Below are 144179 nucleotides of genomic sequence, written 5' to 3' on the forward strand. Positions count from 1 at the left end.
TGCCTTCTTACACATACAGCGAACAAATCCTTGTCCTGATCCTAAGGCTGCCATCTTGGCAGCGGTTCTTAATGGTACCTTTGTCCCTGGCACGTCTTCCAGCAGCAAGAATTTCTCTTTGGACACGTCGAATTCGGATCTGGAAGAAAACTTTTAATTAGCTTGTTTGAAAGGCGATTAGGTACTTAATACATATTATAAAATATATTACAATGTAAGTACTAAAACTTAAAATATTAATTAATTACTTGAATAGTTAGCAACATTTCCAGATCATTGATTTAATGCTCCGAAAATGTTGCTAACTATTCAAGTAATTAATTAATTTTGTCCTTAATTATTGAAATCAGTTCAGAAATACAGACCTGCAATACACTTTGTCGAGAATCCCATATTTCGTTCTAAACTTGTGCAAGCCCTGTTCATCTTTCTGAAGAACAACTCCAATAATATTGGGGGATCTGCTTTTGCTCTGTTAATAACAGGACTCGGTATAATTATATTGTCACTACAGTGGCGTGTATTGAATCTGAAGCTATCTTCATTCTTTTGGCCTCTTTCGTCAGGTTTTCATGAGCGTTTTCTCTAGCTGTTCGTATTTGAGATTGTCGTTTCGTAATAGCTTCAGCTTCTGGATCTTCGTGACAAGCTGGAGTTATTTGAGGCTCTGCACTCGTACTAGCTACGGGTTCTGGATCCTCTTGATTGGCTGCTGCTGTTGTTGGAGACTGTATACTTGTACTGGGCAAAGCTTCTGCATCTTCTTGTCTGGCTGCAGCTGTAATCTGTCCATTGCTACTAGCCATAACCGCTATCTCCTCTGAGTCGTGTGATAGTTCCAGTCCATCAGGTGTCTCATTTACTGCGTCTACCACATTAATTTTATTTAAAGCCTCTTCAAGATCATCTTCATCTTGTATCTCCTTAATAACATATAGACACAAACTCGAAGTCATAAGACCTACTCGCGGTTCTGTGCCAAAAGTCAGTCATATCCGTTTTAAAGGAACCGCAGCCATATTTTCGACATTACGGGTTTAAGGAACTGACGGAAAATTTAAATCTATTGTCGGCGTTCCTTTAGTGAAACACTAACTAGCACGATGTATGAGGAAGTTATCATACTACTAATTAAAGATGATATGTTAGCATTTAGAAGTGAAAGAAGACTTCCTGGTCCCACAAATATTAATAACCTTGAATCGATTTAATCTTCTGCACTGCTTCTGTGTTTGCTTGATACCAGAATGATATTCCCGATTTTTCATAAACTGTACAAAACGAAGACTGTTTGACCAGTTGGTGGTAATGTTTTGCATCCATGAAGCCAATACTTTTTCAATGTCTTGGTTGGCGCGTTCAACAGAACCTTGGCTTTGGCTGTGCCTCGGATTTCCGTAAACCAGTTTACACTCAGGCCAAAGTACAGCCAGCTCGTTTATGACAGAATTAACAAATTCTCTTCCGTTGTCAGAGTGTAAAATACAAGGAGCACGAAATGTCAAAAATATATCTGCTAAATGACGTGCCACTTCCTATGCCCTCTTCCCTTGTAGTGCACGTAACAAAATAAATTTTGTCAAGTGGTGCTGATACACCATTATATACTTGAATTCACGGTCTTCTTGAGTTTACATGTCGATCAGATCAACTTGGTAACGACTGCTCATTTCTGAATGAAGTATAGGTTTCGGAACATGGCCCCTTATCCTAATGCTCCTTTTGCGCTGACAAGTTTCTCACATAGACAGATAAATGTTTATCATCACCACTGTTATGTTTGCATATTTTCTTGAAGTTTCAACCTTTAATCTGTCTCGACCTCCACGACCAACGGCCTGATAAGCTGATTCAGTAATGTCGAAAATTTCTTTGGCATATAAGTAGTACTTCACAGGCTCTTTTCTTGTCACTGACTTCCTGGTCCCACAAATATTAATAACCTTGAATCGATTTAATCTTCTGTACTGCTTCTGTGTCTTTTTCTCAGCTGATTGTGCTTCTTCAATTTCGTCCACTAATTTATCGTGAGATTCTTTTGCCATAACATTGTAGTGGTTTTCTCTTTTGTCGTGTTCTTCAATCTGTAACATCCTTCTCACAAATTCTTCTTTGCATCGCCTTTCGTGATTTAGATCTGCCATGATAAATACGTACAAGCTGATCCAACCCCTCGACCGTGTTGTTTGTTGTGGCAAAAAGCGCCCAGTGGCGGACTATTGTCGGCCGTTGGAGCGCTGCCCAGGCGGGGAGTTTTGGCGCCTACAACTGTTCCCGCGCGTGTAATTCTTTCCGCGCCTCTAGCGCTTATTGTAGCGGCGCGTATTTACACGCTTATGTGCGATTGTTGTGGGCGCAAGTGATTATCTAACAACTGAATACCTAACAATTCGGTTTCCACAATAGTAACGCTGTTGCAGAATTAAAAATTATTTATTATTAATTTTTACATAATGAGGAAGTTTTTTAGTGCTAGATCTAAAGGAAACACAGTTTCTTGAAGAATATTTATTAGAAATGACTCTTTGTACGGTATAGCTCAAAGCATGGTATTGCACACAATCCAACATCGCACTCTTCACCACACACACGCGTAGCTCTTCTTACGTTTTTCCCGTTGTCCTCCAGTTTGCAGCAACACTCGCCATTTTCGTGTCGGCGCCTTCTTGTTTTCACTATCTGGAATGTGTTTGGATGTACGATCAATATTCCAATAAATATTGCATTGCACAATACAAAAATGCTGTTTTTTGCTTCAATCAACATGTAGTTGACCATCATTTTAATATTTGCCCCTAAATAAATTTAGTGAAAATTAGTTCTGTCTAGTTTAGTTAGAATGCGTTCTTACTAGTTGAAACTAGCTGATACTGATAGCCTTAGTTACAACTACAATTTACTGCTGGTCAAAAGCGATAGTCAGTTAAAACTACACTCCTGGAAATGGAAAAAAGAACACATTCACACCGGTGTGTCAGACCCACCATACTTGCTCCGGACACTGCGAGAGGGCTGTACAAGCAATGATCACACGCACGGCACAGCGGACACACCAGTAACCGCGGTGTTGGCCGTCGAATGGCGCTAGCTGCGCAGCATTTGTGCACCGCCGCCGTCAGTGTCAGCCAGTTTGCCGTGGCATAAGGAGCTCCATCGCAGTCTTTAACACTGGTAGCATGCCGCGACAGCGTGGACGTGAACCGTATGTGCAGTTGACGGACTTTGAGCGAGGGCGTATAGTGGGCATGCGGGAGGCAGGGTGGACGTACCGCCGAATTGCTCAACACGTGGGGCGTGAGGTCTCCACAGTACATCGATGTTGTCGCCAGTGGTCGGCGGAAGGTGCACGTGCCCGTCGACCTGGGACCGGACCGCAGCGACGCACGGATGCACGCCAAGACCGTAGGATCCTACGCAGTGCCGTAGGGGACCGCACCGCCACTTCCCAGCAAATTAGGGACACTGTTGCTCCTGGGGTATCGGCGAGGACCATTCGCAACCGTCTCCATGAAGCTGGGCTACGATCCCGCACACCGTTAGGCCGTCTTCCGCTCACGCCCCAACATCGTGCAGCCCGCCTCCAGTGGTGTCGCGACAGGCGTGAATGGAGGGACGAATGGAGACGTGTCGTCTTCAGCGATGAGAGTCGCTTCTGCCTTGGTGCCAATGATGGTCGTATGCGTGTTTGGCGCCGTGCAGGTGAGCGCCACAATCAGGACTGCATACGACCGAGGCACACAGGGCCAACACCCGGCATCATGGTGTGGGGAGCGATCTCCTACACTGGCCGTACACCACTGGTGATCGTCGAGGGGACACTGAATAGTGCACGGTACATCCAAACCGTCATCGAACCCATCGTTCTACCATTCCTAGACCGGCAAGGGAACTTGCTGTTCCAACAGGACAATGCACGTCCGCATGTATCCCGTGCCACCCAACGTGCTCTAGAAGGTGTAAGTCAACTACTCTGGCTAGCAAGATTTCCAGATCTGTCCCCCATTGAGCATGTTTGGGACTGGATGAAGCGTCGTCTCACGCGGTCCGCACGTCCAGCACGAACGCTGGTCCAACTGAGGCGCCAGGTGGAAATGGCATGGCAAGCCGTTCCACAGTACTACATCCAGCATCTCTACGATCGTCTCCATGGGAGAATAGCAGCCTGCATTGCTGCGAAAGGTGGATATACACTGTACTAGTGCCGACATTGTGCATGCTCTGTTGCCTGTGTCTATGTGCCTGTGGTTCTGTCAGTGTGATCATGTGATGTATCTGACCCCAGGAATGTGTCAATAAAGTTTCCCCTTCCTGGGACAATGAATTCACGGTGTTCTTATTTCAGTTTCCAGGAGTGTAGTTTTAACTAGGCAAAACGCGTTTTGACGAAGTGGCTAAGTGAAACCTAGTTTTAATTAGTAAGAACGCGTTCTAACTAAAAACGGGTTTTGAAATATTCAAACACTTGTAGTAAAGAATTCCCGTTCATTGTAACAGAGCCATCTGATATACTGACTGATGTGACATATGTCTATCCAGCGTAAGCGGTTTTTTTTTTTTTTTTGTACTTCAGTTATTCTCGATTGTCTCCCTTGTAACCTTCTCATTACAGTTTCTGACATCTCTTTAAATGTCTCTGAATTATTACATTTAGTTCAGTTAATGCAGTCTGACTTCTGTTACCATTCACTCTCAATTGTTTACTTTTCTTCATCATCTGTCTAATGTCCTCTGTAATTTTTTTTTGTTTGTTCCACTTCGCTGTTGAAACGTCTCAGGTTGTTTCCAATACGAAATTTGTTAAAGTTTCAATTGTATTGCAGTTTTTCCCAGCGAATAGAATAGGCGTGCTTCCGGAACCGCAATACCTCCTCTATCAAAATATATCGCATGTTAACATTACAGTCATCCTGGAGGCGAGTCGGTGTCTGACTTATGAGAGTACTAGCGTATGCCTGTTTACGCACTGATATTCTAAAACCAAGTAATTCAAGGATATACGGCGGAGTAAAATGCGCGTGCAGATAAGACAGTCGGTACAACAGCGCCAGTCACAGATAAAACTAATGCGTATAAGATACAGACGTTACAAGCGCTGAGTCAGTAAATCCACAGTGCTTACCAGTTAAGTGGTTTATCACGAAAATTGAGGCAGGCGTTGGAATGTCAGCAGTGAAGACTAAGGACAGTCTGAGAGGTTGAATGAAATGCTTCCATGAATTGTCGAGATGGAATACTCTCGTCTCGGTTGAGCAGGTTGTTGGCCATTTGTGTTTCTACAACTTCCTTGACCACTGATTTCCAATATGGTGAGGCTATGGCCAGTGTCTTGACTTTCCCGTAATCCATTTAAGGGCCAGTGGAAATGCAATATTCAGCCACAGCAGATTTGTTGGGCTGTAGAAGGCAGGTGTGCCGTTGGTGTTCGATACACAGTTGTTGTACTGCACATTTGGTTTATCCTGTATAAGTTTTACCACACTGACAAGGAATTCCATAGATCGCTGTCTTTTGTAAAAGCAGATCATCTTTCGCAGATTCTATACGATGGGCGGGAGATCAATTACACTTTTTTTATCAATTATTTTGTCAGTTCTTGGAGAAATAATTCCCACATACGAAAGAAAAACTATAGCATTTACATCTCCTATCTGGCACTGTCTAAAAATTTTGACAGTTTTTCTTTGGCGACTCTCATTTTCGTTCCAGTCCATGTAAAAATGAGCTTTGTGAAATTTGTGCTCACTAGAAGAAGGGGAAAATGTGCCCAGGAGCCTTCAAAATCGGAAAATCAAGAAGAGAAAGAAAGAAAAAAACATTTATAATTTCTGAATGATCTACAGCTACATCTACATGGATACTCTGCAAATCACATTTAAGTGCCTGGCAGAGGGTTCATCGAACCACCTTCACAATTCTCTATTATTCCACTCTCGTATAGCGCGGAAAGAATGAACACCTATATCTTTCCGTAAGAGCTCTGATTTCCCTTATTTTTCGCGGTGATATTTTCGCATTCGGAGGAGAAAGTTGGTGATTGGAATTTCGTGAGAAGATTTCGTCGCAACGAAAAACGCCTTTCATGCATTCATTAACGAGTGTAGGCAGGATTTTTATTCAAATTTCTGTAACTGAATGCATTATCAGTCCACAGATTCGGCTGGTGGAGTAAAGCGACGGATCATTGAACCCAAGAGAGGTGCAGAGGGTTAGAGCGAGCCGAGCCATTCCTTTTTACGACCCAACACGCAACACCCCAGTAGTCTTCACTTTTGAGGAACGGCGACAGTTGCAGAAAGCAGGGGCGATTCTAGAAGTCGATCAAGGGGGGGGGGGGGGGGTTGAGAGGTTTGAGGGAATGGAATATCGCTTAATAAAAGGAGAGTTGGGGTCCTCCACCGACAAATTGGTAAAATTTGGTGTTGCTTAAAGTAGTTTTTGGTAACTGTTTTGGAGTTCAGGGTAAAAACACGTCTACAGACTGTGTGTGCCCGGGAAAATAATACAATTTGACCCACATGTCCGGCGATTTCAAAGTTTTTGGTCTGGGGTCAGCAATTTAAGTGTCGGTAGGCATACCCGGCATATTCAGCTTTCTTGATTATTGTAAGTGGTACTCCTACATTAATATACATCCAATGTGTATTAATAAATAATAAGACGCCCATTTTAAGTTAAATGATATTTATCGGTTTAGGTAGTAAGCTACTTGCCGCTCTTATTCTTAAGTTAAAATGTGTTTGAAATACGTTGCAACCTATATTGCTACATAAATATAAAAAATGATTGAATCTGTTGAGGCAATCTTTTCCTCGGAGCCCAAATTACACACTACTCATTTTTTTCGTACAGTGGAAGCAAAATTGCGGGCAGCACAAAGAAAAACTAAAACTTGGAAAAACAGGAAACTCCCTAATGTCCATAAATATTGCAACGTACATTATTCGCATGTGTTTTAATCACGGCTGCTTCTACAGTTGTCTCTCCAAAATATGTGTATCAGGAACCTCGGCATGCCAGTGTATTGAGACATCAGATGACAGTCTCAATCATATACTTCAGTGTCCTCTAAATACCTTCCTGTCTCTTTATTTTCCATAGTACTCTTGGACCGAAGAACTTACTGTGCTATCGCCAAATTTTCTTGAGGTCAATAAACGAAATAAAATAATCACGCTGTTCAAAACCAAAATTCAGACTAGAGTATGACCTCAGCGCACTAATGCCACTAATGCAAGGCTTTTCGTTACCTTTGACTCGCGTACCTGCACAATTCTAGTCTGATTATTTACAATTCTCGATTACCTTTTCTCTGACCACTTTCCTCTTTTGCTGATTATACCTCACTTTTGGGCAGTGCTGGAACTCAAGACTCGCTGAGAGAGCAAACTCTTACTGTTCCTATCTTTTTCAATACTAACGCAAAAGAGAACTAAAACTTATTTTGTTTCGTATTACTTTGTTCCGTATTTCATAAAGTTTTAAGAAGCAGGAATAATGGAGTATTTTATGTTTCGTTTTATCTAGACCGACGAAAAAAGTTACCGTTAAAGTGTTAGCTGGATAAATACACTGACGGAAAAAAGTCCCAACACCAAGAAGGAGTTGTGCGATACAAATGAAAGTTGGTAGGCGTATATCTGCATCTGACAGGTGTTGTTTATTCAGATTTCGAGCCAGTAGCATGAGAGTGGCGCTAGTAGCGCTACCATGAGGGTGCACATCAGGTTTGCTTTAAGTAAATGATGTAACGGTAGTGAGCGTTAGTACCTTTGAGATTGAACGTGGTAGTTGATTTCGGACAAGAATGCCTTTAAGGTGAAAAAGACGTCATTATCAACACCTCAGTGAGCAGCAGTTGGCACCACAGTGACATCAGCGAACTGTTACTTCAAGGACAGCTCCGAGACGGACACCCAGTAGCGTGCATTCCACTGACCCAAACTTCAGTGGTGTCAAGCGCTGTGTGTTGATTAGATGGAGGTCTGTTGAGGACCCACTATCAGTCTGTCCGCGTGCTAGACACACTGGACCTACACGTGGAGTTATTGTCTGGGGTGCGATTTTGTACGACATCAGGAGCACTGCCGTGGCTATTCCACACACCCTGACTGCAGATTTGTACGTCGGTCTGCTGATTCGACCTGCTGTACTACTGCCATTCGTGAGTAGCTTTCCATGGAATGTTTCCCTACAGGACAACACTAGCCCACATACCGCTGCTGTGACCCAACGTGCTCTAAAGAGCGTCGACATGTTGCTTGGCTTGCTCGATCACCAGATCTGTCTCCAATCAATCACATATGGGACATCACCAGACGACAACTTCAGCGTCATCCACAACCAGCACCAACCGTCCTGTGTTGACTGACCAAGTTCAACAGGCATAGAATTCCATCCCACAAACTGACATCCGGCACCTGGAAACAAATGCATGCACGTTTGCTTGCTTGAATTCAACATTCTGGTGGTTGCAATGGTTATTAATGTACCAGAGTTTCACATTTACAATGGCTTATCTCGCGTTTACATTAACCTATGACCTTGCAATGTTGATCACTTAAATATGTTACCTAGACAAATTTGTTCCCGAAATTTCATCACTCTACATTAACTATTTTTTGGTGCTTCGATTTTTTCCATCAGTGTAATAGCGGTGAATGCGCGAGAGCATTCCACAATTCCACAACTGTCTGAAAAAATATCACGTTTTGAGTCGTATGTTATCAGTTCATTTGAAAGATGATACGGTCAGAGCAGGGATAAATGCTAGATAGTAGTAACCTGTATATGTTTGAGCAGGCTAGATAACGAAAAACGGCACGAGACCGATTCTTCGAGAGTCATAATGTTCAAATATTCCAATCTGAATTATTGGTTCAAATGGCTCTGAGCACTATGCGACTTAACTTCTGAGGTCATCAGTCGCCTAGAACTTAGAACTAATTAAACCTAACTAACCTAAGGACATCACACACATCCATGCCCGAGGCAGGATTCGAACATGCAACCGTAGCGGTCACGCGGTTCCAGACTGAAGCGCCTTTAACCGCACGGCCACACCGGCCGGCTCTGAATTATTAACTGTTAATATATGGTCTGCTTATAGGTCGATGGAAGGCAACGGCATAACACTTCTTATAGCATCGTACTTAGAATAGCCGTGATGTTCAGATCAACATTCGTGTTGATGACAGTTTTACCTTTTCTATTATATTTTTTAGACAGAAATACCATGTAACTGCGTCAGATGCAAGAACTGTAGCATATTTCTTTTAGATCTGGGGAAATGTTAAGTCTGAGTAAAATTAGAGAAAATGTTATAAACGCTGGAGGTCACTCCCGAGCTCTGAATATACGTTAAAAAAAAAAAAAAAAAGGAGATTCACGTTTTCCTATGTCAATTTTAGTAGAAATCTGAAAGTCAAAATCTGTGAAAACCCGTAAATGTTACTGCAAATTTCAGTCCGTATGCACATCTAGACTGAAAGGACAAGTGAAAATTCTCAGCTTATGACAGATACTACAAGAAATTTCACAACAGTACAATAAAATATTCGCAGTACTCAATTCTCCCCTTGAGACATATAGTCGCATAATATTTTGAAGGCAAAACGAACATCAGATACGTTGCTCTCAATGAACTATCTTACAACTTTTTTACTTTGTGATATCAAACGTGATCCCCTCACTCTCTAGAAATTTTAAGGAACTTTGCGATAAATTTTACTGAAAGGAATGTAAAATAACGACGTTTCGCTGTGATGTTGCGCAGATCGTCGTGACAACAACTGGAGAAACGTCAGACAATAATGATTACCAACATTCAAATATATCTGTTGTACACCTCAACATCAACGAGGCACCAAGTAACTGCATAATCAGTTAGCATTTTTTGTAGTTTACCTTCACTTTTCGTACTTTATCAGCTCTTAAATACACTGTATAAGGGTTAATACTTGCTCAGTTCTCATGCATTGCTTCCTCACCTTTAATCTGTACATGACTCAGAGTCATTCTTAAACACGTATGGGGTTAGCTGAAGAGAGCAATTCCAAACTCAGACTTGTTCGTTGTTTCAACACGACATCTACATTTTCCAGGCAAGTCTTATGATATCCGTAGATTTTGTATCCAGCATTTTGAGTACCAAATGAGCTACAACAACAGAAGGTATGTAGTAGAAATAGAAAACTGAATGGCTCGTAGACGAAAGAGCAAAGAATTTTCTGTATTTTTGTAATGGTGTATTAGCAGTGCAAACAGATGGCCAGTGCACGGGAAGCACGTACACTGAATCGGATGCAATTGTGAATTATTTATTTATTTATTTCATCAACAATACAGAGTAACCCACCACCTTGAAATGTAAGGTGGGTCGGATGCTTCTAAATCCAACAGCAGAGACATCTTATTATTACAGTCTTGTTAGTATATAGCTGATAATGCTTTTTTTAAGTAATAGAAATAACTTAATACATAAAAATTTCTCTAAGGTTACAGAGAATTGAATGCTTAACAATTGTTAAAGTGGTTGTATATAATTTGTTTCTGCCTCGTTGATGAGAATATAATTTATATAATGCAAATATCAAAGAAAAATGTGATAGAATACGTGTGGTGAAAATAAGTTGCAGTACAAAGAGGGAAGTGATATACTATATTTGGATGTGTAATATAGCTTGTTGGTTGATGATAGCCTATTTCTACCTATTTCAGGCTAGTAGATCTCGGTAGAACCTCGAGTTATTCTCAACTGAAATGGTTTGTGTTTGTGTATGTTTATTGTGTTTGTGTGTACTGGTATATTACTTGCAGTGTTGTATGTCAGGACACTACATGATATTCAGTAGTTATATGTTTGTCTTATTGTTGGTAGTTGTCGTATATTCTATGTAATACCTTACATACACCTGGTACTATACAGGTTAAATGCTGATTGAGCATTTGATACATGGACTACGTGAATTTTAGTTTTACATGAGGAATACACTTATGGTTGTAAATTTGTTAATAGAAATAAAATGTAGTTCATTGCTACATGAGTGCAGTATTCCTTAAATAACTTAAAATAAATTAATACATTACATTTTTAGTTTTATACGTACTTTATACAGAAAATACATTTGATATATAAAAATCATTGATTGTAGCTTTACATAAAGAAGAGAATATACTTATGTCTACACATAATAAGACGAATAATGTATTACTGCTTGTTTGCAGTATACATCAAACAATATGCAATATGTCACTTGGGAAGGGGAGCCTCGGAATAAAAGTTCTTCGAGCTTTCTCCTTCCAAGCGACAGTACCTTATTACTAGAGCCTTAGTATATGGTGTCAATGTTTGTTTGTTTCATGATTGTTACTGTCAGTTGATTATTTGTGACTGTGTTACGGCATGCAGTTTCATGTGTCGTTGGTTTGGGTCCCTTACCTGTTGATCCCTTCTGAGTCATGTTCACTTAGTGTGTTGGTTTCTTCCTCGGTTTCGGAATCTGAGGTAGTGCTTGTGTTGTCCCATGTGGTCTGTTGTGTTGTTTGCGCCTGTCTACGCTTTCTTCCATATGGGTTTTGGCGCTTTTATTCTTCATGCAGTGTGTTCGATACAATATGGGCTACGCTATTTAATGTGTTCCAATTATCGGGATTGCGTATTATTCTCGTGATGTCACTGTCGTTCTGTATAGGTCTCATGTGTGCCAACGTGTTGCATAGCAGTGTGACATGTTCTGGTGTTCCAGCTTCTCCGCAAATACATATTTCATCGTTAGTTAGTCTCATGCGGTTTAAGTGTACCGCGTAAGGCCTGTGGCGTTTCATGAACTGGACTTGGAATGCCGTGGCTTAGTTTCTGCGATGAAAAAGCCAGCGGTCTGAGGCAGCTACTGCGCATGCGCGCAAACGCAAATCTACCTTCCCGCGACCCGACGCTCATGTGACAGGCGAGTGAGGTTAGTGCAGTACGTGCGAAGTTGTCGCCGGCAGAACACCTTACCCTTTTCAGACAGCGTACTACTCTGCAGGTATGGAATTTATATTTCAATGATTACCTTCAAGCTGTGTGTTGATGCCACTCGACTGACTTAAATTATTGATCAGATACTAGCAGACATGCATAAACCCAGAGAACAACTATTTCGTCGTTGCACCCTGCAGTTCCGGTTTATCGACATCAATTTAGATTCATCTCGTCTATTTTGCGTTTGATATTCGCAAATCAGTTTTACTGAAATCGCGATATTTACTTTCGTACTTAATATTCAGTGTTTGCAACAGTTATACGTTGAGCTGTGCATTTGTATAGCCACACATCAGTGGCCACACCATTGCTAAGTCAGGCCGTAAATAATGTGCAATTAATAGTATTATTGTGTGTCCTGGATTCGCATTTGCGAGGAGCAACGTTTTCAAATCGCAGTCCGGTCATTCAGATTTAAGTTTTCAGTGATTTACCAGAATCGATTACGGTGAAAGCCCGGATGTTTCCATCGTAAAGAACACGGTGAGGTTCCGTCTCTATCCTTGTTCTATGTAGTTGTGTGCTCCACCTTTAATGACATCGAGCAGAATGCTAACCCTGAATATTCTTTTTCTCCATTGTGTATTCCTATGAAGTATGCAAGCGGTTTTCTTCGACTGTGGTTATGTAACAAAAAGCACGTACTTATTGCAACGCATATTAAGGGTTTTTTCCATCCCTTTCACGTTCTTGTACAAGCTATTATTAACTTTTTGTCTTCTTTACAATTGCTACGGAATATCTACGTAGGAGACGGAGCAATTATCGTGGCCTTGGGGCTGAAAGCCGCGTCTTAGAATTTTCTAAACAGGTTTCCGCGAAAAGTACTGCCTTTCATCCAGTGTCCACTGGTTAGATTTTTAAGGATTGCTGCCAGGTTAGTTTGCCGAACAGACTTATTATCACTCGCACTCCTCGTCGTTGTCTTCTTTTTCTTTAGTGTTCAACCTTGAGGTTGGTTAGCCATTCCACTTTTCTTTCGCCTCTTTGCTCATTTCCATATATGTAGCACACCCTAAAACACTTGTAATCTGCTGTGTGTATGACACCGTTGATCGTCTCCAACGATTCCTTCCCTCAACAGCTCCTTCTGCTATTATTCCAATGATATTGTATCTTAAAATATGTCCTATGAGATTTTCTCTTCTTCTTTGGATGCGCATTCAGAGAGGTCTGGTTTCTAAATTCTTCTCAGCACCTCTTCTTTGGTAACAATATCTTACTGACTGATCTTCAACATCCTTTTGCAGCACAAACTCTACAAGGCTTCTAGCTGTCTTCTCAGTTGTTTTCCTATTGACCAAGTTTCCCACCCATATAGGACCATATTCCAAGCAAATGCTTTCATGACCTGTTTTCTTATTTCCTGACTGGTGTTCTTATAGATGAGTAAGCTCTTTCTCAAATTAAATATTATTTTGGCCTGTTGTTTTCTGCTCTTCTTTATATTCACTTGATTTCCTCAGTCACTCAGACCTAATACGGATCTCAAAGATGTGAAATATTCCAGTGTTGGACTTTCAAGTACAGTCGACTCTTGGAGGGTCAAGGGAAGAAATTCAAATTACTGAGAATTCAAATTAATAGAAGTTCCAATAACCGAGAGGGATGAAGGAAAAAAATATCCAATAAACGAGAATTTGATTGAAAATAAATTGTAGTACATACATGTTACATACATATGTAAATTTATGTTTATTTTAATAATGCCCAAAATAATACACGCATGTACGAGGCGAATCAGGAAAGTAATGAGACTGACAACACTGGGAGCGACCTGGCAACGCTGCGTTGTTCTATTTGAGTAAATCGGTGTGATCATCCCATCCAGATGCTCAGTCCGAGTGCTCCGTCCAGTCATTACGTGGTTTTTGAGAGCGTCATTTGTGAAGTCGTATTTTTGTTGTATGTTGCAAAAATGGAACAGCGGAATTTAGAGCAACGTTATCCCAGCTAGTTTTTTGTTAAGCTTGGGGAATCTGCGAGTGTGACCTTTGAAATATTACAACAGGCCTATGGGGAACATTCCTTATCAAGAGCACAAGTTTTTCTCTGGCGCAGATCGTTTTTGGAAGGCCGAGAACACTTTGAAGATGAATGTCGCTCTGGGACCCCTTCAGCTTCAAAAACTAACGAAAATGTCGAACGTTTGCGTGGTCTTGTGAGATCAGACCGACGTTTAACCGTAAGAACAAATTGTGTCAACCAAGTATGTTACAAAGATGTCCTTGAAAGGCTAGAGAAAAGGGTGAATCTAGTGAGACCGGACATTGCAGACTAGTGGATGCTGCATCATGACAACGCTCCTTGTCACATTGCTACTTCCAACGCCGAACTTTTTACCTCAAAAGGCGTACTTGTTGTTCCACAGCCCCCCCGCACGCCCCACATCCTCCCCCTTATTCTCCTGATCTGAGTCCTTGTGACTTTTTCTTTTCCCGAAACTGAAAAATGCCTTACAAAGACGTCATTTTGGAACTCTGGAGAACATTCAAAAGTATATGACTGACACTATAAAGGCCCTATCAGTTGAAACCTTTCAGCACTACTACCAAGTCTAAGAACAACGACTCCGCCGATGTATGGCTGCTGAAGGGAACTACTTTGAAAGGGACGGTAAGGTTGTTTGAAAAAAAAAAATAGTAGGTAAAAAAAATCAGTCTCATTACTTTTGTCACACACATTGTTCACATATGGTACATTCATACAGTACATGAAAAACAGATCAACGAGAATGTTACACTTCATTGTGAAAAATAGTCGGTGATTTTCCTTAGAGAGAGCGAACTTCCATCAAACATGTCGATTTAATTTTCGATAGTGATGAGAGCGGAGGAGAAATCATGCGTTTTCTTTCTGAGGACGTAGCAACGTAGGGTATGGACAGATGACCTTGCCTCACTCAATATGACTGGAGTTAGTGGTTGTTCTTTGTTATCTTCCTCGTCCTCAACCTTACAGGCCAACGACTCAGCACCGGTTAGGACACTATGGACAGCGATGCCGTCGTCAGCATGAGCGAAACCCTCAAATGTTAATTCACCACAGCTGGGTAGGAGTTCACAACCTGAGTCTGGCGGGTTCAAATGGCTCTGAGCACTATGGGAATTAACTTCGGAGGTCATCAGTCCCCGAGAACTTAGAAGTACTTAAACCTAACTAACCTACGGACATCACACACATCCATGTCCGAGGCAGGATTCGAACCTGCGACCGCAGCGGTCGCGTGATTCCAGACTGTAGCGCCTAGAACCGCTCGGTCACTCTGGCCGGCGAGTCTGGCGGGAATGAATTCGTTGGCTGTAGCGGTCAAAACTGTTACGTTCACCCTTTCACATTTTGCAGTGCTATCCAGCAAGAAGTGGAACAATTTCTCTGTGGTAGAGAGTTTTAAATTATATATTATGCCCTGGTCCAACGGTTGCAATCTTGATGCCGTTTTGGGTGGGAAAAAATCAGTTTTACGTGTTGTAATCGTATCCAAGAACAGTAAAATTCTACGTTTCTTCTTTTTCGTATTACTACTAACCGAAGTCAGCCATTCATTAAACAATTGCGTCATCATCCACGATTTTCTAGTTTGAGTGATAAGTTATGGGGAGCGATTTTCTTCCCTCTAAGCAGTGTGGTTTCGCACGTTTCCCTGTTTTGAGTGGCTTCAACTTTTGAGATACCTCCGTGTTACTGGCTAGAAGGCTAGTTATTCTGCCGTTGTTCAATTTTGCTCCACGACGCTTCTCGCCTTTGAATGCTAGGGTGCGATCAGGAAGATATTTAAAGAAAGCCCGATTTAGTTTGTTTTGTATTATGTTGTGTGGGTCGTAGTCATTCAGAAGTTGTTTTAGTTCATCAATCCATTCAGTACAAAGGGAATTGTCCACGATGGCCCCCTCTCCCAAGATTTTTTTTAATGCGATAGGATGACGTTTTCTAAAATTTGAGAGCCACCCTTCACTTTCCGCAAATCCTCCAATCCCGATAGACTGAGCAAAGACTTGGCTTTCCTTCAACATCAAACAACCCACGGGAACGTTTTGCCCTCTGTACTGGTTTGTCCACTTAAGCAAGCACTTCTCAAGACGGGGAAATTCGTCCTGTCGTGACATTTTTCTTCATGTGCCTGATACATTTCCAATGACACGATTTTTATTTTTTTAAATCATCGGTAATGTAGATGGTAAAATATTGAACTGTTTTGCAACATCTTTTCCCGAAACTACATCTCCCCAAAGCTTGAATAACGAGCTTTTATCATTAACTGACAGACACTTGTTCCTTCTAGCACTCGTGGCGTATCACAGTTTCAAGAAACACGGATTGACTTCAGCACAGTCTGAGAATCACAGAAGTAGGGGGATATCAATGGAAATCACAGAAGTAGGGGTCTTCAAATTGTATAAAGTGTTGGCGAGATGTCCTTACCACTGCAACTTCGGGTTACTGAGGGGACCAAAACACACTGAGTGTTTCAATTCATCGAGCATTTTTCAGGGGACCAGCAAAAGTTTCAGATTATTGCGAGTTTCAAGTTATCGAGAGTCGATTGTATTTTGTATGCAATCTCGTTCGTAGATAAAACGCAATTTCGTAGCATCGCACCACTAAATCATAGCCTTTCATTTGTTTTACCTGCATTTGAGCTTACAGTGTTTTTCCACTTCATATCTACACGTTTTATCGCTGGTAATTTGTACGACTTGAGTGACTCTAATTACGGCTCATTACTCATGAGGCCAAAGGCTACAACAGTTACACCTTTCGTTAAGAACACAGTATACATTTATCTTTAAGTGCTAACTGCCAGTATTACTACCATACTGATATTTTATCAACATGATGATATCGTAAACTAACATAGCATTTCCGGAACGCAACGTAATAACATTGCAAAGTACTTGAGTTGTGATGACGAGGACAACAGTCGTCAGAACTGCAGACAAAACGAGCCGAAGGCTCAAAGATACGCAGGTGCAGTGTGTACATCTTCACATTTATGGTAAAAGAACGAGGATAACATTCATCTGTCTAGCTGATCTATATCTACATCTATATACATACTCGGCAAACCACAATACGGCAGGTGGCGAAGGGTACGTACACCACTACTAGTCATTTCCCTTCCTGTTCGACTCTCAAATAGAGCGAGAGAAAAACGAGTGTCTATACGCCTTTGCACAAGCCCTAACTTTTATTACGTTTTCGGTCCTTACGAGAAATGTACGTTGGCGGCAGTTAGATAGTTCTGCAGTCAGCTTCAAATGCCGGCTCTCTAAATTTACTCAATAGTGTTCCCCAAAAAGAACGCTGCCTTTCCTCCAGGTATTCCCGTTTGAGTTTCCGAGGCACCTCTATCATACTTGCGTGTTGATCGAACCTACCGATAACAAATCTAGCAGCTCATCTCTGTATTGCTACGATGTCTTCCTTTAATCCGGTGTTGAGGATCTCAAACGGTCGAGCAGTACACAAGAATGGGTCGCACTAATCGTCTATATGCGGTCTCTTTCACAGATGAACCGAACTTTCCCAAAACTCTTCTAATAAATCGAAGTCGATCATTCTCCTTCCACACTACAATCCTTATATGACCGCTCCAATTCATATCGCTTTGCAACGTTACGCCCAGTTATTTAATCGACGCGACTATGTGAAGCAGCGCACTACTAATACTGCATTCGAACATTAAGGGATTGTTTTTCCTGCTCATCTGCTTTCACATTAAATTTTTCTACATTTAGAGCAAGCTGCCATTCATCATACCAATTAGAATTGTATTCTCCTACAGTCACTGAACGACATCTTCCCGTACACCACAGCATCACCGAGCGAGGTGGCGCAGTGGTTAGCACACTGGACTCGCATTCGGGAGGACGATGGTTCAATCCCGCGTCCGACCACCCTGATGTAGGTTTTCCGTGATTTCCCTAAATCGCTCCAGGCAAATGCCGGGATGGTTCCACTGAAAGGGCACGGCCGACTTCCTTCCCCGTCCTTCGCTGATCAGACGAGACCGATGATCTCGCAGTTTGGTCTCTTCCCACAAACACCCAACCCCAACCACAGCATCTTCAGCAAACAGTCACAGATTGCTGCCCACCCTATCCGTCAGATCATTAATGTATATAGAGAACAAGAGTGGTCCCATCCCACTTCCCAGGGATACTCCTGACGATACCTCTGCCTCTGATAAACATACGTCATCAAGGAGATCACTCTGGCTTTTAGTACTTAAAAAAGTCTTCGAGCCACTCACATAGCTGGGAATCTATTCCGTATCAACTCAAACTGATACGTATACCCTTCTCCATCATCCTTGAAAGTCTGTAACATCATCACGGAATCATCCTGTATATTTATTCGCGCCTGCGTCTGTAACTTTGACGCTCTGTATCGTCTTTGGATGACGTGTCCGGAAATGGGTTCCTATGTAGAACTTTATCAACTAAGTCTCCTCTACAATGTCTAGAAGCGTGGAATATTAATTGTGAAACACTGTGTATATCAGTGCTTCGTAAACTAATGCCAAGTTCATGGCAGAGGGCACTTACTATTATATCACGTATTAGAGTTTGTTGCCATTATCTCCCGCCGGAGGTTCGAGTCCTCCCTCGTGCATGGGTGCGTGAGTTGTTCTTAGCATAAGTTAGCATTGGCGGCCGAAGACTTCCGGCATAAGAAGTCAGCCTCATTCTGCCAACGGCCTTGTAAAGAGGGCGGAGGAGCGGATAGAGGTTCAGGGCAATCTCTTGTCCTAGGGGTGGGAAATTGCCCCTAAAGGCGGAAGAATCAGCAATGATCACCGACATGAGGATGCAGAAGGCAATGGAAACCACTGCATTAAAGACACGTAACGTGTATCCACAGGACATGTGGCCTGTAATTGAAGAAGTGTCATGATGATCTCTCCATTGGCAAAAGATTCCGGAATAGTCCCCCATTCGGATCTCCGGGAGGGGACTGCCAAGGGGGAGGTTACCATGAGAAAAAGATTGAATAATCAACGAAAGGATAACGTTCTACGAGTCGGGGCGTGGAATGTCAGAAGCTTGAACGTGGTAGGGAAACTAGAAAATCTGAAAAGGGAAATGCAAAGGCTCAATCTAGATATAGTAGGGGTCAGTGAAGTGAAGTGGAAGGAAGACAAGGATTTCTGGTCAGATGAGTATCGGGTAATATCAACAGCAGCAGAAAATGGTATAACAGGTGTAGGATTCGTTATGAATAGGAAGGTAGGGCAGAGGGTGTGTTACTGTGAACAGTTCAGTAATCGGGTTGTTCTAATCAGAATCGACAGCAGACCAACACTGACAACGATAGTTCAGGTATACATGCCGACGTCGCAAGCTGAAGATGAACAGATAGAGAAAGTGTATGAGGATATTGAAAGGGTAATGCAGTATGTAAAGGGGGACGAAAATCTAATAGTCATGGGTGACTGGAATGCAGTTGTAGGGGAAGGATTAGAAGGAAAGGTTACAGGAGAATATGGGCTTGGGACAAGGAATGAAAGAGGAGAAAGACTAATTGAGTTCTGTAACAAGTTTCAGCTAGTAATAGCGAATACCCTGTTCAAGAATCACAAAAGGAGGAGGTATACTTGGAAAAGGCCGGGAGATACGGGAAGATTTCAATTAGATTACATGATGGTCAGACAGAGATTCCGAAATCAGATACTGGATTGTAAGGCGTACCCAGGAGCAGATATAGACTCATATCACAATATAGTAGTGATGAAGAGTAGGCTGAAGTTCAAGACATTAGTCAGGAAGAATCAATACGCAAAGAAGTGGGATACGGAAGTACTAAGGAATGACGAGATACGTTTGAAGTTCTCTAACGCTATAGATACAGCAATAAGGAATAGCGCAGTAGGCAGTACAGTTGAAGAGGAATGGACATCTCTAAAAAGAGCCATCACAGAACATACATAGGTACAAAGAAGGTAGCTGCGAAGAAACCAAGGGTAACAGAAGAAATACTTCAGTTGATTGATGAAAGGAGGAAGTACAAACATGTTCCGGGAAAATCAGGAATACAGAAATACAAGTCGCTGAGGAATGAAATAAATAGGAAGTGAAGGGAAGCTAAGACTAAATGGCTGCAGGAAAAATGTGAAGACATCGAAAAAGATATGATTGTCGGAAGGACAGACTCAGCATACAGGAAAGTCAAAACAACCTTTGGTGACATTAAAAGCAACGGTGGTAACATTAAGAGTGCAACGGCAATTCCACTGTTAAATGCAGAGGAGAGAGCAGATAGGTGGAAAGAATACATTGAAAGCCTCTATGAGGGTGAAGATTTGTCTGATGTGATAGAAGAAGAAACAGGAGTCGATTTAGAAGAGATAGGGGATCCAGTATTAGAATCGGAATTTAAAAGAGCTTTGGAGGACTTACGGTCAAATAAGGCAGAAGGGATAGATAACATTCCATCAGAATTTCTAAAATCATTGGGGGAAGTGGCAACAAAACGACTATTCACGTTGGTGTGTGGAATATATGAGTCTGGCGATATACCATCTGACTTTCGGAAAAGCATCATCCACACAATTCCGAAGACGGCAAGAGCTGACAACTGCGAGAATTATCGCACAATCAGCTTAACAGCTAATGCATCGAAGCTGCTTACAAGAATAATATACAGAAGAATGGAAAAGAAAATTGAGAATGCGCTACGTGACGATCAGTTTGGCTTTAGGAAAAGTAAAGGGACGAGAGAGGCAATTCTGACGTTACGGCTAATAATGGAAGCAAGGCTAAAGAAAAATCAAGACACTTTCATAGGATTTGTCGACCTGGAAAAAGCGTTCGACAATATAAAATGGTGCAAGCTGTTCGAGATTCTGAAAAAAGTAGGGGTAAGCTATAGGGAGAGACGGGTCATATATAATATGTAAACAACCAAGAGGGAATAATAAGAGTGGACGATCAAGAACGAAGTGCTCGTATTAAGAAGGGTGTAAGACAAGGCTGTAGCCTTTCGCCCCTACTCTTCAATCTGTACATCGAGGAAGCAATGATGGAAATAAAAGAAAGGTTCAGGAGTGGAATTAACATACAAGGTGAAAGGATATCAATGATACGATTCGCTGATGACATTGCTATCCTGAGTGAAAGTGAAGAAGAATTAAATGATCTGCTGAACGGAATGAACAGTCTAATGAGTACACAGTATGGATTGAGAGTAAATCGGAGAAATACGAAGGTAATGAGAAATAGTAGAAATGAGAACAGCGAGAAACTTAACATCAGGATTGATGGTCACGAAGTCAATGAAGTTAAGGAATTCTGCTACCTAGGCAGTAAAATAACCAATGACGGACGGAGCAAGGAGGACATCAAAAGCAGACTCGCTATGGCAAAAAAGGCATTTCTGGCCAAGAGAAGTCTACTAATATCAAATACCGGCCTTAATTTGAGGAAGAAATTTCTGAGGATGTACGTCTGGAGTACAGCATTGTATAGTAGTGAAACATGGACTGTGGGAAAACCAGAACAGAAGAGAATCGAAGCATTTGAGATGTGGTGCTATAGACGAATGTTGAAAATTAGGTGGACTGATAAGGTAAGGAATGAGGAGGTTCTACGCAGAATCGGAGAGGAAAGGAATATGTGGAAAACACTGATAAGGAGAAGGGACAGGATGATAGGACATGCGCTAAGACATGAGGGAATGACTTCCATGGTACTAGAGGGAGCTGTAGAGGGCAAAAACTGTAGAGGAAGACAGAGATTGGAATACGTCAAGCAAATAATTGAGGACGTAGGTTGCAAGTGCTACTCTGAGATGAAGAGGTTAGCACAGGAAAGGAATTCGTGGCGGGCCGCATCAAACCAGTCAGTAGACTAATGACAAAAAAAAAAAAAGTTTAAGTAGTGTGTAAGTCTAGGGACCGATGACCTAAGCTGTTTGGTCCCTTAGGAATTCACACACATTTGAACATTTTTGTTGCCATTCTATTCGGAGCGCGAAAGGATGATTGCTTAAACGCATCCTTGTTTGCTGTAATTAGTCTAATCTCGGCTTTGTTGTCGCTATGAGAGAAATTTATAAAGGGCTGTAGTATATTTAGTGTTGTCCCTAAATCCCTCACTTGATACTGATTCTTCCAACTTTGTAAGTAGCCTTTCGTCGGATAACTGACATCTACCTTCAAGTATTTACCAGTTCAGGATTTTCAGCATTTCCGTGACGCACTCCCATGGTTGGAGAAAACCTATGATCATTCATGTTGCCCTTCTCTGTATACGTTGAGTCTCCCCTCTTAGTCGTAACTAGTATGATTCCCGCATACTTGAGCAATATGGATGGGACATGCAATTGTTTTGCAAGCAATTTCATTTTTAGACTGACTGGATTTTCCATGTATCTTGCAGTGAACCGAAGGCTTTACCTACGGTTGTGCCTGTATGATCGTTTCAATTCATATCCTCACAAATTGTTACACATGGGTATTTGTATGAGTTGACTGATTCCAATTGTGACTCATTGATGTTGTTGTCGTAGGATACTATTGTGAGGTGCATAATTTCAGTTTTTAAATATTGAAAAAAAGTAGTCAATCTTTGCACCACTTTAAAACAATATTAGGATGTGGTTGAATACTTGTGCAACTGTTTTAGGTAGTACTTCACTGTAGATAATTGCATCATCTTCAAAAGATCTGAGGTTGCTATTAATACTGTTTGTTCATTAACCTATAACATCAAGAGCAAGGGTCTCACCATATATCCCAGGTTCACGCCAGGCCTGATGCTGTTTTTAAAAATATCGGGAACTCGGCACATCGATATTTTAAAAATATCATTATTGGCCCTAGATGTATCGATGCAAAAATTATCGACGTACTGGCCTATAAAAATATCGGTTGCGCATTGTAAATATAGCGTCAGTTTTAGATCTGTCTTTTTAAGTGTAAATTTATTATTAGATATTCTATACATCAACAAGCTAGCAGTTTGCCTATCCCCCTAAGAGCAAGAATTGAAAGGAAAATCTGCAAGTTCACACTTGGTGATAACCATTTTGCTACCAATGGTAACTACATGTATGTACGTATGTATGTATTGAACTGAGGACCTAGAAACGACGGAGAGGCTTCGTCCCCACTGTAGCCCTCAGTGGTACACAACCCCAAAACAGGCTACAGCAGTCCACTCACCCCACCGCCGCCCCACAGCGAACGCAGGGTTATTGTGCGGATCGGCCCCCAGTGGACCCCTCCTATACTTGTTTCACACACTCAAAGGGAAAGAGTGGACGTGATGAAAACTCAAAAACTTGTAAGACTCCTTCACACAGTGAAAGTAAAGTTATTTTGTACTACAATCGTGGGGGGGTATGCAGACTAAACTTACTGACATGCAACATCTTCCAAACGAAATGTCAGACACTGTAGTAACTGTGCATAAGAAACTGGGGCCGGCCACAGTGGCCGAACGGTTCTAGGCGCTTCAGTCTGGGATCGCGCGACCGCTACGGTCGCAGGTTCGAATCCTGCCTCGGGCATGTATGTGTGTGATGTCCTTAGGTTAGTTAGGTTTAAGTAGTTCTAAGTTCTAGGGGACTGATGACCTCAGATGTCCCATAGTGCTCAGAGCCATTTGAACCATTTTTTGAAGAAACTGTGTCTAGAACGATCTTGCTGCAGCAATGTGTTCAGTCAACTGAAGAAAGAATTTAGGACAACATTTTATACATGATGATCTTAGAACTACTTCAGACATTATAAAGGTGGATGTGGAAGTTTTTGTCCAGAACGTATTCTCTCATTTTTCCGTTTATACTGGAGGACGTCGTTATCAGAAGAAAGAAAACTGGCGTTCTACGGATCGGAGCGTGGAATGTCAGATCCCTTAATCGGGCAGGCCGGTTAGAAAATTTAAAAAGGGAAATAGATCGGTTAAAGTTAGATATAGTGGGAATTAGCGAAATTTGGTAGCAGGAGGGACAAGACTTCTGGTCAGCTGAATACAAGGTTATAAATACAAAATCTAATAGGGGTAATGCTGGAGTAGGTTTAATAATGAGTAAAAAAATAGGAGTGTGGGTAAGCTACTACAATCAGCATAGTGAACGCATTATTGTGGCCAAGATAGACACAAAGCCCACGCCTACCACAACAGTACAAGTTTATATGCCAACTAGCTCTGCAGAGATTGATGAAATGTATTATGAGATAAAAGAAATCATTCAGATAGTGAAGGGAGACGAAAATTTAATAGTCATGGGTGACTGGAATTCAATAGTAGGAAAAGGAGGAGAAGTAAACGTAGTAGGTGAATATGGAATGGGGGTAAGAAATGAAACAGGAAGCCGCCTGGTAGAATTTTACACAGAACATAACTTAATCATAGCTAAAACTTGGTTCAAGAATCATGAAAGAAGGTTCTATACATGAAAGAGGCCTGGAGATACTAGAAGGTTTCAGATAGAATATGTAATGGTACGACAGAGATTTGGGAACCAGGTTGTAATTGTAAGACATTTCCAGAGGCAGATGTGGACTCTGACCACAATCTATTGGTTATGAACTGTAGATTAAAAGCGAAGAAACTACAAAAAGGTGGGAATTTAAGGAGATGGGACCTGTATAAACTGACTAAACCAGAGGTTGTACAGAGCTTCATGGAGAGCATAAGGGAAAAATTGACAGGAATGGGGGAAAGAAGTACAGTAGAAGAAGAACGGGTAGCTTTGAGGGATGAAGTAGTGAAGGCAGCGGAGGATCAAGTAGTTAAAACGACGAGGGCTAGTAGAAATCCTTGGGTAACAGAAGAAATATCGAATTTAATTGATGAAAGGAGAAAATATAATAATGCAATAAATGAAGGAGGCAAAAAGGAATACAGACGTCTCAAAAATGAGATCGACAGGAATTGCAAAATGGCTAAGTAGGGATGGCTAGAGGACAAATGTAAGGATGTAGAAGCATATCTCACTAGGCGTAAGACAGATACTGCCTACAGGAAAATTAAAGAGACCTTTGGAGAAAAGAGAACCACTTGTATGAATATCAAGAGCTCAGATGGAAACCCAGTTCTAAACAAAGAAGGGAAAGCAGAAAGGTAGAGGAAGTATATAGAGGGACTATACGAGGGCGATGTACTTGAGGATAATATTATGGAAATTGAAGAGGATGAAGATGAAATGAGAGATACGATACTGCGTGAAGAGTTTGACAGAGCACTGAAAGACCTAAGTCGAAACAAGGCCCCGGGATTAGACAACATTCCATTAGAACTACTGACAGCCTTCGGAGAGCCAACCCTGACAAAACCCTACCATCTCGTGACCAAGACGTATGAGTCAGGCGAAATACCCTCAGACTTCAAGAAGAATATAATAATTCCAATCCCAAAGTCACGGCTGCAAAATACTAAAGCGAATTCTTTACAGACGAATGGAAAAACTGGTAGAAGCCGACGTCGGGGAAGATAAATTTGGATTCCGTAGAAATATTGGAACACGTGAGGCAATATTGACCCTACGACTTAGCTTAGAAGATATATTAATGAAAGGCAAACCTACGTTTCTATCATTTGTAGATTTAGAGAAAGCTTTTGACAATGTTGACTGGAATACTCTCTTTCAAATTCTGAAGGTTGCAGGGGTAAAATACAGGGAGCGAAAGGCTATTTACAATTTGTACAGAAACCAGATGGCAGTTATAAGAGTCGAGGGACATGAAAGGGAAGCAGTGGTTGGGAAGGGAGTGGGACAGGGTTGTAGCCTACCCCTGATGTTATTCAATCTGTATATTGAGCAAGCAGTAAAGGTAACAAAAGAAAAATTCGGTGTAGGTATTAAAATCCACGGAGAAGAAATAAAAACATTTATGTTCGCCGATGACATTGTAATTCTGTCAGAAACAGCAAAGGACTTGGAAGAGCAGTTGAACGGAATGGACAGTGTCTTGAAAGGAGGATATAAGATGAACATCAACAAAAGCAAAGCGAGGATAATGGAAAATAGTCGAATTAAGTCGGATGATGCTGAGGGAATTAGATTAGGAAATGAGACACTTAAAGTAGTAAAGGAGTTTTGCTATTTGGAGATCAAAATAACTGATGATGGCCGAAGTAGAGAGGATATAAAATGTAGACTGACAATGGCAAGGAAAGCGTTTCTGAAGAACAGAAATTTGTTAACATCGAGTATAGATTTAAGTGTCAGGAAGTCGTTTTTGAAAATATTTGTATGGAGTGTAGCCATGTATGGAAGTGAAACATGGACGATAAATAGTTTGTACAAGAAGAGAATAGAAGCTTTCGAAATGTGGTGTTACAGAAGAATGCTGAAGATTAGATGGGTAGCTCACATAACTAATGACGAGGTACAGAGTAGAATTGGGGAGAAGAGGAATTTGTGGCACAACTTGACTAGAAGAAGGGATCGGTTGGTAGGACATGTTCTGAGGCATCAAGGGATCACCAATTTAGTGCTGGAGGGCAGCGTGGAGGGTAAAATTCGCAGAGGGAGACCAAAAGATGAATACAGTAAGCAGATTCAGAAGGATGTAGGTTACAGTAGGTACTGGGAGATGAAGAAGCTTTCACAGGATAGAGTAGCATGGAGAGCTGCATCAAACCAGTCTCAGGACTGAAGACTACAACAACAACAACAACTATGAGAGCACAAAACTTGGTTGAATTTTGTAATTTTGTAGGAACTGAAAATAAGACACTACTTTCTCATAGTAAGAAAAGGTGGTTATGACTTAGCCTGCAATTGAAAGAATTTTGCAAATGTACGAGGCCCTTAAATTTTGCTTCATGTCTGAAAATAATGTTCCCATTACAGTTAGGCTTTTTCTGCAAAATCCTGTGGCAGAGGGTTATCTATGGTTTCTTCGTAAGGATCTCCAACTACCTATACAAACAGATATTGGGCACTACCGGTAAAAAAGACTGCAGTGTAAGTGTATTCTGTCCTGAGTGATATTGTGCCAAGTCTGCCAAAAAAGACTGTAGTGTAAGTGTATTCTGTCCTGAGTGATACTTTGCCAAGTCTGCAAGACAGGTCTAAAAATAACTTAGTTCCCCTAACAGAAAGAGATGTCATCTCTATATGTGACAATGAGCAACTTGTTAATGTGTTCTGTGTGCAGTGATTACATTAGCAAATGGATGAGACAGTACGATGAACTAACTGTGTTCAGTTGGTTAATTCTTAGTAAAGAACTTAACTGGGAAAGAGCGAAAAAAGTTGTAGCGTATTTGAAAAACAGATATGTCCTTGTGGATGACTGTGAATCGTTTGATGAAGTAAATCGGCTAAAAATATTTCTAAGTGAACAGCTTCGACTTGAAACCAGATAAACATTTTTAGAGAAAGTTGAATCTGATAGATAGTCTGATCTCATGGGTTGGGGTTGGGTTGTTTGGGTGAGGAGACCAAACAGCGAGGTCGTCGGTCTCATCGGATTAGGGAAGGATGGGGGAGGAAGTCGGCCGTGCCCTTTCAAAGGAACCATCCCAGCATTTGCTTGGAGCGATTTGAGGGAAATCATGGAAAACCAAAATAAAGATGGCCGGACGCGGGATTGAACCGTCGTCCTCCCGAAAGCGAGTCCAGTATGCTTACCACTGCGCCATCTAACTTGGTTCTGATCTCGTGAACAATCGTTCTGAAGATGAATATTCATAACTTTTAAAATTGTGCAATAAGTTTTTTCGATTCCTGCCCACAACGCAATTGTGGAAAGGATATTTTCCTTATTAAATATACGTTGGACTGATGAAAGAAATAGACTTTCTGTACAGTGTGCAAAGAATCTGTTGATCGTCAGTTATAACTACATTGACGGAGAAAAATCGCGGTACCAAAAAAAAGTTAATGTAGAGTAATGAAATTTCGGGAACAAATTTGTCCAGGTAATAAATTTAAGTGATTAACATTGCAAGATCACAGCTTAATGTAAGCACTGGATAAGCCATTGCAAATGCGAAATGCTGGTACGTTAATAAACGGTATAACCATCAGAATTTTGAATGTAAGCATGCAAACGTAAATGCATTGTGTTTTACATTATGCCGGGTGTCAGTTTGTGGGATGGAGTTCCATGCCTGTTGCACTTGCTGGATCAATACAGGGCGTTTAATGCTGGTTGTGGATAACGCTGGAGTTTGCTGGGTTACAACAGTGATGTGTGGGCGAGCGTTATCCCGTTGGAAAACACCACCTGGAATGCTATTCATGAATGCCAGCACAGCAGGTCGAATCGCCAGAGTGACGTACAAAGTTGCAGTCAGGGTGCGTGGGATAACCTCGAGAGTGCTCCTGCTGACATGCGAAATCGCACCCCAAGACGAAAACTCCAGGTGTAGGTCCAGTGTGTCTAACACGCAAACAGGTTGGTGGAAGGACCTCAAATGGCCTCCTTCTAACCAACACACAGCCATGACTGGCACCGAGGCAGAACCAACTGTCGTCAGGAAACACAACAGACTTCCACCCTGCTCTCCAATGAGCTCTCGCTTGACGCCACTGAAGTCGCGAATGGCGGCGGTTTGGTGTCAGTGGAATACAGGCTACAGGGCACCTGGCTCGGAGCTGTCATTGAGGTTACCGATTTGTAGCAATTCTTGTGTCACTATGGTGTCAACTACTGCTCAGATTGCTACTGCAGATGCAGTACGATCCGTTAGAGCTATACACCGAACACAATGGCCTTCCCTGTCTGTAGTGTCACGTGGCCATCCGGAACCCGTTCTTCTTGCGACCGTACGTGACCACCGCTGCCAGCAGTTACGTACAGTAGCTACATTCCCGCCAAGTCTTTTTGCAATAGTGCAGAAGGAACATGCAGCTCCTCGTAGCCCTTTTACACGATTCATTTAGTCTCAGTGGTGTGTTGATAATGGCGTCTTTGTCACCTTAAAGACATTCTTGACTACCATCAACTTACCACGTCCAGTCGCAAAGATAAGTAACGTTCACTACCATTACAGAGTGTAGTTAAAGCAAACCACATTTGCATCCTCATAGTGGGGGTAATAGCGCTGGAATTTGAACGGACGTCTTCTTTCAGATGTAGAAACACGCCTACCAACTTTCGAAGAAGGTTCGAGGAGGCGAGAAATATGCTTCTGTTGAAAATTGAGCCAAGTGGTTCACATAAAGATTGATTGTAATACCCTCCAGTGTTTTTCTTTGGAAATATGGTAACCCCAGTCGTAGCTCCAAAGAAGAACTCAAATTTCTACTTCTGAACATTTCCATGTTTTTGAATTAATAATCGGAAAATATTAATCCCGAACAATCTGGCGAGTGGCCTGGTCGCCTAATCCCCTAGTAGTGACCTCAACAAAATAAAAGCGAATAACTGAAGCCCTCGATATTGCTAACCCAGCGCACAACCATATTATCTCCAATGACCTACGCTGTACGTCTGACAACGCTACAGATCAGATATCCCACACAACCTACAATACAAAAAATAATGTAGTTGTAAAAAATAGCCGGCTGCGGTGGCCGTGCGGTTCTAGGCGCTGCAGTCCGGAACAGCGGGACTTCTACGGTCGCAGGTTCGAATCCTGCCTCGGGCATGGATGTGTGTGATGTCCTTAGGTTAGTTAGGTTTAAGTAGTTCTAAGTTCTACGGGACTGATGACCTAAGATGTTAAGTCCCATAGTGCTCAGAGCCATTTTTTTGGAAAAAATATTTCAGTGTTCTGTTCTCTTCCTCTTTGAGCATGGATGACGTCACACGCCGCATCATTCCGTCATGGGACAAAGCCGATATCCACTGTCGGTAGATTCAATTGACTCAAAAAGGTAAGAGCCCCTGGTCCCTTGGTCAGTTTCAGTGTATACAGTGCCTAAGTACAGGGGGTGGGCAAAAATTTGGAAACACTAAAAACCCAACATATTTCCATGCCTAGTACGGTGTAGGAAAACCGTTGCTATTCAAACCAGCTTCCAGTCGTGTCAGAATACAGGTCCTGTGTCGTTTTCAAGGGAATCTTATACCATTTTTCCCAAAAAAAAAAAAAATAATGGCAAATTCAGGTAACGATGATGCATGTGCATAGCGATCACGCGCCCTTCTCTCCAAAGCAGACGGCAAAAGCTCAATAATACTGAGATATGGTGACTGTGGTGGCGAGGAAAGATGTGACAGTTCATCCTCGTTCTCACAAAGCTAGGTTTGGACGATGCGAGCTGTCTGAGCAGGTGTCTTGTCGTCTTCAAACACAACATAACCATTGGGGAACAAATATTGTACCATAGGATGGACCTGATAAGCCAGAATGGTCACTTAGTGATTGTAAGTACTGCGACCTTGCACAGTAACCATGGGGTCCATCGAATACCATGATATGGCCGCCCAGATAATCACCGAAGCCCTGCAATGCTTCACTCTTGGCAGCTTGGTACGGTTGGACCACTTACGCCAGACGTTAACTCGGCTAGAAATTTGAAACAGTGTGAAACAAGACTCATCCAACCAAATGTTTTTCTTTCATTGTTCTATGATCCAGTTTTTATGCTTTCGGCACCACGTTTCCCTGTTATGGTTATTTGCATCACTGATGTGTGAATTTGGAATTACAGCTCGCCCTGAAATTCCCACCTTATGCACCTCTCTTCGTGCTGTGATGGTGGTGACAGGGTTCGCGAATGCGGCATTCAGTTCTTCAGTGACTTTTGCAGCTGTAGTCCTCTTCTTTTTCGTCACAATACTTTTCAATGACCGACTGTAAAGATCACTCAACACACAGTTTCGTTCGTGTTGTGACTTAGCGGATAATCTTTCTCCACTTCACTGTACGCGATATAAATCTTCGATACAGTGCCTCTTGAAACACCAAACACTTCGGCTACCTCGGTTTCGGAAGCACTCAGCATACGACTACCAACAGTTTCCCCATGTTCGAATTCACTTAGCTCCATTTAGGTGCAGGAAGGCCGCACGGAGTGACCGCGCGGTGTGAGGCGTCATGTCACGGACTGCGCGGCCCCTTCCGCCGGAGGTTCGAGTCCTCCCTCAAGAATGGGTGTGTGTGTTGTTCTTAGCATAAGTTAGTATGAATAGTGTGTAAGTCTAGGAACCGATGACCTAAGCAGTTTGGTTTCTTAGAAATTCACACAGATTTGAACACATTTCGTGCAGATAGCATCACAACAACGATACATTGTACGCAAAAGAAAGGATGATTCAGCTAAGCATTCTCCTCATATATGTCTTTAACTTTCACACAAAAAGAATTGCGAAGAAGATCTCAGCAAACGACATATAGTCTCTTTTCATAGTTACATTATAAGGATATGAAATGCAGATGGCAATAGCAAGAAAAGCGTTTCTGCGGCGAAGTACTTCGTTAAAATGGAATAAAAATTTAAGTACATCACTCAGCTATCCAAACACTATTCGCGACCCCTCCTCACAGCTTTATTTACGCCAGTACCTTATCTCCTACGTTTAAAACTTCACAGAACTTCTCCTGCGAAACTTTACTAGCACTCCTGGAAGAAAGGGCATTGTGAAGACATGCCTGGCAACAGCCAGTGGGATGTTACCAGAATGAATTTTTCACTCTGCGGAGGACTGTACGATGGACATAAAACTTCCTGGCAGACGAAAACTGTGTACCGGACTGAGACTCGAACTCAAGATTTTGGCTTTTCGTGCGCAAGTGCTCTGAGCAGCTGAGCTATCTAAGGCTGTGTCTAAGCCGTGTGTCCGCAAATTTATTTAATTTGCAGGAGTGCTGGTCACGAATGGTTCGCAAGAGAACTTCTATGAAGTTGGGAACGTAGGAGATAGATAATGGCGGAATTAAAACTGTGAAGAGAGGTCGTCAGTCGTGCTTCGGTGGCTCAGCTGGTAAGAGCACTTGCCCACAGAAGGCAAAGGTCCAGAGTTCGAGTGTTGGTCCGGCACACTGTTTTAAACTACCAGGGAGTTTCGTGTCAGTAATCATATCACAGCTGATAAAAGCACTTGACAGCGAAAGAAAAACATCCAGAGTTCGGCTCTCGGTCCAGTACACTGTTTTACACTACCAGGGAGTTTCGTATCAGTAAACATCCCACTGGCTATGGGTAAACCGTGTCTCCACGGCTTGCTTTCTTCCAGGAGTGCTAGCCCCGCAAGTCCCGCAACTTGGATGAAGTTGGGAAGGTAGGAGATGAGGAACTGGGGGAAGAAAAGTTATTAGGACGGGTCGTGAGTCGTGCTTGGGTAGCTCAGTTGATAAAATTCGCAGCTGTTTACTTGTCGCCGAGTGCGGACGCAGCGCAGCGGTGCATGGTGGCATGACGTCTAGTGTTTGGTAGAACTACACTACTGGCCATTAAAATTACTACACCAAGAAGAAATGCAGATGATAAACTGGTATTCATTGGACAAATATATTATACTAGAACTGACATGTGATTACATTTTCACGCAATTTGGGTGCATAGATCCTGAGAAATCAGTACCCAGAACAACCACCTCTGGCCATAATAACGGCCTTGATACGCCTGGGCATTGAGTCAAACAGAGCTTGGATGGCGTGTACAGGTACAGCTGCCCATGCAGCTTCAACACGATACCACAGTTCATCAAGAATAGTGACTGGCGTATTGTGACGAGCCAGTTGCTCGGCCACCATTGACCAGACGTTTTCAATTGGTGAGAGATCTGGAGAATGTGCTGGCCAGGGCAGCAGTCGAACATTTTCTGTATCCAGAAAGGCCCGTACAGGACCTGCAACATGCGGTCGTGCATTATCCTGCTGAAATGTAGGGTTTCGCAGGGATTGAATGAAGGGTAGAGCCATGGGTCGTAACACATCTGAAATATAACGTCCACTGTTCAAAGTGCCGTCAATACGAACAAGAGGTGACCGACAAGTGTAACCAATGGCACCCCATACCATCACGCCGAGTGATACGCCAGTATGGCAATGACGAATACACGCTTCCAGTGTGCGTTCACCGCGATGTCGCGAAACACGGATGCGACCATCATGATGCTGTAAACAGAACCTGGATTCATCCGAAAAAATGACGTTTTGCCATTCGTGCACCCAGGTTCGTCGTTGAGTACACCATCGCAGGCGCTCCTGTATGTGATGCAGCGTCAAGGGTAACCGCAGCCATGGTCCCCGAGCTAATAGTCCATGCTGCTGCAAACGTCGTCGAACTGTTCGTGCAGATGGTTGTTGTCTTGCAAAGGTCCACATCTGTTGACTCAGGGATCGAGACGTGGCTGCACGATCCGTTACAGCCATGCGGATAAGATGCCTGTCATCTCAACTGCTAGTGATACGAGGCCATTGGGATGCAGCACGGCGTTCCGTATTACCCTCCTGAACCCACCGATTCCATATTCTGCTAACAGTCACTGGATCTCGACCAACGCGATCAGCAATCTCGCGATACTATAAACCGCAATCGCGATAGGCTACACTCCAACCTTTATCAAAGTCGGAAACGTGATGGTACGCATTTCTCCTCCTTACCCGAGGCATCACAACAATGTTTCACCAGGCAACGCCGGTCAACTGCTGTTTGTGTATGAGAAATCGGTTAGAAACTTTCCTCATGTCAGCACGCTGTAGGTGTCGCCACCGGCGCCAACCTTGTGTTAATGCTCTAAAAAGCTAATAATTTGCATATTACAGCATCTTCTTCCTGTCGGTTAAATTTCGCGTCTGTAGCACGTCATCTTCGTGGTGTAGCAATTTTAATGGCCAGTAGTGTATTATCAAGTGTTTTTACGGGTTTGGCTGTACATCTCCCAGTCTTGTAAGTGCTTAACATTAGCATTTCCCTCTTGTTCATCATGTTGGGATGTCTCAGGAAAAACACGCTAAGATTTTCATTCGACAGCAGTACTCGTCATGTTCAATCCACTGCCTTGGAAATCAATGAATGGTTACGTAGTAACTTCGGTATTTCAGGATATTATGCATTATTAATGTAGACTGATAGTGGAAAGTATTGTATGTTGCCAAATTGTATAGCTCTGTGTTGTTGGACAAGATTTTAACGAAAACTGAGGGAGAAGTTCAATTCCGTCGCCGTGATGATTCTGTTAGCATGGTAAAAATTTATATGGCTAACAAGAGCTAGAAACTGCTCGAATTTTGAATCTTCCCTTAGAACTAGGAAATAATGATTTTGTACAGGTTCTTTCTAAATTTTGCAGATTAAACACTTTAATTTGAAAAGTGGTTCAGTAAGTACAAAGTTCAGTGTTATAACGGCATAAGGTTAGTGGATGTTCGTTAAAATTGACGTGCCATCCCACATTACTGTTATCTGGCTGCAAGGACCCGTTAGAAACCAACGTGTTATGTTTGTAACGAATCAGGACACCTTTGAGGAAATTGTCCGCAGCGGGTGTTCGTTTTGAGGAACAATTTATAACAACGTACTAGACTGCAATTACAGGATATCACAGCAGACGTAACAGACCGCCCGAGCCAGGCCACGCACGGAAGCAAACAGCAGCCTACGGACGGAGGAGCACAACAGGCTATATCGCAGCAACAGCTGAGTGTGGGCACAACAGCTGACAAGGAATTCGGAATACGCTTCCAAAACAACTTTCACTCTCAGTGATGGCTCTGCTGTGGACACCACTAGAGGCTTTGAAAAAGACGCCAGAGAAGCCGCTCAAGCCCAAGGTACTGCAAAATCGTGACGGGTGAAGACCAAACCGAATTTAAACGTATCTCATAACAAAATGAGGAGAGAAGAAGTAAAAGAACACCGAAAAGACAAAGGTAAGATAGACACGTGAATAGCACAAACAGAAAATGATCCTGGACCATAAAATCGAGGACCTGAATAAGTGGTGATACATTAACTGTTAGTTATATGGATAATAGAAGAGTGCTCACGTTTTTAACGTTAAATATTTACGGGATAAGGAACGAAAAAAAAATATTTTGGAAGAAATTTCTTAGAACTAATGATATCGATATTGCCGATTTACAAGAAGTCGTTTGCGCAGAGATAGGTTCCTTTCAGCCATATGGTGTATATAACAACATTGGCATTGGTGGCAGTGGTTGCTGTATTTTAACCAGGGGTGGATTAGAGGGATTAGAGTTAGAGGCTGCAGAGAAAGAGCCGTGAGGACGCATAGTCAAAGGCGTTCTGAATGAGATATCCCTTTTAAATCTACACGCTCCCTCCTGATCCAATAACAGAGCTGCAGTGGCAAAGTTCTTTTTTTTTTTTAAACCGGAGATGTCCTATATTATCTGAGGCAGGATCATCATCGCAGGAGATTCCAATTGCCAATTGCATTCTAAGGGTGACTGACGCGAAAAGCGCTTCGCCCTTCTGTGGTCCGCTGCTGCTAAACATGATCGGATGTCTGAACTCGAAAGATCTGATTGAGCGGCATGGCATCACGCGTGCTCACTATACGAATGTTAGCAGCAGCAGCACCAAGGCTTGACAGAACCAACATCACAACGGGGATAACTATGCAAGATTTCGATGTAATCTCTGTCAGCTTTTCCAACCAGCACCTGTGGATCTTAAAGTAAAGGTCTCCCTCATTCCAAAGTAGTTGGTAGAGGATGCTGGAAATTAAACTGTAACCTGCACTATATACCACGGCTAAAAGCAAAGTTCAGTGCTCGTTTCAAATCGAGGATAAACCGGAAACGTTACTTTCGTAGCGCGATTGAGTGGTGGTAGATCCTTGCAAAATCCGGTATTCGGAAACTATTTATAAAGGTCGCCTACAATGTTAATGGAACCAGGAGAATTAACATAGAGTACTAATTCCTTATCACTTGTGAACTGCAAACAAAAGTAGGCCAAGGGGAAGATCGAGGAAATTAATTTAAAAAAAATTGTTGTTGTTGTTGTTGTCTTCAGTCCTGAGACTGGTTTGATGCAGCTCTCCATGTTACTCTATCCTGTGCAAGCTTCTTCATCTCCCAGTACCTACTGCAACCTACATCCTTCTGAATCTGCTTAGTGTATTCATCTCTTGGTCTTCCTCTACGATTTTTACCCTCCACGCTGCCCTCCAATGCTAAATTTGTGATCCCTTGATGCCTCAGAACATGTCCTACCAACCGGTCCCTTCTTCTTGTCAAGTTGTGCCACAAACTCCTCTTCTTCCCAATTCTATTCAATACCTCCTCATTAGTTATGTGATCTACCCATCTAATCTTCAGCATTCTTCTATAGCACCACATTTCGAAAGCTTCTATTCTCTTCTTGTCCAAACTATTTATCGTCCATGTTTCACTTCCATACATGGCTACACTCCATACGAATACTTTCAGAAACGACTTCCTGACACTTAAATCTATATTCGATGTTACAAATTTAAAAAGAAAATAATAGAACTGCAGGAAAGGGAACTAGAAGGAAAATTCTCACCTGCAAGGATTACAGAAGTATAACAGAAGAGAAGCGAAGTATTTATCACCTCACAAGCAACGAAAGGGATGCAAACAGAGATTTTTATGTAATATTCCGTCTAAGTTATGAACGAGTATATTAGTCGCGAAGGAATAAGCGAACATTTCCAAAGACAGTAAAGTACACAGCCGTCTGATGCTCTGAAACTGGCTCAGCTGCTACAGAACTGTACGCCACATCTAACAAAGGAACCAGTATATGAGGAAGAAATTGAAGATGTTCTCAAACTTCTATCAAAGCGCAGGAGCCCAGGAGCAGACGGCATCCCCTTTTATAACTACTTGTGGTCTACTATTAAGAAAGAGTTCATGGAAGTTGCAAGGGAGAAACAGCGATGTGGACAACTGCACTCAAGAAAGGAACCCGTAATTATCGTTCTCGTTCCCCAGAAACCGATCCCATGGAGAATAACGGACTCCAGGCCGGTAAAGTCGTTATGAGCTGACTCGAAAATAATTTCTCGTGCCGTAGCAGCAAGCTTAAAGCGAGCGCTTCCAGATATCCTTGGGCCGGAACAGACGCGTAGCATACATAACAAAAGTATTACAGTTGGAATTTCCTCATTAAGGGATACGGCCTTCTACTAATGGAAGCATCAAAAACAACCACTGGGGTGTTTGAACATAGATCTAGAGAGAGCTTTCGATAACGTCAGCAATCAATATCTAAGGAATGTGCTAAATCATTTCAGATATCCTCAGGAAACAATAGGTGCAAATCAACGAATATTTCGCGAAAGCATTCCAGATCCGACGTTCTGTCCGGCAGGGTTGTCCCTTATCAATGATTCTCTTTGTCAGCTCCCTAGAACCTTTACTCCCTACAATCAGGACTCGGTATGAGCATTTCATGTTGGTGTACAACGATTCATCGTGAACGCTTACGCTGATGATGGTACCATTATAATTACAGAACCCAAACATCACAGAAATATCAGCAAAGATTTGTAAAGAAGCAGCAGGGGTAAAGATGAACAAAGGAAAAACAGAGCTCTTGTGGTTACATGAAGATGCCCATCCCATACCACCCCCTTCTCCGAATGTGTTGAAATGGAAGTGCAAGGAGTGAAATTAAGGTAACACATTAAGGAGTTAATTGACACCAGTTCCCAAGGAATGGAAGAAAAAGTGAGAGGTGCCCTAATAGCGAATAGACAATTAAGCATCATTCAGACAATCGAATGTATAAACATATTGGGCCCATCGACAATGTGGTCTGTGGCACAATCCATACCCATTGACAGGAAATGTATCGCCCAAGTTAAAAAGTACACAGGGTGGTTTATTTGGAAAGGTAGTTTCACTTAACGGAGGTAGCCTAGTTTTCACGGATTGTGAGGCAAAATGTTGAGCCCTTATAGTGAAAAATCTCATAAACACTTTCAAATTAAGGGCTAGTCGGTCGGACTTACTAAAAGCTGGGTGGGTATCGTGACGGGAAACAGAGGTGAGGATGCCAGCAAGTATAATTTGTGCCTTGTAAACTGCAATATCTCTTTTAGAAAAGACTCCTAATATCGGGTTCTATAAGACAAGAAGAAAAAAAATACTAGAAACAGTTGGGAACAAAACGTCATGCTCCCCGGAAAACCAGGTAAAACAAAAAGACTTAAATTGGAAGACAGCCTCGTCAAATCTTGCAAACAAACTCTCAAGTTCACGGTTGCGATCAGCAGCTTACCTGTTTATAAATGATTTAATCCCAACGGCTGTTCGACGCCACAGAATAAGACTGACTAGTCATCCGCACTGCCAGTACTGTGGAATTGTTCACACTGCCGTACACCAACTGTAGGTTGCTCGAGAATTGCAGGTCTGTGAAAATGGATAAAGTTTAAATCGGCGGTGTTGTTATCAACGAGTATTAATGAACTAAATACCAATAAAGTAAAATACATGGACGTTAAAGCTTTTCCAGCGTCCAAGACCAGAACACTTGCATGGTTTATATATATGTTTTCACATACACTGAAGATCCAAAGAAACTGGTACACCTGCCTAATATCGTGTAGGGTCCCCGCGAGCACGCAGAAGTGCCGCAACACGACGTGGCATGGACTCGACTAATGACTGAAGTGGTGCTGGAGGGACTTGACACCATGAATGCTGCAGGGCTGTCCATAAATCCGTAAGAGTACGAGGGGGTGGAGTTCTCTTCTGAACAGCACGTTGCAAGGCATACCAGATATGCTTAATAATGTTCATGTCTGGGTAGTTTGGTGGCCAGTGGAAGTGTGTAAACTCAGAGTAGTGTTCCTGGAGCCACTCTGTAACAATTCTGGACGTGTTAGCTGTCACATTGTCCTGCTGGAATTGTCCAAGTCCATCGGAATGCACAATGGACATGAATGGCTGCAGGTGATCAGGCACGATGCTTACGTACGTGCGACCTGTCAGGGTCATATCTAGACGCATCAGGGGTCCCATATCACTCTAACTGCACACGCTCCAAACCATTACAGAGTCTCCACGAGCTTCAGCAGTCCCCTGCTGACATGCGGGGTCCATGTATTCATGAGGTTGTCTCTACACCCGTAGACGACCATCCGCTCGGTACAATTTGAAACGAGACTCGTCCGACCAGGCAACATGTTTCCAGTCAACAATCCAGTGTCGGTGTTGACGAGCCCAGGCGACGCGTAAAGCTTTGTGTCATGCAGTCATCAAGAGTGCAGGAGTGGGCCGTCGGCTCCGAAAGCCCATGTCGATGATGTTTCGTTGAATGGTTCGCACCCTGACACCTGTTGATGGCCCAGCATTGAAATCTGCAGCAATATGCGGAAGGGTTGGGTTCTTTGGGGAAGGAGACCAGACAGCGAGGTCATCGGTCTCATCGGATTAGGGAAGCATGGAGAAGGAAGTCGGCCGTGCCCTTTCAAACGAACCATCCCGGCATTTGCCTGGAGCGATTTAGTGAAATCACGGAAAACCTAAATCAGGATGGCCGGACGCGAGATTGAACCGTCGTCCTCCCGAATGCGAGTCCAGTGTTATGCGGAAGGGTTGCACTTCTGTCACGTTGAATGTTTCTCTTCAATTGTCGTTGGTCCCGTTCTTGAAGGATCTTTCGCCAGCCACAGCGATGTCGGAGATTTTATGTTTTATCGGATTCCTGGTATTCACGGTACACTCGTGAAATGGTCGTACGGAAAAAGCCGTAGTTCATCACTACCTCGGAGATGTTGTGCCCCAACGCTCGTGCGCCGACTATAACATCACGTTCATACTTACCTGAATCTTGATAGCCTGACACTTGTCTTATATAAGCGTTGCCGGCCGCAGCGCCGTATTGTGGCTGTATACATAGCTCTGTATTTGAATACGCATGCCTATACAAATTTCTTTGGCGCTTCAGTGTACTACGTCTTTAACGAGGGAGGAGAGTCTATTGATGACTTTAAACAACACATCATTCATGAAATACAAGAAATTCGCAATAATAAATGGACAAGAGAAAAGTTTTTTTTTTCAATTTATCCGTCTTACGTAAAAACAACGATGGAAACAGGGAAAAAATCGACAAACATCGCTATGATGACGAAGTAACCACCGCCAAATACAACGCGTACTTAAGATATATCTCTTATCTACTACTGCTAAATACACATTTAGATATGTATAGAATTAAATACGTTCGTACCTTAACTGCCTGGTAATTGGGACAAGAGGAAATTACTTTTGTTTCATATTTACACTTTACTGTGGTCCACCCACAAACCATCGCTGTGTTCCTGTGAGATACCCACTCTTGAAGAAAAAATTTAATGTAATTGCTTATATGAAAGACCGAAATTAATTTGATTACAGAATAAGTATAACATTCATTAAGTAAGACTTTAGTTTCAATTCAACAGATTCTAGATGGGAAAATTTATAAAATTAAAAAAAAATTAAAAACGAAACAAATAAAAAATTCTAAGAGGCACATGTCCATAAAAAAAGTAAAAATAAGAAAAAGTTGTTAAAAGCACATCCCCGCGAAAGCCAATGGACCCGAGTTCCGAGTCTCGGTCCGGCACACAGTTTTATCTGTCAGGAAGTTTGATAGCAGCGCACGCTCCGCTGTAGAATTAAAAAGTTCGTTCTGGAAAACTATGAGTTAGGAAGCCGTTTCTGCAGGTACTTGCATGCAGTGCAGTCTAATACGGAAGTGAAACGTAGGCGATAAACATTTCAGAAAAGATAATGAGTAGCAGAATTTGAAGTATGGTGCAACAGAAGGACACATACTGCGACATCAAGGAATCGTCAACTTGATAATGGAAGGAAGAGTGGGAGGTAAAAATTGCAGAAGGAAGCAAAGGCTTAAATACAGTAAGTCAGTTCAAATGGATGTAGGTTGCAGTAGTTACATAGAGTTGAAGAAGATTGTACAGGATATAGTAGCGTGGAGAGCTGCATCAAACCAGTCTTCGGACTGAAGACCACAACAACAACGTTGATTACAGAGATATCGCTTTCAACTTATCTTTTTCAAATGGGACTACAGTAATTTGTGCTGCTTTTATTGTAATTCTAAAAGAGACGAAATTAAAGGTGTTAAACTATTCTAACTCCCGTTACTAGTTTCGGAGAATCAGATTTATTTCTTTTGAACCTGAAACCGATTGCTGTCTTATGCGGAAGTTAGTAAAAAATGCTCAAATGTGTGTGAAATCTTATGGGAGTCCCTAAGCCCTCACACTAGTTAACCTAAATTATCCTAAGGACAAACACACACACCCATGCCCGAGGGAGGACTCGAACCTCCGGCGGAAGTTTGTAATTTCATACCCATATAACTAAATTCGTCACGTCAACTAAGTAGTGTGTTGCACTACCGCGATACAGGTGCACAATGAGGTGACAAAAGTTGTGGGGTACCTCCTTTTGCCCGGCGCAGAGTAGCAACTCGACGTGGCATGAACTCAACAGGCTGTTGGAAGTCCCCCGCAGAAATATTGAGCCACATTGCCTCAGTAGCCATCCATAATTACGGAAATGTTGCCGGTGCAGGATGTTTTGCACGAACTGATCTCTCGATTACATCCAATGAATGTTCGATGGGATTCATGTCAGGCGTTCTTCGTGGCCAAGGCATTTGCTCGAACTGTCTGGGATGTTCTTCAAACCAATCGTGAACGACTGTGGCCCAGTAACATGTTTTGGAACACGAAGTCCATGAATGGCTGCAAATGCAGCCTAACATAACCATTTCCTGTCAATGATCGGTTCAATTGGACCAGAGGACGCAGTCCATCCCACGTAAACACAGCGTACACCATTATGGAGCCACCACCAACTTGCACAGTATCTTGTTGACAACTAGGGTCCATAACTTCAGTTTTTACCAACTGAAATTGGGTCTCATCTGACCAGGCCACGGTTTTCCAGTCGTCTAGGGTCCAACTGACTTGGTCACGAGCCCAGGAGAGGTGCTGCAGGCGATGTCGTGCTGTTAACAAAGGCACTCGCGACGGTCGCCTGCCACTACAGCCCATTAACGCCAAATTTCGCTACACTGTCCTAACGGATACGTTCGTCCTTCGTCCAACATTGATTTCTGCGGTTATTTCACGCAGTGTTTATGTCTGTTAGCACTACGGCTCTACGCAACCGCCGCTGCTGTCGGTCGTTAGTGAAGGCCGTCGGCCACTGCGTTGTCCGTGGTGACAGGTAATGCCTGAATTGTTGTATTCTCGGCACACCCTTGACACTGTGGATCTAGGAATATTGAATACCCTTACGATTTCCGAAATGGAATGTCCCATGCGTCTAGCCCCAACTACCATTCCGCGTTCAAAGTCTGGTATTTCCCGTCGTGTGACCATAAGCACGTCGGAAACCTTTTCACGTGAATCACTTGAGTAAAAGTGACAACTCCGCCAATTCAATGTCCTTTTATACCTTTTGTACACGATACTACCGCCTTCTGTATAAGTGCATATTCGCTATCCCATGACTTTTGTCACCTCAGTGTAAACATTGTGACAGCTGTTGCTCGTAATCCACATGTCAGGTCCAGAGAAATTTCAAGTGCCTCGGGAATAAGTCACCCCAGCGTTGATTGTGTTTTGCGCATAAACGACTACTGTCCGTATGATCTGTCACTTCTTCAGCAGATTAACTAGCGGGATTGCAGAAGACGCCTGGAATTCCGTTATTCGGTTCTGATGCGACATCAGGATGATTGGATATCTCTTCAAAGAATTCTCCTTAACTACGAAACTATCTTTTTAAATCATGGAAATGTGAGTTTAAGAAATATGCATTATTGGGCCACTGAGAATCCGCATTGGCGTAGGCAGGTTGAACATCTGAGACAGTGGAGTTTAACGTTTGGTGCTGGAGTGTTGGAGACTACGTGACTGGTCATCACTTCATTGAAGGAACCGCGACTATTAAAAGATACCCACAAGTTCTTATCCAAGTCTAACCGGTTCTCCTAGAGGAAGGAATATGATATTGTGGTACTAGCATGATGGGTGTACATCTCACTCTCTTTTGTGGCTATAAAAGCGCTCACCCAGCTCTTTCCTGTGTACTGGATAGGACTGAAGGTGTTATCAATTTGCCTGAACGATCGCATTGTTTGACGGCAGTGGAAATTTTCTCTGAGGTAAGCCCAAAGATGAAATCTGTGCACAAGTTACAACGACCTAACGAGTTTAAATTTCGTACTGTGGTTATATGTTCGCAATTTTTTAAGCTAACTGAATTCCCGTCCGCCATTTTTTCTGTAGTGACGGGCGTCGTCTGCTTGGCCACTCCCCTTTGAAACTTTCATTAACTAACTTCAAATAGCACTTACTAGTTTTATTTTTTCTCAAAGGCCAGTAAGAATACGTGATATCTGTGTACACCGGCAGGAACAAGTAATTTTTTTATCGAAATATGGATATACTTTTCGACACATAAAATTGCAAGACGACTCAAAACATGTTTGCCAACCCACGATAGCTTCTTGGTGCTCGCAAACTGAACGTAAATCAATGCGATTTAAGCAGGTACCACCTGAAGATTATGGAGTAAACTTCGAAACTCATTATGGTTAGCTATCAGAAACGGTGACTAGCGCGGAAATTCTGCGTTTTTGTTTGTATTTTAAGCATACAGCCCAGCCTAAGAAACCAGACCGCCAAGGACGAGAAGATTTAAAAAATGTATGTGTTACAATTAATTAGCACAAGTAATTCAATAATAATAATGATGACTTACAAGACAATTAAGTAATTTATTGCTTATAAGGAAATAAAGTAAAGAATTTTTATTGTCTATAATATAACATACAGTCACCAGTAATCTTTACTTTATAATTGTTGCCGGGGTGGCCGAGCGGTTCTAGATGCTACAGCCTGGAACCGCGCGACCGCTACGGTCGCAGGTTCGAATCCTGCCACAGGCATGGATGTGTGTGATGTCCCTAGGTTAGTTAGGTTTAATTAGTTCTAAGTTCTAGGCGACTGATGACCTCAGAAGTTAAGTCGCATAGTGCTCAGAGCCATTTGAACCATTTTTTACAGTTGTTATTGCCTACTTTGGCCCAAATAAAGAGATATTCGTCAGCATTCAGCTTCTTCTTTCTTCTTGTAGACAAATTAAATGGGCTTGTCTGGAACCAAAGTACCATAGGGAACCTTAGCTAGTAGGCCTGTACTCTCCGCTATACTGCACGTCTTCCAAGACAAAATTTTTGCATCAGGGAAAGCTTCAAGGCCACCATAGCCTGCGGCTGTTTTCATTGGCATTTCACTTTTAGTGTTTTCGTCGACATTCTATTTTTTCACTTACCTTTAATTAAAATAAGCTTGGTATAATACACTCCTGGAAATGGAAAAAAGAACACATTGACACCGGTGTGTTAGACCCACCATACTTGCTCCGGACACTGCGAGAGGGCTGTACAAGCAATGATCACACGCACGGCACAGCGGACACACCAGGAACCGCGGTGTTGGCCGTCGAATGGCGCTAGCTGCGCAGCATTTGTGCACCGCCGCCGTCAGTGTCAGCCAGTTTGCCGTGGCATACGGAGCTCCATTGCAGTCTTTAACACTGGTAGCATGCCGCGACAGCGTGGACGTGAACCGTATGTGCAGTTGACGGACTTTGAGCGAGGGCGTATAGTGGGCATGCGGGAGGCCGGGTGGACGTACCGCCGAATTGCTCAACACGTGGGGCGTGAGGTCTCCACAGTACATCGATGTTGTCGCCAGTGGTCGGCGGAAGGTGCACGTGCCCGACGACCTGGGACCGGACCGCAGCGACGCACTGATGCACGCCAAGACCGTAGAATCCTACGCAGTGCCGTAGGGGACCGCACCGCCACTTCCCAGCACATTAGGGACACTGTTGCTCCTGGGGTATCGGCGAGGACCATTCGCAACCGTCTCCATGAAGCTGGGCTACGGTCCCGCACACCGTTAGGCCATCTTCCGCTCACGCCCCAACATCGTGCAGCCCGCCTCCAGTGGTGTCGCGACAGGCGTGAATGGAGGGACGAATGGAGACGTGTCGTCTTCAGCGATGAGAGTCGCTTCTGCCTTGGTGCCAATGATGGTCGTATGCGTGTTTGGCGCCGTGCAGGTGAGCGCCACAATCAGGACTGCATACGACCGAGGCACACGGGGCCAACACCCGGCATCATGGTGTGGGGAGCGATCTCCTACACTGGCCGTACACCACTGGTGATCGTCGAGGGGACACTGAATAGTGCACGGTACATCCAAACCGTCATCGAACCCATCCTTCTACCATTCCTAGACCGGCAAGGGAACTTGCTGTTCCAACAGGACAATGCACGTCCGCATGTATCCCGTGCCACCCAACGTGCTCTAGAAGGTGTAAGTCAACTACCCTGGCCAGCAAGATCTCCGGATCTGTCCCCCATTGAGCATGTTTGGGACTGGATGAAGCGTCGTCTCACGCGGTCTGCACGTCCAGCACGAACGCTGGTCCAACTGAGGCGCCAGGTGGAAATGGCATGGCAAGCCGTTCCACAGGACTACATCCAGCATCTCTACGATCGTCTCCATGGGAGAATAGCAGCCTGCATTGCTGCGAAAGGTGGATATACACTGTACTAGTGCCGACATTGTGCATGCTCTGCTGCCTATGTCTATGTGCCTGTGGTTCTGTCAGTGTGATCATGTGATGCATCTGACCCCAGGAATGTGTCAATAAAGTTTCCCCTTCCTGGGACAATGAATTCACGGTGTTCTTATTTCAATTTCCAGGAGTGTATATTCGAAAATCCTGCTGCATATCGACCTTAATTATATGGGACTGTAATTTAGTTCATTGTGTATTGTGTATTGAACCGGGGACCTAGAAACGACGGAGAGGCTTCGTCCCGTCGTAGCCCTCGGCGTTTCACAACCCCACAACAGGCGACAGTAGTCCATTCACCCCATCGTCGCCCCACACCAAACCCATGCGGTTTGGCCCCCAGTGGATCCCTGCTAGGGAACGTCTCATACCAGGCGATTGTAACATCAGTATTTGCGTGGTACAGTAATTATGGTGTACGCGAACGTGGAGACAGTGTTTGCGCAGCAATCGCCGACATAATGTAACTGAGGCTGAATAAGGGGAACCAGCCCGCATTCGCCGAGGTAGATGGGAAACCGCCCTAAAAACCATCCACAGGCTGGCCGGCGCACCGGACCTCGACACATCCGCCGGGCGGATTCGTGCTTGGGACCGGTACTTCTTCCCCCTCGGGAAGCAGCTTGTTAGACCGCGCGGCTGATTGACTACATCTTTTACATTTCTGGAATATTGGCGTGATCTGTGCATCTTCCCAGTTTTGGGTACGGATCTTTCGTCGAGAGAACGGTTGTAAATAATCGTTAAGTACGGAGTTATTGCATCGGCATACTCTGACGTTTTTCAAACTAGCAAATCAAGTTTTTAACTACACAATTGTTCTTTTGTGTGGCACACTAAGTTGCTTTGTATGCTTCTTCAGTAGACCATTCTCTGCTTGTAGTCTGTCATACTTTCAGCTTTTTTGGATTTGGAAGACAGTAACTGTGATCAACATAAACAAGTTTACTAGATATTAAAAAAATGAAATTCTACTGTAAGTTTATAATAAAAATTTTACTGCTTAAAAATAGAAATTATCAGGATCCGTTGGTGTCTACAGACTTGTTCAAAACCGGAAACTGACAAGCCTGATTTTAACTCGTTAGGTTTCTTTCAGTATTTTGACCACCGTGGAGATGATGGCCGAGTTAACGTTGGTTGGCGCAAAAAGCGCTGAACTCATCTGTTATCCACTCTATTAAATTTTAACTCGTTGCAACGACCAAAGAGTATTTAAAACATCGCATTGTTGCAGCATGTGCAATGATGTTGCAGGAATCTCTTCAGATTGTGCAGACGTCCTTACCCTTGCAACTACAGAGGTAAGCTGCAGTGTGTGATGCACATTTCGAACACTACGTGACATCCGTTGAATTTTAGGGACGTGTGGATAACAAAATTCATTGCGAATTTCTTTTTGTTGCTGTTGATGATGTAATTTCGCAATGTAGGTGTGTGTTTTGACACAAAACGCATGACACGAAGTTATTATTTAACACTTTTTGTACCTCGATTTTCTGTTTTACATATCCAACCAAGTTTTTATGTGCACCATTCTTTCAAGGATATGACAGAAACAAAAGCAGAATTGTCACCGTAGTTCACTGGTGAGTCACCCTTAGATGCTACGTCCTTTGCCTTCCAGTTGGTGTTTCAGTCCCACAATATGTAGCCAGTTGTGATTACTATCAGTTTCAAAAATTTTCTCGGTTATTCCGCATTTGTAAGTAGACTCTCTTAAGTGTGGTCGCCGGATTCAGACAACGATACCGAGACAAATGCACCAGCGTTGGCCGTCCAGAGTCATTTCGTTTCACGGCCGCACCACGAGCGGCGCGGACACCACGTGACTTGGCAACATCCTCTGGCCGCGTAGGATAGGAGGAAAGTAAGCACGCCTTCCTCGGCCAGTTGTGTTTTGGCATCTGAAGCTTTCAGGTCGCCGAACCGAACGTTACACTGCGCACATAGAAACTTGTAACCGAGCGATGTGGCGCAGTGGTTAGCACACTGGACTCGCATTCGGGAGGACGACGGTTTAAACCTGTGTCCGGCCATCCTGATCTCGGTTTTCCATGATTCCACTAAATCACTTCAGGCAAATGCAGGGATGGTTGCTTTGAGAAGGGCGCGGAAGACTTCCTTCCCCATCATTCACTAATCCGATGGGACCGATGACCTCGCTGTTTGGTCCCTTCCCCCAAGTCAACCAATCAAACTTATTTCAAGGTTATTCTCTTGGTTTGACATTCAGGTTTTATTCACACGATATTGACGATTATTTTGGTTTGGCGTTTGCTTTTCGTCCTGTCCTGTCTTCCCCCTTCGGATCGGTGTTCGGCTTGCCCTCGTACACCCGTTTCTTTTCGGCCGCTTTACGTTTTCTCTGAAACCGTCTAGGGGCACTCCGCACCTGGGAAGTGCGTTACTAAACTGAAAGAGCAATTAGTACCTCCCAGTTGCATACGGCTCAAATGGCTCTGAGCACTGTGGGACTTAACTACTGAGGTCATCAGTCCCCTAGAACTTAGAACTACTTAAACCTAAATAACCTAAGGACATCACACACATCCATGCCCGAGGCAGGATTCGAACCTGCGACCGTAGCGGTCGCGCGGTTCCAGACTGTAGCGCCTAGAACCTCTCGGCCACTCCGGCCGGCTGCACAAGGCCGTTGCGTTAAATGCAACGACATCAGTCGAAAATTTGTGCTGGAGCGTGACTCCAACCAGGATGCTACGCTCCTCTAGAATGGTTGCCTTAACCGCCACAGCCATTCGAGCACACCTCCTGTCCAGTCCAAATTCCAAAATGCCGCACACTACAGAGGTAGTGTCCTCCGTCCATTATCCCCTATTTTCCCGCTGCTTATTCACCTGAGTCCTGCAAGGGATATTTTCTCCGCGGGTTCACTCACTCGTCCGAACCCTTGCGACACTTAGCTGAATAGCTGTGAGCAATTAGGGGATAATGGACGCCTTTGTAGTTTGTGGAATTTGGGAATTTGGACTGGGCAGGAGGCGTGCTCGGATGGCCGAGGCGGTTGAGGCAACCGTTTTAGAGGAATGGAGCATCCGGGTTCTAGTCCTGGTCCGGCACAGATTTTCACATGTCACCATTGCAATTGCTTCAGTGCCCATATGTAGCTGCAATCTGAAAATCTCTCTTTCATTCTATATATACGGTTGCATGTACGAAAGAACGATCACCACACATAGATAAACAAAATACGTTACTAAACTCTCCTTGCTGCGTCAAGCTGGAGCATCTTATCAGCCTGACGCGACACCCTCGTGTAACCACACGAATGTTCTCATACGACAGTAACCGGTTTCATGTTCAAATAAAATAAATCCTAAGATCTAAATATTGTAGTATCTCCTAAACTACCAATTGGATTTTGAAGAAAGAAATGCCGTTGAATTCGTCTCTCTTAGAACTATGACACAAGCAATAGAAATTACTACAGTTTCATTTGAGAATCCGAACTGATACTGATATATCTGTAATTAATATAGCTATGAAAAGGGATTGTGTCATTTAATGAAAAATTTTTTCACGATTCGTTTGGGTGAAAATAGAAATGTGTTTTAAACGGTTAAGGAAGTGAACAGCTTAGCTGAATCACCCTATATATGCAGTACATTATCTGATCCAATGTATCCGGACACACCTGTATAATACAGAATTGGCCACTAGATGTCACAAGAGTCGGACACGCCATTATAAAAGGAGGCAAGGGTATACTATCGTTAGTAGAAACGCAGTAGCAGTAGAATGAGTCGGTCAGGAGAACTCAGTGACCTCGAACCTGGATTAGTCATAGGATGTCACCTGAGTAACAAATCCATCAAGAACATTTTAAGCCGGCCGCAGTGGCAGAGCGTTTCTAGGCGCTACAGCCTGGCACCGCGCGACCGCTACGGTCGCAGGTCCGAATCCTGCCCCGTGCATGGATGTGTGTGATGTCCTTAGGTTAGTTAGGTTTAAGTAGTTCTCAGTTCTAGGGGACTGATGACCTCAGAAGTTAAGTCCCATAGTGCTCAGAGCCATTTGAACCATTTGTTTGAAGAACATTGTAACGCTTCTGTAATTGCCCAAGTCGACTATTGATGATGTGGTTGTGAAGTGGAAACGTGAAAGAAGAACCACGGGTACAGGCAGACTCATGTACTGACGGACAGGGGCCATGAAGCATTGCAGGGAGTGGTTGTCAAACTTTTGCATGAAATCAGCGGAATGAATCACTCGTGAGCTACAAACTACTACCAGTACTCCAGCTTATATAATGTCTGTGTATACGGAGTTAAGAGAATGGGCTACAATGGTCAAGTAGCTCCTCACAAGCCACACATTTCTGTACTCAGTGCTAAGCGACCCTAGAGGCGATGTAAAAAGTGGCGCCACTGAAAAGAGGATGACTGAAGACGAGTGATTTTGAAAGATGAATCACGCTGTACCCTGTAGCAATCCAATGGAAGGATTGGAGTTTGACGAATGCCCGATGAATGTTACTTGGATCGTGTGTAGTGCCAACAGTGATGTACGAAGGAGGTGGTGTTACGGTATGGGGTACATTTCGTGGTTGAGGTTTGGTCTTCGTATTGCGCATAAGAAATCGCTAAATGCGGATGAATATGAACACATTTAACAGCATTGTGTGCTGCGTACAGTACAGGAACACTTTGGAGACGATGGTTATTTGCATCAGCATGGTAATGCACCCTGTTATAGAGTAGCATCAGTGAGGCAATGATTTGTTGAAGATAACACTCCTGAAATGGACAGGCCTACCTCAAGGTCCTGACCTGAACCCAGTGGGGCACGTTTGGGATGAGTTAAAAAGTGGACTTGGCTCCAGACTCCAGCATCCAGCAACCTTCTCTAGTTTCGGCTCTTGAGAAAGAATGGGCTGCCATTACTCCACAAACATTCAGACACCTCCTCGAAAAAAATAAAAAAAATAGAAAATAAAACCGGGTAGACTGTTCGCCGGGTGCAAGTCTTTCTATTTGACGCCACTTCGCCGACTTGCGCGTCGATGGGGATGAAATTATGATGATTAGGACAATACAACACCCAGTCCCTGAGCGGAGAAAGTCTCCGACCCAGCCGGGAATCGAACCCGGGCCCTTAGAACATCCATGCTGTCGCGCTGACCAGTTTTTTTTTCTTTTTTTTCCACTCAGCTACCAGGGGCGGACTCATCGAAAGTGAGTCCAGCTCAGTTCAAGCCGTCAATACGCGAAGGTGGACACACCCTATATGAATGTCCACTAATATAAAAAAAAAAGTTCAAATGTGTGTGAAATCCTATGGGACTTAACTGCTAAGGTCATCAGTCCCTAAGCTTACACACTACTTAAACTAAATTATCCTAAGCACAAACACACACATCCATGCCCGAGGGAGGACTCGAACCAGTCGTACAGTCCACGACTGCAGCGCCCTAGACCGCTCGGCTAACCCCGCGCGGCCACTAATACACGGTCCAGTCACATTAATATGACTACCGCCTATGTTTGACATCAGCGTGCAATAGCCAGTCACAGACGGCTGGAGGCAGCACTGGCAGTGGAGGATATATAAAGCAAGTCAAGAGGGTGCGTAAAATAGAGCAGTCATTGTCGTAAAATGTGGAAACGTAGCGACTTACCTGACGTCCAAAAAGGCATGGTTCAAAATGGTTCAAATGGCTCTGAGCACTATGGGACTTAACATCTGAGGTCATTAGTCCCCTAGACTTACAACTACTTAAACCTAACTAACCTGAGGACATCACACACATCCATGCCCGAGGCAGGATTCGAACCTGCAACCGTAGCAGCAGCGCGGCTCCAGGCTGCAGCGCCTAGAACCGCTCGGCCACATCGGCCGGCTAAAAAAAGGCATGTTCATCGGCTTTTGGGCCAAGGGTGAAAGCACTTCCGAAACGGCTAAGTCTGTAAACCGTTCGTATGCGCCGAGTTTAAAGTATATCGTGCATGGCAAAATGGCGTTATCCAAAGCTGGCGCCAAGGCAACTGTGATTCGCCATATGCGACAGATTACAGGGGTGAACGACGGTTGCGGAGGGGTGTACGGGTGCATAGACGTGCAACTGCTGAGCAACTGTCCGCCGAGATGAAGCAAGGGGCTACCAACAGTGTCTCCTCAACTACCGTTCAGCGAACGTTGCTGCGTATGGGCCTCCGCAGCAGACGCATGGTTAGTGCACCCATGCTGACTTTCAGACGAATCACGTTTAATGCTCTATCGGCGTGAAACGGGTGAAAGCAAACACCATTCAACAATCGTCGGAACGGTCCAGGCTGGAGGAGGGAGCGTTATGGTATGGGAAATGTTTTCGTGGCATTCCCGGGGTGATCTCGTTATTCTGGAAGACACAATGGATCAAGAAAAGTATGCATCTATCCTTTGGGACCATATCCACCACTACACTCAGTTTGTTTTTCCTCAACACAATGGCATCTACCAGCAGGGCAACGCAACGTTTACCGAGCGAGGTGGCGCAGTGGCTAGACACTGGACTCGCATTCGGGAGGACGACGGTTCAATCCCGCGTCCGACCATCCTGATTTAGGTTTTCCGTGATTTCCCTAAATCACTCCAGGCAAATGCCGGGATGGTTCCTCTGAAAGGGCACGGCCGACTTGCTTCCCCATCCTTCCCTAATCCGATGAGACCGATGACCACGCTGTCTGGTCTCCTTCCCCAAACAACCAACCAACCAATGCAACGTTTCACATAGCTCGCAGTGCCCGTGCGTGATTCGAAGAGCACCAGGATAAGGTATCAGTTAGTATGAGGCTGTTGCAGCAACAAAGATTACCAAATGACAAAGGGTAACTAAAAAATGAAGGATATAAATTCTCAGTACTCTAGATAAAAAGGCAGTAGTGTCGCATGTTAATAAGGAACTCGAGACATTTAGCTCTGGAGAACACAATTTAAAGAACTATGGACCAGGTTTAGAAGAGTAGTTGACCATGCAATTAATAGATTTGTACGTAGTAGAACAGTTAATGATGAGAGGGGCCCTCCGTGGTATAGAGTCAACGGAAAGAACCTTCTAAAGAAAAAGAGACTACTGCGTAATAGGTATAAAACAAAGTATAGCGCTATAGATATGCAGAATGAATGACATGTGTTTGGCTTTCAAGAGGGAAATTTGTGAAGCCTTTAATGACTGCCGTAGCAGAATATTCGAACGGCCTCTCACAAAACCCAAAGATATTCTGCTCATATGTGAAGGCTGTCAGTGATACCAAAGCTAGTGTCCAGACGCCCATGGATGAGAGGGACTGAATTTGAGAGTAGCAAAGCAAAAGCAGAATAGCTGAACTCAGTTTACAAATGTTCCTTTATAAATGAAAATCCAGGGGCATTACCCCAGTTAAATTGTCGTACCGCCACAAAGATGAATAATACAGATATTAAATGGTGTTCAGAAAAAAAAACAAAGCGCTAAAATTGGACAAAGCTCCACTGTGCGATGGAATATCTATCAGTTTCTATACCGAATTCGCGATCGAGTTAGTTCCTCTACCGTATGGTAGAGAAAACGGCACCCAGTAGAATGGAAGAAAGCACAGGTCACATCCGTCCACAAGAAGAGTTGCAGAAGTGACCCACAAAACTACCACGCAATGTTTTTGACACCCATTAGTTGCAGAGCCAACGGCCTTGCCGCAGCGTTAACACCGGTTCCCGTCAGATCGCCGAAGTTAAGCGCTGTCGGGCTGGGCTAGCACTTGGATGGGTGACCATCCGGTCTGTCCAGCGCTGTTGGCAAGCGGGGTGCACTCAGCCCTTGTGAGGCAAACTGAAGAGCTACTTAATTGAGAAGTAGAGGCTCCGGTCACGAAACTGGCAACGGCCAGGAGAGTGGCGTGCTGACCACATGCCCCTCCATATCCGCATCCTGTGATGCCTGTGGGCGGAGGATGACATGGCGGCCGGTCGGTGCCGTTGGGCCTTCATGGCCTGTTCGGACGGAGTTTAGTTTAGTTTAGTTTTATTTGTTGCAGAATCTTAGATCATATTCTGAGTTTAAACGTTATGAGATATTTCAAACAGAGCGTCTTCTTCCATGACAACCCGTATGCATTCCGAAAACATTTTTTCACATGACATTATGGAAGCCATGGATCAAGGGAGTCAGGTAGATCCAGTACTTCTCGATTTCCGAAAAGCATTTGACTCAGTACCACACCTACGCTTATTGTCAAAAGTACGATCGTATGGGGTATCAAGCGAAATTTGTGACTGGATCGAGGATTTCTTGGTAGGAAAGACATAGCATATCATCTTGGATGGGGAGTCATCGACTAATGTTGAAATAACTTCGGGTTTGCCCCAGGGAAATATGTTCGGACCCTTGTTGTTGGTGTTTTTATTAATAACCGTGCAGACAATGTTAATAGTAACCTCAGACTTTTCGCACATGATGCATTTGTCTATAATAAAGTACTATCTGAAAAAAGCTGCATAAACGTTTAGTTGGATCCTGATAAGATTTCAAAGTGGTGAAAAAATTGGGAATCTGCTTTAAATGTTCAGTAACATTCAGTAGTGCTCTTCAGAAAAAGGAAGGAGTGTAGTATCCTATGATTACAGTATCAACGCGTCACAAACTCATACAATTTTTAGGGATATGAAGTGGAAAGGTCACATAGATTCGTTCGTAGGTAAAGGCTGTGGCAGACTGTGGTTCATTAGTAGAATACTGTGGAAATCAGTCTATAAAGGAAATTGCTTAAAAATTACTCGTGTCACCCACACCCGTGTCACATGAATCTAGGAATACAATAAAAACCCCTACGCTCCCGTAGGGATCGTGAGATACGATTAGATTAATTATAGCGCGCATAGAGGCATTTAAACAGCCATTCTTCCCGTGCTCCATACTTGAATGGAACGAGAGGAAGCTCTACTAACTGGTGCAATAGGAAGTACCCTCTGCCACGCACTTCACTGTGGCTTGCGGAGTATGGATATAGATATAGATTACTTACCTGCGGGGTTTTTCTTGGTTGACTGAGCGAAGTCTCCCGGTTTGGTAATAACTATCTCGTATCCAGTCGCTTTCGCCACTAATTTAAGTGCCTTTTTACCGTGTTCAGTCGTGTGACCTCCATGAGTAATGTATTTGTAAGTCTCTATCAAAATATACATATATGAGACTGTAATCGACAGTGATTTAAGTAGAGTTGTGGTTAATCTATCGTAGCTTCTGGTCTACTCCACTGTGATTGCGAAGATAAGGTCGAATGACACCTATAGTAGGAGATGAACTCGATGCTTTAGGAACGGTCACGGCAACCACACCGCTGGAACGCGGCTTCACCTTTTCACGGCTGCCACGAACAGGAACTAGAATGCAAAAGAAAATAATTTCCGATTCTGCGTCTACATGAGCCTATTACATCACATCTTCCAGATTTCTGGAGAAGAACAAGCTGAAGTGTTTCAAGAAAAGTGCAAAAAATGACGATAATGATGTATCACTTCAGTAATCTCGTGTGCGCCGGGTACTGACAGTCTGATCATAAGATTGATTCTGCATGATTTCACTTATTTTTACTCATAGTTCCGTTGTCGTGCAAACAAACGCCGTGACATGCAGCGGAAACCAAAAATTAGGTACTGTATAGATATGCCACTACCGATAATCATTACGTATGAACAAGGCAAATACTTATTGAGTATAAACTGATATTACAAAGTGCAAGAGGACTTACAACTCAGTCTAAAACAATAATTAGTGTGGTGTTTGATACTGGACAGCTTGAATGCAAAAGTGATGTCGAATGTGAAAAAGCGGCTTTATTCAGACGTATATATAGTTCTCTTCCATTTTGCTTTAACCACTTCATTGAAATCTTACACGTGCACTATGGAGACTGAATAACTGTCCAACACTATCAGGTCATTTGAAAAAGTTTTTTGCTCAAATAACAGATATTTGAGACAGAGGGAAATATAGCAGTCACGACATTGAAATTGGTGTGATTTTCTCCTGTTATATCGATATATTGTTTCTTACGATTAGAGCTTGAATATGTGATCATTCAAATGTCTCTCATGGTAAGACGCGCAGTTTTGTAAGCGAATGGCTCATACTCTAAGAACTGTTTTGTGCGGTTCTGAGCGTTCGAGGTCACACACGTGCCTTGTCAGGACAATAACTTGTAATAAAAGGTCTCGGACAGGAACATTTCGGTTTTTATGGAAACGTCACAGCAGACAGCTTCCGCTCGATGAATTAAAGTCCCTCGAACAGTGTACTCTTGGGGCCAGGGGGTGTTGGCTCAAAGTGTACGGATAACGGCTCATATGAGTCGGTTTTCCGTATACACCCTGTTTGAGACATCCATTGGGTTTTCAGCGGACGAGGACGGTAAAAAGCGGCAAGCCAACGTCTTTTACATCCTACGATGTGGCCATGGATGCTACTGAGGTTTACTAAGAGCTCTCTCAAGTTTTCGCGCCTCTACGGCTAGACAACGAATGTGTCGCCGACATAGCTGTAAAAACAATTCGGCTTTTGCTGGGGCCGTATTCAAGGAGATATCCTCAAAGTTCTCCATGAGCAGGTTAGCTGTGGTTGGAGCTACGGCCTCCCCATCTGAATACAAACAGTCTGAACGGAATACTCTTTGCCGTACAAAATACAGGGTCTAGTGGGGAAAAATGCTGATATTTCTATATATGTGGTACCTTAATGGCTCTTAGCACTATGGGACTTAACGTCTATGGTCATCAGTCCCGTAGAACTACTTAAACCTAACTAACCTAAGGACAGCACACAACACCCAGTCATCACGAGGCAGAGAAAATCCCTGACCCCGCCGGGAATCGAACCCGGGAACCCGGGCGCGGGAAGCGAGAACTCTACCGCACGACCGCGAGCTGCGGACAAAGGTACCTTAATACGTACAGACATCAATGTGTTTGTTTTTCCACTGCTTCGAACAGCCTTCCCACAAAACAAGCCACAAATTTTAAGACCAGATGTTTTCTGCACAGTCTTAACTGCATCACTAAGTGAACTACGCCTCTCATTATAGACCAACCATTTAGCATCCACGCCTCCCCACTTCAGCACCTCAACTGCTGCCCAGGAGAAAATAAGTGTTAATGGCTTGCTCTTGCCACATGTATTTGGAGGTACTGCCCCTTCCTAAAAACATACGACCAGTAATAGCTGTCAGTATTAGTCAGCAAATGAGGCAAACAACGGTTGCTCAGTACACAATCCTCGTCACCAATAGAAATATCTGCATTTATACACGTTACACCCTGTATAAATGACGTCAGGGTGTGCTTGAATTGATCCACCACTGTGCTACCACTTGACAGTGGACGAGGAATACTCAGCCGAAAACTCGTGGGTGTATAACCACTTGACACTGCTGGAAAACCGATAGCAATATAGTCACTGGTTTTCTAAATTTACACAATCTTGCGGGAACAGCACCACATCCCCATCTACGTTCCCAAAGCATCTAGAATAAACTTCCATATTTTTGTATGTCCATCCGTATGATTGTTGGTCTGCGGGACTTCGCCGTTCACTTATGTAGTAAAGTTGATGGTTTTAGACACAAAATCGCTTTTACAGTATTCTACGGAAGCCGTTTCATAGATGTTGGCCACTGATGGGATGCTGTATACGACTGGAGTACACTCCCTCAGCGTGAATTAAGACCCGCAGATGGTATATTGAGTGACCGAAACTGCTTGCAGCATAATAAAATAACATCAGAACGGCTTCTGCAGGTGTTTTATTTTATTACGTCAACTTCCACGTGGCTTTAACGACCATATGTGTGTCACTGAAATCGATCAAGGTCTGGTACAGACCTACGTGATTAGAGCTCCAAACGCTGGAGCATTACTCCAGAATTCGCCTCATTACCATCTCTACAGAAGCATCGCGGTTTCACAGAATCCTTCCACAAATTATGCCTTCCATTCGCCTTCCCAAAAACTGATTTTACGTGCTCGTTGCATTTCATATCGCTTGCTAGTAAGAGTTGCGTCTGGAGAGTTCAGAAAGTGGTCTCAGAAAATGGAGGAAAGAAAAGTTACAAACAAAATACCGTTACTGGCCTTCAAAGTAATCACCATTGGCTGCAACACACTTCTCACATCGGTTGTGAAGCTGTTGGGAACTGGCAGTAAATGGTTCTTGCGGAATCGCTCGTAGCGTCGAGGTCACGCGTTGTTCGATAACCACATCACTACAGGAGATGAGACCCGGTGCTACCAATACGATCCGGAGGCAAAGCGGCAGTAAATGCCATGGTGCTCATCGTCTTTCCCGCCTCCCTTGGGTAGAAATTCATGATGCTGTCCAAAAGGGAGCTCAATATAACCTTAATCTTGGATCTTGTCAACTGACTTTTTTGGAGCGGGGAAGACGATGAACACCATGCCATTGACTGTTCTTTTTAATTTTTTCTCACTATTTTTCCCAGTCTCTCATGTTTCCCATGAAGATGTTCAATTTCTTGAGGTCTTCCACAATTTCCTTAAACCATTTGGTGTTCACTGTATTAGTTGTCACTATGTTAAAAATCTTCCTGGAGAGTCTGTTTTCGTTCATCCTATGTATGCGTCCGAAGAACTTCGCCCTTGTTTTCCTGATGTTGTTTGTAATCGTTTCTTTCTGTTCGTAGAGTTCTTTTGTCGGTGTCTTTATCCAGATCCCCTCTTTCTGAACCGGCCTGTAAATCTTTCTCAGTATTTTCCTCTGTTGTTTTTCCATCTCCTTGATTATCGTTCTTCGGTTGATTACTTTGTTTCTGAAGCACACGAGGCCTCCGATAAGACTACTGTGCTATGGTTTCTTAATTTGGCTCTGACGGAAATTCTTCTTTCGTTGTAATGGTTCCATGTAAGTTTGCATGATTTTAGTAGTTTTTTGAGCCTTTCTTCATTGGATGTCGAGTTCAGTCCTGATTTCTGTATAACGTCCCCCAGGCATTTGTAACGTTCTACTTGTGTTATCTTTCAATAATTCGTTGCCAGTGGATGTCTGAGTTTTTTTTAATTTGAGATTTGTAGTCCAGTTTTAGCTGAGGTTTCTGTAGTGTCTCTCGAGCTTCCTTGGCTTCTTTTCTGCTATTTGTTTTGATGGTTATATCATGAGTAAAAGCCAGGCATTTTATGGTTCAAATGGCTCTGAGGACTATGCGGCTTAACTTCTGAGGTCATCAGTCGCCTAGAACTTAGAACTAATTAAACCTAACTAACCTAAGAACATCACACACATCCATGCCCGAGGCAGGATTCTAACCTGCGACCGTAGCGGTCGCTCGGCTCCAGACTGTAGCGCCTAGAACCGCACGGCCACTCCGGCCGGCAGGCATTTTATGTTGACGGTTCTATCCTTGTGTCTCCCCATCTTTACCCCATTGACTCCTTTGTCCCATGTCCTGATTACTTTCTCCAAAACCGAGGTAAATAGTATGGTTGACAGGCCATCTCGCTTTCTCACTCCTGTATTTATTTAAAATGGTTCCGAGATCTCTCCCATAAACTTCACTTTGGATGCTGTGCTTGTTAATGTTTCCTGGATTCGCTTTCTGTTCTTGTTGTCCACCTTTATTTCTTCTAATGTGTTAAAGAGTGTCTCTCTATCTATGGAGTCACAGACCTTCTTGAAATCGACGAATGTTATTGTTGTGGTCCTGGACTTTCTTGTTGTCAGTATTGTTCTCAGGCACCATATCTGTTTACTGCATGGTCTTTCCTTTCTGAAACCTCCATTGTATTCTCCAGTCTGTGGATCTGTCGGAGGCTCTAGCTGATTGAACAGGGCTTTGGATAGAATTTTGTATGCCACAGGCAGTAGTGAAATTCCTCTATAGTTATCAGCATCTGTTTGGTCTCCTTTTATGTGGAAGTGGTGTAATGGGGCTGACTTCCATTGTTGTTGTACCTTTTCTGTTTCCCAGATATATTCGATGATTCTGTGTATTTTGGGTGCATCCTTTTCGTGGTATAATTTCCAGCTTACTGCAATCAGTTCATCTTCTCCTGTTGCCCAATTATTTTTCAATTTTTTTCACGTTATCCTCATGTGTCAGGGTTTTGTAATCGAGGTTAGGTTCTGTAGGCTTCTGTGGGCTCCTCGAACTTCAGAGTTTGCATCGGTTTGTCACAGTTCAGTTGTGTGCCAAAGTATTGCGCAAATATTTCACTGTGATTTTTCGGGTTATGTCTTGACTTTTGAAGCATAAGTTCGGTGGTTGCTATTCTGTCATATTTTCGCTGAATGTCCTCTAAAAATTTCTTGTGTTGTTTTTGTTGAAATCTTCTTCTATCTCTTTCGATCTGTTGTTTTCGCAACCTCTTTTTTTCTCTATAGATTATTTTCGAAGTGTTCTTCTGTATACTGTTGAATTCTTCCCTTTTTCGGATGTTCTATGACTTCTAAATTTTTTCCAGACTTGCACTTGTCTTCTATGCCTCTGTCACATGTCACGTTTCACGACCTGTTTTTCCTTTTCCTCGGTGATTGCTCCAATTTTATCAGTTCCTTCATTTTTTTTGAGAGTTCTGTTCAATTGTTACTGTCAGTTTTCTTAATTTTTTTTGTTATTTCTTTTTTGGTTAATTTTAGGTACTCTTTGTGTGTGTTCTGAAAGTTCTTTTGGTTCACTTAATTTGTATGTTGGGTATAAATTTCGGTTTAATTTGGAGTAGGTGATGATCGGATTCGAAAAATCCTTTCCTTGTTCTTACATTCATAATTTCACTGGTGTTTTCCGGAAATATTACAATGTGGTCTATCTGAAATTCTCCTAGAGCGTTGATGGGGGATTTCCTAGTTCATAGTTTCTTCTATGGTTTCTGGAATTGCTTTGACACGATTTTGAGATCGAAATTCCTGCAGAAGTTTATCAGGTTCTCTCCATTTTTGTTTGTCCTCTCCTGGGCCGTGTGTTTTCCTGTTGTGTCTTTGAATTTTCAATCCCTGGCTAATTGGTTATTAAAATTTCCTAGTAACATCAGCATGTAATATTAAGTTATATATTTTGTTAATAACGTTAGAAATATAAACACCATAATCCCAAAACTGTATATACAGTGTATTACTAAGGAAACGTTTACCCGCTATCTGACAGAAACTAAAATGAACTCACTGCACTGACGATGCTGAAACTTCACCGAAACATTTATGAGAGTTAAAGAACAAAACTGTGCTTGATCAAGGCAGAACTCTATTTGCAGAATTATATATGGATGGCTATTTATTAACATTGTAGAGAACGTGGGATCGTTATCTGCTCGGACGGCGTTTTTATAGCAACTTACTCGTGACACAGGGAAGAGAACGGAATTAATGCTTTTCCTGCTAGTTTTGGTGTGAACAGCCTGAATGACTGACGGTCTTGTTCGCCATATCCATCCCAGAAACAAACCACAAAAATATGCTAACGGCGAATGTTCTGCTGGTATGCTATGTGGCGAAATGTAGTTTTCAATCTCGCTTAAATCTGTCAAATTGTTCAAATGGCTCTGAGCACTATGGGACTTAACATCTGAGGTCATCAGTCCCATAGAACTTAGAAGTACTTAAACCTAACGAACCTAAGGACATCACACACATCAATGCCCAAGGCAGGATTCGAACCTGCGACCGTAGCGGTCGCGCGGTTCCAGACTGAAGCCCCTAGAACCGCTCGGCCACAACGACCGGCCTTAAATCTGTCAGTAGTGACCACACATATGTTAAGGTGCATTTATAAGGGCCATATTTTACAGCAACGTGGGACCACAGTAGAGTTGCCTTCAACACTACAGCAATGTGGATGCAATATACCCCAATATACAATGAGTCTCGCGATAGCTGTCGGAACGGTCGCACGCGTTTAAGTTTGCTCCGTCATCATCGGTTTTTACGCCAGTGTTTCATGATTTCTTGTTCGTTACGATCGTTTTCTGTGTTTTACAAGTATTGTTATTGTGTGTTAATTTGTCGTTTGCGTCGTCTTTGACGGCATTTGGGCTTTGTCCGAAATTTCAGGGCTGCAGCATATCATGGCAAACTCCCCGAGGAAAAACATGGTGGTATTTTCCTTCGGCAAGGAAACTCGTCGAGTTCAATCATCAACAATACATGACTGGATTACCGAAGTAACTGGAATACTAAAAATGGTTCAAATGGCCCTGAGCACTATGGGACTCAACATCTTAGGTCATAAGTCCCCTAGAACTTAGAACTACTTAAACCTAACTAACCTAAGGACATCACACACACCCATGCCCAAGGCAGGATTCGAACCTGCGACCGTAGCAGTCCCGCGGTTCCGGACTGCAGCGCCAGAACCGCTAGACCACCGCGGCCGGCAACTGGAATACTCTCTGATTCTGTGCATTCCTTGCAATTAGACTGTGATAATACCTTCATTTTCGTAAAATTTGTAGATCCGTTGATGGTAGATCGTTTTCTGGAAAAAATATGGTCGTGAGATGGGTTTTGTACATCGAAATACGACAAAGAGTAAAGTATGAATAAAGAATGCTGATTCTACAATCAGGAATATGAACGTATTAAATTTACCTGTTGAGGTAGAAAATTCGAAAGTTAGAGAAACCCTCTCAAAGCATGGTGTGGTAAGGAAAATTGTTAATGAAAGATGGTCACCCAGTTGAAGCTACAATGTTTTAACGGCGTACGATTTGTAGAAATGGAAGTAAAGTGAACATTCAATTTCACATCTCTAGATGACCACAACGCCCATGTTATTTATGCAATACAAGTCCCGATCTGTCATATTTGTAATGAATCTGGTGACCTACGTCATGACTGCCCACATCGTGTTTTTGTTTTAAAAAATAATCTACGCAACGCCGGAAATTAACACTCAGTGACATGTTACCGAACGGTAACACAATTGAACCGGCGACTCAAATGAATTCAACTAGCATTTCCGATACTGCTGTCATTGGCATTAATGAATTTATACCTCTACCACTTCTAAGCAACGCTAACAATCACCCCATGAAAGCGAGCTTACAAAGAAGAAGCGACTGCTTGAACGTACTAATGATCAGTCTGATGAGGAATCTTCTTGCAAGTCTCGTGTGACGAGAAAGCCTGCTGCTACGGTCACAGATTCGAATCCTGCCTCGGGCATGGATGTGTGTGATGTCCTTAGGTTAGTTAGGTTTAAGTAATTCTAAGTTTAGGGGACTGATGACCTCAGATGTTAAGTTCCATAGTGTTTAGAGCCATTTGAACCATTTGAAAGAGGAAGCCAAAACCGTGTAATGAAGAAACAGTAGAAGGTGAGGGACCGCAAGTCGATGTGGCGATACCCTCAGAAAAAGATACAGTGTTGTCAGCAACTGCGAACAACCAAACTACACTCAAGCGCCAAAGAAATCGGTATAGGCATGCGTATTCAAATACAGAGATATGTAAACAGGCACAATACGGCGCTGCGATCGGCAACGCCTATAGAACACAACAAGTGTCCGTCACACTTGTTAAATCGGTTACCGCTGCTATAATGACAGGTTATCAAGACTTAAGTGAGTTTGAACGTGGTGTTATAGTCGGAGAACGATCGATGGGATACAGCATCTCCGAGGTAGCAATGAAGTGGGGATTTTCCCATACGACCATTTCACGAGTGAGGCCGGCCGCGGTGGTCTCGCGGTTCTAGGCGCTCAGTCCGGAACCGCGCGACTGCTACGGTCGCAGGTTCGAATCCTGCCTCGGGCATGGATGTGTGTGATGTCCTTAGGTTAGTTAGGTTTAAGTAGTTCTAAGTTCTAGGGGACTGATGACCACAGATGTTAAGTCCCATAGTGCTCAGAGCCACTTGAACCATCACGAGTGTACCGTGAACATCAAATTTCCGACATCGCTGCGGCCGGAAAAAGATCCTGCAAGAACGGGACCAACGACGACTGAAGAGAATCGTTTAGCGTGACAGAAGTGGAACCTTCCCGCCAACTGATGCAGATTTCAATGCTGGGCCATCAACAAGTGTCAGCGTGCGAACCATTCAACGAAACATCATCGATATGGGCTTTCGGAGCCGAAGACTCACTCATGTACCCTTGATGGCTGCACTACACCAAGTGTTACGCCTCGCCTGGACCCATCAACACCGACATTGGGCTGTTGATGACTGGAAATATGGTGCCTGGTCGGACGAGTCTTGTTTCAAACTGTATCGAGCGGATAGACATATACGGGTATGGACACAACCTCTAATGTCCGCAGCTCGTGGTCGTGCGGTAGCGTTCTCGCTTCCCGCGCCCGGGTTCCCGGGTTCGATTCCCGGCGGGGTCAGGGATTTTCTCTGCATCGTGATGACTGGGTGTTGTGTGATGTCCTTAGGTTAGTTAGGTTTAAGTAGTTCTAAGTTCTAGGGGACTGATGACCATAGATGTTAAGTCCCATAGTGCTCAGAGCCATTTTGAACACAACCTCATGAATCCATGGACCCCACATGTCAGCAGGGGACTCTTCAAAGTGGTGAAGGCTCTGTAATGATGTGGAACGTGTGCAGTTGGAGTGATATTGGACCCCTGATACGTCTAAAAAGAAGTTCAAATGGCTCTGAGCACTATGGGACTTAACATCTATGGTCATCAGTCCCCTAGAACTTAGAACTACCTAAACCTAACTAACCTAAGGACATCACACAACACTCAGTCATCACGAGGCAGAGAAAATCCCTGACCCCGCCGGGAATCGAACCTGGGAACCTGGGCGTGGGAAGCGAGAACGCTACCGCACGACCACGAGCTGCGGACCCTGATACGTCTAGATACAACTCTGACAGGTGACACGTACGTAAGTATCCTGTCTGATCACCTGCATCCATTCGTGTCCATTGCGCATTTGGACGGACTTTGGAAATTCCCGCAGGACAATGCGACACCCCACACATCCAGAATTGCTACAAAGTGGCTCCAGGAACACTCTTCTGAGTTTACACACTTCCGATGGCCACCAAACTCCCCAGACAAGATCATTATGAGCATATATGGGATGCCTTGCAATGTGCTGCTCAGAAGAAATCTCCAGCCCGTCGTATTTGTACGGATTTGTGGACAGCCTTGCCAGATTCATGCTGTCAATTCCCTCCAGCAATACTTCAGACAATAGTCGAGTCTATGCCACGTTGTGGTGCGGCACTTCTGCGTGCTCGCGGGGTCCCTACACGATATTAGGCAGGTGTACCAGATTCTTTGGCTCTTCAGTGTAGATGCACAGCAGAGCACGGTTATCACGAGGAAGTCTAGGAAGTCCCTAGCAAACAGAACGCTGACTCCGACGTTCGACAAAACGCCGAAGGAGGAAGACAGCAAGTGATAGTGCCCAGCCAGCAAGCTGTCATAACAGCAAACACATCGGTACCAAATATTGGCAGCTCGAAGGCTACCACCGGTCTTCAAGGACCGAATCTTGTCGTCTCGCGTCAACAAGGAAAACTCGAATCAGACAAAGCAGAAAACAAGCAACGAAACGTCAAATACGAAATCATGAGGGAAGGAACTGACGAGGAGAGAGCAGACGAATTAAGCGATACCTAACACTGCGCTGTAAAGGGTTAAAGGAAAAACTTCGGATCACGCGACTTGTTCAGAAAGAAGTGGGTTTACATAGGAAATCCGATAAACTACTAAGTGTATAGTGTGAGAAGATCCACACTGTTTTCCATGAGGCAACTGCATGCAGTTGTAGTTAAACTGATCGTGACTGGAAACGGCTATCCCCCTTAATTTAGCGATGCAGGCCTACTCCATTGCTACAGTAAACATGAATAAAAGACGCTTACCATTGAAACTGACAGCATCAAAATATTTTCCATTTGAATCTAGAACAGGAATTGCCTTATTGCAAGAAGTCGCGGTACCGGAATTCAAAATCGAATGTTATTTCGGAATTGTTAATATAGACCCTATCATCTGCAAACGTAGGAACAGTTTTTTTTTAAATCAGAGACGACATTCCAGTAAGCGAAATGGAAAGTACAGAATCCGAAAGAGCCATAGAGATCAAATTTTCGATGTCACGGTCTTAATGTATATGCTCCATCAGGAAATTCCCATAGGCTGGATACAGCAAATTTTTTTATAGATCAACTCTTTTATTTATTGAGCAAAAGTCGATGTAACCTCACAATCGGTGGTTACTTCAACTGTGTTTTAAACTGTAATGATCTGCAACCTAATTTTAATTACTCATCTGAGTTAAAATACCTAGCAACCGATCTACAACCAAAACATGCTTTGGGAATTAAACACACAGCATTCGTCGGGTATACATGTAGTAGACTCGATAGGATCCATGTGTCACGACCCTTGAAGAAAGTTTTACTTAAGACGGAACAGTTCTAGTGTATTTTAGTGACCATTGCAGCCTTTTAGTTTGTATTAATGTAAGTCTGCAACAGACTCGTCTTGTTAGAAGTGAGTGGAATTTCAATAGCTCTATTTTAAAAGAAAAGGGTCTAGAACGATCGATAACGGAAGTATCTACGCGCAGCTGACAAGCACCCAAACGTCATCGATTGTGGAGAAAAACAACCAGACCTAAACTAAGACGAGTTCTCATACAATACAGCGCTGAACGATCCAGGGAGATGAAAAATGCTATAGAGAATTATTACAAAGTGTTAACAGACCTATCCGAACAACACTTTTGCCAGCATTCTCAAAAATTTTAGAAAAAGTAATGTACAGACAGCTTATCAACCATTCGACCACAAATAACATATTATCAAGAACACAGTTTGGATTTCTGAAGGGTCCTGATATCGAAAAGGCTATTTACACCTTCAGTGAAAATGTACTTAATTCATTAAATAACAAGTTACAAGCAGCAGGTATTTTCTGCGATCTGTCAAAGGCATTCGATTGTGTGAACCACAACATCCTTTTAAATAAATTAGAATTCTATGGTGTCACGGACAGTGCTGCAAAATGGTTCAAGTCATACCTCGTTAACAGGAAACAAAGGGTGTCAGTGCAAGGGACTAGTGAATTAAGTCATCAGTCATCATCAGAATGAGAAGAAATTACATGTGGTGTCCCACAAGGATCCATCTTAGGGCCATTGCTTTTTCTTGTGTACATTAATGATCTCTCATCAGTTACACTGCCAGAAGCAGAGTTCGTTTTGTTTGCAGATGACACAAGTATTGCAATAAATAGTATGTCGAGTGTAGTTCTAGAAAGATCTGCTAATGATATTTTCATGGACATTAATAAATGGTTTAAAGCCAACTCAGTGACATTAAACTTCGAAAAGACTGACTACATGCAATTCAGAACCTGTGAGAGGTTTCCACGCAGCATATGCATAAAGTATGAAGAAGAGCAGATAGAAGAGGTTGACAGCCTTAAATTCCTGGAATTACAACTTGATAATAAATTCAGTTGGGAGGAGCACACCACAGAACTGTAGAAACGCCTCAACAAATCTGTATTTGCAATTCGAGTGTTAGAAGACATAGGCGACATAAAAATGAAAAAACTTGCATACTTTGCCTACTTTCATTCCATAATGTCATATGGTATAATATTTTGGGGTAACTCTTCAAGTCAAACAAAAGTTTTCAGAGTCCAAAAGCGTGTAATACGTATTATTTGTGGAGTAAATTCACGGACGTCCTGTAGAAACCTCTTCAAAGAACTGGGTATACTACGAGGGTGTTTTTTAAGTAAGGGCCGTTTTTATTTTTAAAAAAGATACAAATACTTTGTAAAAAAACTTTTATTTTCTGATTCTACACACTTTTACCTATTTTTCTACATAGTTGCTTTGTTTATTTAAGCACTTGTCATACCGTACAACTAAGTTTTTAATTCCCTCTTCAAAGAATTCGGCCGCCTGCTCCGACAGCCAAGAGTTCACGGTCGCTTTCACTTCATCGTCGTCATTGAAGCGCTGCCCGCCAAGATGGTGTTTCAGGTACCGGAAAAGGTGAAAATCGCTAGGAGCAAGGTCGGGGCTGTATGGTGCATGGTCCAAAACTTCCCAGCCAAAAGAATCAATCAAATCCCGAGTCTTTTGAGAGGTGTGAGGCCGAGCGTTATCGTGTAGGAGCAAAACTCCTTTTGTCAGCATGCCGCGCCTTTTGTTTTGAATTGCTCTGCGGAGCTTCTTTAGATTTGCACAGTACGCATCTGAGTTGATTGTCGTTCCTCGTGGCATGAAGTCCATTAGCAAAACACCGCGCCGGTCCCAGAACACAGTTGCCATAATCTTGCACTTTGACAGCGTCTGTTTGGCTTTGACCTTGGCGGGTGAAGTTGTGTGTCGCCATTCCATCGATTGCCGCTTGCTTTCGGGAGTGATATGGGATACCCATGTTTCATCTCCAGTGACAATTTGACTCAACATGTCATCCCCTTCTTCCTCGTAACGAATCAAAAAGTCCAATGAAGTGGCAAATCTCTTCCCTTTGTGGTCGTCTGTGAGGAGTCTGGGTACCCACCGAGAACACAGTTTCTTAAAGTTTAGGTTTTCAGACACAATTTTGTACAAAACCGATCTTGAAACTTGTGGAAATTCCAAAGAAAGAGTGGAAATTGTGAATCTTCTGTCCTCACGAATCTTTGTTTCGACTGCAGCCACCAAATCATCAGTGATTACAGAGGGCCGGCCTGAGCGTTCTTCGTCATGGACGTTTTGACGGCCATTTTTAAACTCTCTAACCCATTGACGCACTTTACTTTCACTCATTGCATTCAAGCCATAAACTTCTGTTAACTGACGATGGGCCGGCCGCAGTGGTCCAGCGGTTCTAGGCGCGCAGTCCGGAACCGCGCGGCTGCTACGGTCGCAGGTTCGAATCCTGCCTCGGGCATGGATGTGTGTGATGTCCTTAGGTTAGTTAGGTTTAAGTAGTTCTAAGTTCTAGGGGACTGATGACCACAGATGTTAAGTCCCATAGTGCTCAGAGCCATTTTTTTTAACTGACGATGAATTTCTGCAGCTGATAGGCTTCTCGCGGTCAAAAAACGTATCACTGACCGTATCTCACACGCGGCGGGCGATTCAATAATCGTAAACATTATAAAGTAGCACAGCGATGCGTACACGTCAGCTACAGAGCTGCAACTTGCATCAGTGTGAACGGGAAGGATGCCGGCAAGTGGCGCGGTGGCTTGTTGCGGCGTTCGCGCTAACTACGGGACTATACGCGCGAACGGCCCTAACTTAAAAAAACAACCCTCGTAACTACTGCCTCTCAGTATATTTACTCCTTAATGAAATTTGTCCTAAATAATATATCTCTTTTTCCAACAAACAGCTCTATTCATACATACAATACCAGGAACAAAAATTATCTGCACAAGGACTTAAAAGCACTTACGTTAGTTCAAAAAGGGGTCCACTACTCAGGAACACTCATCTTCATTAATTTGCTAGCAAACATAAAAAATTTAGTTACAAATAAAGATCAGTTTTAAAGGAGCCTGAAAGACTTACTAGTGGCCAACTCCTTCTACTCCATTGACGAATTTTTTAATAGAAACAAATGATGTATTGTATATATTCATACTATTAGTATTGTTATTTCAGCTTTAAAAAAAATGACATGTTCCACATCCACGAGGATCTCCACAACACGGATCTATGGAACGAAAAATTAATCTAAACTAGGCTGTCTGACATCAAGAAAATCGAAGCAAAATCGTTAACTATTAAGAGACAGCAAATGGAAGGCCTCAAAATTAAATCGAAGGCCTAGTCAATCTCACAGGATAAAACACCATCCTTGTACCATCTTCTGCGACACACCAAGAGCAGACGTAGAACTTTCATTGACGAAGTCTAAGCACTTAATGATACAAGACTTAGCCTACATCCCAAAAGGATATACTCGATGAAGTTTAGAGATATTATGACAACTTATACTCTGCCAACCAAACTGACGAAGAAGCTGTTGAGGATTTCGCAAAACTTTTAGTCCCGCAGTCATCGGAAATAGATAATGACGAGATCCTGTCAGTAATTACCAACGAAGAGATGCAAGAGACAATATCTAGCTCACCCCTGAAAGCAGCACCGGCACCAGACGGTCTCCCATAGATGCCCGTTACTGGTCTTAATTGAATCATAAGGCAACATGCTTATCAAATGAGGTCATAAATGGAAAAATGTTCCCCAGTGAATTGAAGGAAGCCAAAATACGAGTAGTATTGATTCTCAAGTGTAAAGGCAAACACAATATAAAGAGCTTTCGACCTATTTCGCTCTTGAATTCTGATCACAGAGTAATTTGTAGGATAATAAATAAGACTTTCGTCTTTCGGCTTAAAAAAAAAAAAAAAAAAAAAAAAAAAAAACAGTTTGAACCAGTCATGTGCTGCAAACAGAACCATTTGCCAAAACGTGTCAGAGTATAGAGACATCATTGCAGTTACCTCATTGACCAATATAAAATGTGCTCTGTTGTTTTTCGATTTCCACAAAGTTTTTGACCAAGCTGATCATAAATTCCTTCTTCAGACAATGAAAACAATGGCCTTTCGTCCACGGGTTAATGACATAATGAACAACATTGTAACCAGCATAATTGCTAAGATAGCAGTCAATGGTCAAACAACAAAGCCCATACAGATAAGACGATGCGTTCTTGAAGGTTGCCCTCTGCCTATTCTTTTGTATGCTATCTCCTTAGAGCCCTTTTTAAGCAACGTTCATGCCAGCCTAACGGGCTTAACATTAAACATTGAAAAAACAGTAAGAAGGGCTTATGCTGACGACGTGGGCGTTGTACTGGAAAAAAAGGATGAGGCATTTTCATTGGAAAGAATCTTTAAAAAATACTCTCTAGCATCGGGTGCAAAAACAAATGAAAACAAAAGTCAAGTATTAAATCTGAGGGCTCTGGATCGGATAAGACTGGAATGGGCAAAAACAGACATAAAGCCCTAGGGACAACTCTAATGATACGCCCGATGAAAACGATCGCCGTTAACTGCAAAGAAGCAATGGCGAAAATCCATGGAGCTGTAACAGTAAACTTACAATGTACTATGTTGCAGGTGCAAGGGATTAAATTTATCAACTTCTGCATTCTGCTTACTATACGGCATAGGTTCATATAACTGATTCCCCTAGATGGGCAATGGATCCACCTCCTTCAGTGCGGATACACAAGTACGTCCGACCTCCTGCTAGAATTTCTGAGCAGCGAGCATGGAAGAAATAGACAGAGACTGTGGATAGGTGGCGCTCGAGAGGAATGTGGTTTGGCCGTGAGGCGTGTCGAGATAGTCCGCGCAGTTGCGAGATCACTGTGTTGCTAGTAGACCCCGACGCGCACGCACTTCCACGCCGCTCCGCTTCGTCTCGCTACCGCTCACGTCATGGCCCGCACAAAGCAAACGGTCCGCAAGTCCACCAGCGGAAAGGCGCTGCGATTAAAAAAATGGCGCAGTGGTTAACGCACCTGCTCAGTAAGCAAGATATCCCTCATTTCGAATCCTGGTCCGGTATACATTTTCGCTGGTCGCCGCTGATTCCGCATAATGTCTCGATGCAGCTGACATCAGTACTCCCTTCCCTTTTCTTTCCTGTCTTCCTCACCTCCAACTTCAGTTTACATATAATATAACAAACTACTTATGATGGGGAATGTTTTCCTAGCAGATGTGAAAATAGTTACACTGGACACCAGGAATGGGAGTCTGGGTTTAGAAGACATGCTAAGCAAAGCGTGTGCACTTTTCCTCAAAAGGAGTTCTCTAACACTTATAAGAAACTGAGAAAGAATCACGTTCAGGCTCTTCGAAGCAGTTAAGCCAGAAAGCCTCTAATCACTGACTGATGCAAGATGGATAAATGGCCTAATTGGATCAAATGGCTCTGGGCACTATGCGACTTAACTTCTGAGGTCATCAGTCGCCTAGAACTTAGAACTAATTAAACCTAACTAACCTAAGAACATCACACACATCCATGCCCGAGGCAGGATTCGAACCTGCGACCGTAGCGGTTGCACGGCTCCAGACTGTAGCGCCTAGAACCGCACGGCCACTACGGCCGGTAAATGGCCTCATTATTTTTGAAAACATTACTGGAGATATCAGCGATCCAAATATAATCTTTGAAAATAGCTATAACAGTCTAGATTGCAAGGCTCACAATGGAGTATCGTCAATCAGCGGTTCCTGCACCATACAGCCACTATCCATCAAAATGACTGTAGGTCTGAAGATCACCATGCGATGATCGAAACCCGGTCACTTTTCAATAAACGACCCTTGCGATATAGACGGTTATAATTATTTTCAAAGGACAAATGGCCGAATACAACATGTGCGAATCTTATAAATCTTTGTAACTTACCTTAGTGACAAAGTCTGATGCTCTCAAAATATGACTTCAGGATCATTATCCGCGAGAGGAAGAAAACTGAGGGGAGAAGTAAAATAGAAAAAAATTAACATTTTAACTGGGATGCTATATGCAAAATATAAGTTTTGTCGGACTATCTTCTGACGTATTTTCTGCATGTTGCCAGACAGTGAATAACTTCATCAGTATAAACGACAGACTATGTGCAATTGGCTTAAACCCAATGCACCATTGTGCCATTTGCAATCTAGTGGACACCGCCATACACAGATTTACCTGTAGCGGTAATATAAATAACTGGAATTGGATCAGCCAAAAAATAGCCTTCCTTACCAGATCCTCAACGGAATATATAATGCTTATGTCAATCTGCAGACCACAAGAGGCATATTTTCTGAAATTCAAAAACAATGCTATACGCTGGTTACTGCGGAAATACGTCAGCTGCGTCGTCAACAACTTAAGATCTACCAACGATAATGACTTTCGCGAAAGACGAAAAGTGAAAACGATCAAATCAGTAACCTAGCAGCGTATGGCGTATGCTGCTTGAGAGACGTGAAACCGTCATACTGGGAAGAGCCACTGCTTTAAGTTGCAGGTATTCGAGTAATTTACGAAACTGCACGCTGCACATGTACAGACCATAAAAGGAAATATGGTAACACGTTGAAAATTGTATTTGAAAGAATGGGTGTAGGATATAAATGAGGTAACGAAATGCCTGTAAACAAATAGACCAAAACGACTAGTGAAAAGTACCCTGATCTTTAATGTAAATATTATTTTTTCATTTTTAAAATCTGTAGTTTGCTTTTAAAGGAAGAAATATTATGGAGTGCTACAAGCGGTGTACAACTTTCTCTATTCGTTTCACTTTCCAAGAATGTTGTTGAAAGAATATTTTTATTTCAAGAACAACAGTATATTGTTTACCTTTTGTTCAACATTTATTTACATAATACTTTATTAGTTTTTTACACATGTGGTTACTAGAAGGAAAAAATCTCTACTTTCTTCCACAAAGAAGTGAGGGGGAAAAAGGCTAAGATGATGAAAAAATTATAAAAAATGAATAAGTAAAAAATATAAAAAATAAAAATTAAAAAGCGAAGAGCTGAAACTTCCGTTGTCTGGAAAAAACACAAAAAATATACAGAATGAAGGAAAGTTTTTATGTGCATTCAAGAGAAAAATGTATTAACGATTCGGTGACAGGTATGGGGGAGGGATTGTTGCCGGGACTCAATTTCGTTGTCTCCGCCAGCTGACTGATTTAAAAAGGAAATAAATAAAATTAATAAAAACAAAGTAGTGCAGTAGGCAGTACGTAAGTCTCATCATCTTAAGTTCGGGAGTTCGAACCTCACCTGGAGAATTTAATATGCTGTAGGTCATGACTGAATTAACGGCGTTGCTGTTGATAGGAAACGTCGTTTGTTATCCACAAGGTTTCCACGCCTCAGCATGAAAATGTTTACCTCCAGTTATTACTACTTATAATGTTGCTTTTCCTCCTACCCCAGAAAAAAATGAAGCCAAAAGCAATTGTTTGAGAATTTTGAGGTGCACGCCCTGCTAGTCAGTGCGAGCAAAGATGCTCGCAAACAGAGAAGAGCGGAAAAATAAGTTTCGAATCCTGGCAAGTTCGGCCTTTTGTTTGTTGGCGGCGCGTGGGCAACGGATTCCGTACCAATCAATTCTAGCATGTTTATCTGTCACTTATCACTTCTTTCACCTCTTGCAATGTTTGCTGATGTGCAAAACGCTGAGTTGCACTGTGGTTCGGAATCTACGTTAAACTGTAAAACATATAAAAAAATAAAAATTAAAATAGACGATGAGCTGAAACTTCCGTTATCTGAAAAAAATCACAAAAAATATACACGAGGAGGAAAAGTTTGTACGTGCATTCAAGAGAAAAATGTATTAACGATTCGGTGTCAGGTATAGGGGAAAGATAATGAGCCAGGCTTCAATTTTGCGTATACTCATGGTACTCCGACCGAAGCGCCATGACCCCAGGTGCAATATTGTGGTCGACTAATAAGTCCCCCTATAATTGGCTGCGTAAGTCAGTTCAAAGGTCGGAGGAAGGCAACGGCATACCATCCACCACAAGACTAATCTTAATAAAGCAATGTGGAGTTTAAAACAATTTTCGGATTGATGATTGCTTTACTTTTTATATCCGTCTGTCCTGGCAATATTGATGATGGAGCAGGAAGTTGCTGGTAATTGCCTAGGTTGGCCGAGGTATTTGGCGTTGTTGTCCGCCCGGGATGGAGTACGTTTCATATGACTGGATCTATGGCTATACACGCTGCCCTCCTACTTTCACCCTTGATTCATTTTTCTCACGTTGACAATCTTCGGCGTTGCCGAGTCCCTTGAAACAGTGTGATTTCGCTGGAGTTGGAAAGTTTGTGTAGAGGCACTCGATGTTTTGTTTTTCTACAGGAATGGAGAAGTGAATAAACGAGAGAAACATGAATTTCATAAATGCAGTACATTGACGGCCAGAAGTATGCATGCAGTTTGAAAAAGGACAGTTGACAAGTTGTTGCCGGTGAGGACGGAATCGCGCGTGACGGAATCTACACACATCAAAAAAAAATTTGCGTCACCTCGGTTCCGAGAGTTCCGGAACCTGTAGAGAAAATTGGAATATACATCAACATAAACATCATTTCCGCTCTTTTTATTGTTCATGAAAACCACACATTGCATGTTGTACCACCATACAGCGAGAACTTCAGGGGTGGTGGTCCAGATTGTTGTACACACCGGTACCTCTAATACCCAGTAACACATCCTCTTGCATTGATGGATGCCTATATTCTTCGTGGCATACTATCCACAAGTTCATCAAAGCACTGTTGGTCCAGATTGTCCCACTCCTCAATGGCGATTCGGCGTAGATCCCTCAGAGTGGTTGGTGGGTCACGTCGTCCATACACAGCCCTTTCCGTTCTATCCCAGGCATGTTCGATATGGTTCATGTCTGGAGAACATGCTGGCCACTCTAGTCGAGCGATGTCGTTATCCTGAAGGAAGTCATTCACAAGATGAGCACGATTGGGGGGGGGGGGGGGGGCGAATTGTTTTCCATGAAGACGAATGCCTTGCCAATGTTGCACTAACGGTCGGAGGATGGCATTCACGTATCGTACAGCCGTTACGGCGCCTTCCATGACCACCAGAGGCATACGTCGGCCCCACATAATGCCACCCCAATATAGCAGGGAACCTCCACCTTGCTGCACTCGCTAGACAGTGTGTCTAAGGCGTTCAGCCTGACCGGGTTGCCCTCCAAATACGTTTCCGACGATTGTCTGGTTGAAGGCATATGCGACACTCATCGGTGAAGAGAACTTGATGCCAATCCTGAGTGGTCCATTCGGCATATTGTTGGGCCGATCTGTACCGCGCTGCATGGTGTCGTGGTTGCAAAGACGGACCTCGCCATGGACGTCGGGAGTGAAGTTGCGCATCATGCAGCCTATTGCGCACAGTTTGTTGAGTCGTAAAGTGACGTCCTGTGGCTGTACGAAAAGCATTATTCATCATGGTGGCGTTGCTGTCACGGTTCCTCCTAGCCATAATCCGTAGGTAACGGTCATCCACTGCAGGTAGCCCTTGGGCGGCCTGAGCGAAGCATGTCATCGACAGTTCCTGTCTCTCTGTATCTCCTCCATGTCCGTACAACATCGCTTTGGTTCGCTTCGAGACGCCTGGATACTTCCCTTGTTGAGAGCCCTTCCTGGCTCAAAGTAACAATGCGGACGCGATCAAACCGCGGTATTGACCGTCTAGGCGTAGCTGAACTACAGACTACACGAGCCGTGTACCTCCTTCCTGGTGTAATGACTGGAACTGATCGGCTGGCGTACCCCCTCCGTCCAATAGGCGCTGCTCATGCATGGTTGTTTACATCTTTGGACGGATTTAGTGACGTCTCTGAACAGTCAAAGGGACTGTGTCTGTGATACAATATCCACAGTCAACGTCTATCTTCAGGAGTTCTGGGAACCGGGGTGACGCAAAACTTTTTTTGATGTGTGTATAAAAATTGCCAAAACAAGTAGTAATTGATCGCTGCTAGCGTCGTACAAGAATAAAATGCAGAGCAGTGAGACATAGCTGTATTCTGCGTAAGTTGTAAGATTTGTAAATATTCTGTGAACTTCATTACATCTGGTCTGCGCTCATCAGCAGCAGTTTGTCAACTGTGCTTTTTTCGATTACGCTCTTTGTAAATATTACTTCCGATGTTCCAGTAACTCTCGTTGTAAATGTATTGAAGTCATGAAACTCATAATCCTTTCTTAATTAAATAGTAACATAAACGTCTTGTAGTTATTTCAAACGTACCTTAACCAATTAGTTAAGTCATTCTACCAAAATGGCGCAAACTTTTCATACTAAGGGGCATATCGATGAGAAGTCTTTTAAGCGCGTACATCAAACTTCTCCAAGAATCATCAGCAGCCAAAAGCCAAAAGGTGCTTGTCACTTTGGTACAGTCTCTCATACTGATACTGGTCTTACCAGTTCCCTGACAAATTGTCTTTACAATATATTCAAAATTTTGGTGAATTTTTGGAAAAATATTGTACCCAACATCCGCTCACGAGCTGAAGTTTCTGAAGCAGTTGGCTTACTTAAAAATGAACACATTCACAAAGCCCGATTTCTTTTTTCTCGTTTTCTCCTCCTTCTGGAATACAAAAACAGGGGAGGGGCATTAACTTTTATTTCAGTTCACTTTCGTCTATTTCGCGGCTATAGTGTGCTATTGTACCTTTTAGATACTACTCTGGAATCTGGCAGCCTGTACTGTTGAACAGCGTGACATGATTGAATACAACGTGTGACCTCGATTCGTAGGTAGTGATGGCAATATGACCAGGAACTGCTACACGAAGACAATTTTAGAGACCAGAGCACTGCCTAACAGTGCCCAAAATTGGTTCAAACCATTCTTCCTTTTCAGTATTAAAAACTTGTGTTCTTGTTCTAATATCAAGTTGATCCTATTTGCCATTCAGTTTTATGTCACCGAGCCCCCTGCCCGCTGATTAAACTGTGTTTTTCTTAACTTTACAGCCAGAGCATAATGTCTCCAGTGACGGTGGAGAAGATTTCCGAACCCTGCAGATTAGGAGAAGGGCCACACTGGGACACAGACAAGAAAGTCTTGTACTTCGTCGACATCGACGGAATGCGAGTTCATAAGTACGACCCGGCGACTCGTACTGAAGTGACCGTCAATTTCGGTAAGTTCTAATTTACTCTTATATCTCCAGCAAGCTAGGTTTGAACAGGTCTGCAGCTGTTATGTGATTACACTATCTGTTAAAAGAACCGTCTTAAGTTGCGTCGGAAGTTTTATTGATACACTGATGAGTAGCTTCGACAGCTCGTCCATCATCAAATCATCCGTGTACGTAAGTCTCGCGTTACAACCAGACGTGCATTACAGGCCACATACAGCGATGTTCATATGTTGCCGCTACGTGGTATGGCGCCACGTTTACAAATTTTATGGCCTGTAATGCATGTCTGGTTGTAGCGCACGACTTACGTACATGTATGATTTGTTAATGGACGATCTGTCCGAAACTAGTCATCAGTGAATAAATAAAACTTCCTACGCAACAGAAGGTGCTTGCTTTGACCGTTATTGTTCTAGTTTACCCGTTGACCCAGTATTTATTGATTAGCCAAAACATTATGGCCACATGCTTAGTAGCTTCTTGGGAAAAAGTATGACAGCGATTCAGCGTGGCATGGAAGCTACAAAACATTGGTGGGTCTCTGGAGGTATGTGGCACCAGACGTCTACGCACAGTAATGCAATTCCTGTAAATTACGGGCTAGTGTTTTCTACAGGGTGTTCGGTAATTCCCATTACAAACTACTAGGACTTGGAGAGGGGAGCGGGTACTTAATAGCCTGAATAGGAGCCCATGAGTGGGAACATCATCCAACGATGCTACAGAGCGTCAAAATTAAGGATGATCCCTTGATGATGTTACAAACTTTCAAGAATGATACAGAAAGATAAATGTATCAGTCCAAGGTTAGGGTCCCAGTACCAGAAACAAACGAGTGGAAAGTTCTAAGCGAAAACCGTTCTGAGACCTCTGACAGTGGAATACATGTACTGGTGCTGTTGTTGCTGCCCGCCCAGCTAGCCGCGCGGTCTAACGCGCTGCTTCCCGAGCGGGAAGGCATGCCGGTCCCCGGCACGAATCCGCCCCGCGGATTAGTGTCGAGCTCCGGTGTGCCATCCAGCCTATGGATGACCACTGAGGGCTACGGCGGGACGAACCCTCTCCGTCGTTTCTTGGTCCCCGATTCAATACACAATACACTGTTATTGCTAAGATTGTAGGGTAGGAAACTTCCAGAGGTTGCAGTAAAGACCAAAACAAAGAAAAAATATCCAGTAAACATGGTTTCTGAAGTGTATACCTTATGAGCTGTGAGCACCTGTTCATCTTCGCTAGTGTGAAAGACATCTCCTCTGTTGAACAAGTGCTCATAGCTCTTAAGGTACGCTTTTTAAAGCCCACGTTTACTGCAAATTTTTTATTCTTATGATCCATGCTACGAAATGTGAAAGATGCCTACCCTACAATCTTAGCAACAACAGTACTAGTACATGTATTCAACTTTCAGAGGTATCAGAACGGTTTTCGCTAATAACTTACGACTCATTTGTTTCCGGTGCAAGAACCATTACCTCAAATTGATACATTTACCCTTCTCCTTCATCCTAGAAAATTTATAACATCATCCCTGAATCATCCTGCACATACACACATTTACAGGCGCCACGCTCTGTAGCGTCGTTGGACGACGTTTCCGGACGTGGGTTTCTATTAAAAATACGAGTATTATGTACTCAGTCCCCTCTCGAAGTTCTCAAAGTCTGTAACGGGAACTTCTGAACACCCTGTTGATGCGGGGCTGGCACCCCTTACCGTCCCAGATGTGTTCCGTAGAGTACAGAATTTGGAGTCCAAGAAATCAACGTGAGTTCACCATCATGCTCCTCAAACCACTGTCTTGCACGATTCTAGACTTATAACACGGACAGTTGTTCCGCAGAGAGATACCACCGCCGTCATGCAACACATCAAACTTTAACAGATGCACGTGCTGCGTGATAATATTCACACAGTCCGCAGCTGCCATTGTGCCTTAGATTACTACCACAGGTCAGCTGAATGTCTCCCTTAGTGTAATACTGCCATTGTGTAACAAAAAACGTGAGTCACCCGGCGAGGCCCACTTGAATCTTAACTGAGGATGTCACTGGGTTGATATGGGAACACAAGAGGCCGTCTGCTGTAGAGCTCTTTCTTCAAAAGTGTGCCCTGAACGGCGTACTCCGAAACACTTGAGTCTGCTCCGGTACTGTAACTAGCGAAGTGAACTCGCATTCAGGAGGGCGATGATTTAAATCCGCGTCCGGCCATCCAGATTTAGGTTTTCTGTAATTTCCCTAAATCGCTCCATATATATGAAGTGACATGCTAATGTAAGTAACTTATATACCCGCTAATAACTGTTTCTTGTAAGACTGCATGTACAGTTATCCTTCAGTCACAAGTATTTGAAATGAGGCAGCCAGAATATACACCGACGGAAAAAAATCGCAGCACCAAAAATAATTAATGCAGAGTAATAAAATTTCAGGAATACATTTGTATAGGTAACATATTTAAGTGGTCAATGTAAGCGCGAGATAAGTCATTGGAGATGTTAAATGCTGGTACATTAATAGCCGTTGTCACCGCCAGAATGTTGAACGCAAACATGCATGCATTGTGTTGTATAGGTGCTGGATGTCAGTTTGTGGGATGGAGTTCCATACCTGTTCATTTGCACTGTCAATACAGGGACGGTTAATGCCGTTTGTGGATGACGCTGGGAGTTGTCGTCCGATGATGTGCTCGATTGTAAACAGATCTTGTGATCGAGCAGGTCGAGACAACATGTTGACACTCTGTAGAGCATGTGGTGTTACAACAGCGGTATGTGATCGAGTGTTGTCCCGTTGGAAAACACCCCCAGGAATGCTATTCATCAATGGCAGCACAACAGGTCGAACCACCAGACCGATGCATAGATTTGCAGCCACGGTGCATGGGATTGCTCCTGCTGTCATACGAAATCGCACCCCTCAACATAACTCCAGGCGACTGCGTCGGAGCTTTCCTTGAAGTAACCGATTTGTAACATTTCGTTGTGTCACTGTGGTGCCAGCTGCTGCTCATATTTCTGCTGCAGATGCAGTACGATGTACCAGAACCATACGCCGAATACGATGGTCTTCCCTCTCGGTGGTGCCACCCGGCCGTTCGGAGCCCTGTTTCTTTGCCACAGTACATTCCCGCGACCATCACTGCCAGCAATCATGTACAGTGGCTACATTGCTGCCAAGTATGCCTACAGTATCGCAGAAGGGACATCGAGGTTCTCGTAGACTTATCACACGACGTCGTTCAAACTCAGTGACGTATTGATAATGGCGTTTTTGTCGCCTTAAGGGCTTTCTCGACTCACCACGTCCAGCCTCAAAAACAGTAACGCCCACGACCGTTACAGTGTGTATTACACGCAAACCTGATTTCCATTTAGCGCCACTCTTATACCACTGACGCGAAATCTGAATAGACGTCTTTCAGATGTAGAAACGCTCCTACTAACTATCGTTTATGTTGCACAACTACTTTTTGGTGTTGCAGTACAGGGAAATACCAGAAAATTGTATGACAAAATGTTGAACATGTGACGTCACCAGATAGCATACTTCGGCACGCGTGTAGTGTGGTTGGGCTTGTCGATCGTACTCTCGCCAGGAGGGGGCAGTGCTGGACATCGCTCCGCTAGGCTATTATTGTAAATGTGATCTGTTGTAAATGTAGAAGTTACAAAGTTGCTGTTCTCCATGTGACCAAGCAAAAGCTGTTCTTATTTTGTGGTTCTTTGTTTTTGTACCTTTTTTTTGTTTACAGACTTTATTTAGTAAAGAAAACGTAGGTTATTTACTGGTAGTGACGCAATTCGGAAGATTATACTCATTTGCTTGTGGCGCAATACGGTAGTTTTTTGTTGTACCGTACTTTGCAATAAACCAGCTGTATCCGCGATATCGCTAAAAGAAATAATAAATACAACATCAATGTAAACACATAATTGTCTAACCCAGTGAAAAAAATACTTCCTGCCATTCGCAAGATTCGAACCTTGTGGCAGTGGTGGACTAAGAGGGATGGGGTGGGGGGGGGGGGGGGTGGAGAGGGGGGCGGTGGATGGAGGTGGCAGAGAGGGCGGCCTGCCCCGGGCCTCTGGTCTTGCGTGGCCTCCAAATCTTTATGGCCTCGAGATTTGGAGCCCCCCCCCCTCCCCCGAGACCAGCTCATTTTTAATCAAATCCCAAACAAGATCAAAATACTTTTAGTAAACAAGAGGCTATTTGGCGTTCTAGGCCCTGTACGTAAGTCAAATATGAACACAAGTACCTGCTTATCTATTATCAGGCCATGGCAACTGTCAATGAGTGTGTTCAGAATTTTTGGAATCATTTTTGTAAAACGTTGCATGAAACTTAAGAACGGTGCAATGATAACCAGTTTTCTGCCAGACGCAATTATTCTACGGTAAACGGTTTTTGATATCCATGCCATCTACGCAAGTGTACTAAAGTGCGGTTTAAAAATACGCGCGTAAATTCAGTGAAGAGCTTACCAGTCATCTGTTAGTATTTTAACTAAATATTGCATTCTAAAAATTATTTCTTTAAAGTTTATGCATTATTATTACATAGTTTATTGTGTGACTATGCAAACCCAACTAGATGAACCAGAGTAGAGTCATCCAGATTTGAGCAACGGTTTTTACCAACTGTAGACATCAACGTCAACGCTAGAGTAAAAAAAAAAAAAAAAAAAAAAGTTTCAAATGGCTCTGAGCACTATGGGACTTAACTTCATCAGTCCCCTAGAACTTAGAACTACTTAAACTTAACTAACCTAAGGACATAACACACATGCATGCCCGAGGAAGGGTTCGAACCTGCGACCGTAGTGGTCGCGCGGTTCCAGACTGCAGCGCCTAGAACCGCTCGGCCACCGCGGCCGGCACGCTAGAGTCATCTAGACTTTATACCCAGGAATTAACCATAGAGAAACGGGTTGTAACGTTTTTTTATGCCGGGAAATACTGCAGAGAGTATTACAAAGCTGCTAATGCCGCATCCATGTCATGTGTACATGGAAGATTGCAACGAAAAATTCGAAAACTCAGTCCAAAAGCTCTGTTCAGTCCCTGTGCTAATCTTTCCTTAAATCTTTGTACAATTCACGCATCCACATGTGTTCTCTCTGGCGTCACCTGTCTTGGAACTGTAAGTTATATTCATTGTTTTCGTCTGTTGCATATACAGGTGAATTTCTTGTAGAAAAAACAAGAAAAAGTTTGAAACGACTCTCTGATACTCGCTGCGCTGCTCATTATAATTGAGTTACGCTCATAAAAGAAGACGGGGAAACAATTGCGAGCGCTTTGGAAGATATGCAAGATCCATCCAAGGCAAATCTTGATACTACATCTGCAGAAAGCTTTCTCCTTCCAGCTATACCTGATTTTACCTTTTTGACCTACATCAGCTTTTGACACATGATAATGGAGGAAGTAAGTTTAGTCCAACAATGTCTACAATCACCAAAACTGATTCTGGATAAGGGATTTTCCAAGATAAAAAGTCCTGAATGAGCTTTTAGTGGTAGAATGAACCGTAGTTATAGACAATGCTGTTACTTTTAGCACTAAAAAAATGCAGTGGTGTTGTTGTTGTGGTCTTCAGTCCAGAGACTGGTTTGATGCAGCTCTCCATGCCACTCTATCCTGTGCAAGCTTCTTCATCTGCCAGTACCTACTGCAACCTACATCCTTCTGAATCTGTTTAGTGTATTCATCTCTTGGTCTCCCTCTACGATTTTTACCCTCCACGCTTCCCTCCAATACTAAATCGGTGATCCCTTGATGTCTGCCGGCCGGAGTGGCCGAGCGGTTCTAGGCGCTACAGTCTGGAACTGCGCGACCGCTACGGTCGCAGGTTCGAATCCTGCCTCGGGCATGGATGTGTGTGATGTCCTTAGGTTAGTTAGGTTTAAGTTGTTTTAGTTCTAGGGGACTGATGACCATAGAAGTTACGTCCCATAGTGCTCAGAGCCATTTGAATTTGAACCTTGATGACTCAGAATATGCCCTACCAACCGATCCCTTCTTCTAGTCAAGTTGTGCCACAAACTCCTCTTCTCTCCAATTCTATTCAATACCTCCTCATTAGTTATGTGATCTACCCATCTAATCTTCAGCATTCTTCTGTAACACCACATTTCGAAAGCTTCTATTCTCTTCTTGTCTAAACTATTTATCGTCCACGTTTCACTCCCATACAAGGCTACAATCCATACAAATACTTTCAGAAACCACTTCCTGACATAGACATTAAAACTGAACGACGAGTACGTAGTAAGATACATAAAACAATGTCGGGCGAACGAGCTCATGGCCCTGGATTATCGATTTAAAAAGTAGTTCGTCGATCGATGTTTGAATGCACAGACCGATTTATACATGAAGTGTTACAACAGCACACAGCTGTAAAGAAAATCACCAACATTTTCCAAACTGTTAAAACAAAGTTTATGTTTGAAGATTCCTTTGACTCACTTCAGAACCTGGTAGAAATTTACAAGTTTGGTAAGGGGCGGGTGTAGCAAGAAATGAAAAGGCAACCGTAGGCATCTACGTGCATCCGAAACGAGTGTAGACTGTGCTGCTTGATGGACGGCCTAAGAAATCCTTCAATTTATAATTACTTGGAACTTCAGTGAATCAGTTCACTGTACGTCACTCGTATCCAATACTTCTTCATCGTTTGTTTCTCAGACTCATCAAGCGAAAAAAGTTTTTTGATGTGTTTGTAGCGTACACTCTATAAAAAATAAAGTATTTATGATGTGTGTACCTACGCTCTAGCAATTGTTAGGCACACTGAAGTGTCCTTCTGCAAATACACCTGTAAGAACGTATGGTGACACGAACTGCCGCGAGTGTGTTGAAATATAACGGAAATCCACTGAAAATGGCTATGAAATCTAGATTTGCGAGAAAAACAAAAGCTAATGGGATTGCTACTGACAGCTGTGTGCCTCTCCTTCCTTATAGTGTACGGTTGCTGTGTACAACGGTTGCTGGTGGAATAAAAGTCGGTTACGCTGTAAGGAATCAGGACAACTACCGCACATGCACCAAACTGCGACTCTAGCGCTCTTGCGGAAAGAAATCTAGACGGAACTTACTTTCTGGATGTACCTCGTATTTCAACCAAAATCGTTTCCAAGTAATAAGAGCACCAACATTAGCAACCAAGTCGTCGTGTACCCTAAACATGAACTCACCATGCCATAATCATCATCATCATCATGAAACTTCCTGGCAGATTAAAACTGTGTGCCCGAGCGAGACTCGAACTCGGGACCTTTGCCTTTCGCGGGCAAGTGCTCTACCAACTGAGCTACCGAAGCACGACTCACGCCCGGTACTCACAGCTTTACTTCTGCCAGTATCTCGTCTCCTACCTTCCAAACTTTACAGAAGTTCTCCTGCGAACCTTGCAGAACTAGCACTCCTGAAAGAAATGATATAGCGGAGACATGGCTTAGCCACAGCCTGGGGGATGTTTCCAGAATGAGATATTCACTCTGCCTCCATTCCACTGATTATTGTTTCAGTCTCCGGACGCTACCTTGTGTAGAAAATCATCACCATCTTCGCTGTAACGTGCCAAAAGCTTAGTCCACTGCCGAGATGGTATCTTTTGTGTTGATCTGTAAGAGCTTTTGGCAGCCAACGAACACAATGTCTTCCAAAATTCAGTTTTCCGGAAATAATTTCACGTGGACATGGTCTTGAAATTTCCAGGAAATTTTTTGAAAATTCTGATGCTGTCAGCTTACAGTATTCCTTTACGAGTTCTTCAGCTGCACGAACCAATTTCTCTTTGACCAGACATGGACATATACTTCGTTCGTCATCGAGCACTTAATCACGCCCTTCATTGAAATCTCGGACTCATCTCCCCACTACAGAATCACTCATCGCAATTTCTCCGTTAAACCTCGAAAATCTGTAGATGAGTGTCGACTTGTAAAGCTTCCTTCACATTCAGAAAACTAATGAGTATCTATTGTCGCAAACAGTGGGATTTTCAGTCAACTTACCCATTCTAAACAAGCACTATACAGAATAAACAACACACACAGAACTCAAAATGATATCATTTCTTCTTCTTGGCTCAAAGCAATTACTGCGCATGCACTAAGCTGCTGTTGTAGCGCTGCTGCGGAAGGAAATACAAATGGAACTTCCTTTCTGGATGTACCTCGTATTTCAGCCATATTCGTTTTAAAGTAATAATAACAGCATCACTAATTACCAAGTCGTTGTGTGCCCTGAGCATGAAATCGTCATCATCCTCGTTATCGTCATCATCATACATACATGACAAATGTAAGTAATTTCGATAATTTTCAGATGCATGAATATCGATACTCATTTGGAAGCAGAATATTACTACTCCTTTATGCTCTTTACAACAAATGTGACTGTCAAAATCTCTCACAGAAAAATGGAACTGCAATAAAAGTGTTCGTAAAATCATTTCCAAACTATGTTGTCTGGTTCGCACAAGGCGATTTGTTTGTTCCATCATCCTTTGTAACCTTGAGAGAACAGTTTTTCTCAGAGGTTCATTGCTAGCCTTGACGTCCGGTTCTGTGCGACGAAAACTGTGAAGTTTTCATAAAGTTGTTATTTCTTAGTATTATCTGCATAAATTTCTGCCTAGTTACACATTCAACAATATCTTCAATGAGATATTGGTTGTGTGCACTTTTCTTGTTCTCCTCCTTCTTCTCGTTCTTCTTAGGGGTAGCTATTCGAATCTCTCTCCGCTCTGTATCGTGTCGCTGCTGCCGTAATTTGCATAACATCGACTTATTTAACTTTTAAACATTTCCTTACACGTTCAGTCAGCTTTCTCTGCCACTTCTTTCTCCTTTTCATCACCAATAACTATAATGGTGTTAACAGCAACCAATGGAGCTGTCTAGGAAGACATTTTCAGCGATTCCTTTCTGTGCATGCTCTGAGAGTTTAGAACGCGCATTACCTTGAAGCTCTTTGAAAGAATAATTATAAAAGCGACTGGTAGTGTGTTTATTCTGAAAAGAGGTAATAATGAGTTCCTTGTTAACTGCTTGAAGACGATCATCATTTTATCTGAAGGGAAACCATGCAGAAGGATTAAAATTGTGGTTTTCTTTTATTACAGATGAGGAAGTGTCTCTTATTATTCCAGTTAAAGACACGGCAGACAAATTCGTTGTAACACAGCGTCGCAAATTGGTGCTGATGACGTGGGATGGGGAGAGCAGCAAGCCAGCCGCTCTGGAGATGATCGCGACAGTGGATGAAGGGGATGGCAAGCAGGACAACCGGATCAACGACGGCAAGGCGGATTCTGCCGGCACCCTCTGGGCAGGTAAACGCTCGCTCCTTTTCATGTAAACACTACCATGTTGTCTGTTCTGTTTCGTAACCCTTAACGAAAGTGAATGACTCAGGAATCTATAGTAGTCGGCCGGTGAGTGAATGAGTTCTATGCAGAGAAATATCGGCAGGTTAAAAACAATGCGGTCGCCAACAACGTTGACGCCATAGCATTACTCAGAAAAAAAATGGTGTCACGTGAAGCTATGCAAACAAACCACAACTGGATTTTAAGTCCACCTATTATGCAAACAACGCCCAAACAATGCCCAAACATTTCAGCATCTTTGTGCCATCATCAGTGATGGGTACTTTCATCCAGTTCTGTACAACGTTTTAAGAAATAATTATACTAAGGAAATTAGGCCTAAAACCGTTTTTCTCTGTTATATTACCTTCATTTTTCCTATATTGTTCCGATTCCAATGATCCTCTTTACGTTACTGTATATTGGTAGCTTGTCATCTGCAATTAAATGTTACTATGAGTTTGTTTAGCGAGTTAACAAATCACAGTACCTATAAACGTGTTTTTTTTTAATATTTTGTCCATACGTGGTCCACAGCCTCACAGAATTTTTTCAAAGAAAACATTGACCTTAGTAGGCTGTAGAATCATGTAATGTATTTGCTGCGCGATTGGCTAGTTTCGACACAAAATCGTTTTCAAGCACCTGCAGAAGAATACGTAAACGTGGACGAATATTACATTAAATATATACACCATGGAAGACCATTAAACACAATTACAATTGTGTTTAAAATTCTATAAAAGCAGTCTTACTTATTTATACTTAATCATTATGCAATATGTCGTACTTGTTGTGGCTTACAATCGAAATATCATTCCATATGTGAAGCCATACATCAAAGAATTCATCTGTATCACAATCTAAGACCGAAACCATCGTCCTAGACGCATATAAACACAGCATCTCATGTGTGAACCACAGGAATTCCATGTACAGACTGAGGTCGAAATCAGCTGTTCTTTGCTAGCAATTAGAATAGCTGATTTCAGTCTGAATCATTTACGAAGGATTAAGTATTATAAACAGAATAAATTTACCGAGACAGGGCCTTGTTGAAATCGTGACGAATACTCACAGTGGGCTCATAAAATAACCAACTTCTCGTTTTCGTAACCTTATTAACCACCATTAACCACGAAGCTGTATATATATACAGCTTATATATCTTGGTACAAATGCTGCAATATACACGCAGGAAACCACACGCAATTTTTGTGAGGCACTAAATTTTTCATTACCATTTGCAGGAGCAAAACCACAAGGCAGATTGTAACATTAGTAGCACATGTGAAGAAGGAAATACTCCGTTTATGTGGACGTCTTCTAACACAATACTAGTCCTGTGCTGGTCAGTTCGTTTCTGCTTCAGACAGTTCTACAGTCCGTGACATAACGTTTGCTACCAGAAATAAGTAAATAATCAAGTACAGTCGAGAGAAACTCTTTACCTAACAACGTGGCGGTGTATGCAGACGACAAGGAAGTGCATTTCTGTGCTGAGATACCCGAGTTCTACCAATAGTGTTGTCATCACTGGTCCTACGTGACTGAAGAGGGCTGGGTATTAGGTATAAAGCTGCGGTGCTTCGGAGGCCACGCGATGCCCCTGCCACAGACAATGCAGCTCTGCGGCCTTATCGCTGCGGCTCGTCGTTACGACAGTTGGTCTTGCGGCTAGCGCGACGACTTGATGCCGCACAGAAATTTCTCCGAAGTAGTGCTCTGGTAATGTCTGCTGTAAACCTCGGTATTTCCCGTGTAGGGGGCATTTACTTCAGCAACATAGGGGCAGACACCTGGCGGCCGTACAACTGGACATCTCTCGTCGACCGTGGTTCGGCTATACGAAGCTAAGTAACCGTCAAGTGACGTCTATCAGTCGTACGGGGCTGCGACACTGATGTTACCCTTCACATTTACATCGAATAAAGGATTTAGTTTCTGGAAGTTGGGATCAAGATCAACCTGACGTGGTTGAGGTGACTCGTACAATACTGCCATTCAGAAGGAACAAGCACAAGACGTACTGTAGAGGTAACTGGTTGCAAGGGGTTTTCCACTACCTACAAGTGTTTGTTACTCCCTTACTCTACAGTTTCGATGTACATTGGCACAATTTGATAGCGGAATAGTTTAAGGAAGCTGAAATGCAGATTTAAACTTTGTACTCTGAGTTCACTTGGCTCAAGTAAATTTATGGTGGCATCCTGGTCGTTAGAAAATAAATAATATTAGAGTATTTCCTTTTAAGAGAGCATTTGAACTAGAGCCAGTCATAGCTTCACGTCCTTTTGTTCTTCTCTTTTCTCCCCAAAATATCTTCAGTAAATCACTGTACTTTCTCTTCCTTTCCTCTGCCCATCAATTCCTTGTTGTTTCGTTTCTTGAGACGTATTCAGTTTTTTTTTTTGTTTCTAATTTTATTTCTGAAATGTTTTGTGTTCTCAGTTTTCTGTTCTGAGGCTTTCAATCGTTCCAAGTCTACTTGAGTGTCTTCATCCACCTGCTCTTTAATTTACTTGCATTCAAGAAGTTAAAAATGTTCTTAGTTATTCTGTTTTCATCCATTCTACATATTATGTGTCCGTAGAGCCGCAGGCGCTTATTATAACACTTGTGGTGCTTTTGTTGTAGAGTTCAAGATATCTAGACACTAATGGCTCCAGTAGCCCAAAATCGATACATCTGAATGTGTGCATGGCGTACTGAAATCCCGAAATGGCAGTCGAAATAAAATAACTTCTCAAATACTTATGGCTGTTAGGGGATTTTCTTTAATAAATAAAGCGAACCATGATGCTCAGCTTGATATTACAAAAGGCAGGACATGGTTCTGAATGGGGTATGTGACCGACACAGACGACAATGCCTGCTCAACAAAGTGCTCTCACGCAGGCCGCAAGGTTGGTAAAGAGTTCTTGTGGTAGGGCGTTCCATTCGTCAACACGTGCGGTTGACAGCTGCTGCATTATCGTTGGTGCATGTGGACGTGCTAAAACATGTCTCCGCAACGCCTCCCACTCCTGCTCGATGGGATTTATGTCGGGGGATCAGGTACTCGAGTCCATTCGCCGGATATCCTCTCGTTCCAACAGCTCCACATCCGCGCCTGGGGATGCGGTCGCTCATCGTCATCCATAAAAATAAAGTCAGTGACGAATGCACCCTTGAAAGGACGTACATGGGGTAGGAGTATAGTGTCACAATAACGTTGACTGGTGAATGCACAGTGTTCAAAGATTTGGTAGAGTTCGGACGAGGGGACTACTGGACTTTTACTAGACTTTCTCTGTGCACAAATTTCACGGGGCGCAGTTTACATGAAACACAGGGTCACGGAGGCTTGAGCGTCCCGCAGCCTCGCCCCCACCCACACCAACCCAGCCTCCCTCCAGGCATCAGGAGAAGAGGACGCAACTGTGACGACACGATATGATGGACGAGAGCGATTCCACGTGGACTCAACGGCGATTTTATAAGCTAACAATTTTCGTTGGTATCTCCATGTGTGGAGGGTGGTGTGGCTGTCTGCCTGCGTTTCTCTTACACAACATGGATCTTCCAAATTTGGGACTAATATTTATCCGGTACTACGGCAAACTAATAAACAAGTAAAGATCCAGAAGTAGTTTTACACTGTAAAAATTATTGTAACATAGTGAGAAAAGTTGTAAGGAAATCAAGAAATATGTATGTTAGAGAAGAAATTAACAACTCTGACAATAAAATCAAATCAATATGGAATGTTGTTAGGAGGGAGACAGGAATAGTAACCACTGGGGTAGGTAGTATTAGTATTAAAGAGAACGAGACCATCCTAACAGTACGCAAGTAGCTCATGTATTTAACAACCATTTCTTAAGTTTAGGAGAAAAAATTGGTGAGAACAGTTCAAATGAAAAAGCCAGGCAGTACATGGAAGAGTCTGCTTTGAAAAAATTTTGTCAGGTTAACTTTCAACCATCAGTCTCGTGTGAAATAAGTAAAATTATTAGATCTTTGAAAAATAAATGTTATGTTGGAGTAGATGACATCCCTGATAAGATATTAAAACAATATGGAGCAATTACAGCTGATGATCTGAGTCACATATGTAATGCATCACAAACTCAAGGTATTTTCCCAGACGAGTTAAAATATGCCATTGTCAAGCCTCTCTACAAAAAGAGGGCATCACACATGTCACTAATCGTCGGCTAGTATCCTTGCTTACAGCGTTTTCAAAAATCTTCGAGAAAGAATGGGATACTTAGTAAATCACAGTTTGGATTTCAAAAATGCTAATCCAAAAAAATGGCTCTGAGCACAATGGGAGTTAACTACTGTGGTCATCAGTCCCCTAGAACTTAGAACTACTTAAACCTAACTAACCTAAGGACATCACACACATCCATGCCCGAGGCAGGATTCGAACCTGCGACCGTAGCGGTCACGCGGTTCCAGACTGTAGCGCCTATAACCGCACGGCCACTCCGACCGGCAATGCTATTCTACTGAGACAGCGATATACAATTTCACTGTCCACATAACAGAGTCTTTAAAAAGTAAAATGTCACCAATAGGAATTTTCTGCGCCTTGTCCAAAGCATTTTACTGTGTGAACCATGACATTATGTTACAGAAATTACAATTCTATGGTATAAATGGAATAGCATATGAGTTGTGTAAGTCATACATACAGAACAGGAAGCAAAACGTTTCCTGATATGGGTAAAGTGATTTAAGTAAGTTTGCCACTTCATCTAACTGGGGCGAAATTACATTAGGTGTTCCACAGCGTTCAATCATTGGTCCCCTTCTGTTCTTGATGTATGTGAACGACCTCCCTTCCAATCTGAAACAGGAAGCTGAACTGACACTGTTTGCCGATGATACAGGCGTCATTATTAATCCAGTAAAAGAAAGTCCAATTGAAAATGATACAAATAAGGTCTTTGGAAAAGTCATTAATTGGTTTTCTGCAAATGTGCTTGCTCTAAACTTTGAAAAAACACAGTACATCCAATTTTCTGCTGCAAAAAGTACAATTCCTTCAATAAATATAACACATCAACAGAAGTCAGTAGACAGGGTAGAGTATACTAAGTTTTTGGGTGTACATATAGATGAGAATCTTAATTGGAAAATTCATATTTTGGATCTTCTAAAGCGACTAGGTTCAGCAATTTTTGCAATCAGAATAATTGCCAATTTTGAGAATATAGAAATCAGTAAGCTAACATACTTTGCATACTTTCACTCTCTCATGTCATATCGAATAATATTTTGGGGTAACTCAACATTTAGACAAAAAGTATTCACTGCTCAAAAGAAAGTGGTTAGAATAATGTGTGGGTTTCATAATCGCACATCTTGTAGGCATCTTTTTAAAACATTGGGAATTCTTACAACAGCCTCACAGTACATTTACTCACTAATGAAATTTGTTCTGGACAACAGTGACATTCATGATTATAATACCAGAAAAAAGAAAGACTTACACTATCCTTTACTCAATCTATCTTTGGCACAGAAACGGGTAATATATACTGCTATAAAATTTTTCGACAAATTACCAGATGAAATTGTTTTTGAAGCTTTTAGTGCTGTCTGACAGACAGCACTAAAAGCTTCAAAAACAAATTGAAATCATATCTCCTTGACACATCCTTCTATACCATGGATGAATTCTTGAATAGGAATAAATAAATGTATAAATATAGTATATGCATTTTGTGCCATTCAAGGGAATGGGGTAAATAATAGAAATATTAATCTTTAACTCTGTATTGTAATATATATATATATATATATATATATATATATATATATTAAAAAAATCTTGTTTCGTATCTGCATTGCTTGTGCACTTGACACGTTCCACATCATAACGGCTACTGTACCGTGCGATTGATCAGTGGAACACGCAACCAACTAACTTCTTTTGGTTAGAAGGCCAGTTTGCATCTAGCCATTGGCCTACTCGGACGTGAGTTCGGAGTGTTGCACTGTGCACCGTCCGTCCAAGAAGTTCCGAGATTTTATTCCTGGCGTATCAGCGACATTAGTGCAGTAACTACGGTGGCAGCTTGAATAACAACTGTAAACAACAGGTGTGCATTCGACCTGCCAGTTGTGAGCAATCAGTGTTAAGTTGTAGACGTGACACAGTCATGGACTGTGAGGCTGGTCCCGGCGGAGGTTCGAATCCTCCCTCAGGCATGGAGGCATGGGTGTGTGTGTTTGTCCTTAGGATAATTTAGGTTAAGTAGTGTGTAAGCTTTGGGACTGATGACCTTAGCAGTTACGTCCCATAAGATTTCACACACATTTGAACATTTTTTCGTAGACGTGACACTCTAGTGTGTCAATGTTGTTGTGTCATAAATTGTAATTGAGGAACATCTCTAAATAAAATTTTCGAGTTTTCTAGATCTTTTGAAGGAGAGAAAAGTGTATGGGAGGTTCGTACCGCTAATCTTAACTCCCGAAAAAAAAACTATTGACACGTGAACGTCTGCCGCGATTTGGCTGAAATGCAAACACGAACAATTCTTTTCTGGAAAAAATCATTACGGGCGGCGTGACTTCGTGTTATCGTTACGAAACTACCACAGAACGAGAAAATGCAGAAATCCACACGAAGGATCAACGCTTTGACGACATATCCGACATTCGAGTCGACGCGTGAGATGAAGAACATCCCAAAGAAGGAATTTTGGGCCAGTTTAACATGGTTGTATGAATATTCTGTCCGTTTTACCCGAGCGGTGGAAGACTGTGTAGAACACCTGAAGCACTGAAACCATCATCTTAACTTTTCTCTCTTTTTAGTAATCCAGTCTCGAAAAGTTTTGTCTCGTAACCGCCTGGTACCAGCTCTAACTCAACACTGTCCAGGGCGTTCCAAAGCGACCAGTCTGCTCTTTTGAAGGCAGGACAAATATTTAGTCCGATGAGTGTACTAAGACAATGTGGCTTATCTGTTTCAATAACAGAAGATACGGCAGCGAGAGTTCCGGTGCATCTGGGCTTCTATCTTGATGTTTGCCTCGCTACCAACGGCACCTATTTATAGAGTGGAGGAAAATTTATACACCTGATCTTCACAGAACGATTGTTTGCATACTAGCAACATAAAGATATATAAAGAAATTTTCATCCTATGTACAGGTGGTGAACAAATATACGGAGCCTCCGCGACACATGCGCGCTCGAACGTAAAAGCAGATTCCAGCCAAGCCAGCTTGTGGTGCTGTTGTATTTGACCACGAACGTCACCTGTTCAGTGTCCACAATGCATTGCAAGTGCCAGTCGTGGTCAGATCAGTGTTCTGTGTCGTTGCGAGTGCATTATGTCTGAGCTAAGTGAATTTGAACGTGGGCGTCTTGCTGGTGCTCGTATGATTGGTGCTTGCGTAACCTAGATAGCCGAAGTGTTTGGTGTTTCAAGAGCCACCGTATCGAAGATTTGTACTGATTGCAAAGAGAGCAGAAAGACATCATCCTCTAAGAGAAATCGCAGGCAAAATTGTGTGGTGAGTGATGATTAAAGACGGTCAGTTAAGAGGATTGTGACGAAAAATAAGAAGATGACAGATGCAAAAGTCACTGCAGAAGTGAATGCGCCGGCCAGTGTGGCAGAGAGGTTCTAGGCGCTTCAGTCTGGAACCGCGCGACCGCTGCGGTCGCAGGTTCGAATCCTGCCTCGGGCATGGATGTGTGTGATGTCATTAGGTTAGTTAGGTTTAAGTAGTACTAAATTCTAGGGGACTAATGACCTCAGATGTTAAGTCCCATAGTGCTCAGAGCCATTTGAACTATTTTTTTTTTTTAAAGTGAATACCGCAATCGCGAAATCTGTCAGCGCCAAAACAACACAAAAGGAGATTCATAAGCTGCAAGTTGCAGGGCGAGCTAGAATTCCAAAACCCCACAGCAGTGGTGTAAATGCCCGCAAGGGGAAAACCCTGTGCCGAAGCCATAATACCTGGACTAATGGAGCAAAGAAGAAAGTCATTTGATCGGATGAGTGTTTTTTCGCACTGTTTCCAATTTCCGGCCGAGTTTATGGTTCCAATGGCTCTCGGCGCTATGGGACTTAACTTCTGAGGTCATCAGTCGCCTAGAACTTAGGACTACTTAAACCTAACTAACCTAAAGACATCACACACATCCATGCCCGAGGAAGGATTCAAACCTGCGACCGCAGCGGTCGCACGGTTCCAGACTGTAGCGCCTAGAACCGCTCGGCCACCCCGGCCGGCGGGCCGAGTTTATGTCCCAAGCACACGATGTAGTTTGCTTGCTGCCAAGAGTGAAGTATGGTGGGGGTTCGGTGATGATTTGGGCAGCCGTATCGTGGTTTTCCATATGCCCCATGGGTACTCTACAAGGTCATATCACTGCCAAAGATTATGTGACCGTTTCGGCTGATCATGTCCACCCCACGGTGCAATATCTGCTCCCCAGTGGTGATGCTGTGTTCCAGTACGACAGGACCGCTGTTCACACAGTTCTCATCGTCCAGAACTGGTTTTGTGAGCACGAGGATAATTTGTCGCATCTCTCTGGCCACCACAGTCATCATACATCAATACCACTGAGCCTTTGTAGTCTGCTCTGGAGAGAAGTTTGCGTGATCGCTACTCACATCCACGATCGCTACCTGTACTTGCCACTACTTTGCGGGAAGGGTGGCATAAGATTCCCTTGAAAACCATACAGGACTTGTATTTATCCATTCCGAGGCCACTGGAACTGATTTTGAATGTCAACTGTTTTCCTACACTGTTTTAAGCATGGTAATGTGTTATGTTTATGGTGTTTCCATACTTTTGTCAACTCTGTCTGTATTTTTTGAAGAAAATGGTCCCCGAATGAATGACAGTGCCGTAGTATGTAATCAGGTGTATGACATGTATCTCTTTATTCAATACCATATACAAAGCTGGCCAACTTGTGCAGTGGTGGATTAGAATACTAGTGGTGAATGGTTTAATTCTCGAAGTAGATATACAGGTTTATTTAAAATAATCTAGACACTTTCAAATGATTTTATAATAGTCTGTATTGTTGTTAGGTACTATATTATTATATGTATGGAAACATCATCTCAAAACATTTTTGTGGCATGTTCACAAATGTTCTGTGTGTGAACCGTTAGTCACACGGCACACAAAAAGTCTGTAATCCAATTCGGCCCACGCCTGTGTGGATGTGTGAAAACAGTGTCTTCATAATTAATTTCACAGGTAAAAATTATAGGATGTCAGGGCCGGAGAACGTGCCAGTAATTGGAGATTGCCAGCCGATGTACGGTCGATCCATCGTCGTAGTAGGTCAGCACCCAAGAACCCAGGAAAATCGTTGTAGAAGTGCAGTAGAGCACCATCCTGTTGAAAAATGAAATTATCTTTGTCCTCTTGCAACTGCGGCAGGAACTACGCAAAATATCTTCTATATTGGTCTGGAAGCCGTGTTGCTGCAGATAATTGTGACAATAAAACTTCCTGGGTTGCTGTTTCCATGTATATAATCATAAAATGCCTTACCTCAATACAAACATTTTTTACCATCACTTGAATGTGTCTAGATCATTTTGAATAACACTGTATTTGTAATTATTTGCTACTCTTAGCTTATCTGGCTATACAGAAGGTTGTTGTTATAGGTTAAGTACACCAAGTCCTGCGCTAAACATGTGTCGTTACTTAATACTAACACAGAAATGAGAGTAAAATCATTGCATTTGGGACTTGTTTTACCTTTTTAGCGTTCACATTGTCCTCTCGCACTACGCATTAAATTTCTCTATGGTTTCTGGTCTGTCTCAGCTTCTGTTCTGCTTGGTTCTGCCTTCACCCGTAAGCACCACACCAATATGCAAAAGAATTTCGGGAAGACCAAGGATGAGGTGAAGCGGTGGACTAGAACAGACATGCCAAACTCGTCAAATAGATAATCTAATACATTCGAACCCAATTTACACTACACTGAAAGTAGATACTTGACTTACATGTCACTACCATGTTGCCAAATTCCCCTTCTTTGACGACAATTTCTGTCGAAAATGCGATAAGGACGAAATTTTATTGGAAGCGTTTTATTGCTCGATTTCAAGAAATCGTGCTGTGAATTTCGACTGAGTGAATTTTTCTACACCATATATAATATTTTTAATATATGTTTAAAAAGTGAAATTTTTCTTTGTTTCCGTATCATTTCTTATTCCTGCTCCATGACTTCAGAATGAGAGTGTACAGTATATAGGCACCTCCAAAGATTAAAAGCTGTATGTCAACAGAGATTTAAAATTGCTCGTTACTTTCGTTTCAGGGACAATGGCACCGATAATAAATAAACAGATCATTGTAGACAGGGGAATATTTTTCAGTATTTCCAAAGACCGAAGGGCTAAGACGCATTTACCAAAAGTCAGCGTGTCAAACGGCATTGCATGGAGCCTGGACAACAAAACCATGTACTATATAGATTCTCCCACTAGAAAAATAGATGCTTTCGACTTTGATGTCACCAAGGCTGAAATAGGTAAGCAACGTATGGTTCTCCTAACTGTATTCCTCTAAAATTGGAGATTTGTGCTGACGGAAGCGTTTCTTTTGCAGGCAACAGAAGGACGGTTTTCAACTTTGAAGAACATGGCGTGGAAGGATTCCCAGACGGCCAAACTATTGATACAGACGGAAAACTGTGGGTGGCCTGCTATGGTGGCAAACAGGTAATATTTTCATTTCTCTTAGGGCAGAGACTCACTGCCGTAGTCCAGGTCGCCAACAAACTTTTATGCGGTGGTTCTAGACACGAACGCATGTTGTGGTGAAATAAATTGTCACCTCTAGTATTTGACTGACAAGGGAAAAAACGTGATGGCCTGAAGTTCCTGATTTCCAGACTTCGAGCCGATGTCATGCGTCAAATTCCAAATCTCTCCACAATGTGCCATGGAGTGAGAACATGTGACATTGTTGATGGTGATTCGTCCGTGGTGCTACATACCTATGACACCAGACCGAATATTGCTATATAGCAGCAGACGCATCGCCTATGAATATCGACCTTGGTTCCGTACACATAACATGGTTCAAACGGCTCTGAGCACTATGGGACTTAACATCTGTGGTCATCAGTCCCCTAGAACGTAGAACTACTTAAACCTAACTAACCTAAGGACATCACACACATCCATGCCCGAGGCAGGATTCGAACCTGCGACCGTAGCAGTCACGCGGTTCCGGACTGAGCGCCTAGAACCGCTAGACCACCGCGGCCGGCACACATAACATGGACAAATCATTTTCATTGAGGGAGGCAAGCAGGTTAGCTTCGTCAGTAAGCATTTCGACAGTTTTCTACCTACTCCGCGTAAAAGTTCGTTCTAATGATGTACGAGTCGGTGTTGCACTCATGCGGCAAACTGACAAAGTGTCTCCCCTGATAGGAGAGCGGCTGCATCAAGTCTAAACGCCGACCGATGCACTTGGCGCGCTATAAAGCCTACTATGTAACTCACACGATTTCGTACCTTCTCGAATATTCTATGGCGACTTTACTCTCGACATCAATTCAGCAAAACCTTGAAATCTACTGCATTGTAATAATGCCACAATAATTATGGCTAATGACTGACTTCTCCTGATGTTTTCTACGTAGCATGGCTTATTAATACTGATTTTTATTCTTTAAATAATGACTGTTTGGCACCCTTACTGCGGATCATCCTCTATGTGATCTATGTGTCTTACGCAGCGACCAACCCTTCACACCACCGACGTGCTGTAACCACCATATGGTATGGAGTACACTGTCTTATCAAAACTATCTGGACACACTATGTAGTGCGAAATTGACCATTAAATGTCACCAGGGCCGCACCCGTCTATATACAGGGTGTTCATTTTAAGTGAATACATTGAAATATTTCGAAACCTATACAGCGGGTTAAAAAAAGCTATAATTCCAATTTGTTTGTCTCGGAGGAGGACATACAACGATGCTACATTCGACCTCCACCCACCCAGTGCTTGGGCGGCAGGGGGCAACTTTGAAATCTTCAATGGCAACCCCTGTTTTTGTTGCAGATTACGATTCTACGGCAAAATCTACATACATTTTGTCTGAAGCATTTTCTTAGTTTCACCGCAGATGGCGCTGTAATTGGAGGAACCGAAATGAGTACACAGTCGTAATTTACGGTGTGCTACTCAGTGGCCCTTCGATATCTAATGGCACGTGAGACCCCACCTCCATGCTGCGAGGCTATGACAGGCCAGTATTTCATTACTTCTAACTAACTGGAAACCCCATTCGCAAAGTTGCATTCCTCCGACATGTACCGAGTGAGGTGCAGTGGTTAGCACACTGGAATCGCATTCGGGAGGACGACGGTTCAAACCCACGTCCGACCATCCTGATTTAGGTTTTCCGTGATTTCTCTAAATCGCTTCAGGCAAATTCCGGGATGGTTTCTTTGATAGGGCACGGCTGATTTCCTTGCCCATCCTTGACACAATCCGATGGGACCGATGACCTGGCTGTTTGGTCCCCTCCCCAAATCAACTGACCAACCGTCATCCGATATATCGAGCAGGAGACTACTCGACGTGCCACAGTTGCCGTGGCTCAAAGCGAACATTACTCTTCTTTTCGTATTGTAGTAAGTGTTCATATGTAATACCGCCAACTTCAGTACACTTCCTGATTCGCTTTTCAAATGACTATACACAGAACAGAAGCATATCTGCGGGAATGTCAACAAAGGCGTTTGTGAAGCGTTCGACCATGTCTTCACGGCCTGTTGGCACATGCTGGTACGCCTTATCTTTTACATTTCCCCACAGAAAGAAATCCGACGACATCAATTCCGGTGATGTCGCAGACCAATTAATAGGCCACCTCTGCCGATCCACCGACGAATGCAACCACTGTCTAATACCTCCCGTGCTTCAGTTGCGTAATGCGCTGGGTGACCGTCATGCTGAAACCATATACGTTGTCGAACGTCCAGGGCAATGTCACGCAGGAGTACCGGTAGTTCCTGTTTCAAAAACGTTCAATATTTGCGTCTATTCAACGTGCCGTCGATAAAATACGGACCAATGAGTTTGTTCCGCATGATGCCACACCATGCGTTAGCCGACCAAAGACTATGATGGTTAACTTTCTGTAACAATTGGGGATTGTCTACGCTCTAGTAACGCGTGTTATGCCGCTTACGCTATCATGATTTGTGAATGTAGACTCGTCGGAAAATAGTACCTCGGCAAAGAACGTGGAGGTCGTTCCATTTGTTGACGTGCCCACTCACAAAACACCATCCGGTTGTGGAAAGCGATGCCGTGAAGGTCATGATGTAGAGACACGTGGTGTGGGTGATACGTGCGACGACGCAATGTCGTAACAATGCTACCTACGGATATACCGGAACCGCGGTGTTATTGCCGGGCGCTTATCCGTTTGTTGTGGTGCGCTGCCGCTAGTGCAGTTGTTACATGAGCTTCTCCTGTAACACAATTGCTTCGTTTCTTTTTGTCGCTCTGTACGCTGCCATCAGATATAAAAGCGTTCGCAACCTAGTAAAAGAACGAACGAGGGCGGGCTTTCTCTGGAAAACGCTCGGCATACAAGGTTACAGCAGCCTCAGCGTTTCTCCTACATTCTTCATAAATCAGGATCATTTCAATTTTTCGTCTGTGGTTGCAACGTTCATCATGCACTTCCAAGTCTGTTCTCCAAATGATACGTAGGTGTGCAGGCAATAAACACTGGCCAAGTTCAAAAAATGGTTCAAATGGCTCTGAGCACTATGGGACTCAACTTCGGAGGTCATTAGTCCCCTAGAACTTAGAACTAGTTAAACTTAACTAACTTAAGGACATCACACACATCCGTGCCAGAGGCAGGATTCGAACCTGTGACCGTAGTGGTCTCGCGGTTCCAGACTGCAGCGCCTAGAACCGCATGGCCACTTCGGCCGGCACTGGCCAAGTATTGCAATGTTTAGAGCCGCTATGTTCTGCGTCTGCACGATATGTGAGCTCCGGTCGTAATGTGCTGCCTTTTACGTCTTACATCGCTACATGTGGGGTGGCGCGTCGAGTAGTCTCCTGTTCGGTATGTCGGAGGAATACAACGTTGCGAATGGGGTTTCCAGTTAGAAATTATGAAATACTGGCCTGTCCTACCCTCGCAGCGTGGAGGTGGGATCCCACGTGCTACTGAATATTCAAGGGCCATTGGGTAGCATGTCGTAAATTACGACTGTGTACCCATTCCTATTCCTCCGATTCCAGCGCCATCTGTGGCGAAACGAAGATAATGCTTCAGACAAAACGTATGTAGATTTTGCCGTAGAATCAAAACCCGCAACTAAAACGCGGGTCCCATTGAAGATTTCAAAGTCACCCCCTGCCACCGACGCTCGGGGTGGGGTGACAGGATGCGTGTAATATGGTTGGGTGTCCACCTCCGAAACAGTCCAATTCGAATTACAACTTTTTTTGACCCGGTGTGTAGTTTTCGAGATATTTCAATGTCTTCATTTAAAATCAGCACCCTGCATAAGGAGGCTTGGTTGGTTGGTTTGTTTGGGGGAAGAGACCAAACTGCGAGGTCATCGGTCTCACTGGATTAGGAAAGGACGGGGAAGGAAGCCGGCCGTGCCCTTTCAAAGGAACCATCCCAGCGTTTGCCTGGAGCGATTTAGGGAAATCACGGAAATCCTAAATCAGGATAGCCAGACGCGGGATTGAACCGTCGTCCTCCCGAAAGCGAGTCCAGTGTGCTAACCACTGCGCCACCTCGCTCGGTCATAAGGAGGCGTGGGGTACTGTGTTGTCAGTAGAGAAGCAGTAACGGTGGACTGGGTTGGCCACGTGAGCTCCGTGACAGCGAATATGAACGAGTCATTGGATATTATCTGAGTAACAAATCCATCAGGGACATTTCAACCATTCTAAAGCTGCTTCTAAAGCTGTCAACTGTTGTTGATGTAGTAGTGATGCGAAAACGCCAAGGTACAACCACAGCTAAACCAACACCTCATGTACAGGAACCGTCGAGAACTGCGGAGGATGGATTTAAAAAATTGTATGAAATCAGCTGACGGCATAACTCGTGAGTTCCAAAGTGCTATCAAAAGGCTAGCTAGCACAGTGACTGGGGTGAATGGGGTAAAGTGGCTGAGCAGATCCTCATAACCCTCACATTTCTGTAATCAATGCTAAGCGACGCTTGAAGTGGCGTAAAAAGCGACACCACTGGACAGTGGATAGCTGGAAAAAAGTAATTTTTTTGACATGATGATGACGTTGTACCCAGTGGCAATCCAATGGAAGGGTTAGGGTTTGCCGAATGCCTGGACAACATTACATGGCGTCATGTGGAAGGCCAACAGTGAACTACAACGGAGATGATCTTACGGTAAATGGGTGTTTTTCGTGGACTGAGTGTGGACCGCTTATTGCGCATAAGAAAACGATAAATGTGGAAGGATATGAATACATTTTACAGCATTTTGTATTTCGTAAAATGGAGGAATAGGAGACGGTGATTGATTGTATCAGCATGACCATGCACCCTATGGTAAAGCAGCATCTGTGAGGCAATTGTTTGTTGACAAAAATAGTCGTGGAAATGGACTGGCGTGCCCATAGTCCAGACCTGAACCCCGGGGAATACTTCTGGGATGAGTTTAAACGTTTTCTTGGTCCAGACCCCATCCTCTAACATCACTACCTCCTTTGGTGTCCACTCTTGAGGAAGATTGGACTGTCCTTCCTCCACAACCACCTCATGTAAGCTGTCCCCAGCAGAGTTCAAGCCATCACAAATGCGAAGCTTGGACACACCCCATACTAATGTCCATTAATAGATGTGCGGATGCTTATGATCAGATAGTGTACATCCTACTCAAGCTCTCAGTGGGAGCAACCTCCTCTATGGTTTGGCAGTTGAATAAGCCGCTGCTTAAGAAAATATTGGAATGTTTAAATCTCTGTTATACTTAAAATATGTGGCTAAATTTGGTATATGCAGACCAAATTATGACAATGTACATTATAATGGGACGTGGACATTAGGCTCTTGGAGCTTTTGGGTAGAACTCGGAATGAGTGGTACAATATCAAACCAGATATCAGTTGGGGAAATTATGTTCGTAGTTGTGGATTCATCTACAGAACCATAGACGTAAAATACACTGTTGCCTTATTACACTGAGATGATAAAAGTCATGGGATACTTCTTTATATCATGTCGGACCTCCTTTTTCCTGGTGTGGTGCATCAACTTGACGTGGCGTGGACTCAAAGTCGTTGGAAGTTCCATGCAGAAATATTGAGCCACGCTGACTCTATAGCCGTCAAAAATTGTGAAAATGTTGCCAATGCAGGATTTTGTGCATGAACTGACCTCTCGATTATGTCCTACAAATTTCTATGGAATTCATGTCGGCCGATCTGGGTGGCCACATCATTTACTCGAATTGTCCAGAATGTTCTTCAAAACAACCGAGAACAATTTTGGCTGGGTACATGGCCCATTGTCATCCATAAAAATTGCTTCGTTGAACGGCTGCAATCTCCCATAGTCGAACATAACCATTTCCAGTCAATGATCGGTTCAGTTGACCAGAGGACCCAGTTGGTCCCATGTGAACACAGCTCACACCATTATGGAGCCTGCCGGCCGGAGTGGCCGAGCGGTTAAAGGCGCTACAGTCTGGAACCGCACGACCGCTACGGTCGCAGGTTCGAATCCTGCCTCGGGCATGGATGTGTGTGATGTCCTTAGGTTAGTTAGGTTTAAGTAGTTCTAAGTTCTAGGGGACTTATGACCACAGCAGTTGAGTCCCATAGTGTTCAGAGCCATTTGAACCATTTGAATCATTATGGAGCCACCACCATCTTGCACACTGATTTGTTGACAAAACGCTACTGTCAGCCTCACCAACTGATATCAGAACTTATCTGAACTGACCACGGTTTTCCAGTCGTCTAGGGTCCAACCGATATGGCCACGAGAGCAGGCAATGTCGTGCTATTAGCAAAGGCACTCGCGTACGTCGTATGCTGCCATAGCCCAATAACACCAAATTTCGACGCACTGTCCTAATAGATCCGTTCGTCGTACGTTCCACATGGATTTCTGCGGTTATTTCACGCAATGCTGCTTGTCTGTCAGCACTGACGACTCTACGCAGACGCCGAGGCTCTCGGTCGTTAAGTGAAGGCCGTCGGCCACTGCACTGTCCGCGGTGAGACGTAATAATGCTTGAACTGTGGTGTTCTCGGCACACTCTTGACACTGTGGATCTCGGAATATTGAATTCCCTAACGATTTCCGAAATAGAATGACCCATGCGTCTAGCACCGATTACCATTCAGCATTCAATGTCCATCAGTTCCCGTCATGCGCCCGTAATTACCTAGGAATCTTCTCACATGAATCGCCTGAGTGTAAATGACAGCTCCGCCAGTGCACTGCCCTTTTACACCTTGAATACACGATACTACAAGCATGTGCATATCGCTATCCCTTGACTTTTGTCACCTCACTGTATAAATGAGAGTAGTATTCTTGATAGAAACAAATAGTCATTAATGCTGATACACTATAGTTGTCTGTGAACATTAGTAATGTTTAGCAGCATCATGCTACCTCAATGTATCGTCGCGCCAACGGTCGATACTAATGATGGTAGGTCTATAGATGCCCAGCATCTGGCGCGAAGCTCTGAGTACGGCCACTTGAAAAGATGCACAGGCCACTCAGATCGGCGAGCAGTGGCGTCGTATTAATTTATCATCCTTTGAGCGAAATGGCGTGGTGGAGAGCTTGCAGGATATTAAATTTGAGGTGTCTGTTGAGCCGTGCGCAGCATGCTAAGCTCTGCCTGTGGCCACTTGAAAAGTTGTGCAGGCCAGTCAGACTGGCGGGCATTGGGGTCGTATCAATTTAGCGTCCTCTGAGCGAAATGGCCTGGTGGAGTGCTTGCAGGATATTAAATGTGAGATGTCTGTTGAGCCATGAGTGGCACGCTAAGCTCTGAGTGCGGCCACTTGAAAAGATACGCAGGCCAGTCAGTGGGGTCGTATCAATTTGGCGTCCTCTGAGCGAGATGGCGTGGTGGAGCACTTGTAGGACATTAAATGTGAGATGTCTGTTGAGCCGTGAGTGGCACGCTAAGCTCTGCCTGTGGCCACTTGAAAAGTTGTGCAGGCCAGTCAGACTGGCGGGCATTGGGGTCGTATCAATTTAGCGTCCTCTGAGCGAAATGGCCTGGTGTAGTGCTTGCAGGATATTAAATGTGAGATGTCTGTTGAGCCGTGAGTAGCACGCTAAGCTCTGAGTGCGGCCACTTGAAAAGATACGCAGGCCAGTCAAATGAGCGGGTAATGGCGTTATATTAATTTAGCGTCCTTTGAGCGAAATGGTCTAGTGGAGTGCTTGCAGGATATTAAATTTGAGGTGTCTGTTGAGCCGTGAGCAGCATGGTAAGCTCTGAGTGCGGCCACTTGAAAAGATGTGGAGGCCAGTCAGATCGGCGGGCAGTGGGGTCGTATCAATTTAGCGTCCTCTGAGCGAAATGGCCTGGTGGAGTGCTTGCAGGATATTAAATGTGAGATGTCTGTTGAGCCGTGAGTAGCACGCTAAGCTCTGAGTGCGGCCACTTGAAAAGATACGCAGGCCAGTCAAATGAGCGGGTAATGGCGTTGTATTAATTTAGCGTCCTTTGAGCGAAATGGTCTAGTGGAGTGCTTGCAGGATATTAAATTTGAGGTGTCTGTTGAGCCGTGAGCAGCATGGTAAGCTCTGAGTGCGGCCACTTGAAAAGATGTGGAGGCCAGTCAGATCGGCGGGCAGTGGGGTCGTATCAATTTAGCGTCCTCTGAGCGAAATGGCCTGGTGGAGTGCTTGCAGGATATTAAATGTGAGATGTCTGTTGAGCCGTGAGTAGCACGCTAAGCTCTGAGTGCGGCCACTTGAAAAGATACGCAGGCCAGTCAAATGAGCGGGTAATGGCGTTGTATTAATTTAGCGTCCTTTGAGCGAAATGGTCTAGTGGAGTGCTTGCAGGATATTAAATTTGAGGTGTCTGTTGAGCCGTGAGCAGCATGGTAAGCTCTGAGTGCGGCCACTTGAAAAGATGTGGAGGCCAGTCAGATCGGCGGGCAGTGGGGTCGTATCAATTTAGCGTCCTCTGAGCGAAATGGCCTGGTGGAGTGCTTGCAGGATATTAAATGTGAGATGTCTGTTGAGCCGTGAGTAGCACGCTAAGCTCTGAGTGCGGCCACTTGAAAAGATACGCAGGCCAGTCAAATGAGCGGGTAATGGCGTTGTATTAATTTAGCGTCCTTTGAGCGAAATGGTCTAGTGGAGTGCTTGCAGGATATTAAATTTGAGGTGTCTGTTGAGCCGTGAGCGGCATGGTAAGCTCTGAGTGCGGCCAATTGAAAAGATGTGGAGGCCAGTCAGATTGGCGGGCAGTGGGGTCATATCAATTTAGCGTCCTCTGAGCGAAATGGCCTGGTGGAGCGCTTGCAGGATATTAAATGTGACGTGTCTGTTGACCCGTGAGTGGCACGCTAAGCTCTGAGTGCGGCCACTTGAAAAGATGTGCAGGCCAGTCAGATCGGCAGGCAGTGGCGTCGTGTCAATTTAGCATCCTCTGATCGAAATGGCCTGGTGGAGCGCTTGCAGCATATTAAATTAGAGGATTCTGTTGAGCCATGAGCGGCACTCTAAGCTCTGAGTGCGGCCACTTGAAAAGATACGCAGGCCAGTCAGATCAGCAGGCAGTGGCGTCGTATTAATTTAGCGTCCTTTGAGCGAAGTGGTCTGGTGGAGTGCTTGCAGGATATTAAATTTGAGGTGTCTGTTGAGCCGTGAGCAGCATGGTAAGCTCTGAGTGCGGCCACTTGAAAAGATGTGGAGGCCAGTCAGATCGGCGGGCAGTGGGGTCGTATCAATTTAGCGTCCTCTGAGCGAAATGGCGTGGTGGAGTGCTTGCAGGATATTAAATGTGAGATGTCTGTTGAGCCGTGAGTAGCACGCTAAGCTCTGAGTGCGGCCACTTGAAAAGATACGCAGGCCAGTCAAATGAGCGGGTAATGGCGTTGTATTAATTTAGCGTCCTTTGAGCGAAATGGTCTAGTGGAGTGCTTGCAGGATATTAAATTTGAGGTGTCTGTTGAGCCGTGAGCGGCATGGTAAGCTCTGAGTGCGGCCAATTGAAAAGATGTGGAGGCCAGTCAGATTGGCGGGCAGTGGGGTCATATCAATTTAGCGTCCTCTGAGCGAAATGGCCTGGTGGAGCGCTTGCAGGATATTAAATGTGAGGTGTCTGTTGACCCGTGAGTGGCACGCTAAGCTCTGAGTGCGGCCACTTGAAAAGATGTGGAGGCCAGTCAGATCGGCGGGCAGTGGTGTCGTATTAATTTAGCGTCCTCTGAGTGGGATGGCCTGGTGGAGCGCTTGCAGGATATTTAATTTGAGGTGTCTGTTGAGCCATGAACGGCATGCTAAGCTTTAAGTGTGGTTACTTGAAAAGATACGCAGGCCAGTCAGATCGGCGGGCAGTGGTGTCGTATTAATTTAGCGTCCTCCGAGCGAAATGGCCTGGTGGAGCGCTTGCAGGATATTTCTAGCAAGCAGAACTGATGATTGCTGTAGAAAGAATATAAAATGTAGACTCGCAATGGCAACAAAAGCGTTTCTGAAGAAGAATTTGTAACCATCTAATAAAGATTTAAGTGTTAAGAAGTATTTTCTGAAACCATTTGTAGCTACGCATGGGAGTGAAACATGGACAATAAGCAATTTAGACAAGAAGTGATTACTGGCTTTTGGAATGTGGTGTTACAGAAGAATGCTAAGTATGCTGAAGATTAGATGGGTAGATCGGGTAAATAGGTGATACTGAACAGAAATAGGAAGACAAGAAATTTGTTGCACAACTTGACTAAAGGAAGGGATCGGTTGATAGGACACATTCTGAGGCATCACGGGGTCACCCATTTAGTATGGAGGAAAGTGGGGGGGGGGGGGGATTAAAAATCATAGAAGGAGACCAAGATATGAATAAAGTAAGCAGATTTAGAAAGATGTAGGCTACGGTAATTATTTGGGGATGAAGAGGCTTGATACCTAATCCCATTGTGAACCGTGTGCACCACGATCATATTATTGTCAATATATTTTTGATAAATGGCAGCATCAGTCGTAAATATTGAAATCCTTTATTTTACATATCGATTTCGATGGCTATGTGACCATCTTCAGCGCAAATTATTCGAACCTTGTAGACCTATATCATAATAGCACAATATTTTCTATGATCCGGAGCATGTACTGTAATGATTACTTCCAACACATATCTTGACTTTTACTGCATACAATAATTTTTAAATTGACCGTAGAACCTATCTTGTCATCTTAGCAGTTGGCAGTCCAACGTACAGTGAACTTATCTACAACTGTATGTTGGATCGGCAACTGCTACGGTTACAAAATAGTCTCTTCTGTAAATTTAAAAATTATTGTATGCAGTAAAAATCAAGATATTTGTAGAAAGTAATAATCACAGCACATGTTGCACCTCACAGAATATGTTGTGCCGTTACAATACTGGTCTACAAGTTTCGACTAATCTGCACTGAAGATGGTTACACAGTGCCCGAAATCGATCTGTAAAATAAAGGATTCCAGTATCTCCGACCGATGCTGTCATTTATCCAAAATTCACAGGGTTGAGTAGCATGAAGAGCTGCATCGAACCAGTCTTCCGACTGAAGGCCACAACAACAACAACAGTAGAGGAACAGTTTGGAGACGATGATTATTTGTACCAGCATGACAGTGCACCCTGTCCTTAAGCATCATATGTAAGGAAATGGTCTGTGGACAACAACATTTCCGAATTGGACTGTTTGCCGAGAGTCCGACCTGAACCCAGTGGAAAACCTTTGGGATGAGTTAAAACGTCGACTTCGCTACAGACCCCAAGTCCAACATCACAACCATGTTTGGTTTCGGCTCTTCACTTTCCTCCATCGACATTCAGACACCCAGTTTAAAATGTTCCCAGCTGAGTTAAAGCAGCCATAAAGACGAATGGTGGACACACCCTAATAAGTGTCCAGGTACTGCTGGTCAGATACTGTAGAATAACTGTTGTTGTTGTTGTGGTGGTCTTCAGTCCTGAGACTGGTTTGATGCAGCTCTCCATGCTACTCTATCCTGTGCAAGCTTCTTCATCTCCCAATACCTACTGCAACCTACATCCTTCTGAATCTGCTTAGTGTATTCATCTCTTGGTCTCCCTCTTCGATTTTTACCCTCCACGCTGCCCTCCAGTGCTAAATTGGTGATTCTTCGATGCCTCAGAACATGTCCTACCAACTGATCCCTTCTTCTAGTCAAGTTGTGCCACAAGCTTCTCTTCTCCCCAATTCTATTCAATACCTCCTCATTAGGTGTGTGATCTACCCATCTAATCTTCAGCATTCTTCTGTAGCACCACATTTCGAAAGCTTCTATTCTCTTCTTGTCCACACTATTTATCGTCCATGTTTCACTTCCATACATGGCTACACTCCATACAAATACTTTCAGAAACGACTTCCTGACATTTAAATCTATACTCCATGTTAATAAATTTCTCTTCTTCAGAAACGCTTTCCTTGCCATTGCCAGTCTACATTTTATATCCTCTCTACTTCGACCATCATCAGTTATTTTGCTCCCCAAATAGCAAAACTCCTTTACTACTTCAAGTGTCTCATTTCCTAATCTAATTCCCTCAGCATCACCCGACTTAATTCGACTAAATTCCATTATCCTCGTTTTGCTTTTGTTGATGTTCATCTTATATCCTCCTTTCAAGACACTGTCCATTCCGTTCAACTGTTCTTCCAAGTCCTTTGCTGTTTCTGACAGAATTACAATGTCATCGGCGAACCTCAAAGTTTTTATTTCATCTCCATGGATTTTAATACCTACTCCGAACTTTTCTTTTGTTTCCTTTACTGCATGCTCAATATGCAGATTGAATAACATTGGGGATAGGCTACAACCCTGTCTCACTCCCTTCCCAACCACTGCTTCCCTTTCATACCCCTCGACCCTTATAACTGCCATCTGCTTTCTGTACAAATTGTATATAGCCTTTCGCTCCCTGTATTTTACCCCTGCCACCTTTAGAATTTGAAAGAGAGTATTCCAATCAACATTGTCAAAAGCGTTCTCTAAGTCTACAAATGCTAGAAACGTAGGTTTGTCTTTCCTTAATCTTTCTTCTAAGACAAGTTGTAGGGTCAGTATTGCCACACGTGTTCCAACATTTCTACGGAATCCAAACTGATCTTCCCCGAGGTCGGCTTCTATCAGTTTTTCCATTCGTCTGTAAAGAATTCGCGTTAATATTTTGCAGGTAGAATAACTACAATTGCTTAATCTACCAACATTCGTTTAAAAAATTTTCGTTTTGAAACGGGGAAAGTACATGCTAAACTTTGGATTGGAGGACAGTAATAGTTGTTTTTTTTTTTTTTTTTTTTTTTTTTTTTTTTTTTTTTTTTTTTTTTTTTTTTTTTTTTTTACAGGTGATCCAGGTGGATCCGGGCAGTGGCAAGTTGCTGCAGCGGGTGGACATCCCGGCACTGAACGTGACGTCAGTGGCGTGGGGCGGCGCCGGCCTCGACGAGTTGTTCGTCACGTCGGCGTTCGACGGCATGACCCGTGAAGAGCTAGAGCGCCTGCCTATGGCCGGCTGCAGCTTCCGCGTCACCGGGCTCGGCGCCAAGGGACTCCCCGCACACCGCGTCCTCCTCTGAGCACATTTATCGTGGCACTCAATGTTACAGGGATTGGCTACACTAAATAAAGTTCTCGTTACATACTACCACCCTAGATGAAGACATGGAAATGTGCTACGTTGCCAAAATATTTTTTGTTATTTCCATGCCCGATTAAATAAGTTGTTTAAAAACTGTGACCGAATTGACTTAACTGCTAAAAATCTTCTAGTGTACAAGGTTCATTCAACAGGCGCCACAGCAGCAGGTTCACTGATCTGGAAACTGGCTGCATTCGTACACATCTGCTTCACTCGAGAGGAGGTCCCACTTTGCAGCGCGGCACTGTTTAGGCTAGCTGCCAAAGGGTGGCTGTTCTCTTGGGAGGCTGTTCTCTTGGGAGGATGTCGGGGTACTCTGCGATGTCCATTTTCTTCACTTTTTGCAGATGCGCTACACACGTGGGCAGCGTACTAGGCAGCAGATATACACAGCTCGACCAAAAGGATTGCTGTAGTTCACGTTCCTTCATAGCCAAATATGGGACTAGCGAATGGTCTAACCAGGGTATGGTAAACAGTGTTCTGTTGCCATTCGGGCGCGTTCACAGGACTTTCTATATACAGGGTGATCAAAAAGTCAGTGTAAATTTGAAAACTTAATAAGCCATGGAATAATGTAGATAGAGATGTAAAAATTGACACACATGCTTGGAATGACATGGGGTTTTATTAGAACCAAACAGAAAAAAAACTTCACAAAGTGTCCGACAGATGGCGCGTGAAAGACCTCTTGCGCGCGTCGTTTGGTGATGATCGTATGCTCAGCCGCCACTTTCGTCATGTTTGGCCTCCCAGGTCCCCAGACCTCAGTCCGTGCGATTATTGGCTTTGGGGTTACCTGAAGTCGCAAGTGTATCGTGATCGACCGACATCTCTAGCGATGTTGAAATACAACATCCGACGCCAATGCCTCACCCTAACTCCGGACATGTTTTACAGTGCTGTTCACAACATTATTCCTCGACTACAGCTACTGTTGAGGAATGATGGTGGACATATTGAGCATTTCCTGTAAAGAACATCATCTTTGCTTTGTCTTACTTTGTTATGCTAATTATTGCTATTCTGATCAGATGAAGCGCCATCTGTCGGACATTTTTTTAACTTTTGTATTTTTTTGTTCTAATAAAACCCCGTCATTCCAAGCATGTGTGTCAATTTGTACCTCTCTATCTACATTATACCGTGATTTATTCAGTTTTAAAATTTATACTGACTTTTTGATCACCCGGTACAGTACGTAACATAACTGCTTTGCGTACGTATTTTTCTTGTCAATTCGTTCGTTTCCTTCCAGACAACAAGGCGTTGATCTGCGTGATGCAAACAGCTCTACTAAGATGCAAGTCACTTTGTTCTGCAATAGCTTTTTATTCATTTTTAGTAGCACTTGTACGTACGTTACACTTTTAGTTTCGGCCACTATATTTCAGTTTTCGATACAAAACTGTCAGTCGGCTGTTCCTGATCTATAAATCTTCCAAACAGGTCTTCAGTTCTCTAAATATAACTGAAATTCAGACAGACAGAATACAGTAGGCCGTTTCTGTTTTCTACATACTCTGGAAGTTTCCTCACTTCACGAAATTGTTCACTAGTAACATCACATTTACTGACAGACGTTGTTGGATCCTCGTACTATTCGTAGAAGACCAATTATCTAACCGTCCAAGTACACTCTTAATGTCTCACTTACCTTCAACCTGCCTGCTCTATTCAGAAGCACACTATTTACAATGGAAGCTGCAGTATGTGTGCACCAACAGGGTGTGGCCAAAAATATGGAAACGTCACAAACGCCACATTTTACCGTGCCTATTACAGTGTAGGAAAACAGTTAGCATTAAAAACAGCTTCAATTCGTCTCGGAATGAATAATCACAGCTCCTGTATGATTTTCAAGGGAATCTTATTCCAGTCTTCCTGCAAAATAATGTCCAGTTCGCATAACGATGACGGAGGTGGATAGCAATCACAAACCCTTCTCTCCGAAGTAGACCACAAAGGCTAAATAATATTGAGATCTGGTGACTGTGGTGATCAGGGGAAGATGTGACAATTCATCCTCGTGCTCAGAGAACTAGTCCTGGACGATGAGAACTGTGCAAACAGCGGCCCTGTTGTCTTGGAACACAGCATCACCATTGGGGAACAAACATTGTAGTATTTCCACCTTTCAGAGTACGCACGGGTACCACAGAGTACCAGGTTAAAGATTGCCCAAATCTTCATCGAACTCATACCATATTTCACTCGTGAGTCGTAGCTCAGCCGAAAGTGGTAAACGATGTGAAACAAGACTCATCCGACCGAATGTCTTTGTTTCATTGTTCCACATTCCAGGTTTTATGACTTCAGCACCACGTTTTCTTGTTATGGGCATTTGCATCACTGATATGTGATTTCTGGAATTCCAGCTGGCCCCGAAACTCCCACCTTATAGAGCTCTCTTCGTGGTGTTTTGGTGTGGTGCTCACGGTGTTCGAGAGCGATATAGAGTTCTGCAGTAATTATTGCAGCTCTCATGCTCTTATTTTTCGTCACAATCCACTTCAATGACCATCCTTCACGATCACTAAACACACGCTTTCGTCCGCATTGTGACGTAGAGGATGATCCTTTTCCTATATAATAAATCTCCGATATTGTGCGTCTTGAAACACCAAACAGTTCGGATGTCTTAGTTACGGCAACACCTACCAGAAGAGCAGCAACAGTTTACCCAAGTTTTAATTCACTTAGTGCCACTCACGACTGTAAAGAACACTCTTGCTACGGCGATTGGCTTTGCAATGTATTGAGGACATTGGAGAGGTGCCGTTTGTGGTCAAATACAGCAGCGTAACATGCAGGCTTGGCTAGCATCTGATTTTATGTTCAAGTATGGTGTCTCTCAGTGTTTCCATATTTTTGTCCAACACCTGTATTTCTGCTCGCATTGGAAAGACCTATTTGGACACTTACACGTGCGATTGCGTCTAGCTTCAGTGTTTTTCTCTTAGGTACATTCAGTAGTCCTCCTTGCGGATCGCAAACAGAATCATTCAAGTTTAAATCTAACGAAAACAGACCAGACGTTGATTCAGTGAAGCGATCTTTTCCGTACCACTTTTTAATACAGATTTCCTGCAGCTGAGCAAATTACAGGATTAAATGGCAGATCATACCCACGTATTTCGTTTTTCTTATGTGTAGATCCATGCATTCCCAACGATAATTTTTTTTTGTTTTAGTTCCTTTGTCTATTTATCAGTGTCCCTGAGACCATGAGAGCCAAAGCTACTTCGCCAAATGTTAATGCACAGTTTACAGAGGGCACATTAAAAACACGATAGAACTAAGGATTAACGAAACCAGAAAGACAGTTTTGAGAAAGCGTGAGTATAAATAACACATCTCACGGAAAAGTTCTGAGATACTGTGAAGAATTCCTGTAGAGATTAGGTGGAGTGTGCCACAAGGAAACTTTTCAATTTGAATGCTTCACGAAGTGTAAATCGTTTTCCACTCTGGTGTTCACCGAATGAATGTTGGGAGTTTCTTCTGAATGAGTCAGTGTTGTCAACAACAGATCCAGCGATGGAATATATGTACAGGAATCACCGAATGAATTACAAGGTAGCTGAGTACAGTCAACACGAAGTAAGTGACCTGACATCAAGATCAATCTGACCGCCCTTGTAGTCTTAGAATTTACTTGGTACGTGCGTAGATCTACTCAAAAATGCAATACTGTAAGAAATGATAGTGTGAAATTAAGAAAAGTAAACAAGTAAATTATTGATGGTGTACAGCAATCAGCCACAAATTGATTTTAGGTTACATTATTCACAAAGTACTGTTACCGGTTTCGAATTTTTCACCCTTTCATCAAAACAAATTATACATTGGTATCACGTGAGTTGCCATTGGATAAATAATAATTCACAATTACGAACGGGTAACCAAAATGATTGCGCTGTAGGTATGTGTTGGAATGAAAGTTAGTTGAAATGTCCATCTCGCGTATATCTTTTTGCAGTTTTCTTGAAATGAAGTACATTGTCAATGATCTTTGCATTTTCACAATCACGTATGTTGATTTGGATTGTAAAAAACTTTTGTTAGGTCACAAAACGAGTTTTCAGTGTGCACCACATGTTTGATTTACAACATAAAAAAACAAATACAGAGTTTACAAAGTAAATGAGTGTTAAAGTTGCTGCAATGTAATGATACAAAGACATATCATTCTGTTGGGAGAGGAGGCGTAAATTACTGCTGCATTACATTCAAAAAGTATTTTACATTAAACCTAGGGCATTAAATGCAGGCAAAAATGACAAATACATGGTATTTTGTGAATTATAGCGTTACAAACTCATTTGCTATAACGATAGACATAGAAATGTGAGAAAGATGTGTGTGAAATCCTTATGTGCCATTTCAACATTGACGATGATAATACATTAAAATGTGTTACTATTTAGTCCAATAAATAATATTGACTATTGTAGGCACATAAAATATTTTAAGATTAGTTACTAGATTTGCAGGCAGGTGTACAAACATTATTTATATTGGAGTATGGAATGTACTTTTTGGAAGTTTTTCAGGAAAGGAGTCATGGCCAATTCATTCTTCTAATTGAGGATATTATCAGGGGAAGTGCTTTTGTGAGTGTGTGTGTGTGAGTGTATTTCTATTTTCTCTAACGGATTCATAGTGGCTTCTTTTCCTCCTAAAAATAATATTTTCATGTTATCTTCAATGGCTGACACTGACTGGGTTTCTTCTGCAATGTGGGCTGCAAATGGAGATTTGTACAAGTTTCCACACCTTAAGACATTCAGGTGTTCTTTGAAACTAATCTCAAAACTTCAGCCTGTCTGACCAATGTAGAATTTTGGGCACGAATCATATTGAAGCTTGTATATTCCTGATTTACTATAGGGGACCTTAGGAACTTCTACACCATGGACCACTTTTTACTGTAATTTACTATTAGTAGAGAACCTGATTTTAATATTATTATTTTTCAATAAGTTTACAATTTCTTATGAAATTGGGCCTATGTATGGGATAATGATATATTCTGGTGTAGTTTCTGCAGAAGGCTGATTTGTTTTGGATTGAATGCTGTGTGAACTACTGTTCTGTGCAGCTGTAGCTTTCAATTTTTCATTGATTCAGAGTTTTTCTATAATTAGAGGATCATACCATTATTATGAGCAACTGTTTTAATTAAACTGATTTCATTTTGTTGGTGTGTGAGACTCATAGGTACCTTTTGCATTAGTGTACCATGGCTCTGAAATGGGACATTTTGTTGTGGTTGGGATGACATGAGCAATTATCAGTGCTGAGATCTGTGATGGTCAGTTTCCTGTAGATGCTAAGCTGATATTTATGATTAATGTTACAGACATTAAGAACAAGAAAATTTGTGGTCTTATTTGTTTCATGCTGAATTGTGAATTTAATAATTTTTTGCATTTTGCCAGGGTTTGTTGCCAGTGCATCAATTTCAGTGTTTGTACCATCAAAAAGCAAGATTGTATCATCAACATATTTTTGTAGTGTATAATTTTGTTTATGATCTATTGATTAGTTAAGACCTTTTTTTTCTGTGTGGTTGGTGTAAATATCACCTAATATCCCAGGCAAGTTTTTTCTCATTGCCAAACTATCATGTTGTTGTTAAAACATTTTGTTGATGCTAAAACAATTGTGCTTTAGGACGAGTGTGAGTAATATTTTGAGCTCACAGATATCTACAATTCTAAGTTTCTTCCACCAAAGCAGATTTTTTTCTTATAATCTTTACAGTCTTTTTAACAGGGATGTTTGTGTATAGATTCACTACATCCAGTGATGCAAATTTAGCTGTAGGTGAATGTGGAAGTCTTGAATGGATGCTGTGGGTTCATGTGTGTTGTATATGGTGCTATTTTCAAATGTATAATGTTTGGCAATTAAGTCGTTCAGTTTATGGCTTATGAAATATTCAGGGCTGTTTCTTGAGTTACGTATCAGGTGAATATGACAGCTTTCTTTATGTATCTTTGGCTGTGTTCATAGTTTTAGTGCTGAGGGGTTTGTTGTCATACTGCTACACACTTCATATGCATTCAGTAAAAAGTTGAAGTTTATTTAGAAGCTTACAGACTTAAGTTTGGAATTTCATTGTGGCATCAGACATTATTTCAGTAATGTTGTTTGCAATGGAAAAATTTTAATTTTTCTCTGTGTTTTTCCTTACATGTTATACGACAACAGAGCTTCCTTTATCAGCCATTACAAGTAGTGCTTTGTTTTCAGATAATTTCGTGTTGATATTTTTCAAATATTTTAGTTCAGTGCTTCTGTGGGTATTATTTGCCTTTAGCTGTGTCATTTTCAGTTTATTTGACTTAAAAACCAGTGTGTTTTTCAAGTATGTCTGGTTTAGATGTCACATGCAGGTTTTGTACAGACTATGACATTTGTTACACTGGTACTGTTGTGTCTTGTTGTAGGATTGCTTGAGACCATTATTTACTAGAGTAACTTGACTGTCACTGAATTGGATGTCAGTGGTGTTAACTACCCCGTCAAAGAATTTATGTTGGCTGCATTGTTTATTTTTGTCCCAATCAGATTTAAACAGTTTTATGGCTTCTAGTTTCTTCTTCTGTTTACACGAGATTATTATTTTTCTTTATTTATTTTATCATTATATGCTGGATAATGAGTTAGAACTGTCAAGGCGAGTGGATGTTTCCTATCTGCAAATGCAAAATGTACATGAATTGGTTTAGTTTTTCTTGTTCCTTGTATTGCAATTTTATCTCAGTTTTTAGCGAAATATCAAATTTTTGTCGCTATACTGACAGAATTAGTCTTCCACTGGACTTTGACCTACCCATATTTTAGAACTATATTACAGACACACATTATTTGTTGAATTTATGTCAAGAGTCGTTTTGATCAGGTCAGTTTTGTGTTTCTTGAAATCGTGTATATTTCTCGCAATGTAAGCTTAACACAAATTTGTCAAACAACCAGGTGGTTAGAGACGGTGGCAGTTACATGAAATACATTTTCGCAGGGTGTACAGTAACGAGTAAGAAATTTGTATGAGGTTAGTTTATTGAAAAAGCTCCATTACTAGTATCGATTTTTTCACAGTTTATCATCAGGCGGTTTTTTTTCACTCTTTCATCAAAAAAAGTTATTCATTGGTTTCATACGAATTGCCTAGAATAAACAATAATGCACAACTAAAATTGTTGCGCTAAAGATTTGTGTTGGAATGCCACTTAGCTGAAATATCCATCTGGTGCATTTGTTTTTCAAGTTTTCCTGTAATGAAATACAATCACATACGTTGGTCTGGGTTGTAAAGCACTATTGTTAGGTCACAAAACGAATATTCAGTATGCACTACATGCTTTGGTTTACAGCATACGAAAACAAATACAGATGTTACAAAGTACATGAGAGTCAAAGATGCTGCAATGCAATGATACAAAGCTATACCATTCTTTTGAAAAGGAGGCGTAAATTACTGTTACATTACATTCAAAAAGCATTTTTCATTAAACCTAGGGCACTAAATGCAGACACAAACAACAAATATAGGGGATTTTCTGAATCATAGCATTACAAACTTATTTTATATATTGATACAGATACAAATGTGGGAAAGAAGTTTATGTGGTATTTGAACGTTGATGATGACAATACATAAAAATTTTTTAGTCATCTTCAGTCCAAAAAGTAATATTGACTATTGTAGGTGCATAAAATATTATAAGATTAGTTACTTGATCTGCAGATAGGTGTACAAACATGATTTGTGTTGGAGTATTGAAAGTTCTTTCTGGAAGTTTTTCAGGAAAGGAGTGATAGCTAATTCAGTTTTCTCATTAAGGATATTATCAAAGGAATTGGTTTTTGTGTGTGTGTATTTATATTTTCCCTAACAGATTCGTAGTGGCTTCTTTTTCTGCTAAAAGTACTATTTTCATGTTGGTCTCAATGTTTGTCACTGAATGGTTTTCTTCTGCAATGTGGGCTGCAGATGGAGATTTGTACAAGTTTCCATGCCTTAAGGCATTGCGGTGTTCTATGAACGTCATCTCAAAACTTCTGCTTTTCTGACCAATGTAGAATTTTGGGTATAAACGACATTGGAGCTTATGTATTCCTGATTTACTGTAGGGCTCTTAGAAAGTTGTACACCATGTATCACTTTTTGCTATAATTTACTATTAGTAGAGAAGCTGATATTAACATTATTCATTTTCAACAAGTTTACAATTTGGTATGATAATGCACATATATATGGGACAACAGTATATTTAGGTGTGTCGTTTGCAGGAGGCAGATTTGTTTTGAATTGAACGCTGTGTGAACTACTGTTCTGTGCGGCTGTGGCTTTCGTTTTTGCTTTGTTTCAGAGTTTTTCTATTATTATAGGATCATAGCCATTATTATGAGCAACTGTTTTAATTAAACTGATTTCATGTTGTTGATCTGAGTGACTCGTAGGTACTTTTTGCATTGGTGTAACATTGCTCTGAAATGTGACATTTTGTTGTGGTTGGAATGACATGAGGAGTTATCAATGCTGACACCTGTGGTGGTCGGTTTTCTGTAGATTCTAAATTGATTTTTATGATTAGTCATACAGTTTTTAAGTGCAAGAAAATTTGTGCTCTTCTTTGATTAAAAACTCAACTGTGAATTCAAATCTTTTATGCAATTTACTGTGGTTTGTTGCGAGTGCATCAGTGTCACTGTTTGTACCTTCAAAAAGCAGGATTTCATCATCAACAAACATTTTGTAGTATATCATTTATTTATGATTTGTTGAGTAGTTTAGACATACTTTTTTCTATGTGATTGAAGTAAAAGTTAGCTAATACCCCAGCAAAGGCATGTCCCATTGCCAAGCCAGCATTTTGTTGGTAAAACTTGTTGTTGAAGCAAGTGGTAATAAATTTTAATCTATTGTCATCAATGTTCCAATAACATGTAAGGGTTCCACACATTTCTTGCAAACTTTTGTTTCTCGGTTGTTACATATAACAAGTCTGTAATGATATAATTCACGAAATCCCATGTATTTGTGTTTTTGTCTGCATTTAGTGCCCTAGATTTAATGGAAAATACTTTTTAAATCTAACACAACAGTAATTTACACTTCCTTTCCCAAAAAATGCAATATCTTAATATCATTGCATTGCAGCATGTTTGACACTTACGAACTTTTTGAACTCTATTTGTTTTCATATTATGTAAATCAAAACACGTGACACATGGTGGACATTGAAAATTCGTTTTCTATCCTGATGAAAGTGTTTTACAATCCAAATCAACATATGTGACCATGAAAACACAAATATCCTCGAGAGTGTATTTCATTACAGGAAAACAGCAAAGAGAAATGCGCCAGATTAACTTTTAAGCTAAGTTGCATTCCAACACAAATATTCAGCGCATCCACATTGGTTACAATTTTGTAATTGTCAATTACTGTTTATCCTAGGGCAACTCGTGTGAAACCAATGTGTAATTTGTCTTGATGAAAGCGTGAAAATCCTTCTGATGATGAGCTGTGAAAAATTCGCAACTAGTGATGGAACGTACTGAATAAAGTAAATTAAAACAAATTAGTGAATAGTTGTTATACACCATACGAAAATGTATTTGATATAACTGTGACAGTCTCCAACCATACGTTTATTTGACAAAATTGCATTAAGCTTACCTTGCCAAATAATGCGAAACATAAATGCTTTCAAAAAACACAAAACTGACCTGATGAAAAAGTCTCTTACGATAAAACTCATCAAAGCATGTCTGTCTGTAAATATAGTTTCTGAATATGTGAAACTCAGTCAAGTGCTAGATTAAAGCTGTTGGAGAAACAAAAAATGTTGCATTATTTGGCTAAAAACTGAGATAAACCCGGCTGCTGTGGCCAAGCGGTTCTAGGTGCTTCAGACTGGAACCCCGCAACCGCAGCAGTTGCAGGTTCGAATCCTGCCTAGGCTATGGATGTGTGTGACGTCCTTAGATTAGTTAGGTTTAAGTAGTTCTAATTTCTACGTGACTGATGACCTCAGATTTTAAGTCCCATAGTGCTCAGAGCCATTTGAACCATTTTCGAACTGAGATAAAAATGCAATAAAAGAAAAAAGAAATCCAAACGATCTCATGTACATTTTGCATTTGCAGATAGGAAACATCCACTCGCCTTGACAGTTCTAACTCATTACCCAGCATATAATGATAAAGTAAATAAAGAAAAATAATAATCTCGTGTAAACAGCAGAAGAAACTAGAAGCCATAAAACTGTTTAAATCTGATTGGGACAAAAATAAACAATGCAGCCAACATAAATTCTTTGACAGGGTAGTTAACACCACTGACATCCAATTCAGTGACAGTCAAGTTACTCTAGTAAATAATGGTCTCAAGCAATCCTACAACAAGACACAACAGTACCAGTGTAACAAATGTCATAGTCTGTACAAAACCTGCATGTGACATCTAAACCAGACATACTTGAAAAACACACTGGTTTTTAAGTCAAATAAACTGAAAATGACACAGCTAAAGGCAAATAATACCCACAGAAGCACTGAACTAAAATATTTGAAAAATATCAACACGAAATTATCTGAAAACAAAGCACTACTTGTAATGGCTGATAAAGGAAGCTCTGTTGTCGTATAACATGTAAGGAAAAACACAGAGAAAAATTAAAATTTTTCCATTGCAAACAACATTACTGAAATAATGTCTGATGCCACAATGAAATTCCAAACTTAAGTCTGTAAGCTTCTAAATAAACTTCAACTTTTTACTGAATGCATATGAAGTGTGTAGCAGTATGACAACAAACTCCTCAGCACTAAAACTATGAACACAGCCAAAGATACATAAAGAAATCTGTCATATTCACCTGATACGTAACTCAAGAAACAGCCCTGAATATTTCATAAGCCATAAACTGAACGATTTAATTGCCAAACATTATACATTTGAAAATAGCACCATATACAACACACATGAACCCACAGCATCCATTCAAGACTTCCACATTCACCTACAGCTAAATTTGCATCACTGGATGTAGTGAATCTATACACAAACATCCCTGTTAAAAAGACTGTAAAGATTATAAGAAAAAAATCTGCTTTGGTGGAAGAAACTTAGTATTGCAGGTATCTGTGAGCTCAAAATATTACTCACACTCATCCTAAAGCACAATTGTTTTAGCATCAACAAATTGTTTTAACAACAACATGATAGTTTGGCAATGAGAAAAAACTTGCCTGGGATATTAGGTGATATTTACATCAAACACACAGAAAAAATAGGTCTTATCTAATCAACAGATCATAAACAAAATTATACATTACAAAAATATGTTGATGATACAATTTTGCTTTTTGATGCTACAACCACTGAAATTGATGCACTGGCAACAAACCCTGGCAAAATGCAAAAAATTATTAAATTCACAATTCAGCATGAAACAAATAAGACCACAAATTTTCTTGTTCTTAATGTCTGTAACATTAACCATAAATATCAGCTTAGCATCTACAGGAAACTGACCATCCCAGATCTCAGCACTGATAATTGCTCATGTCATCCCAACCACAACAAAATGTCCCATTTCAGAGCCATGGTACACTAATGCAAAAGGTACCTATGAGTCTCACACACCAACAAAATGAAATCAGTTTAATTAAAACAGTTGCTCATAATAATGGTATGATCCTCTAATTATAGAAAAACTCTGAATCAATGAAAAATTGAAAGCTACAGCTGCACAGAACAGTAGTTCACACAGCATTCAATCCAAAACAAATCAGCCTTCTGCAGAAACTACACCAGAATATATCATTATCCCATACATAGGCCCAATTTCATAAGAAGTTGTAAACTTATTGAAAAATAATAATATTAAAATCAGGTTCTCTACTAATAGTAAATTACAGTAAAAAGTGATCCATGGTGTAGAAGCTCCTAAGGTCCCCTATAGTAAATCAGGAATGTACAAGCTTCAATATGATTCATGCCCGAAATTCTACATTGGTCAGACAGGCTGAAGTTTTGAGATTAGTTTCAAAGAACACCTGAATGTCTTAAGGTGTGGAAACTTGTACAAATCTCCATTTGCAGCCCACATTGCAGAAGAAACCCATTCAGTGTTAGCCATTGAAGATAACATGAAAATATTATTTTTAGGAGGAAAAGAAGCCACTATGAATCCGTTAGAGAAAATAGAAATACACACTCACATACACACTCACAAAAGCACTTCCCCTGATAATATCCTCAATAACTAGAATGTATTGGCCATGACTCCTTTCCTGAAAAACTTCCAAAAAGTACTTTCCATACACCAATATAAATAATGTTTGTACACCTGTCTGCAGATCTAGTAATTAATTTTAAAATATTTTATGTACCTACAATAGTCAATATTATTTATTGGACTAAATAGTAATACATTTTAATGTATTATCATCGTCAATGTTGAAATGGCACATAAGGATTTCACACACATCTTTCTCACATTTCTATGTCTATCGTTATAGCAAATAAGTTTGTAACGCTATAATTCACAAAATCCCATGTATTTGTCATTTTTGTCTGCATTTAATGCCCTAGGTTTAATGCAAAATACTTTTTGAATGTAATGCAACAGTAATTTACGCCTCCTCTCCCAACAGAATGATATGTCTTTGTATCATTACATTGCAGCATCTTTGACATTAATGTACTTTGTAAACTCTGTATTTGCTTTCGCATGTTGAAAATGAAAACATGTGGTGCACATTGAAAATTAGTTTTTTTGACGAAAAGGAAGTTTTTTACAATCTAAACCAACGTATGTGATTTTGAAAATACAACGATCATTGAGAATTTACTTCTTTGCAAGAAAAGTGCAAAACTATTACGCCAGATGGGCATTTTACCAAAGTTGCCTTCCAACACAAATTTATTGTGCAACCATTTTGGTTACACGTTTGTAATTGTGAAATATTGTTTATCTTATGCCAGGTCATAAGAAACCAATGTATAATTTGTTTTGATGAAAGAGTGAAACGCTGTCTGATGATGAACTGTGGAAAATTGGAAACTAATATCGGTACTTTTTTAAAAACCAACCTAAAACCAGTTTGTGGCTTGTTGCTCTACACCGTCAATAATTTATTTCATATAACACCGATGGCATCTAACCCTGTCTTTATTTGGCAAAACTGCATAAATTAAACGAGGTTCAGCGTTCCACTATCAGAGACAATGGAGATGCATCATAAAACTGAGACAGCAGTATTCATTTCCTGTACAAGATCTTTAAGTGATGCTTCCAAGAATGAGTTTCATTTACTCTCAGTCGTAAAAGTTTAAAGTGGTTTATTTGACTGACTCTTTGAACGCCTTGGTATGATAAAATTTCACATTTACAAGAGTTCAGTGTCAGAAACAGTATCTAATGCGTTTTGTTGAAGTTAGGTGTTTTATTGAATTCGCGTACTGATGTCACCAACTACCCTGTCAGTTGCACACCACCACTTGTGTCACCTGCGTTGAGGAACAATTATGAATCACTTGTCACGGTCAGTGGCAGTGCATTGATATTTACTGTAATGAGAAGAAGAAGAACAAGAAAGCGACTCACTACGAAGGAATTATCTGAATGGGAGGAAAATAGGTAGGTGTCATGTATATGTACAGAGGAAGATATGATTACAATTTCAGAAAAATGGATGATTTATTCAAGGTTACGAGTTCAGCAAGTCAGTAATGTACTGGCGCACCTATGGCTCTTACACAAGATGTTATTTGACTTAGCATTGGTCGCTGGAGTTGTTGGGTGTCCTCATGAGGTACATTGCTCTAAATTCTGTCCAGTTGGCGCGTTTCATCGTCAAAATACCCAGATGGTTGGAGGGCCGTGGCCATAAGCCCCAAACGTTCTCAATTGGGTAGAGATCTGGTGACCTTGCTGGCCAATGTAGAGTTTGGCAAGCATGTAGACAAGCAGTAGAAACTTCCAACATGTGCGGGCAGGCATTACCTTGTTGAAATGTAAGCCCAGGATGACTTGCCATGAAGGGCAACGAAAGTGGACGTAGAATATCGTTGATATACTGCTGTGCTGTAATGGTGCCGCGGATGACAACTAAAGCGGTCCTGGTATGAAAGCAAATGGCACCTCAGACCATCACTCTTGGTTGGCGGGCCATATGGAAGGCGACGGTCAGGTTGGTACCTCACTGGTACCTGAGGTACCTCCAGACACATCTTCGCTTGTCATTGGGGCTCAATTCGAAGCGTGCCTCATCACTGAAGACAATTCTACTTCAATGGGAGAGATTCCAGGCCGAAGGACAGGAGGACATCAAGCAACTCTATCAATCAATGCCAAGTCGAGTAACTGCTTGCATAAGGGGTGGAAGTCGACTAAGCGTTACTGACTTGCTCAGTTTGTGAATGTCTTTCTCTTAAATAAACCATCCAATTTTTTCTGAAATTGTAATCATTTGTTTGTCTGTGTATTCACGTCTCACACCTACAGATTTTGGTCCCATTGGATAAATCCTTCGTGGTGCATTTTACAACAAAACCTTCATCAAGCAGCAAAATACCAAGACAAAGACATTACGTCAGCTCCTAAATATTGAATGATCTGCACATGCCATTGTTTACAGTCTCTTAGATAGTTCATGACCAGTTTCTAAGATTTTGGATTTTTTTGTGGGAGGATGCGGCTCATATTAGTTAGAAATTTGCTCTGTCTCTTAGATAAACTTACTTGCTGTTAGCTATACCATTCACACAAAAAGAGTGTGTGATTTAACTTATCTACTCATGTTGAGGTACATGGACACGATCTGGAATCTCTGACACCTGTTCGCTATGGAGAGTGTTAGAACAGGTACTGGGCTGTCATGTGACCCTCCTCTGCTGCCGGATGTCATGTGAGTGAAGTGGTGTGCGTGTGTGAACGCCAGTCGGCTGTAAGGAACCAGCGCAGTAAGAAGTGGAGACGTGGCAGGAAGGAGCTATTTTTTGCGTGTGGACGGTCCCATGACCTCATCGTGAATGAAGTTGCGCGATTTGCTGGTGTATCAACGAGCTGTCTAACGTGTCTACAAGGAATGGTGTTCCACTCTGAACTATGAAACTACAGTGCAATAACTGCAGTCGTAAAGAGATCTTAATCGACAGGGACTGAAGATGAGTGTCACGCCATTTAAATGACCATCTCTTACAAACTCGACAGGAATTGCTGCTATCATTGAATGTAGGTCCTGTCAACCAGTTTCTGAGGGAAGGGAACTGCATGAAATGTATAGTACTAATTTGGTACCTCCCAAAAGGACATTTCCCACGGCGCACAGAAACCTGCACGTTTTCAGTGACCCAAACAACACAGGAACAGGATAATAACTAACTGAAGGCGTGTAGTGTGGTCTGAATGGTCGCGATTTCGTCTCTTTCCAAACGCGCAACTTGTCGGGCGTACAGCACTGTGAAGTTTCCAACCCATAATGTGCAAGGAGTGTAGTTAAGGCCAGAGGTGGTTCTGTGAGGTTTTGGAGGTGTTTTTCGTACCATTACTTTAGCCTACCAATTAAATTACCGGTAATATGGAACAGAATATTCAGTTCAACATTCTATGTGACCAAGTGTTGCCCTTTCTACTAGATCTTCATGATGAGTATGCTCTGGACACTGCCCCTCTTGCAAGATGATAGCTGTGTTACAGGGCTGCACGCATCGATCCTGGTCTCACAAAATTCTGTCACCCGATCACACTGGCCCACTAAATTACCCGAGTTTAATCCCATATGAAAAGTTTGGGACAGTTTAGAACCACAGGTGAAACGTAGCACTAAACATCACAGGAAAGCTTAGTTCTACAAGCTCTAACCATCAATGAGTGTCTTCAGCTGGATGTGGCATACCTGAAGAAATTTGTGGACTCGTTTCCTCACCTTTTTCAAGGATAGAGGCGGTGTCACACAGCATTAGCGTGATGTTTCTTGAAAAGGAAAAATGGCATCATTTGGTTGCGGTGTGGAGGGGCGCGGTTCAACACACTGCTCTCCCAGCCTTTGTCATCTTTTCAGACCTTGGAGCCACTGTGTCTCAATTCAGTAGCACCTCAGATGGAAACAGGAGGCTGTTTTTATAACGTTTCAGTCCTCCCACCAAGGGAAAATCGCTGGCAGTACTAGGAATTGAACGCGAGTCCTTCGTTTGACAGCTAGTCATGCTGATCGTTCAACTATGAGGCTCACCAGTGTTTCTTGGGAATGACTATTACATTTGTCAAGTATGTTTATGGATGTTACGCTTACAGATAAGGATAAAATAAGGCGTTAGCAACATGTGATACGTCAGTTGTTTTCGACTAGTCAGTAGGTATAGTAATCGCATCTGGCCACTGCAGTTTAAGTTGTTTTGAATACGTCGTTAATGTGGGATGTTTCACTTTTTTTGGGAATAGTGGGTGTTATACAGAGTGAGTAGCTGAGAAAAAGGAATTTCGATGTGCTTGTCCAATGAAATGGGTTGCAAGAAAGCGATCCTGTAAAGTAGCGGGTACTACACTCCTGGAAATTGAAATAAGAACACCGTGAATTCATTGTCCCAGGAAGGGGAAACTTTATTGACACGTTCCTGGGATCAGATACATCACATGATCACACTGACAGAACCACAGGCACACAGACACAGGCAACAGAGCATGCACAATGTCGGCACTAGTACAGTGTATATCCACCTTTCGCACCAATGCAGGCTGCTATTCTCCCATGGAGACGATCTTAGAGATGCTGGATGTAGTCCTGTGGAACAACTTGCCATGCCATTTCCACCTGGCGCCTCAGTTGGACCAGCGTTCGTGCTGGACGTGCAGACCGCGTGAGACGACTCTTCATCCAGTCCCAAACATGCTCAATGGGGGACAGATCCGGAGATCTTGCTGGCCAGGGTAGTTGACTTACACCTTCTAGAGCACGTTGGGTGGTACGGGATACATGCGGACGTGCACTGTCCTGTTGGAACAGCAAGTTCCCTTGCCGGTCTAGGAATGGTAGAACGCTGGGTTCGATGACGGTTTGGATGTACCGTGCACTATTCAGTCTCCCCTCGACGATCACCAGTGGTGTACGGCCAGTGTAGGAGATCGCTCCCCACACCATGATGCCGGGTGTTGGCCCTGTGTGCCTCGGTCGTAAGCAGTCCTGATTGTGGCGCTCACCTGCACGGCGCCAAACACGCATACGACCATCATTGGCACCAAGGCAGAAGCGACTCTCATCGCTGAAGACGACACGTCTCCATTCGTCCCTCCATTCACGCCTGTCGCGACACCACTGGAGGCGGGCTGCACGATGTTGGGGCGTGAGCGGAAGTCGGCCTAACGGTGTGCGGGACCGTAGCCCAGCTTCATGGAGACGGTTGCGAATGGTCCTCGCCGATACCCCAGGAGCAACAGTGTCCCTAATTTGCTGGGAAGTGGCGGTGCGGTCCCCTACGGCACTGCGTAGGATCCTACGGTCTTGGCGTGCATCCGTGCGTCGCTGCGGTCCGGTCCCAGGTCGACGGGCACGTGCACCGTCCGCCGATCACTGGCGACAACATCGATGTACTGTGGAGACCTCACGCCCCACGTGTTGAGCAATTCGGCGGTACGTCCACCCGGCCTCCCGCATGCCCACTATACGCCCTCGCTCAAAGTCCGTCAACTGCACATACGGTTCACGTCCACGCTGTCGCGGCATGCTACCAGTGTTAAAGACTGCGATGGAGCTCCTTGTGCCACAGCAAACTGGCTGACACTGACGGCGGCGGTGCACAAATGCTGCGCAGCTAGCGCCATTCGACGGCCAACACCGCGGTTCCTGGTGTGTCCGCTGTGCCGTGCGTGTGATCATTGCTTGTACAGCCCTCTCGCAGTGTCCGGAGCAAGTATGGTGGGTCTGACACCCCGGTGTCAATGTGTTCTTTTTTCCATTTCCAGGAGTGTATTTAGTGGCGCGAAGAAGCTACATGTTGGTCCACGGTAGACAGTGCATTGTGAATTGTCCCCCTACTAAGATGTAGATGGGTGCGCGCCATTTACCACATCTGATCGGACCCATATACAGGATGTTACAAAAAGGTACGGCCAAACTTTCAGGAAAAATTCCTCACACACAAATAAAGAAAAGATGTTATGTGGACATGTGTCCGGGAACGCTTAATTTCCATGTTAGAGCTCATTTTAGTTTCGTCAGTATGTACTGTACTTCCTCGATTCACCGCCAGTTGGCCCAGTTGAATGAAGGTAATGTTGACTTCGGCGCTTGTGTTGACATGCGACTTATTGCTCTACAGTACTAGCATCAAGCACATCAGTACGTAGCATCAACAGGTTAGTGTTCATCACGAACGTGGTTTTGCAGTCAGTGCAACGTTTACAAATGCGGAGTTGGCAGATACCCATTTGATGTATGGATTAGCACGGGGCAATAGCCGTGGCGCGGTACGTTTGTATCGAGACAGATTTCCAGAACGAAGGTGTCCCGACAGGAAGACGTTCGAAGCAATTGATCGGCGTCTTAGAAAGCACGGAACATTCCAGCCTATGACTCGCGACTGGGGAAGACCTAGAACGACGAGGACACCTGCAATTGACGAGGCAATTCTTCGTGCAGTTGACTATAACCCTAATGTCAGCGTCAGAGAAGTTGCTGCTGTACAAGGTAATGTTGACCACGTCACTGTATGGAGAGTGCTACGGGAGAACCAGTTGTTTCCGTACCATGTACAGCGTGTGCAGGCACTATCAGCAGCTGATTGGCCTCCACGGGTACACTTCTGCGAATGGTTCATCCAACAATGTGTTAATCCTCATTTCAGTGCAAATGTTCTCTTTACGGATGAGGCTTCATTCCAACGTGATCAAATTGTAAATTTTCACAATCAACATGTGTGGGCTGACGAGAATCCGCACGCAATTGTGCAAACACGTCATCAACACAGATTTTCTGTGAACGTTTGGGCAGGCATTGTTGGTGATGTCTTGATTGGGCTCCATGTTCTTCCACCTACGCTCAATGGAGCACGTTGTCATGATTTCATACGGGATACTCTACCTGTGCTGCTAGAGCATGTGCCTTTACAAGTACGACACAACATGTGGTTCATGCACGATATATATAACAAAGTATATGAGTGATGGAGAAGGATAAATGTATCAGTTTGAGGTAAGGGTCCCAGTACCGGAAACAAATGAGTCGAAAGTTGTAAACGAAAACCATTCTGATACCTCTGACAGTGGAATAAATGTACTGGTACTGTTGTTGCTATGAATGTGGGGTAGGCAACTTTCAGAGGTGGTAGTAAAGCCCAAAACAAGGAAAAAATGTCCAGAAACATGGGCTCTAAAATACATGTCTGAGTAGCTATGAGCACTTGTCCATCTTCGCTACTGTGAAACACATCACCTCTATTGAATAAGTGCTCATCTCCGGTCTGTAGCGACTTTGGATGGCGTTTCCAAACACGGGTTCCGATGTAAAACTTGGCCTATTAAGTCCCTTCTACAACCTCGAGAAGTGTGTAACATGAACTGTGAAACATCCTGTAGTATGCCATTTGGTTCAATGCGGAAAGTTTGCCGGTGCAGGTGCGTATTGAGGCAGTGGCACTGTTCTGTCGCGTACAGAATATTGCGACTGTCCACTGCGCAGTTTGCCTTGGAGGGGGCCGCCATTTCCGAGTTCCACACAGCAGGACATGTCTAGTTGGATAAAACGATGTCGTAAGACGGGTTCTGCAACAAACTCTGCAAATCAGATGTAAGTATTTGGCGACGTCAAATGAGAGTTCGAATGCCGAAACATATCAAAAAAATGGCTCTGAGCACTATGGGACTCAACATTTTAGGTCATAAGACCCCTAGAACTTAGAACTACTTAAACCTAACTAACCTAAGGACATCACACACACCCACGCCCGAGGCAGGATTCGAACCTGCGACCGTAGCAGCCTCGCGATTCCGGACTGCAGCGCCAGAACCGCACGGCCACCGCGGCCGGCCGAAACATATCGGACAAGCTCGTGCAGCTCTGCAACGAATCTCACAGCGACCTATGCCTCACCATTCCAGAACATTACAATTCCCTAGCACTTCTTCGCAGAAGACTGTGTAACAGGGTTTAAAGTTTCATCCTTGTAAGCCGCAAGTGGCTCAACAGTTACGGTCGGGAGATAAAGTGAGCAGGCGCAATGTGTGAACCACAACGCTACTGGACAGAACGGAGCAGGACGACGCATTTCCAACAAATCTTGTGTTGCCTCATGATTCAAATTTTCATCTAAATAGATTTATCAATATACAAAACTTCCGATATTTATCAGACAGCTCGCTCATGAAACGGCTCAAGATAGCCGAAAAGTCGTCGTTTGGTGTGGTATTAGACAGTCCTTTAGAACCGCTGGGCCGTATTTTACTGAAGACAATTGCGGCTGGCCACTTAGTGTCAGTTCCGAGAGGTATGCGACCGTGATTACCAATTCCTTCATCCCACAGCTGCAGGGATATTACCATCTAAACACGATATGGTTTCAGCAAGTTGAACCACAGCCCATACAGCCCGAAATTCAGTGACTAAACTAAGGCGCCACTTACCACAGTTAATGACCCTCGCGATTCGGTGATATCCCATGACTGGCGAGTTAAGCTGACCTTTCAGCCCCGGATTTTTTTGTGGGGTCATCTCAAGAACAAAATTTTTTTCACGACGATTTCATAATATTGATGAGTTGAAAGGTGCTATCCAGGATGTGACAGAAGCCATTCCTCAAGAGATCACAGAAAACGTAATGAAGAGGTTTCGCTAACTTCTTCAGTAATGCATCGCCAGTGATGGAAGCCATATATAGGGTGTAACAAAGCTGCGCGGCACAAATTGCAGGACAAATTCCTGAGACGCTGACGAAGAAATTATTTTATATGAACATGGGTCTGGAAATGCTTTGTTTCCATGTTACACCTCATTTTCTCCAGCGAGTTTCAACGAGATCAGGTTTTAAACTTTCACAATCGGCATGTATGGGGCAGACGTCAACCCTCGCGCAATTATTGAAGCGAGTTATCAACAAAGATTTTCTGTCAATGTTTCGTAGGCTGTCATTTTTCCCTCGTTCATTACGCGAAAGGAATAGAAAAGAAAATCGATAACAATGGTACGACGTACGCTCTCCCATGCTATATAGAGTGGCTTGCAGAGTATATTGGGTGAATTGGAACTCCACCGACAAAATTTCAGAGGTGGTAGTATGGACCAAAACAAGAAAAGAAGTGTAATAACATGGGCTCTGAAATGCATACCTTCAGAGCTTTGAGCACTTGTGTAGTAGAAGAGACGTGCTTCGCAGTAGCGAAGATGAACAAGTGCTCATAGCTCTTAAGGTATGAATTTTAAAGCCCATGTTTACTTGAAATCTTTTTCTTTTTTTGGTCCATATTACCACCTATGAAAATTATTTTTTCGGTGTAGTTCTGTTTCACCCTGTGTATGTAGACGAAGATACACCCCGCCGTGTATGGGCCAACGCATAGAGAACGTAACCCCTGATTTACACGTCTGATTTTGGTATACAACGTAGTCATAAGCCGTTCCTCGTCGAATAGTGTACCTCAAAAGGTGGGTAGATTCGTATCTGCCGCGATATCCGCGATATTGTTGCGAGGTGTATTTTTCATACTCGTACTAAACAATTTTACCTTTTAGCTCTGAAATGTTTTAAAAGTACTGTTCTAATTAATCAATCTGGATGCGCTGTATAATAACAGGTTTACAAATAGACTGTTCAAGTAACAGAGTGTTCCATAATCGCCTTTACCGTCTCTCGCCGTGGCGTGCGTTTACCGTTTAAAATAATTATGAGATCAACGTTGTTATCACCTAAATGCAGCAATTGCAATGGTACTCATATCGCTAGTGATCCAAATTACTCAAAAAGGTCGAAGCAATCCATCTCTGCCAACAGAACGGAGAAGATCAAGTGCTTTGATGAACCAAATTACCTCGTGCAGGAATGCTAACAAAATGAAAACATTCGGCGTGCTTTCACCGTTGGACAACTTAATATTCTTCCGGAATATTCCCTCATTACTGAAACGATAAAAAGGGTTTCCAGAAAGTTCCTCCGGTGGAATACGGAAATTACGCGCGCCTAGAACAACATACACATCTACATCAGCAACCAGCCAGATTTATCAGCCCAAGTGTAACCTATTGCTACACTCTTCAAATTTGGTTATATTTTCACATTCACGTCCAAATTGTTAGTAACAGCAGCAAAGTGGAAATAAATGGTAGCATTTCCAGCGACCACCTACCCATCATCACAAAAATAACGGCTATTACCCACGTCAAAAATGGCAACAACAGTAGGAAAACTTTCATCGACTCCAAAAACCTTATATATGGTAGAAAACCACAGAACAGAATTTTTAAGCAAAAAGCTCAACACGACAGCCATTAATACTACAGAAGACCTTAACAATTACAACCAGCTAATCACCCAAACGATACAATCTACTATCGCTAACAGTGCACCAAAGAACACCATCATAGAAGATAATGACGGGCTTCCTATACATATTCTTAGCTTAATCAAAGAAAAAAGAAAATGATATAGACAAAATAAACGACAACCTAGTGAAACGTCTGAAAAGGAGTGGAACCGTCTTAACAATCAAGTTAGAGAGATTCCACAAGGACTTGACCCACCTAGCTGCACTTTCTTTTGGAATAAATTCGAGAGAATCATGGCCAAAACCGGCTTTACAAGTGCGTGACCACATCACGGAGGACTAAGGATCGAAGGCTGAAATATTCCGCGATTTACTCAAAACAAAACAAAAATGTTACACGATGATCCACAGGACCCTAGATTTGACGACAACCACGAGGAAATTATTTCTAAAGAACTTCATTCTCTTCTATACAAAAATACCACACCAGCCCATCATCTACTATTGAAAGAAATAACAGAGTATGAGACAGACTCTGCCATTCTATGTGGTAAAAATACAACTGCTGGAAATGACAGTATTGGACGATCTCATCCCAAACTACTTCTACCAAAGGGACCTGCTCAAACACAAAAACCTTTATTTAATGCAGCGTTAACTCAAAAAAACTGCATCATCCCAATGGAAACATACTCACATTAGAATGATTCTGAAATCTGGAAAACCCAAAAACAACTCCAACTCATGTAGATCATTCGCATTACTCCCAGTAATTGGCAAAACCCGCATTACTCCCAATAATTGGCAAAACCTATGGAGTGATGATCAACAACAGACTAGAACAGTTTGCAGAAGACAACAGCATTATACCACATGAACAAGCTGTTTTCAGAAGCACAGTACAGCTGATCTACTATTAAGACTAACTAGCAAAGTAGCAGAAGCCCGCAGCTTAACAGATGCGCCTGCTGCCCTGTTTCTGGACATAGAACGCGCCTTCTATGAGGCATGACAAGCGGGACTTCCCTCACAAAATACTAAAATGCAATTGTCCACCTACTTCATACTCAAAACGGGAGTCCCTGAGGGCGCCGTCATCTCCCCATTGTTATATACGAAATATAGAATGAAGGCATAGCTCTGTACGAGGATGACACCTCTTATTGGAGTCGTGCATCCACCTGCAATGCGATTAGTGACCAAACCAACAGCTACATCAACAAACTTGAAACTTGGCTCAGTAAATGGAGAATCCGATCTAATCCAACCAAAAGTCAATTTACCATATTCAGACATATTACTAATCGCCAACAAAAGGACCCTAAAAAACTCATCATTCGACTTTGAGGACAAGAAATTACTTCACAACTAAACGTGAAATATCTTGGAATTTATCTAGATGTACTCTTAAATTGGCAGAAAAATACGACTGAAAACAAAAACAAGCTGAAAGCCGACTTAATTTAGTAAACTTTGAAATACCGAACACGTGGAGTGGAGCAACCAGTTGCCCTTCTTACACAAAATGTTTGTACAACCCATTCACGAATATGGATCTCAAGCGTGGATTATGTCATCCAAGCAAACGAAAAAAATTCTATCTGCTGACCGGAGATTGCTTGGGATAACTGAAGATCTACGCTGTGACTTCCCTACAAACTCCATTCACGAAACACTTAAAACCAAGAACATGCTTAACAGAATAAAAGAACATATCACCAGATTCGGGCTCTATAGACTACATGACAATGGACTTACAAAATGACTCTTGCAACACGATCATACAACGTTTAATTTTCCGAAATCCAAATATGCATTTCCTCCCTACATTATTCCTGAAGCAGTATCAAATTCACTCCAACAGAATCCTCTGGAAAACGAAGAAATCAATGAAACTGTCAACAGAGCAAGAACATTTACAAGGATTTGTGATGATGTAGCACCCTGCTATAGAAAGAACAACTTATTTTTGATCAAAATTACTTCACTCATCTCCTATAGAAGAAGACAATATTTTCTACATCGACTAAATTTGCAATTTCTCATCTTCTACGAAATTAGAAGGAAATTTTGTACACCAGCAAAATTACAAGATGACAATATAACTTTATCAAGATTACTGAGATAATATGAAGATATATAAGCCGAACAACAGGTAACCAATCCCAGCTGGTGTTCTATCTACCAAGGGGTTTTCCCCCTCAGCCGTAAGGCAAATACCGGTATTTGGAATGAAGGCAACTTAATGAACAACATTTTCCTCCCAACTATCGATCTATATGAAATTAAAAATCCTACAAAATCAACAAAGCACCGAATTTCCTAAATAAATGATGTCACAGCAACACAAGCTATAACTATTGGGAGAAAAGGGCTGTGTTCACCAACAGCGCACCATCTCCTTCAGAGGTGGAATGCAAGATTTCTTTTTTTAAAAAAAGCTGAATTCTAGAGCTTTAAATTTCTTCCAGAGATTTCCAATTGGGATTAACTTTGTCCCACTCCAAACTTGTTGGGATGATGTTGTATTGCGGTCTTCAGCCCCAAGACTGGTTTCATGCAGCTCTCCATGCTACACTATCCCGTGCAAACCTCTTCATCTCCAAACAACTACTGCAACCTACATATTTCTGTCTGATTACTGTATTCATCTCTTGGTTTCCCTCTACGATTTTGACCTCCCACACTTCGCTCCAATACACAAATTTCTTTTTTTTTTTTTCATCAGTTCCGTTCAGCACCTTCTCATTAGTTATGTAATCGACCCATCTAATCTTCAGCGTTCTTCTCTATCACCACATTGCAAAAGCTTCTATTCTCTTCTTGTCTAAAGTGTTTATCGTTCACGTTTCACTTCTATACATGGTTACACTCCAGACAAATACCTCCAGAAAAGAGTTCCTAACTCTTGAATCTATATTCGATGTAAACAAATTTCTCTTCTTCAGAAACGCGTTCTTTCCATTGCCAGTCTGCATTTTATATCGTCTCTACTTCGGCCATCATCAGTTATTTTGCTGTCCAAATAGCAAAACTCATCTACTACTTAAAATGTCTCATTTCCTAGTCTAATTACTTCAGCATCGCCTGATTAATTAGGATATTTGGCTATAAATGACGAAGTCCTGCAACAGTCTGCCCTGCTCTCACAAGGTGGGAATGAAAGAAGTAAAAAAATAATTTAAGAAATAATAGTACTGTTGCACATCTGGTATATTACGTACGTTAATGAATGAAGTCGATTTTGCTTTAAATGACATTTGCGGAAATATTCTCACAAACTACCAATGCGACTCAGCCATTTAGGTGATGGCAATTTCCGATCGGGAAATCACAGTAATCCAACGACTTTCCGCTATGCCTTTTGTAGCAGACTGATAATTTCTTTTTCACCCTTCAGTCACCCGTCAATTTTCCTGAATTTGAAGATAATGTATTCTGCCAGGTACTTCAACATACTGAGTGCAAAGCAACTTTATCGGGACATGCTGAAGGTCTTCCCGAATCCCGGAAGCGGCGTGCTAACGCGAGTGGCTATCCGGCCGAATTTTATGTTTTCGTTCGTCCTTTCATTCAAAGACCCCCACAAAACAATGAGCTTTGTACCCAAGTAGTGTTTTGCTTTTTATCTAGTTGTCAGTGCCACAGTTTATCCCAAAATCTTAACACAACACATACATGTCATATTAATTCACACAATTCCACCTGATGATGGAACGTCAAACCTCCGAAACTCGTTGTGGAAATAAATAGTGACTGTTAACATGAAATTTGTTGTTTTATTCGAGAAGCAGAAGCTATTTGAATTCTGGTTAGCATTAATTTAATGGCCACTGAACATTAAGTAAATTCGTATCAGTGACGTATAAAATTTTCTCATTGTTCTGGTAGAGTAATTCACTAACGAAAAGTACGATGATTTCGATGCGGTTATGCGATCCAGTAACGCTGAAAGACTGGCAGCGTTGATTCCATCGGTCATTAAGTGTTTCCAGTGTTGCGTAAGATTTGGCATCTTAGTGATAAGTTGTTCCATGAAGACACAAAGGAACGTTGAAAACATGTAAGATGTGCACTATGTTCTTCTAATGGACTAGTATTAACAATTGAAATGTCGTAGTACTATGGTAATAGTGATCAAATTTCTGCAGTCATAATCTGAAAATATGAGCAATTCTCGCCATTCTGTCATATTCGCAATATAAAATTATGTGCTGTTGGCGGACCCTAGGTGCTATTAAACGATGCAATGAGTGTTATCTTAATGAAATTCCTCGAATTTTGCCTAACCTTAGGCTAAGTAGACCATTATGGCCAAAATTTAAGTAATGGTTTTCATTATGTTTTCTAAACGTTTGTAAGTGTTCTGATAATCACTAAAATGTGGTTTTTCTTACCTTAGAAGGTGACATTTCTACTTTCAGCTTCTTTGGTTACGTATACATGTCATTCGGTTTCTGATGTCAAAAAGTACGCTCCTAAAAATAAAAAAATGAAATGTATTAACACTTTTTTAGGTGTGTGCAGAATTTAATAGATATTACGCTCTAGCCCATTCGCGGAATCTGCCTGGCCCAATGAAGAAAATCAGTCCCCTTACTACGCTGATGACACACGTTTTCATTTTTCACATGTTTCATTAACAGTGAATATTTATGGCTTCTGTGTCTACTACAGTGAAGTGCAAAAGATAATTTTCAGATTATACTGAAAATAAAATATTTATTACGGTATCAGAGGATTTTATTACACATTTCCTTCAGGTGGCCCATCGATAGCAACCTTCCCCCACATCACCTAAACGTAGCATTCCCCGGTTGTTGTATCGGCAGAAAAGGTCGCGTTTCTTTGCCACCAGAGTCTTCGGGGATTATGCCCTTAGATTTTTTTTTTGCCTGCGTGGATCATCTGAAAGGTGGAGTCTAGAGAGAAAAAGTAAACAGAAGAGACGAAATGATCTTTCGAATTATGAACAGAGCTGCCCAAAAGAGAACGCCACTATGACTTCGGAAGATCTACACGTGTAGTTGTCAAGAGAAGTCGAAGGTGCATGGAAGTTGGAGGAGGAATTTACAAAAATGAAGTTTGAACTAAGCCATTGGCCTTTGGTTAACACCTTCTGTGAGTATTTGTTTTGGGTTACATTCAAATAGTTGTGTCTCTGTAGCTATTTATAATTGGAGACATGCTATATTTAATGTTTTATTCGAATTAGTGTGTGCTACCAACTACTAAACTATTTACTATTTCTCATGAAACACCTAGTATACACCGATGAGCCGAAACTTCATGACCACCTGCTTAATAGCTTCTTTGTCTGTCTTTGGAACGAAATACATCTCTGATTCTTCTTATCAGGGATCCGACAGTTTGTTGGTAGGTTTGTGGATGTATGTGGCATTAGATGTCTACGCACAGGTCTTGTAATTCGCGTAAATAATGGGCCGCTGATTTGCGCACGCCGTGATGGCGCCCGATAGCGGCCCAGATGGGTTCCATAGGATTTACATCAGGCAAATTTGGTCGCCGAGACATCAGCGTGAGTTCCTCAAACAACTGTAGCACTGTTCTGGCGCTGTGACGTGGGCAATTATATTGCTAAAAGATGACATCGCCGTCACGCAAGACATCACGAAAGAAGGGATGCAGGTTGTTTGCAGCCATCAACGTATCTTCGATTACTGCCACAAGTCCCATGTAAGCGCAGGAGGATGTCTCCCATAGCATAATACTGCTCACACCAGTCAGCGTCCGTGGCGTGCTGCATGTTCCGAGCCGCCGTTCAACTCGATGACGGCTTTAGTTGAGACGACTTTCGACTTAGTGTAGAAGAGCCGACACCTTTCCATTGATCGACGGTCGAATTCCGATGGTCCCGTGCACACTGCAACTGTAGTTGACGATGCAGTTGGGTCAATATGTGAACACGTAGGGTTGGTCTGCTGCGGAGCTCCATGTTCAACAACGTACGATGAACGGTGTGCTCCTAAACACTTGTGCGTGCACCTGCATTGTACTCTTACGCTAGAGATGCCACAGATCGCCATCTATCGTACTTTACATAGCAGACAAGCCTCCGAACTCCTCGTTCTGTGAAGATTCGTGGACGTCTAAACATTTAGCACCTCATGGTAGTTTAAGTATCCTTTTGCCTCTTTCCGTAGGTGTTCACGACAGTAGCACGTGAACATTCGACCAGTTTCGTCGTTTCAGAGATACTCGTTCACAGGCTCTGCGTAATAATAACCTGCCCTTTGTCTAACAAGGGGAGGCCGCCAATTGTGAAATTCAGATTCGATTCACACTGCGCATAATAAAAGCTCATGGCCAGAGGTGTAATGTGGCAAAGCACCAAGATGCACTTCTCAGCCGTTGTCGAGAAAATCGACAGTTAAAAGAAACCGTTGCGGTGAAATACTCTCTACGATTAATTATTTTTTACAGCGTCGTGGCGCAGCGGTAAGCGCTCGGGTTCGTAATTCGAAGGTCGCCGGCTCGAATCTCGCATCACGCAATTTTTTTTATTATTAGTTTTTTGTAATTCAAATATATATACATATATACATATATATATATATATATATATATATATATATATATAAATTATTAATGAATTGCTTATGCATGTTGGTGAAGACGGATCGCTCTCCAACTGTACCGCCTCCATTTTTCCGTTTGTTTAACAGGGTGTACCAAAACTCTCCCGTCCGCACTGATTTTCGACGATGTTATAAGTTGCGCTAGGGACCGCATCTACCTTCTTTCGAAGTTAGCAGGCAACTACGCTGTTATGCGGCGGCTCGTTTCGGCCCATCCAACATCTGTCCTTCAAGTGTAACGAGCGAGTAACGGAGTTTATATTTCGTACTTGCCACAGCAAGTTTGTGTTCGTGGGGTCTCTATTCTAATTCGAACGTTTGACTTACGCTATACGTATTCGTTTCAGAATATCGTTTCTACGTCTTCCGTTAACTATACGTGGTTAACATTATCAAGACAATTAATAACATTTGTGAAATACAACTTTGTTTGCAGAAAACATAATAGCCGGCCGGTGTGGCCGTGCGGTTAAAGGCGCTTCAGGGTGGAACCGCGTGACCGCTACGGTCGCAGGTTCGAATCCTGCCTCGGGCATGGATGTGTGTGATGTCCTTAGGTTAGTTAGGTTTAATTAGTTCTAAGTTCTAGGCGACTGATGACCTCAGAAGTTAAGTCGCATAGTGCTCAGAGCCATTTGAACCATTTTTTTTGAAAACATAATAATGTTCGAAGTCGCCAGTTTTTCCACGACAAACGACTTTCAACAACTTATTATATGCACAATTCTTGCAACTGATTGCCGGGAATTATATATATATATATATATATATATATATATATATATATATATATATATATATATTTGAATTACAAAAAACAAATACTAAAAAAAAAAGTTGCATGGCGCGAGAATCGATCCGGCGACCTTCGGATTACGAATTCGACCGCTTACCGCTGCACCACGACGGTGTAGAAAATTAGTAATCGTAGAGAGCATTTCACCGCAACGGTTTCTTTTCACTGTCGATTTTCTCGACAACGGCTGAGAAGTGCATCTTGGTGCTTTGCCACATTATACCTCTGGCCATGAGCTTTTATTATGCGCAGTATGAATCGAATCTGAATTTCACGATTGACGGCCTCCCCTTGTAAGTCGCTTACCTCAATGGATTTCCCCGTCTGCAGCCCTATCTTCCCTAGGGTGATCCCCCATCCGTTTCTGCTCCGCTTACATACTTTTGTTACCACGTCACATGCCCGAAACGCTACCAGGCGACATGCGACGTAGCGCTCGGCAGTGGTCGTAATGGTTTAGCTTATCACAGGGATAACGCTGGATGCTCCATGAGGTTGTTCGCGGATGATGTTGTTGTATGTAGAGAAGTAGTAACACTAGACAGCTATACCAAAATTCAGGAAGACCTGCAGATGATCGACGCATAGTGCAGGGTTTGGATGTGGACTCACAACATAAATAAATGTTTCTGCAGCTTGTCTGGACATAAATAGGCCACGATTACGATATGACGTCATTAAGCTAATCGTAGGAAAGACAGACGCCAGATTAACATTTATTTGAAGAATTCTAAGGAGGCTATTAACGGACAGTGTTGAATAACATTATGATATTTCCGTCAGAAATGAGACGTCCCTTCGAAGCATTTTTATAGCAGTGGGTCAAGTCGCCTTCAGCCCAATCAAGCAAATCGTTTGAATATCAGCTACCACCGTCAGTGTTGCGCTAGGCAGCAATGGGTGGGGTAACAGACGGCCCGCGTGGTTCGTACGTCGAGGGAAGCAAGCGCTAGTCGTAATGGTCGTAACGTATGCGGTGGCCTCAGCCCCCGTACGGCTAACGATATGAATATAATCATATATAAATACGTTATCAATTTAGAAACCTAAAATTCAGGGAAGGTCTCTATAATCATAAAAAGTCGTCACAGTGATATGTAAATCTATTATAAACACAGCTTAGTGCTAATAAGTAGGGAATCCCATTTTGAAACCGATTACCCACGAGAGTTTACGATAATGCACGATGTTCAGTTCAAAGTTACAGCTGTATCAGTCTGAAGGCAATGGAGAGTGTAATGCTTCGGGATATTTGTAAGCATTCCAACACACCATTGCATCAGTCTGAAGGCAATGGAGAGTGTAGTGTTTCGGGATATTTCTAAACATCCCAACACGCCATTACAAAGCCGTCGACAAGAGACGCTCGTGAATAAATTGAATAAGGATAAATGTAGTGGGAAAGGGAAACTGTGTGTTTTCCTTTCTTGTATACAGTGAATGTGGAGCAGTGGTGGAACAGGCGAGAAGAGGACCAGTAAAAATGCTATTACAACTACTAGTCGTCCGGGAGTCATTTGTGCCATGGTGCAGTAAGTGCCTGAATCCGAGAGCCATGGCGTAAACGACGCACCAACAAGGGCCTATTGAAGACTTGAACAGCGGTAGTTGTTTATCGGTGTTTTTTTTCTCAGGTCCTAAAATATACATCTACGGACGTTTTGAATGTACTAAAGAGAGTGGTATTACCGTAGCATTTGTTAGTCGTGTTGTAAAAAGTAGTAGTAAAAATGTTGGGTGAAATATATCCCTGTTTTTAGGAAGTGTGGCTATTTATTTAGTAGCGCAGTAGAGAGAACTTGCGGAAGCATTCTAGGAATCTTCACCGCAGCTGGATCGACAGAGAGGTAGCACGGAAGGAGCCGGAAGACCAAAAAACTACTCTGAGAAGAGAGTATAAAAGTAGTACTACTTTCATCTGACGGTGTATTGGCGTCGACGAAATATTACCCTGTTATAGCGGCCAGGGACGCAACTTCCCGCTAATACTGGTATAAGACCCATCACACATCTTACAAAATAAACAACAGCAGGAAAAGAAGGAAAAATACAGCCCATATGGCGACCCTGGTAAACGCGAACGGAGAATGCACCAGCAAGTAAGTGCAGAAAATTGATTTGAGTCAGAATTACGAGTCCAAAGTATAGGAGACAGACAGTTGCCCCTGGCAACTAGCGATCAACAACTGTGCTTCATAATGCACGTAACAAGAAATCAAAAATAATTAAGAGCTTCTTTTGAACAAATTGTCTAAGAAAGAACAGTAAACACATAATAATGGAAAATATAATTTACTGTCGGAAATCTGAAACAGAAAGAAAGAAGAAGACAGTGACAGCAGAAAGCGCACCTACCAGGTGTACCGGTATGAAATGAGCGTTAAGATACAAATGTGTCGATAGGGAACATTTGTTGTGAACGAGCCTTAATTTTTTTTGTTTGGTTGGTATGACAGCTGCAAAGATATTTAGAATACATCAAGTCATGGAACAAACAGCATCATATGTTTTCATCGTGTTAACAATGTCGAATTTTGTACCAGAAAGTGATGATTTGCGGAAAGCAGTAATTTTTTTTTTTCATTTGAAAAAAAGTGCTGCAGAGTCGCATCGAATGCTTGGCATATGGTGATCATGCTGTATCAGAAGCAACATGGAAATGATGGTTTCAATGGTTCAGAAATAATGATTTTGATGTAAGAAATGACTAACGTGGAAGGCCACCAAAAAAGTTCGAAGACGCCGAATTGCAAACAATATTCGATGAAGATGATACTTTGAGTCAGAAGCCAATGGCAGCACTGCTAAATGTTGCACAACAAACAATTTCTGACCGTTTGAAAGCTATGGGAAAGATCCAAACGTGTGGAAAATGGGTGCCACATGAATTGAATGAAAGACAGGTGGAAAACCAAAAACCCATTTGTCAAATTTTGCTTCAAAGACATGAAACAAAATCAATTTTGCATCGAATTGTTACTGGCGATGAAAAATTGATTTATTTTAAGAATCCTAAACGGGAAAAATCATGGGTTAATCCAGGACAACCATCAACATCGACTGCAAAACCAGATCGATTCGGCAAGAAGACAATGCTCCGTGTTTGGTGGGATCAGAAAGGTGTGGTGTATCATGAGCTTCTAAAACCCAGTGAAACTGTGAATACTAATCGCTACAGACAACAAATGATCAATTTGAACTATGCATTGATCGAGAAAAGACCAGAATGGGCCAGAAGACGTGGCAAAGTAATTTTTTTACACGACAATGCACCTGCACACAAAGCAAAACTGGTTCAAGATACAATCAAAATGCTTGGCTGGGAACTGCTACTCCACCCGCCGTATTCACCAGACTTGGCCCCTTCCGACTACCATTTGTTTTCATCAACGGGACACGCATTGGCTAAGGAACACTTCGATTCCTACGAAGAAGTCGAAAATTGGGTGTCTGATTGGTTTGCTTCAAAAGACGAACATTTCTATTGGCGTGGTGTCCACAAATTGCCAGAAAGGTGGTCAAAATGTATAGAAAGCACTGCTTAGTACTTTGAATAAAATGTTTTTACTTTTCAATTCAAGATTAGTGTTTCATTTTCACAAAAAAACGCTCATTTCATACCGGTACACCTGGTATATTACAAGCAATGAGTGCACGGAATTAGTTCAAAACTTTACGAAACTGTTTCGACTGGATAACGCATACGTAGGACGTCGATACGGCGGGAGTTATGAACGCAGAGCGGCGAGCAGTTACGCTAGTACAGGGCGCTGTGTTGTCCAGACAGCGACAGCGCGTAGCACGAGAGCAGACGTCGGCTTCAGCTTCAGCGCTGTCTTCAGCTGTTCTACAATCAGCAAGCAGTTCACAGTTTCGCAGAAG

General features: G+C 42.6%; 1 protein-coding gene and 1 pseudogene across 1 annotated transcript; both read left to right on the forward strand.

Moving 5' to 3' along the window:
• Positions 1 to 11917: 11917 nt before the first annotated feature.
• On the forward strand, positions 11918 to 110409 carry LOC124556528 (regucalcin-like). The gene is made up of 6 exons (XM_047130484.1): positions 11918 to 12026; positions 76949 to 77118; positions 86259 to 86468; positions 96825 to 97037; positions 97115 to 97227; positions 110111 to 110409. The coding sequence occupies exons 2-6, from the start codon at positions 76959 to 76961 to the stop codon at positions 110339 to 110341; spliced, it is 927 nt and encodes a 308-aa protein (XP_046986440.1). The 5' UTR covers positions 11918 to 12026; positions 76949 to 76958; the 3' UTR covers positions 110342 to 110409.
• On the forward strand, positions 53160 to 53277 carry LOC124557401 (annotated as a pseudogene).
• Positions 110410 to 144179: the final 33770 nt, after the last annotated feature.

This window comes from Schistocerca americana, chromosome X (assembly GCF_021461395.2).
Source record: "Schistocerca americana isolate TAMUIC-IGC-003095 chromosome X, iqSchAmer2.1, whole genome shotgun sequence".
Classification (NCBI taxonomy): Eukaryota; Metazoa; Arthropoda; class Insecta; order Orthoptera; family Acrididae; genus Schistocerca; species Schistocerca americana.

Bases quoted from the DNA above. Each gene is read 5' to 3' on its own strand.
- LOC124556528 (XM_047130484.1), top strand. From the start codon at position 76,959: ATGTCTCCAGTGACGGTGGAGAAGATTTCCGAACCCTGCAGATTAGGA. The intron at 86,469-96,824 runs GTAAACGCTCGC...CTTTCGTTTCAG, and splicing joins TGCCGGCACCCTCTGGGCAG to GGACAATGGCACCGATAATA. The intron at 97,228-110,110 runs GTAATATTTTCA...TTTTTTTTACAG, and splicing joins CCTGCTATGGTGGCAAACAG to GTGATCCAGGTGGATCCGGG.